General features: G+C 45.5%; 2 protein-coding genes across 7 annotated transcripts; one reads left to right on the top strand and one right to left on the bottom strand.

The window, feature by feature from the left end:
• Positions 1-401: 401 nt before the first annotated feature.
• MRPL21 (mitochondrial ribosomal protein L21) lies at positions 402-26,334 on the bottom strand. Of its 5 annotated transcripts, none has more exons than XM_039535702.1 (7): positions 26,180-26,334; positions 21,441-21,501; positions 14,090-14,175; positions 10,315-10,478; positions 8,069-8,121; positions 1,836-1,939; positions 402-546 (listed from the first exon to the last, which is right to left on the bottom strand). In XM_039535702.1, the coding sequence occupies exons 1-7, from the start codon at positions 26,247-26,249 to the stop codon at positions 482-484; spliced, it is 603 nt and encodes a 200-aa protein (XP_039391636.1). In that variant the 5' UTR covers positions 26,250-26,334; the 3' UTR covers positions 402-481. The 5 variants fall into 5 exon arrangements, with proteins under 5 accessions (XP_039391636.1, XP_039391635.1, XP_039391639.1 ...); XM_039535701.1 differs by having other exon boundaries at positions 14,090-14,184; positions 26,180-26,309; XM_039535705.1 differs by lacking the exon at positions 14,090-14,175 and having other exon boundaries at positions 26,180-26,234.
• Positions 26,312-117,289, top strand: IGHMBP2 (immunoglobulin mu DNA binding protein 2). Of its 2 annotated transcripts, XM_039535652.1 has the most exons (15): positions 26,312-26,443; positions 33,298-33,467; positions 38,550-38,742; positions 39,698-39,795; positions 52,376-52,539; positions 54,184-54,384; positions 61,534-61,681; positions 68,085-68,259; positions 88,809-88,991; positions 99,779-99,897; positions 104,166-104,260; positions 104,778-104,901; positions 107,966-108,805; positions 110,499-110,683; positions 116,734-117,289. In XM_039535652.1, the coding sequence occupies exons 1-15, from the start codon at positions 26,367-26,369 to the stop codon at positions 116,929-116,931; spliced, it is 2,970 nt and encodes a 989-aa protein (XP_039391586.1). In that variant the 5' UTR covers positions 26,312-26,366; the 3' UTR covers positions 116,932-117,289. The 2 variants fall into 2 exon arrangements, with proteins under 2 accessions (XP_039391586.1, XP_039391587.1); XM_039535653.1 differs by lacking the exon at positions 88,809-88,991.
• Positions 117,290-118,009: the final 720 nt, after the last annotated feature.

The following is a 118,009-nucleotide window of genomic DNA, read 5'->3' on the forward strand; positions in this document are numbered from 1 at the left end:
TGAATAACTATGCACAGGAGCAGTCCCATTGAAATTAATGGGGCTATTAACATGCTTAAATGCTTTGCTGGATCAGGGCCTAAGCTGCAAGGCTGTGAAGTTACATGGCTTTTCTCTTTTACACCACTAGATCGCTGTCCATTTTAAAAGCTGAGCTGAGCACTTGCTTTCATTTTTTCCGTGATGCCTGTCTTCTGCTTGTGAGAGTGCTGGAGCTCAGGCAAAGACAGACTGGAGTGGAATTAAACATCTTGTCAATGATCCTTGGATCCTGAATTTCAGAAGGAATTGGTTACAAATAAACAACACTAAAGCTGAAATAGTATTTCAACAAAAAATGTTTCCTTGTTAAAAAAGTAAAAATAGGTTTCCATTATAGACAATAATAAAAAGCCCAAGACTTTCCAATGACAAGAGTCCTTTATTTCCATACTTCCTAAAGCAGTAAAAATAAACCTAGCCCTACTAGACCAACAATTGATCATGACAAGCAGGGAGCAATTTCTATGGTGTTTATCCGGAGGACCGTCTGTGGCTGCACGATAACTGAAAAAGAATGAAAGAAGAAAAGTAAGATCATGTATTAAAGTATCTTATACACTAAGGCCCGGATTTGTAAAGGTATTTAGACGCTGCTGTTCTCAGTGCTGCAATGCCTAACTGATTTAGGAGCATAAATATCATTTTCAAAAGAGATTTGGGCATTCAGGTATCTAAATCTCCTCAACAATCAAACATGAGAATTAGGCACCTAAATCAGTTAGGCTTTGTGATGCTGAGCACAGCAATGCCTAAATACCTTTAAAAATCTGGACCTAAGGCCATGTCTACACTAGCAGGCTTTTGCTGATATAGTTATGTTGATGCGGGGTGGGATAAGGTACGATCCATGACCCACACAGCGGTGCCGGCAAAAGTCCTACATGTAGACACAGTTATATCGAAACAACTGTGCTTTTATCAGCACAGCTTGTGTCACTTGAGAGAGCTGGAGTGGACTACACCAGCAAAAGTGCAGTTACACATAGGGATAACTATACTGGCAAAGCCTTCTCATGTAGACAGGGCATGAGCGAAGGTACAAGCATGAATGGTGAGCTCTTGTGAGAGTGTGTCAGGTTTTACTTCTGCCCAATATTTCTACCTCACTGTTTTTTCCTGTTGATAATTCAGGAAGAAATTCTACAAGTGCCTCATGTACATGGTAATCAAGGCCTGGTTCAAGATGCTGTTTAGACTTGTTAATATCTGTGCATAAATATGCAAGATTAGCGCCTGTTGACCAAGAACAGCAACACTTCCTTGTGTTGAAAGCAGTATTTTAAACGGTCTTTTTGGCAATCGGTGTCAGAAAGTGGAGGAAAGAAATAAGATCACTTTGCTCAGAACGGTCAGGACTTGTGTACCTTGCCCATGTTGCTGTGTTGTGAGCCATCAGGGCACTCCTCTGGGCACTGTGTCCCTGTGCTGTGAGATACGAGGGCATTGTGTATGGAGCCCATAGCCCTGTGCTGTGTGTCAGCAGAGCATTCCTGTGGGCATTGCGTACCAGGCCCGTGTCCATGCTCTGAGGTCCAAGGACATTGTGTAGTGGGATCATGTCCCTGTGCACTGAGCCAGGAGAGCACTGGGTACTGAGCCCATATCCCTGTGCCATCAGGGCACTCCTGTGGGCAGTGCATACCAGGCCCTTGTCCGTACTCTGAGCTGCAAAGACATAGTGTGCTATGCCTATGTCACTGGGCTCTGAGCCGCGAGGGCATTCCGTACCGATCCTGTGGCCCTGGGCCATGAAGGCAGTGAGAAGTGACGGTGCTATATTCTTTTCATCTTACTTTTCTTCCTTTGATAATTGTGCCTTTTCCAAAATCTCATGTTAATTCTTGGCCAAGATTCTGTTTTCTCGATAACTGTGGCTTCCACACGGACAAGATCTTTCCTTAAAAATAATTTAAAAAAAAAGAAACACAGCGTAACTAATGACGTCCTCCTCTAATCAGTGGGCAGGCTTCCTGGAAGACTATCACAAAGTAATGCATCTTTCTGACAAAACCCTGTCCTGTGGGAACTGCAAGGTCCCCAGCTGCTGAGTAGGTAAATCCATCTCAGCAGTGCCCACTCGCAGGCTCTGCACCGAAGAAACACAGGATTGACTCTGCAAGTCTTATCAGGTAAGTGCCACACTAGTCTGTAGGGCAGTACTTCTCTGCCTCACTGGGAGGGAGTTAGAAATGTCTGATGCTGGTACAGTAACAGTGGAAGTCTGCAACGACACTCGGAGCTGGCAAGCCCAAATTCCCAGTGCTGTGAATGCCTGCAAGGAAGCCTGATGCACCCAGCGCTTTTAAAAAACCTTGTATTTTCCCCTTGCCTTAAAGTATAGTAAACCTTCAATACTGGCCTCAGACTAGTTGACAACTCTTCTACAGGGCTCTTCCTTCGTCAAGACCAAAGCTGTTCCCCCTTCTACAAAGCAGCAGAGACAGCAATCGCTGGCATATTGATTTACAGACTGAAGGATAAATTATTCTAGCATGACTTACCGGAGTATTGAGTTGGTTCTGCTTTGAGCAGGGAGTTGGACTAGATGACCTCATAAGGTCTCTTCCAACCCTAATCTTCTATGATTCTATTCCTAGAGAAGACAACGGACTGTTCACCTGATAAGAGGAGCAGGACTTGATCCTCTGTGTCCAATAATGTGGCTAATAAACCACCGCTCTCTGACTGGTTGTGAGAGCTTGCATGAGTCATTTCACCTCTCTTTCTCCTCCCACCCTTTGTCTGCCTTGTCTATTTACTCCTGGGATTTCAGTCACATTTAGAGGAGAAGTCCAGATATAAATTCAGGACTTCATGCTCTCCTAGATCCAGAATGGATCTCTCACAGACACCTGTGGGAGGCTTGCCAAGAGATTATTAAGGGAAGAATATGGCCTTAAATGTCTTGATTCTGTAACCTATTGCCACAGTTAGCATCACCCAATGATAAAATCTTTCCCATCTTCCCTTCTCCGTGACAGATATTCAGTGCAGCATGGTTCCAAAAGCTCCTGTCTCTCATGAGCTGGCATGCAAGGCATTCTCTCTCGAAATGGCAGTGAGTCAGCGAGCAAACACACATGGAATTTGGCACTCAGCAACAGCTCACACACACATCCTTGGACTCTGGAAGCTACTGAGAGGAGAACTATTGATCAAGACCACTGAGGTATGCATCCCCTTTTGGAAGAGCGCCCTGGAATCTTTAACTGCCATCTAGAGAGGCAGACAGAAAGGATGGCAATTTAAGGTCCACACCGAAGAATGAGCTACCTGCCTGAGCAACTGTCCCTCTCTCTCATAACAAATCAGCCTCATTTTAGGGCCGGAAACCCAGGCCAGTGCTTTGGGAAGTTCTGGTTGTAATGAATGGTAGTGGTGGAAGATGCACCTTTTCACAACCCTTTGCTCCAAAACAGCATTAAAAGCTCATTATTGTGCTCTTTTCACTGCCGGAGGACACTTAAAGAACATTTCCCTGACAAATGATTCCGTCTGCACGTAAGGAAAAAAACAACCCTCCAATAAGATAATGAAAGGGCCAAAGGCTTTGAAACATTTACCATCAGTATTAACATATACCCTTTGGGAATACAATATTTATCAGAGATTCAATTCTTAGAGGCACACATACACACACACACACACACAATCAGTTATCTGCGTATTCAGCAGCCAGCCACAGGGAACAAAAACAGATTAATATACATGGCTACTGGCCACACCTGAATGAGCTAGAGAACAGAGTGTGACCCAGCGAAAGGGTGTACTCCACAGCTTGCACGATGGTACCCCAATCACAGTTAGTCTCTAGGTGCACATAACAGCAATGCTAGAAAAGAAATCAGCAAAGGCAAAGAAAAGCAGGGTACAGGGGTATTTTATGAAAATGGCTTCCTATTAGGGAGCTATTCTGCCTGATCCTGCACCCATTGAAGCCAACAGGAAAGCTAGACTCCCGTTTCCCTCACTACTGCAGGATTAGCAAGTCCGAGCATGTAAGCAAGTCCAGTCACTAACACTAGCAGCTGTGCTGTGGAATCACATGGAAATAACTGACCCTCAGAAGGCAAGATCAGTGAGGACAGAGCGATTCAAACACTAAAATCTGTGGGCCGTTTTAAGCAAATAGTCGTCATGATTTTAAGTAGTGCAGTAATTGGCAACAAGCCACCAGAAGTATGGTGGGCCTTACTTGTGTTCAGCCAGAGGTGTTACACTAGGGAAATATCTATACAGACCTATGTAGAGAACTCTCTTCTCTAGGTGCTGGATACATTCTGTCCTACAGGCATGTGTACTGAGCAACTGTGACACACATACAAGCAGACCTTCCAAAATGCTATTCTTGAGCACGCCCAGGTGCCAAGAAGCAACTTCTGTCTGCAAGTCAAGTTTCAAAGCTATCTGACCCAAGCTGTGTGTCTTACTACAGTGTGAATTTTGCCCTGTGTTGAATCAGTCATTAGTGCTGAATGTCTGAGCTCTTCAAGGAAGGGACTCTCGCTCTCAATAGGCATCTATACAGTGTGGCGCAGAATGAGGCCCAAATCTTGAATCAAGGCCTCTTGGCGCTACAGCAATATAAATAATAAATAGTAATGGCTTATTAAACTTCTCAGCTGTTAGCATTATGCAATCACAGAGGTGAACTCCTGGCGCCCCTGAATTGAATGATAAACTCCCACTGACTTCAGTGGGGCCAGAATTTCCAGATTAGGTTTTTCTAATAAGGAAGAGGAATTCATACAATAACTTCCTATATCCAAGTTGGAGTGAAAGTGCTTGTTACTAAATAATGAATATAATCCATGCAGGGGACGTCCCAGAAGTATCAAGATGCTTACTGATGACAATCTTTATATCATGCCCAGGAGTCTCTCTCCTGACAGGAGGCAGGTGAACGTCAATATGGCTTTTTTGGGGGAAAGAGGCAGTGTGGCACCGTGCCATCTGGCAACCAGGGGTCTGTAGCCTTGGCCAACCTGGGCAAGCAGACAAGAGGAATCCTTGTGTAAAATAGCTGGCTATGTTAATGGAAAGAAATCTGATCAACAGCACCTACGGTCAGAGTAAGCTGAGCTCTTTGCCTAACACATGAACCACCAAGGACGCCGTGTCCCCTTTACTTAGGGTTAAATTACCGTAGGGTGTTTTGCAATGGTTCGGAGCGTAAACACCTCACCGGAAAGCAGTGAAAACACTGCTATGGTTTCTGGGTCACAATCTTTTCCCGTTGCAGCTTTGGGGGTGTACAATACTGTACAAGTTATTAAGCTAAGGAAATGACAACTGCATACCACTTAATATTGCTTTTGCATAGAAATGCTGGACAGTAAGTGGTTGCAAAGAACAAGGCAGACCACAGACTTGGCGTTTGGCATGGGCTACTGGGAGTGGGAGGAGAGAGACATTTTGTTTTGTTTGAAGATGTTAAAGGAGTGTCATGTTGGGAGGTATCTGATTTCTACAGAAAATTAAAATGACCATCTGTCTAAAATAGAACAAGTTCCTACCCGCCTCCGAGTCTGATCAGGGAACGCAGTTGAAATGGACTGCACTACGCCGACACTGGCTCAGACATTCACTTATGTGTTGATTTTTAAGCCAATGGAAAACAAAAAGTCTTTGTATTAATCCAAGCTGTTATCTATCCTCCAAAACACTTGTGGCTTAGGGAGAGTAGGGAACTATGCACAAATATTACAGCCCACACCATCTCTAAGAGGCAGTGCTCTGTTTTCCTTTGTCTCATACCACAGTAGTGGGCAGCTTGTATGTATGTCAGTTTCCCCAGAGCCCTAAAAGAGGATGGGACACCACACCACACTTCTATTTCACACGCATTTCCTCTCCTCCACTACCTTTAATGCACTGTAACCTAACACTGAAATGCAACAGTTTGGGCGGCAGTCGGTTACACTGCCAAACGCTCCCCACTTTTGAGGCACATACAGAGACCAAATGATGGCTCCTTCTCTTCCCTAAAATCTCCGGGGAAGCCCTGTGTTTCAGTGTGTGCCCAAAGGCTAGTGCACAATTATAGCTTTGCCAGGGTACTGTCATGCTGGCAATTAATTAGCAGAGTTGAGGGCACTGCACAGAAAGATCTGCATTACTAGAGGAACATTCCTTTAAGTGGTGCCAAAAACATGGCCTGCTCGAGGTGACTCACAACTTACTCAGAGTCTGCAAAATCTGAGCTTTCATCGCAAGATATTAAGTTTCTAGCCCTACTGGTTTTTTTGCAAAAAATTCCCCTCAAATGTGAATGCTGGTTCAATTCCTCTGGTGGTAGCACTGTCGGGAGCCCAGAGTACACAAGGCTCCCGTTGTCCCCAGTGTTTCAGGTTTAAAATGCTGGCAGCCACAGAAGCCCTGTCTACTCTAGGGCTCCCAATGCTGCTAGCACTTCTTCAGCTGAACGGACGATAGTGACTGTGCAAATGTTTTACAAATAATCCCTTGGGTAGATGAGGATATGGTTGCAAAGAAAACTGTCCAGCCAAGAACAGAATGTGAATCAATGCAGCGTTGCCTTCCTGATTATGCATGAACACAGCCTGCAATAAAGGCTCTGAGAAGTGTGAGCTCCCTCTCCTCTCAGTTCATATCACTGGGGTGTTAATGCTAAAGCCTAACATTGTCATGCAACACATCAACATTAACTATTTCACTGCTGTTCACTGCAGCAGATGAGACATGGAAGGGAGTGGGAACAAAGCTGATGGGGAGCCATAGAAACTGAGGGAAGCTGCAGGGAGGAAGTAGACAGAGCAGAAAAGAGGAGACACTCAAAGGTCAGGTCTATGCTACACGCTTTTGCCACCACAGTTGTGTTAGTCAGTGGTGTGATTTGCAACCCCACATAGCTGTGCCAGCAAAAGCCCCAAGTATGGACACAGTTTATACTAGAAAAACCATGCTTTTGCTGGTATATTTTATTTCACCAAGGGGACTGGAATAAGCTATCCCAGCACAAGTGCAGTTTTGCCAGTATAAGCTGCATCCACACTAGGAGTGCTTTGCTGGTATAATATGCCTAAAAAGCTATACCAGCAAATCACTCTAGCCTAGACCTTGCCAAGGACAGGAGAGGAAGGAGGATGAGGAAGGAAGGAAGTTTAACTCTAAAGGGAAGTGTATTTACCCAATATGTGATGTTGAATATGACAATAAGGCACTTAAATAATAACAAAAAGTGCGGTTACTACATACAGCACCCAATCTTTCAACCCTTGATCTTTGTGCATATCAACCTGTGACATCAGGGAGAGTTCTGCTGTGGGCTGAGGAACGTACATACTCCGGGCCATAATTAAAAATGTGATTTGGCCCGGTCCACGGAATGAATTTGCCTCCCCTGCTTAACATATTCTGCCCTGAGAAGCCCCACAGGCATATTTTACATTAAAACATTTGAAGTGAAAAAATATTGCTGTAATCATCAGTCTGTTTCCTATTTTTAGCATGAGTAACAATAATAATGCTTTACAATTCTACCATCTGAAGATCTCAAAGCACATTAGAAACATTGATGAATTTTGTCTTGAGAAGTGGCCTGGGAGATAGACAGAGCCAGGAATAGGAGGTATTCGTCACAAGACCACCCTTCCTCTCTCTGAGAGAATTGTACAGTCTTTAAGTGTATTTAAGAGTAAGATGCCTCCACGTTGCCCCCATCTGCAGGCTCTGGACAGAGTGGGATTCACTTCCTCAATCTATTAATACGTTACAGCTTTGTTCCACCCTTAACTATTTTGCCCTGTGTTACTAGAAGAGCAGATTTAGTTCTAGGATTAAATGAGAGTCTCAGATTTAGGGGCCTAACCCCTTTGATGTGTGCACCTAACTCCCTACACATTCTAAGAGAGGTTACACATGCACAACCCCCTCAGCACTGCTTGCAATACGCTGCACAGATGTCTTGTCTGTCCCCAGCCCTGGCAGGGCTGAATCTTGAAAACATTTCACTCGGCGGTCAACTGATTTGGAGATAGGTTATTATAAAGTGTGTCTTTCTTACCCCAGAAGTGGCTTTCCAATAAGCGTGAAGTCATCAGCACCAACCAGCAAAACCTGGAGAGATTAAATTATGCACTTGGGTTACTTGTCAGTGGTGGCAATGTAATTAGAATCAGTATTATCGAAACTTTACAAGTATCCTAGAGGCTGGGGTGCTGGAAAATTTGCATTTTTATGAGCTTCAAGCCTCAATCTGCTGCTGAAAGAGAGCGACCTGCCAAGAAACAGACCCATTCAATACACTCTCTCCCAGGCCAGGGGAAGATTTATTCTACCAGAGCGTGTTTTACGAACATTCTATACACTAATCACAGCCCCTTAACCCTTTGATTCCATCTGCATTTGTAAGACAGTGGAAGAAAAAGGCAGAGAAAAAATTTCCAAGATCTTCATGCCAAGGCCTATGACCACAGCTGCTACGATCACTGGAGTTTTATAGCAGCTGCTATGCACTTCTTAGGGAAATAGCAACATTTTCATTCTTCTTCTCTCTGCACACTCAGATGGGTAATAAACAAATAGATATCCAGGGTAGACTCATGCCATGTACTAGTCCTTTGGTTCAGGGGAATTTAAATTGCCTGCTTAAGTAAGAGAACAGGCAGCATCTGCAGTCAAGACTTGGACAGACTGGGAAGTATTTAAAACACATAGGGTTTTTACAGCCTATTTTTTTTCCCCACTAGCTGTACTGCAGCAGTTAAAAGCAATGCACATATAATTGGGGCTTTTGATTTTTGGTTCAGACAGACATTTTTTAGCAAAAACCTGACAGGATTATGGTCTGGATTTACTGGAAGATTAAACATAAATGCCTGACTTTCTTCACCCTGACCCAGATCTCTGCACTCTCAGCAGGCTGCTTCTTGCAATTGCCTATCTCACACAAGGATTCAACAGGCAGCTGCCAGAAAAGGTGCCTCGATATTGGGCTTTAAAGCAACAAACTTGTAGACAAGTGGCCTCTTCCATACCCTATTACATTGCAAATAAATGCTTGGCTATGATGAATAAAGATTAATCCAGTGTAGCCTCATTTCATGGTATTTCATCCAAGGTTTGGATTAATGACTCTCTGTGGGGTCATTTAAATGTTAGAAGTGGATTATGTTGGAAATATCTAACCAGGAGCTCACAATTATCCCCTCCATGCCCTCCTCATCCACAGATACAATGAACATCATGGAAGCTTGGGAGAGGAATCTACTCTTATGTCACTTTCGGACATACAGTCTCTTTTGGGCAGATTGCTGCATCAGCTGATTAGTGCTGTCAATCCCAAAACAACAAATTTTTCTTGGGCAGCATGTCTGGGAATGACAACATCCAACAGAGAGATATTTACGACTTTGAACCGAATGGGTAAAGCAAACTGCCTGTCTTCCCACACAGAGCAATTCAGTCTCTTTCTCCTTGGTGTAAATCATGCTAACATTCTCAATATGAGGGTAATTAAAATCACAGCAACATGAAGGCCTTGCAAGTGGCTACAGTTAGAACTGGAGCTTCTGCAGATCGAAGGGGAATATTCAGGACTTCTCTGAAATTGATTTCTGAGTTCTCAGGGAACTTTTTCCCATTTATGATGCCACGCTGGGAAAGCTGGCCTCTATCCATGGCGTTTCTGCTAATGAGCTCAAAGAATAACAACACATCCTTGTGGTTAGCACAGAACTGGTGGGGCTGAGCAGTATAAACATTTTCTAGGGAAACACATCCATGATATGAAACCTTACAGAGGGCTACTGTGGCAGGGGAGAGCAAAGGGACACCAGTTTCCCATAATCCGTTGTTTATTTATTTTTATAAACAGCCAGCTCCCTCTTCCAGCTCTCAGCACAATCTTAAATACCACCACTTCACCAACCCTGCTGAGTCAGTTTTATTGCCTTCCATATGGGTGAGTGAAGTTTTCTTGCCTTGTTGGTCAGGAAGGGGGACTCCTAGGGTTTTATGAAACAATGAAGCTGGCACAGTGAACAGTAAGTAGGTGGCTCGGATCATTTGGTCAGTGACTTCTTGCTTCAATAAATGAATAGAGGTCAACTGCTTTTCCCCAAGGATGAAACAGATATACTTTGCCCCCAATTGCATTAGCTGAGGCAGCCCGGAGAAAGAACCAAAGCCACAGTGGGCTGCGTGGGTGGGGAATAAAGTCTCATGTCCGTCACAAACAATAGCTGACATAAGGCGGGCTGGGAGTTCTTGAGTTAATGTACATAATCCTGAACATCAGGAGGGTTTTACCTTCTCCAGTCGGATTCGGTCTCCACATTCAGCTGGCAGCATGTTTTCCATTAAAATCAAATCTTCACTGGTTACCTTCCATTGCTTACTGGCAAAGTGAACCACAGCAAAGAGCCTTCCGTACTGCCCAGTGGCAATCATCTCATTCACCTTTTGCACGACCTCTGTTAACAAATGGTGAGTTAATGAGTAAATCAGGGATAGGCCACAGTGAGAAAAACCAGCAGAAAAGGCTAGTTGTTCAACACCAACACATTTTGTCCCTGCCACCTTCCCACAGACGCCATTATCTCAGTAGTAGTCTTACTTAGGGTTGCAGGGATTGGCTGAACAGTGATGATGTTTCATAAGCGTGCACCATAGCTCCCTTCTTGAAAGACTGAAGTCTCGTCTACATTTGGATTTTAGCTGTTGGACTGGCCGAACCCATACAAGCCCCTAACGTAGACCGGATTTACACTGGTGCAGCTTATATCAGATTGCTGAAGTCTGAAACATTTGTTTAGACACTACTGGAATGCCCTATCTCGCAGATCCAAAGTGTTCCATAAGAGAGTGCCTCACTCTGCCTTCAGTGCATCCCGCAGGGTACAGGAGCCATCCCTTAAATCCTGAAAACCTTACAAAATTCACAAGGCCTGAAGGAGGGCTCCAGTGTACTTCATAAGGTACAAAGAGCTCTGCAAATTGAGCAGGAATTGGGGCTCCACTGTACTTGCAAAGCCCAAGCTTCAGATCTTGTGTATTTCACAAAGCAAGCAGGGACCCTTCCTCAGTTCCTTACTGTACACTTCCCAGAGAAGTTATCCATGCATGCATGTGCACTGCAGCCTTCCTTAGCTATGCAAAATGTTCCACACAAGCAAAGCACACCATTTTTTAAAGTCATAACTCAGTCAAATCAAACTCTGCCTTTATGGGAACACTCAAAGGCACTTCCTAATGAGGGTTATTTCCCTGTCAAATTTCAACTTTCTACCCTCAGGCCTTTCAGCTCTCAAGCTGCTCAGAAAATGAGTATTTTTTATAATAAAGGAAAAGTATATTCTCCCCTGCCTTGTGCTCAAAAATAACTGACATAATTTTACTCAGAAGTTAAACAAAAATCCCATTTCAGAAAGAAATGAAGCATGGAATGTTTTACCCCAAAAGACACACACACAAAAGTTATGAGCAACTGAAAACAGGAAGCGAGATGGAAACTATTATGCAACCTTAATCACAGAAGTCAGTGCCACTCCCACTACCATTAAGGTAGGAGCTTATGTTATGGTCAGAATGCATTGCACATAGGAACAAACCAACTGTCCATGTGGTCTAGTATCCTTTGATTCACAGTTATTAATACTGGATGCTTCAGAGACGGAAGTGTGATCCCCATCTCCTTTTCATTATGACCTCAACTGCACTTTGTGATATTGTTGGGAAAAAAAGTGTCGTGCCTCAAGATCGTGAACAGCTTATTCCATTATGGTCAATATCCTTGTGGCCAAAATTTCCAAATCTATGTGCCTTAAGTTAGGCTCCTAAATCCCTACTTAGGCTCCTAAATAAAAGTAGGCTGATTTACAGTAACGCACAATGTGACACTACACCCCATCTTTGTCATAGTAATATTATGATTATATGATTTTGGCATAATTATGCTGCATTTTATACAAGATGGGTCGTGTAAGGTGTCATTGGAAAAGTTATGATTTGCCGGATATGATTATCCTATTTGTGTGCATTTTTGTATCTGAAGTTATAAATATTGACTATGTATCTGTATTTCAAATGTGGTTACACCTGAGTGACATCCACTAGGCAAAATGCTTCCAGCCTAGATAGCTGGTTGTGAAGGGCTTATTCAGGGTAATGAGCCGTTAGAAAAAACAATAGGCCTTAGGAGAAGCTCATCCCCCACCTGGTGAGCTTTCCTGAGAACGCTCCAGACAGCCTGTAATTAACGGCTGCAAGGGCATGTGACTAGACCCCATGACTCTGGACTCCATTTTGGGTTCCTGTATTTTTCCACAAACTGGTCTGGCAACCAAGTTTGAAACAAAGGGGTTCCTGCCCTATGGAAGGCTATATAAGGCAGGCAGTGATATCATCTATTGTTCTTTACTCCCCCACAACTCAACACCTGAGAGAATCTCCGAAAGAAAAGGACTTGGAATGGGGGTGGGGAGCCCAAGCTACAAAGCAAGTGCAGCTTGTGCCTTGAGAAGCTGCAAGCCTGCTTGTATCATCAGTCAGGGTGAGAAATTGCTGATTCATATCCAATCTCCCTAGTATCTTAGGCTTGGTTTGCAGTTTTGTTTATTTACTAGGTAGTCTGCTTTGATCTGTGTGCTATCACTTATAATCTGTCTTTTTGTAGTTAATAAACTTGTTCTCTGTTTTAATCTAAACCAGTGTGCCTTTGACTGAAGTGTCTGGGGAAAATCCCAGCGTGGTTACCACAAGTGTGCATATTCCTCTCCACACTGAGGGAGAGGTGAACTGAGTAATAAGTTCATACTGGCCAGGGTTTCGACCACGGCAGGACTGTACAGCTCTGGGGTCTTAGGCTGGGGAGGTGGGGGTTATTTTGGCTGCAGCCTCCCTACTGTTGGTTCGTGCAGTGGCTGGCCAAAGCCTGCATGCAACTGCAGCTGGGTGTGACCCTGCCTGTGAGAATGCTGGCGGGAACGTAGGACCCAGAACGGTCTAAAGCTTGTCACAGCACCAAGGTGTGAGAGGGAGCCCAGGCTGGTGAGTCAGAGGGCTCAGTGATACCCCAGTTCTAAGTGGCACCCCGTCACACACAGTACTAGCATCTCCCATTGAAGTCAGTGGGATTTGTACGCGCTACTTATATTCAGAAGCCTAACTTCAGACCTTTATATTTGAAAATTTTGGCCTATAATCTTATCTGAGCTGAAACAACTGCAGTTTCATGATCGGATCCTTAAAAAAGGAAATTCACATCAACCAATGCTGCCATTTTATCGTTAATAGTCATCTGCATGTTTGCAGTACAGGGAGTGATCTTACATAAAATATCTGTGACCATTTCCAGGCACAACAGAGGGAAAGATTGGCAGGTAGAACTCAAATGCTCTGATAGATGTGAGTTGAAGTCAGAGCTGTAACATTCTGAGCTTGCTCTGGATGAGCAAGCCAGTTGCTTTGGGAAGAGGCCTCCTGGACACGTTGTATGGAATGACACAAAACCATGAATATCTATGAGGTGATGAAGCCTGGAAATTACAGTGGCTCAAAGGCAGAGCCCTGTGCAAATCAGACCCAAAGGAAGATTTGACACATTTTACCGAACAGTTCAATACTTATTTCCCCCAGTGTTGATATTAAAAATTTATGATTCACTGTATCAACAAACAGTACTTGCGGGACAAACACTTTTCCTCATTACATTAATTTGTCACCTGAGCAATAGTGAGTGGAGCAGTGAGCAGAATGAAAACAATCCAGAAAAGGAGGACTGGAGCTGAAGGCCCTTTTTCAAGTAGCTGATTATCCATGCAGTTATTTATTGATATTTTATCCCTCCATTGCTGAGTGAACATACATTAAATGCAGCATCCCATTAAGTTAACTGGCCTCAGTAAACAGCGCAACAGCTCCCTTCTCTACAATATGCTCGGTGGAATGAGACAAAAACCTGAAGAAGTCTGAGAAGAACAAACCCCCCCTCAAAAGATCAAAGATGTGCTGCCTTACAATCTTTCAGACTGCCAATAATAGGATGGAAGTAGTGATGCTGGGCTCTGCAGCTGGAGACCTTTACCTGCATGGTACTTTGCCTCTTCTAGTGGATCTGGCAGTTTGACTTCGGGCCATGGGGGTGAGGACAATGATGTTTTGGCAATAATTCTGTCAAAAATAAGGTGAGAGTCAGCTATTACAAATACTTATTACCATGAGACCCTAAACATTCACAAAGATGAGAGTCAATAGCACAGGCACACAAAATTCCCACATGGAGGGAGAGTGACAAGCAGGGCTGCTCTGCCATCTGCGGAGTGGAGGCAAAAGCTCAGGAGTTCCGGCTCTCTTCCTGACACAGCTCACTTATCAGTGCTCAGGGCCACTGAAGTCAATCAGAAACTTTCCAGTCAATGGGCTTTGGAGCAGCCCCAGCCCCTGAGCGCGTTAAAGAAGTTTTGGTTACTGATTCTCCCCACTCCAGTGTTATGTACGATGGTCAGGGGATGTCTCACTAGATGAAGCAAGAAAAACAGCCTCTTCCCATAAGAGTCAGGATAAAACTTGCTACAGTAAGAGGGCTTTTGATGGAGCAAAATTCCCATTCCTATCTCCCCAAACTCTTCGTTCAGCTCCCATCACTGCAACTGAGCAGCTGCCTCAAGAAAGACCATATTAAAAGCAGGCCCAGTAATGAAATACATTGAGGCATTCTGACGATTAGGAACCACTAGGCACTTTTCAAAGGTGTTGAAATTGCAGCCTGTTTGAAGAGATTGTTTAACCACACGCTGAAAAAGCTTTGTCTTGCTTCAGAGCTAGTCTTGCAAATTAAAAAAAGGCACTGTACTCAAACAGAAACAGCTGCTACCCCCAATGCTCAATGCCGTTCGGCTACACAACAAAGTTCAGAGGACCCCAGAGAGCTTTGCTAGAAAGGAGATGAATAGCTCATTTGTCGTCGTCGTCCTCCCCAGCTCCTCCCGTATAAACAGTACAAGTTGAGGACAAGTTTTTTCTTCAATTTTATAATGCAACAAGCCAAAATATGCAAAAATGACCTTTAAGAATAAGCAGTTTAAAGCTGAGCTGGAGAGTCGCTTAATAGCTTAAAATCTCCTTCGGACTTTGTTACATCAGGCTTTAACTTAGCACCGTTGTTGACACCATTGCAGCTACAGCTGGGAATGCTGGTGCACATAAAACTCCAGGGGCCACCAGTGGCTTGTACCACCATGTTGTGTAGATGACATGAGGCATGATCCCGCCCCACTGCCACTGACTTCAGTGGAAGCAGGAGCAGGCCTAGACTGCTTAAATGCTGGTGGCTGCCTGAAGCACTGTCTACACCAGTGCTTCTCAAAGCCGCTTGTTCAGGGAAAGCCCCTGGCAGTCCGGGACGGTTTGTTTACCTGCCGCGTCCACAGGTTCAGCCGATCGCGGCTCCCACTGGCCGCGGTTCACTGTCCCAGGCCAATGGGGGCTGCAGGAAGCGGCGCGGGCTGAGGGATGTGCCTGCCGCCCTTACACTACATTGTCTACTCTCCCCGTTGCTGCACTGGTGTTAACAATGGTGGGGAGTATTTCAGAAAACAACCCAGCACAGATGCAGCCTTAGAAGGAAAAGAAGGTCTAAGATAATGTCCCCAAATCAGCCTCAGGGGACTGGAGATTAATCACTCATGCACGTTATTTGTCCCTCTCTAGGAGGACTATTTTTAAAAGCTCTTCTCTGCTAAATTGGTAATTCAGTGAGGGCCTTGAGAACCACAGCTGGGCTCCCTATACAAGATTATGGAAGTTGCTTTTTTTAAGCTTCCAGCTCCACATCTTGAATGAAGATACCAATAGCTGCTAACATCCCTCTTGGAAATTTCTGCTTTAATACAACATTTGAGCCGAGAGACTTTATTTAATCCAAAAGCCCCTCTGTGAACATAAGAATAGCCTTACTGGGTCAGACCAATGGTCCATCTAGCTCGGTATTCTGTCTTCCGACAATGGCCAATGTCACGTGTTTCAGAGAGAATGAACAGAGCAGGCAATCACTGAGTGATCCATCCCGTCGTCCATTCCCAGCTTCTGGCAATCAGAAGCTAAGGGACACCCAGAGTATTGGGTTGCATCTCTGACCACCTCGACTAATAGGATGGACCTATTCTCCAAGAACTGATCTAATTCTTTTTTGAACCCTGTTACAGTTATGGGCTTCACATCTCCTGACAATGAGGTCCATGGGCTGACTGTGTGTTGTTTGAAGAAATACTTCCTTTTGTTTGTTTTAAACCTGCTGCCTAATAATTTCATTGGGCGACCGCTGGTTCTTGCGTTATATGAAGGAGTAAATAACACGTCCTTATTTACTTTCTCCAGGATGTTATAGACCCCTTGAATATCCAAGCTGAAAAGTCCTAGTCTTTTAAATCTCTCCTCATGTGGAAGCTGTTCCATATCCTTAATCATTTTTGTTGACTTTCTCTGTACCTTTTCCAATTCTAATGTATCTTTTATGAGATAGGGTGACCAGAACTGCACACAGTATTCAAGGTGTGGGTGTACCATGGATTTATATAGTGGCATTATGATATTTTCTGCCTTATTATCTATCCCTTTCCTAATGGGTCCTAACATTGTTAGCTTTTTTGATTGCTGCTGCACATTAAGTGGATGTTTTCAGAGACCTATTCACAATGACTCCAAGATCTGTCTTGAGTGGTAACAGCTAATTTAGACCCCGTCATTTTGTATGTATGTTTGGGATAAAGTTTTCCAATGTGCATTACTTTGCATTTATCAACACTGAATTTCATCTGCCATGTTGTTGCCCAGTCACCCAGTTGTGTGAGATCCTTTTGTAACTCTTCGCAGTCTGCTTTGGACTTAACTATCTTGAGTAAGTACCACTGAGCTTGTTTGTTACTTTCCAATTTGCTTTGGGTTTGGGGGTAAACTGACTTGTGGGTCTGTCTACACAGCAACTAGACACCCGTGGCTCGCCTTTACTACTCGACATGGGCTCAGACTGTGGGGTAGTTTCATTGCTGTGTAGACTCTGGACCCCATGGGGTGGGAGGGTCCCAGAGTTCAGACTCCAGCCTGAGCCTGGAAGTCTACACAGCAATGAAACAGCCCGGCAGCCTGAGCCCTGCAAGCCTTTGCTGTGTAGACATAATGTGTGTTCTCTGAGTAACTGGATCTAACTGGCTAACAGATCCAGCTCACAGACCATGGTTACCATTTTGGGGGGATACAAAGGGGTTGGGAGTTCTTAGTGCCAGCTGGCACAGCAGTGCTTCATATATGCAGCCACATAGCTGTGGTTTGTTGTTAGTTCTGTGCTTTATACAGACTTGGTCTATGGAATGAGGTCCAGCAAATTTTGTTAAATGTTCCAACTTGTAACCTCAGCATTTTTTCTGTGCCCCTTATAGCTGTGATCCAAATTCCTTTACTTCTTGACGTACCTCCTGACTGCACCAAGAGAAGGGTGCATGCTAGACATGGGGTGGGCAAACTTTTTGGACCGAGGGCCACATCTGGGTGGGGAAATTGTATGCAGGGCCATGAATGTAGGGCTGGGGCAGGAGGGCTGGGGTGCGGGAGGGAGTGCGGGGTGTGGGAGGGGGTGCAGTGTGCAGGAAGGGGCTCAGGGCAACCGGTTGGGGTGCAGGAGGGGTGCGGCTGGGGACTCAGGGCAGGGGATTGGGATGCAGGAGGGGGTGTGCAGTGCGGCAGGGGGCTCAGGGCAGGGGGTTGGGGTGCAGAAGAGGTTTGGGGTGTGGACTCCGACTGGTGTCATTTACCTCGAGCAGCTCTGGGGTGGCAGCGGCGCGCAGTAGGGCTAAGGCTGGCTTCCTGCCTGCCCTGGCCCTGTGCCGCTCCCAGAAATGGCCGGCATGTCCAGCAGTGACTCCTGGGGGTGCGGTGTGTGTGTGTGGGGAGGAGCAGGAGACTCTGCCACATGCTGCCCTCGCCTGTGGGTATCACCCCCAAAGCTCCCATTGGGTGTGGTTTCTCATTCCTGGTCAATGGGAGCTGTGGGGGGCGGTGCCTGCAGGTGAGGGCAGTGCATGGTGCCCTCTGCTCCCCCCACACAGGGGCCACAGGGCCATGGTGCTGGCTGCCTCTGGGAGCGGTGCGGGGCCAGGGCAGGCAGGAAGCCTGCCTTTGCCCTGCTGCGCCACGGAGCTGGTAATCCCATGGGCTGGAATGAAAGCCCTGATGGGCCAGATCCGGCCCACAGGCCATAGTTCGCCCTCCCCTGTACTAGACATTCTTTCCTGAGGAATCTCCTTGAGAATCCAGCTAACAGGAAGAACAGAGCATGATACTTGGATGACACTGGGTACCATCGATTGACTTTCCCTAAGGGCACTCAGCACTGACATCCACAATTCAAAGGAACTGTCATCAGAGCTCAAACTGCCCAAGCACTTGGCTGACAATTTCTGTGCTGAATAGGCTTTCCCAGGAGGCTGATTTACTTTCTACTCTTAGGTGTTGCTACCTTACCTACTGGAAATGTCAAAATTGCTAACACAATGACAGCTCTAATTAAGGGAGTATCCTGGGGATGCAATGAGTGGCAGCAAATCCTCTGCAGCTGCCACAACACTGATGAATGGAAGCTAGCAGGGATATTTAAGCCAGCATCCATCAGTGTTTTCCTGTCAGCAATCTGAGTGGATTCTCTCTGCTTCACTTAGGACTGTCACTGTGGGGGATTCTTTGCCCCAACATTGAAAAGAATCCCTTGTTACCTGAAAAGCCCTGTTCAACTAATAGCATGTCAACTACATTGGCTGGTTTGCTTGGCCAAAGAAGGGATGACAGCCAAGGAACTAGGACATCACTAGTGAAAATACTTGTTTGCTATAAACTTCAGAGATGAGCAGCAATTAAAACTCTGCTGAAATATTTCAATGGTTTTAATTAAAAGATGAAAAAGTGCATAGAAAATGCCTATATGCTATAAAACGGAAGTCAGACTAAATGATCGCAATGATCCTTTCTGGCTTTATAATCTAAGAAGTGTGATTTTAGGTGGAAAAATTATCTGAGTAACCTTTGCTGGAGTTAGGAACCTCCTATGATCTCTCATACAAGTTGTGACATATTGGAAGAGTTGCGGCAACAGCTAACACTTCTGCTTCATGACTTTCTATGAAAGCTTTTCATTTGTTCCATAGAACAATGGAGGTAAAAGCATGATTATTCTAAAGGGCAATACTTTGCTCACATACAATGCTTTTCACCCAGAGATCTCAAAGCACTTTACCAAAGAAGGTAAGCACTGATGTATACCCACTTTGCAGAAGGGAAAACTGGTATAGAGAGATTATGTGAACTACACAACATCATATTGAGTCAGTGGCAGTGGGAACAGAACCTAAGTGCCACTCCTCACAGCAGCTTTGTGTTTTGCTATGCAAGCCCCATCGTGGAGCAGAAAGCTTACCTTCTCCTGCAAATACTCTAACACTAAGTAATAGTTGCCATCAAGAACGACTCTGCATATTCCAGTGTCTAAGGGTATCCTAACAGCTGCAGGATGCTTTAATTCAAAGAGACACACAGTTAAAATGCCCCTTACCTAATAAAATATTTATTCCTTATTAAATAAGAACCAATGACACTGCAAAGACATTTGCAGAAAATAGTCTTTGATTCAGTATCATCTTCTCTTCTGAACAGTTAATGTGTCTCTGATGGGATGACCAGAAAGGCATTGTATGATTACTATGAAATTGTCCCTGACATAAAAAGGGAGCAAAGAATTTCCTGAGAACTCTGGTTAGTACTTCCCTGCAGTAGTTTCCATAGTTAGCAAGTGATGTGAAAATTAAAACAAGCATTTTCAAATTCAAGGGAAATGCTAGACACTAGTAAATCAGGGTAAAATGAATAGTATGGGAGTTATGTTCAATCTACTTGGCAATGTCCATTAGTGCTCTTTAAAGTGTCTACATTTAACAGAAACACAAACCAAATGTTATTAAAAAATTCTCAAGAACCATGCCTTTTTGGGCTGGCTCCATGGCCTAATGGCAGTGCCATATTCTGTGATGCAAGGACAGAGTAAAAACCCTCTCTCTCAAGCACTCAAGACAAAGGGAAGGGAGTGCCTCATCCTGCTCTTTAGAACTGCAGAAATCAGAGACAGAAAATAATTACTAGGTCATATATTCCAGGACCCAGCACAGAGTAGTGTTCTATTTCTTTAGTGACCCCTTCTGGCTAAAGCAAGGAGTGGTACTGACTGAAGCTGTACCCTGACTTGCTCAGACAGTTACAGGTACAGTAACTCCTCGCTTGACGTTGTAGTTATGTTCCTGAAAATTCTACTTTAAGTAAAACGATGTTAAGCGAATCCAATTTTCCCATACGAATTAATATAAATATGGGGGTTAGGTTTCAGGGAATTTTTTTTCGCCAGACAAAAGACTATATTCTACACACACACACGCACACGCACAGAGTATAAGTTTTAAACAAACAATTTAATACTGTGCACAGCAATGATATTTGTATAGCTTGGTTGAGGTGGTGAAGTCAGAGGGTGGGATATTTCCCAGGGAATGCCTTACTGCTAAATGATGAACTAGCACTCGGCTGAGCCCTCAAGGGTTAACACATTGTTGTTAATGTAGCCTCACATGCTACAAGGTAGCATGAATGGAGGGAGGGGAGACAGGATTGTAGAGAGAGACAGAGATACACACTCTGTGTGAGAGAGAGAGACGGGCATTGCCCCTTTAAGTAGGCTGACCCCACTTTAAGTACATTGCCGTTTTACGTAGATTAGCAAGTTGAGACAGCAGCTGCTGCCAGCAAGCTCCCTCAGTCCTGAACCCTGTAGTGTCGTCCCCCCCACCATGGAGATAAGGTACAGGAGATGGGGGTACAGGAGCGAGGGGGGCCTGAAGGGGGACACCCTGACTTTAGCACCCCTCTTCCCCATTCCTGCATAACAAGCAGGAGGCTCCCAGGAGCAGCTCCAAGGCAGAGGGTAGGAGCAGCACATGGCAGTGTGGGAAGGGACAGCTGAACTGCTGGCAATTGGTAGCCTGCTGGGTGGCTGCCACACAGGGAACTTAGGGGAGCAGGGAGCCGATGGGGGGCTGCCGGTCCACCCTGGTTCCAACCCCCCACCAGCTACTTGCAACGGGCTGCTCTTTCTGCAAGCAGTGGTCAAAGCAGGCGGCTGCCAAACGACGTTAGAAGGGAGCATTGCACAACTTTAAACGAGCATGTTCCCTAATTGATCAGCAATGTAACAACGAAACAACGTTAACCAGGACGACTTCAACTGAGGAGTTACTGTAGCTCTTGCTATACTGGGTCACTGAAAGGGAGGGGGAGACAATAATGGGGAGGAGGGGAAGGGAGGGGTCAGTATTTCAGAGGGAAGCAGAGCAACATGTTGACATTACCCTTGCTGTAGTGAAGTGCTTTGAGATCTCTCGCTTCGAACTGTAGACCACAACAGAGAGGCTAATAAGAAAAGAGGAGAGAGAATTAAAAATAAGCAGTAACATTTATCAGTCCCTGGTAATTTAATGAGTAAGTATGAGCCATGTCAATTTCAGCAGTGCTGGGAAAAGCACCACAATGCAGGAGACAGAAACAAGACACAGTAGGTAATAAATCAAGAACTCCTCCTCACTGCACAATATCCCAAAGGAGCAGAACAGAGAGAGGATCACTCTTATGCAGCATACACGGAATACGTACGGTAAGTGAGAGTGTCAGCTATAAGATTCCAAACGTGGATTGCAACAATTTAATATTGTTGTATTTGTGCATAACATCGGTTTTGTCACCAAGACAGGGGAATGTTCCTGGGGTGTATACAAGTTTTGTTGCATCCTTCCAGTGCTGAACTATTACTTTAATGGACACAGTTAGGTGTATTCTTCCCTGCCTAGAAGACTCTCACCCTGTTAAGGCTGTGACAAGTTATATAATATTTGTAGGACAAAACAAGGTGGCTCTTTGCAACTTTCATTAAGCCTCACCCAGCTTCCCCACACCTGCATTTCCATGCATGCAAAGGAGAAGAGGAAGAGAGAGAGAGAGAGAGAGAGAGAGAGAACTGCAGATAACTCCAGTAACTCCCTGTCTATTCATTCTCCAAGCAGTCACTTCAGTGCGAAGTGAAACATACGAAACGAGCGTAAGTGTAGAGGGCTTAAAGAAACCTTTCTAGAGTGAAAACAATGAGGAGTCCTTGTGGCACCTTAGAGACTAACAAATTTATTTGGGCATAAGCTTTTGTGGGCTATAACCCACTTCATCAGATGCATGGAGTGAAAATACAGTAGGCAAGTATAAATATACAGCACATGATAAGATGGGACTTGCCTTACCAAGTGGGGGGGTCAGTGCTAACGAGGCCAATTCAATCAAAGTGGATGTGACCTATTCCCAACAGTTGACAAGAAGGGATGAATAGCTGATGAAGTGGTTTATAGCCCATGAAAGCTTATGCCCAAATAAATTTGTTAGTCTCTAAGGGTAGGTCTACACTTACCTGCCGGGTCGACGGGCGGCGTTCGACTTCTCGGAGTTCGAACTATCGCGTCTAATCTAGTGTAGACCAGGCCTAAAATGCCACAAGGGCTCCTCGTTGTTTTTGCTGATACAGACTAACACGGCTACCACTCTGAAACCTTTCTAGAGCGGGGGACCTCAGTTTTTGCATGCATATGCTTTGGCTTTCCCTGACTCCAAGTACCGTCTCTCTTCTCTCAGACAAGCGGGCTGTAGAACAGCATCAATTGAAGAGATTAAAAAACAACAGAAAATTTGAACATGAAGACTGTTTTAAATGGCTAAATCAGGGCTCTCCATTTACGTCTAACTCTCTAGACAATGAGCAACTGAAATGGCAAAGGAAGAGTGGAATGGAGGATTATCATTAATGTGACCAAATATCCAGAGAGATTAATGAAAATCCCCTAATGGAAGGGTTGCTTTCTGATGGGCAATTATCATTTTAATTGCCTTTTTGCAGTCACAGCATTGGAGAGATTTTCTTTGGAAAGGAACTAGACCTGCACAATTGCTAATTAACAGGGAGGGCCTCGCCTTGGAAAACTGGGCTAGCAAATAAGAAAGACAGCAATTGAACTTTATTAGGAGAAAAAGAAGCTGTCTCTGAAATTGTTTGCTTAACTAAAATAAAGTGTTTGCACAGCTCCTTTAAGCAGCTACTTTGCAGGAATGTTGGAAGTTGCGTTGCCTCCTTCCTTCACCCTCCAGAGTGCAATGAATACAAATGTCTGGAAAGGGCCCTTTACAACCAAATAAACATAACGATTCTAGACTGTGAGCTCTGCTTTTGATTATTATTATAACCAACTGGTAGCACAAACCAAATGTAGGTCTGGATTTAAAGTTCGTGAGGCAGCCAGCTTATTCAGATAATCGCACTTAGCTTTTAATATAGTGTTTTTCATTAGCAGATCTCAAAGTGCTTTCACAAGCACCCTGGTACTGGCCACACCTACAAGTTCAGTCATTCACATTATGAATGTCCTGGTTTGTAGCTCAACCTCTCCCATTTGATGGGATTGCTACCAGACTGCTGTCCCTAAACTTTGCTTAAGGGCTCCATATTTTATGACAAACTCTAGCTAGTAGTAGAAACAACGAGGAGTCCTTGTGGCACCTTAGAGACTAACAAATTTATTTGGGCATAAGCTTTCGTGGTCTAAAACCCACTTCATCAGATGCATGGAGTGAAAAATACACTCCATGCATCTGATGAAGTGGGTTTTAGACCACGAAAGCTTATGCCCAAATAAATTTGTTAGTCTCTAAGGTGCCACAAGGACTCCTCACATGGCTACCCCTCTGAAATCTAACTAGTAGGTCTCTCAAAAATGTGAAGTGCCACCTCCTGTTGGCTGCTGCGAGGATGGTCACTGCTACTTTACTCCTTATCAGCCTCTCTTTATGTCTTGTTCCCCTACGAAAATCTCTGGTGCTTGCCTCTGCTGCACTTCATAGTTTTTTGGAGCAGCAGCAGCATGAAACTGACATAATTCTTGACAATTTCACTGAGAACTACAGGGTTCTGAATAGCAAATAAAAAACCCAACCAGAATATTTGTTAATTTTACTCTGCTGCTGTTAGCCAAGGCTAAGCATCAAAGGGCACTCAAGCTGTCTGCCTGCAGACTCAGGAAGACAACTGGCACTGGCCTATATTTGGAAGGTAATTAGGGCCGGACACTTTTTATTTTAGATGAAATCATAAGTTTTGTAGAAATTGATGGTATAGATCTCCTCTTTCACCCACCCAAGCTTGCCACTCACTTTTTCAAGCCCTGAGTACTAGAGTGATTCTGGCAGAGATGCTGTGCCTGTCATGCACAATTGCCTATGGCAGGACCCAACTGCTATGTGGTCCACCTATGAGTGACCTGTATGGGCAATATGTGACTGCGTTAGGCAGCAGATTTAAGAATCAGGAAATGGTGCCAATATCTAGCTAGTCTGCAGATTTCACCAGGGTATGACAAATAATATATGCATCTGTTCAGCTGATTACCCATTGTGACCCTCAAGTGCTTTTCAGAGTCATGGCTTCTCAGGACAGAGTTCCCCATCGTGTAAGTATGGCTTTCATTCTTCGTTCCTAGATGGATGACTTTACATATGCCTGTATTAAAATGCACATCGTGTGAGCCCATCTTACCAAGCGATTCGGATCGCTCTGAATTAGTGACCCATATCTTCATTATTAACCACCTCCCTAATATCGTGTCATCTGCAAATTTTATCAGTGATGATCTTATGGTGGTTTTTTCCCCTGGGTTACAGGTAAAAATGTTAAATAGTGTAGGGATAAGAACTCATCCCTCCACGACCCCACAAGAAACATACCCACCTGATGATTCCCTGTTTACAATTACATGTAAATTAGCCAGTTTTTAATCCATTTAACATGTACTGTGTTGATTTTGTAACATTCTGGTTTCTTAATGTCATGTGGTACAAAGTCAAATACCTTATGGGGGTCTATTACATCAACATCATTTCCTTTATCAAGCTATCAAGTTTTTGTACTGGTGCAATTATTTCAGTTAGGGATTTTTTTTAAATTAAAGTTATGCAAGTACACTCCCTAGTTTGGACACAATTAAACTAGCATATAGGGATTTTATTGATATAGTTCATTCCCCCCTTCCTGTATGGGAATAGCTATGCTGCTATAAAGCACCATTATAGGGATACAACTGCATTCACCCTAAGAGAGTTTTAACTATACTGGAATGGTTAACATCTTACAACTTTCCAATGTAGACAAGTCCTAACATGTCTGAAGCCCTGCCAGCTGTCATACAGTTAAAGGCCAGAAGGGACCACCAATCACAGGCCACCAACACCACCCAATACACAGGAAAAGAACAGGACTGAGGTGCACCATTCCCTGAGGCCCCCACAATGGCAGGGAAATGATTAAGTGAGATACGCCCTGATAATCCTGGCAAGTTAACTGCACCCGCATACTGCAAAGGAAGGCAAAAACCAAAAAACCAATGGCAATGGTCACTGCCAATCTGACCCTTCATTGATGCCAAGGCTGGAAGGGACCACTGTGACCACCTAGTCTGATCTCTGTCCTGTGTGACACAGGCCCTAGAACGTCCCCAAAATAATTGGGGGGGGGGGTGAGATTCCACCCCAGCCCCACATAGGACAATCCACTAGCCCCTGAGCATTAGCGCCAGAGCCCGCCAGCGAGAGTGCCCGTCCCTACACCACTAACCTGCGCACTCAGACTGGGGGCAGGGACTAGGGTGACCAGACAGCAAATAGGAAAATCGGGGCAGAGGTAGGGGGTAATAGGAGCCCATATAAGAAAAAGACCCGAATATCGGGACTGTCCCTATAAAATCAGGACATCTGGTCACCCTCCCAGGGACGGGCTTTTCTTCCTGGGTTTGCAGCACGCCCAGCACCCTGGGGCCCTGGCCCAGCACCGGGGCTCCGCTGGCGGGAACATTCATGCCGGGTTTGCCCCCCAGGCGTACAGAGGGGCCCGGCGCTGGGCGCAGCTGACCCCGTATTGACCCCCCGGAACCGCAGCGGTGGTGGGGAGCAAAACCCCAGAGCGCGGCCCCCTTCCAGCGACCGCGGGTCCCCCTCGGGCGGGTCTCACCTGCCGCGGGGCCCGCCCGCTGCCGCCCGGACCCCAGGAGCCGCCCGCAGGCCGCCGCCGCCATCATCATCCCGCCGGAGCCGGAAGCCCGGGGAGCCGGAGTGAGGACGCACCGGGCCGGCCGGGAACGCAGCCCCGGCCCAAGCAGCGGCTGCAGGAGGCCCCGGGCCTGCCCCCCCCGGCGCCCATGGCGGTGCCGGAGTTCGTGTCCCGGCAGCTGGAGCTGCTGCAGGAGGAGAGAGAGGCCGAGATCGAGGAGACCAGGTAGCGGGGTGGGGGAGACCCCGCCAGAGACACGGCGTCCCCCAGCCCCACGGGGACCCCCACCATCCCCTGTGAGATCCAGGAGCCCCACCGCCCCCTATAACGACCCCTGCGGGGCGCTAGCAACCCCCACCATCCCCTGTGAGATCCAGGACTCCCCACCCCACCCTCGTGGAGACCTCCGATATCCCCTATTGTGACCCCCCACCCCCAATGAAATCTAGGCGCCCCACTATCCCCTGTGGAGACCCCTCATCCCATATAAAGAACCCCACCTTATCCTTTTGGGGACCCCCATCCCTGTGAGATCCAGGAAATTCCACCATCCTCTCTGGGCACCCCTTCCCCCTCTCTTATAACCTTATAGCCCCACAATCCGACATTACCCCCACCTTATTAGCTACTTGGGACAGTAGATTCCCTCCAGCCCCCAGTCTCATAACCATCTGGTCCTGCAACTCCCCTGCAGCGCCCACACACTCTTGTGGATCCCAGCACTGCCATATTATAATAGAAATCTGTGCTTGCCACTCACAAGTGTGTGGACATGAGTGAGTGGCTGGTATCAGCCCCTGTATTAAGGTTGCCCAACACTTTCCATGATAAAATATGATTTTTATACTTTCTTTTAATTTTCTTTTTTCTTAATAATGTTATTTATGTTGTAAACGTTTGAATGTTCGACTTTGCAACTTAAATAGTTTTCTTTTAGTAGAGTTTTGTTTGCTTGTGGGTTGTTTGTATGTAATTATTTATATGTTAAATACTAGGGGCTTGTTGCTGTGTAAACATACAATAAAGGTGTCCAAGGACAGCAATCTGGGGGCTTGTCTACATCTGGGAATTTAAGGAAAATTAGCCTGATGCTAATTTTTCCCTACATTTCTCTAATGCAAAAATTACTTCCCATGCAGTCAGAGGAAAAACAAAACATGCTGAGAGACTCAGAGGAAGGAATGAACTTCAATTTATTTATTTTAGCAACATATTTTTAGCAACATATTTTAATCAATTTCATGAAAAAACAAACAATGCAATGAGCAAGGCCTTTATATTAACATAACAGTCATTATCACCTCAAAGATAAACTGCTTGCTTTAACTTACAAGGCCCTTCATGGTCAATCCCCACCCTACTTATCATCTCTCGTTTGCTATTGCAGTGTCGACTTTCACCTCCAGTTGACCCATAATGTCAGCCTCCTTTGCCCACTTCTTAAATTTTCAAACCAGCACCTTCATGCTTTCTCCCATACTCAAAGCTGCTTCACTATCCACCTTCAAATCCCTCCTCAGGACTGTTTTTTGCCAGGTCTGCTAAAATCTTGACAATGGTTAGGCTGTTGGTCTGCAGAGACCACTACCTATCATGGTGACCAGTGCTGTGTCACTGTTTCCTGTTTACCTCCCCTCCCCCCATCTGTCTCTGTCTGTATCCATCTTTTGTCTTATTCTTCTTGTTATTGCCTTGGGGCAGTCTTTTTGTTCTGTGTTGGTACAGAATTTAGCACAATGATGTCCTGGGCCATGCGGAAGGCTCCTAGGCACTATGGTAATACAAATAATAATCAGGACAAAAAGATGCAAATCTGCATACATACAAATTGCAAAATGTACAAATTATTGTTTTAGGCCATGATCCTGTAAACATGTAGGGGTGTGAATCATCTAGTTGAAATCAATGTTTATACCTTACTTTTTGTTTTTAAAAACTTTTTACACGGAAAGGGCCAATGCATGCCCGCCCGCAGGACCTGTATGTGTGAGTTACAAATGTAAAGTAGAAATTGTTGCTTTGGGCTATGATCCTGTGAATGTCTAGCTATGTGTGACATTCCATTGAACTCAGTGCGACGACTCATGCATAAGCATTTGCAGGCGCAGGCTTTAGCCGTGATTTGGTAGTAGTTATGTTAGCGTTTTTTTCTTTTCCTAATTACACCCAGGACACAGGGAGGGAGAGGAAGGAGGAAGAGACAGGAACACACACCCTATCGATCGGATGGGTCGGGGTGGTGTTCAGAGCTGCAGAGTGAGAGAGAGACAGATACCCACAGGGGCCACTTAGGCTATACTTCAAACAAAACAAACAACAGCTACGTTTGTCTCGTTATTTGGTTGACCTATAGACCCTGTACATGTATATATTAGGGGGATAATTGGATGGTTGGGATACATATATCATTTTAGGGCCTACACCTAAGATACATTGATACATACATTTGTTTACATTTGGACACAACAAGATACAACACCATCCTTTTACTATAGATACTTTGATGCATACATTACATGTGCAGCTGCACTATTGGGGGGGGGAATATATATATGGGGGAGGAAAAAAAAAAACTGATATAAAAAATAAGCTGACATAGGTAATACAATGCCCTTCAGTCTAAGTTCTGTGTAAGCTTTCCAACACGTTGCAAGCAGCATAGCATAACTTTGGTTCACTCAGGCCTAATACAAAAAGGCTTCATTAGCACTATGATTTTCCAACAGTTATTACTATTTATTTGTATTGCGGAACTGCCTAGGAGCCCCAGTCATGGACCAAGGCACCATTGTGCTAGGTGCTGTACAAACACAGGACAAAAAAATAGCCCCCGTCCCAAAGGGGTTACAATCTAACTATAAGACAAGGGTACATCATAACTTGGTTCCTCTTCCCAAAGTGGAGTTGAGGATATAAAGACATAGCTGTTATTTAAGAGGGGGGGGGGGGGAAATCCAAAGAATTTTAATTGAACTTTAAAAAAAGCAAGAAAACATTAGAAAGGCTGGAACTGTGTCTCTCATTGATTATGCCCCCAATTCTGCAAACTCAAGTTTACTACTTTCAGAGGGGTAGCCATGTTCGTCTGTATGTTGCATCTGATGAAGTGGGTTTTAGCCCACGAAAGCTTATGCCCAAATAAATTTATTAGTCTCTAAGGTGCCACAAGGACTCCTCGTTAAGTTTACTACTGTGAGTAGTCCCATTCATTTCAATAGGGCTGCTCATGCAAGTAAAATTGAGGGTGCGTTTGCGGGATTGGGGCCGATATGTCCATGAACACCATCACAGTCTCAAAATAGTTTGGTAACATACCCTGTACTATAAAGGCTAATCTGACTTAGATATTGGCATAGAAAGTACGCTTATTAAGTTTGCAGATGATACCAAACTGGGAGGGATTGCAACTGCTTTGGAGGACAGGGTCATAATTCAAAATGATCTAGACAAATTGGAGAAATGGTCTGAGGTAAACAGGATGAAATTTAACAAAGACAAATGCAAAGTGTTCCACTTAGGAAGGAACAATCAGTTTCACACATACATAATGGGAAGAGACTGTCTAGGAAGGAGTACGGGAGAAAGGTATCGAGGAGTTATAGTGGACCACAAGCTAAATGAGTCAACAGTGTGATGCTGTTGCAAAAAAAGCAAACATGATTCTGGGATGCATTAACAGGTTTGTTGTGAGCAAGACACGAGAAGTCATTCTTCCGCTCTACTCTGCGCTGGTTAGGCCTCAACTGGAGTATTGTGTCCAGTTCTGGGCACCGCATTTCAAGAAAGATGTGGAGAAATTGGAGAGGGTCCAGAGAAGAGCAACAAGAATGATTAAAGGTCTTGAGAACATGACCTATGAAGGAAGGCTGAAAGAATTGGGTTTGTTTAGTTTGGAAAAGAGAAGACTGAGAGGGGACATGATAGCAGTTTTCAGGTATCTAAAAGGGTGTCATCAGGAGGAGGGAGAAAACTTGTTCACCTTAGCCTCTAAGGATAGAACAAGAAGCAATGGGCTTAAACTGCGGCAAGGGAGGTTTAGGTTGGACATTAGGAAAAAGTTCCTAACTGTCAGGGTGGTTAAACACTGGAATAAATTGCCTAGGGAGATTGTGGGATCTCCATCTCTGGAGATATTTAAGAGTAGGTTAGATAAATGTCTGTCAGGGATGGTCTAGACCAGGGATCGGCAACCTTTCAGAAGTGGTGTGCCGAATCTTCATTTATTCACTCTAATTTAAGGTTTCGCATGCCAGTAATACATGTTAACATTTTTTAGAAGGTCTCCTTCTATAAGTCTATAATATATAACTAAACTACTGTTGTATGTAAATTAAATAAGGCTTTTAAAATGTTTAAGAAGCTTCATTTAAAATTAAATTAAAATGCAGAGCCCCCCAGACCGGTGGCCAGGACCCAGGCAGTGTGAGTGTCACTGAAAATCAGCTTGTGTGCCGCCGTCGGCACCCGTGCCATAGGTTGCCTACCCCTGGTCTAGACAGTATTTGATCCTGCCATGAGGGCAGGGGACTGGACTCGATGGCCTCTCGAGGTCCCTTCTAGTCCTAGAATCTATGAATCTATGATATGTGTGCTTATATGGAGTTTAAGATGTCCACAACTATAAAACAACGAGATGATTTGAGTTGTATAAGTAACCAGTCAGGATGTGTTTTCCACCAAAAAAAAAAAATAGCATCTGTTGTTTTTTAGCATATCTGGAAGCTCTCATTACATTAAGAACAGGCTGGTGGTATACGGGGGTGTACTTAAGGTGGTTTAGCATTCTTAGCTTTTATTTAAATGCTTTCAAATTATTTTTCCCTTTAATATAAAATATCCTGGCTTCTTGTTTTTAAATAAAATGCTTTGAGGTTTTATAATCACTAAAGGGTAGATTGTGACGTGGATGATGGGTTCACATAGGGAAGTAAGGAAGAGTAAAGAGCCCCTCTTATGTTTGTCTGTGGGCTACCAGATGTTGAGACCAGGTGTGAAGGAATAAATGGGTGCTGCACACCTGAGTTGGCACAGGGGGTATGATCATATGCTGTGAGTATAGGCAAGTACACCTCTACCCCGATAAAACGCTGTCCCCAGGAGCCAAAAAATCTTACCGCGTTATAGGTGAAACCATGTTATATTGAACTTGCTTTGATCCACCGGAGTGCGCAGCCCTGCCCCCCTGGAGCACTGCTTTACCGCGTTATATCCAAATTCATGTTATATCGGGTCGCGTTATATCAGGGTAGAGGTGTAGTAAATTGGGGCATGTCTACATGTACAGCATTGCAGTGGCACAGCTGTACCAATGCAGCTGCATTGCGTCTGGTGAGGACGAATAAAACCACCTCAGTGAATGGCAGAAGAGCTATGTTGGTGGGAGAAGCTCTCCTGCCGACATAGCACTGTGCATACGAGCACTTGTGTCAATTAACTTATGTCACTCGGGGATAGTTTATTCACATATGAGCGATATAAGTTATGCTGACGTAGGCTGTAGTGTAGACATAGCCTTAGGCCTGATCTACACACAGTTTCTGTAGCAGTTTAATTATTTTAATTAGAAGTGTGGATTTTTTCCTCCTGAAATAGTTAAATCACAACAGTGATTATGGATGCACTTAGATCAGTATAAAGGTGACTTATAGCAGTGTAGCTTATTCTCCTTCTCTTATGGGAATAAACTGTGCTGGTACAAGGCATCTTTATACTGCTCTAAGCATCTGGACTAGGAGGACTGTACCACTTTTTAACTGCACCACTATAGTTAGTGGTACAGTCTGTGTGCATATACTAACCCACTGCACTCCTCTCGCAGGACAGGAGGGGAATGTGCCTCTGAGGGTGACTGAGGCCTGTCTACAGTTTTGCTCGCATAACTATGTCTGGGGGGAGGAGGGGGAGTACCACTTAACTGACATAGCTGTGCTGGCAAAAGCCCTAGGGCTGGTCTACATTAGGTGTGAAAAATCCACAGCTGTGCCACTGTAGCATTTTAATGGGAGACATACCCTTAAGCTGGTCTAAACTAGAAGATCAGGTAGGCTTAACTACGTTGCACAGGGGTGTGAGAAATCCAGCACTACATCAACAAAAAAAAATTTCTGTTGGCCTAGCTATAGCTTCTAGGGGTCGTGATTTCCTATGTTGACAGGAGAACCCCTCCTGTCAGCATACGGGGTGTCTACACTTAAGCCCTACAGTGGTGCAGATGCATTTCACATGCATAGCTATACTGTACTGGCAAATTCTTTCTAATGTAGACAAGGCCTGAGGCTCATTGCCCTCTAGCGTAACTCCTGAGGCAGTGCAGTTTATACAACACCCCCATGCTTAAAGACACAATTTAGCCTTTATTCTGTACAACCTTAACTTCCGTTTTGTGAGTCTTCTAAAGCTTGCTTGCCAGTCCTCCCCCTCAATCCCACACAGCTGATTCCAAAGGTTGGGCTACCCGCAGGTTTCTGTACTGATTTGTACTGACATAGTCAAATTGTTGCAACCCCCTAGTGTCGAGGCTGTAATTCTAGTATAAAGGTGCATGTGCTGGTATAGCTTACTTCTGGAAATATATTGGTTTAATGGGTATAGTTAAATTGGTACAAAAACTGTGTCTAGACTAGGGGTAGGCAACCTATGGGACGTGTGCCGAAGGCGGCAAGCGAGCTGATTTTCAGTGGCACTCACACTGCCCGGGCCCTGGCCACTGGTCCGGGGGACTCTTCATTTTAATTTAATTTTAAATGAAGCTTCTTAAATATTTTAAAAACCATATTTACTTTACATACAACAAATAGTTTAGTTGTATATTATAGCCTTATAGAAAGACCTTCTAAAAATGTTAAAATGTATTATTGGCATGCCAAACCTTAAATTAGAGTGAATAAATGAAGACTTGGCACACCACTTCTGAAAGGTTGCCGACCCCTGGTCTAGACTAACCCTTTACTGTATTTTTTTTGCTGAGGTCTCTTTCTCCGCCCATCTCCCTCCTGGTCTGCTCTTTTAGTTTTTGAAAGCGTGGATTGGTACTATCTACTTGCAAAGCATTGCAGTGCCTGTGTGTGTGTGTTTTTCAGGGCATGGCGGGAAAGCATCTTCCTGAAAGAACTCCAGCGCAGAGGGGTCTGCTTGCTCAAACTGCAAGTAGCCAGTCAAAGAACTGGACTGTACGGACGGCTACTTATAACGTTTCAGCCTAGAAAATACGATCCAGAGGCAGAGCTGCCCTGTAACAGCTTTGGGCCTGGTATGCAACATTTCTATTGCTGATAAAGGATATAAGGTGAAAGGTTAATAATGTATTTTTGTAATATCCTTTCTATTATTAATATTTTTGAAAAGGCTGAACAATTGAGGCTAAAAGAGGAGAAATGCCTAATCATTATACACTTCTACCCCGATATAACATGGTAAAGCAGTGTTCTGGTGGGGCAGGGCTGTGCAATCCAGTGGATCAAAGCAAGTTTAATATAACACGGGTTTCACCTATAACGAGGTAAGATTTTTTTGGCTCCCGAGGACAGCGTTCTATCGGAGTAGAGATGTATGTTGAATCTATAGAGAAAGGGCCTTGCTTCTTCCCAATCCATCATAGACTCCTAGACTACAAGGCCAGAAGGGACCATCATGATCATCTAGGCCAGTGGTTCTCAAAATTTTGTACTGGTGACCCCTTTCAAATAGCAAGCATCTGAGTGTGACCCCCCCCCCTTATAAATTAAAAACACTTTTTTTATATATTTAACACCATTATAAATACTGGATGCAAAGCGAGGTTTGGGGTGGAGGTTGACAGCTCACAACCCCCCATATAATAACCTCACGACCCCCTGAGGGGTCCCGACCCCCAGTTTGAGAACCCCCGATCTAGGCTGATCTCTTGCATGTTGCGGGCCACACAGAACCTCTCCCACTCACTCCTGCAATATTCCCATAACCTTTGGCAGAGTTACTGAAGCCCTCAAATCTTGACTTAAAGACTTCAAGTTACAGAGAATCCACCATTTACTCTAGTTCAAACCAACAAGTGACGTGGGAGACCAGAATTGCACACAGTATTCTAGATGAGGTCTCACCAGTGCCTTGTACAATGGTAATTACACTTCCCTATCTCTTGTGTCATTTTGCTGAATTGTTGACCTAGAGTGTTTTCTGGTGCAAAGGATCTGTCATGTCACCCCAGGATTATGACATCATCGCAGGATAAAGCAGCAGGAGAAACCATGTTTATAAAAACATACATCTTGTCCATAAGAGCATAGGGAGCATAGACAGTGCTGGGCTGGGAGATGCTCTCATTTTAAAATTTGTCCCATTGCAAAAATTCTCTTGAATTCATCCTCTTTGAGTCAAATTTGTAAAGGTATTTAGACACCTAAGGATGCACTTAGGTTCTCAGTGAGAAGTGCCTAAGTGAGTTAGACACCTAACTCATTTAGGCACTCATGTAAAATCTCACTAACAATCTATCTGTATGTTAAGTGCCTAAATGCCTTTTCAAATCTGTCCCTTTATGCCTAAGTCGAGAAAGTCATATGGTCACTGGGAGTTTTTAAGTGTCACTCATACAGGCAGTGCCATATGGATGGATATAATATGGGCCTCAGTGGTAATATGAAATTATTCTGTCTGTGAAAGGCCACCCTTGGTATTTAATTGCCAGCTGGTAGAAGTTTGCCTATGCTGCATTACTCAATGGTGTAAAGTAAATGCCCAGTGCTGTCTGTAAACTAGGGTTGGCAAGTTTGGTTGGACATATTCCTGGAGGTTTCATCACATGACACAATCTTTAATTAAAGATTAATCTTATAATTCCTGGAGACTCCAGGACAATCAGAGGATTGGCAACCCTATCTGTAACTCAGAGTTATGTCTCTAGTTACAAAAGGTGGATTTATTGTCCGAAAAGTGACACTCTGAATGACACTGTGGGGTTCCACATTTATTCTCAGCCTGCAGCCATGCCACCTTCTGCTCATCAGATCACTCATTCTAAGCAGGGATGAGCCAGCTCAGTGCTCGGATGGGAGACCTTATAGGAACACTTAAGGTGCAGCAGGAAGTGGTGCTGGTGAATCATAAGGAAGAGACCCATCTCCTGAATCAGTGCCTCCATATAGGGTTGGGAGGATTAGATAAAATATGAAAAAGCGGCCCTGATCTCTTTCATTAAAAAATCTCACAGCTTCCTTCAAAAAAACGTTTGCCACTGTTGTTCTGGCCAAACTCCCAGTTCAGGTAATTACATTCTACTTACTAAAACTGTCCCTTAGTTCTAACTGGAATGTGGATTGCTCTCTTCTTGTCCTGAATTATTGTATAAGGTTGCTTCATTTTTCCCCTGTGGAGGCTGCTTTTCAAAGGTGGGAGAAGTGTATCATTTGTTGTTAATTTAAGTTTGTGGAACACTTCGATCTCCTTTGGAATAAAAGGTGCTTTAGAAATATGGAATCATTAGCCCATTGTCTTCTAGATCAAACTTGCTCATCTTGCAATTCAAAAGATGAAATTGTTTACCCTCCCAGCTCAGCCTGGGATCAGCAAATCTGACTCTGTTCTTTCTTTCTATCCATCTCTCACTGTACATCACTGTCAGTACAAAAGAAGCTACAAGGGCAGTCAGATTGTAGCTGGTGATTTTGTTGATGCTGCATGAGGAAGGCTAGAATCCAGTTTGCTCTCCCATAATTGGCTTTGCATGCTAACATCTGTAAAAACTGGGATTTGTTTGTGAAATAATTAGATGTGACTTGAACACCCAGATGGCTGGAGGTTGAAGCTAGACAAATTCAGACTAGAAATAAGGTGTAAATTTTTAACATTGAGAGTTATCAACTATTGGAACAATTACCAGGGGTTGTGGTGGATTCTCTATCGCTGGCAAGTTTTAAATCAAGATTGGATGATGTTCTAAAAGAGATGTTCTAGGAATTATTATGGGGAAGTCCTGTGGCCTGTGTTATAAAAGAGGTCAGATTAGATGATCACAGCTGTCCCTTCTGGCCTTGCAATCTATGAATCTGAATAACCAGATTGTGCCTGGGTGCCCCGTGTGCATCTGAGAAGGATGTAGCGTGCAAGGCACCTTCTCCCCTCCTCTTGCAGAATTGCTGTCCTTGCGCACAGGGACTGTTTCCTCCCTTCTCTGGGGATGGAGAGACAGTGGGTCCTGGCCTTTCACGTCCACTGTACTGACCCACGGTGCAGAACCAGCACGTGAGAGGAGCAGGCTGCACCCCATAAAGGGGTATTAAGTATAGTATAGTCTTTACCACATAAAGGTACTATTAAGCATGCTTCCCCTGCATGCTGGAGGGTTCAGGGAGGTGTCCTCCCCTGGGAGGGTGTGACTGCACTGTCCTCATTGAAGGGCTGTACCTCCATGGCATAGTCTACTCCAGAGGCAGCAGATCTATTGACTAGACAGGTGCCATGGGAGCACAGACCTTTTTCTGATTACAACCCTGCTTTTTTAGTATTAGACAGACTTTAGGGTTTAATTTAAAATGTTTCTCTTCAGCCTGACTCCAACCCACAGAGGAACCTTTGAAATTAAAACGACTTGGCATAAATCTGTTTCTTGCCACGGGGGCAAAAAATGGCATATATCAATACTATTCAAAGAGGAATAACACTGTTGCAGTGGTAAATTATAAGTATGGAATCATTTTAAAGTGAGATTTAATAGGTCTTATTAACTAGAACTTCTTGTACCTCATGCTTCAAAAATATAATTTTAGATGGACTCAACCTAGTGGTTGCAGCTAAGTTGCTTTCTTGGCAGACATCCATCTTGTTAAACCACCATTTCATAATTAAACCAAGTAGCTTGATCAGCAGAGGCCCATCTCTAAGCTAAAATGAACTGTGATTCCATCTGAATGTCCGGTCTCGCTCATTCGTTTCTTAGCTCTAACAGCTGACATACAGCAGAGCAGTAATTTGGAAGGAGCACAATGTCATGTCCTCTCAGTCATTGTAAAGTAAAAGGCTGTCTGCAATAAATTGTCTGAAGTTCAGAGAAACAAGAGCTTTCAGAAAAGCCACCCCGCAGAGCCTGGTAAATGCACATCATTTCCCTGAGTGCTGGCTCTGGAAGAGCACTTTGTTGCTGGTCCCTACACAGAAGCCGGCATGAGATGAAGTCCAGTGCAGTTGGTTTGGGGATTACTAGTGTCTGAACACTTCTCATTGTGCAGGGCAGAATGTATCCCAGAATGAATCAATATTTTAGGAGGGGGAATGAAAGAGGAGGCGAAAGGGAAGAGGTATGTGACTGGGTTGTTGCTTTAAGGCAGGGATGGATAAACTATGGCCCATGGGCCCCATCTGGCCCGTCAGGGCTTTCAGTCTGGCCTGCGGGATTGCCAGCCCCGTGGGGCAGCGGGGCTAAGGCAGGCTTCCTGCCTGCCCTGGACTGCTCCTGGAAGCGGCCGGCACCATGTTCCTGTGGCCCCTGGTGGAGAGGGGGGTAGAGGTCTCCATGCGCTGCCCTTGCCTGCAGGCAACGCCCCTCGCAACTCCAATTGGCCGGGAACGGGGAACCGCGGCCAATGGGAGTGTCGGGGGGGGGGGACCCACAGGCGAGGGCAGTGCGTGGTGGAGCTGCCCCCCCCACCCCAAGGAGCCACTGCTGGACATGCTGTCCGCTTTCAGGAGCAGCACGGGGACAGGGCAGGCAGGGAGCCTGCCTTAGCCCTGCTGCGCGCCGCTGCCACCCCAGAGCCGCTCGAGGTAAGTGGCGCCGGGCCGGAGCCCGCACCCCAAACCCCTCTTGCACCCCACATCCCAACCCCCTACCCTGAACCCCCTTAACCGCCTGCCTTGAGCCCCCTGCTGCAATCTCCTGCACCTCTACTTCCTTCCCTGAGCCCCCTCCTGCACCCCAACCCCTTTCCCTGAGCCCCTTCCTGCACACCATACTCCCTCCCACACCCTGCACTCCCTCCCGTACCCCATCCCCCTGCCCCAGCCCAACATTCATGGCCCTGCATACAATTTCACCACCCAGATGTGGCCCTCGGGTCAAAAAGTGTGCCCACCCCTGCTTTAAGGAGTGGCTCTCTGTCATCTAAGAGAATAAGTCCTTTCCTTAGGAGTTTGATACAAGCGTTAACCTGGTGGTGAACAAAAGCGCAAGATCCTCGTGGGTTTACATTGGCAGGAGTCCACTGATTTCAACGGGCTATGCTGATTTACAGCAGCCGGAGGACTGGCTCACTGTCTCCTCAGAGAGGCTCCTCTTGAGACCTCATCTGTGTTGGCTAGTGAACAGCATTTGGCCTGTTGTGCACTGAGTTTTGTTCTCTGCTGTGGCTTGTTTTTGCAGGTGACATTGTGGGTGTTTATGAATCTGCTGGTCAGGGTGATCCACTTTCCACAGGAATTGTGACCCGCATAACCCCCAAATCAGTTACCGTCGCCTTTGAGGAGTCTCGAGATGGCCTGTTGAGCTTGGGCCAAGAGAATTCCTACCGCCTGCTGAAGCTAGCCAATGATGTCACCTACAAGAGGCTGAAAAAGTAAGCTGCTGCCTACCTTCCATATCACACTCACTCTCAGACAACATCCCTGGCTGCTCATTCAGTTCAGGATCCTGTTCAAAACTGCTTTGCTTTTTTAGGAAACCCCCCAGGGACTTGCCTTAGTTTACCTCACTGATCTGATTCCTCTCTCTCCTCCCACTACCACATTCCCTCTCTGTCCTTCTGTACACTTTTGCCTCTACTGATGGGAGAGTTTCTCTGCTGCAGCTTTTGCTGCCAGGAACTTCCCTGCCTGCCTCCTTCCACCTCATTATCTCTCCATCTTGTTTTTAGATCTCTGAAAACCTGTCCTTTCCTTCTCACTGTACCTTATAATTTTTCTCTGTCTGTCGTTGTGTAACTCTGTGATTAGATTATTTATCTGTATAAAGCATTTTCAGATGCAGTTTCTGTGAGAGACACGGTGCAAAATAACACTGGGCTATACCTCGTGAGGTACCGCTTCAGCGAGTACCATTGAGGTATTACTGTAGTTGCACAGTCCCCGTTCATGGGATGTGTAATACTCCAGCCACTGAAGCTGTACCCTGTTAATCTTAGTACAGGCCTAGGTGCTCTGACACCTGCCTGCACTATAATCCATGACAGTTGCCCTTTTTAGAATGCAAAGTTTATTCACATGCCAGGTCTGTGTGTGGCTAGGGGGAGGCGCAAAGGCCCAGAAGGATAGCTTCTAGCTTAACAACCAAACCGAGGAACCAATTGCTAGTGGAGAGAGGCCCAGACTAAGCCCTCAGGCCTGAACTCCCTTGGGAAAGTCCCACTTCAGATTTGAACTTTGTGGCTTGGATCCATGTCTAGATGGTTAGACATTAAGGGTCTCTTGTGAGGGAGGGAATGTTACTGTGGCTCACCAGGGTTTCTGGATGATAAGGAGCTTCTGAAGGAATCCCCTTTACATTTGCCACTTTTATATTCTCTTCTTTGGCAGAGCTTTAAACACACTAAATCAGTATCACTCTGGTCCAGCATGCAATCTTATCGATGTCCTCTTCTTTTCCTCTGATCCAAGTGCTCCCGGTGAAACAAGTAAGAACTCTTATTTGTCTTTCTGAAAATGGATGCAATGTTGGTGGAAGGTGTTGGGTTGATAGTTCTGGAGATTGAAGTCCTCTGCCCACAGATCACATTAAGAACTTGCCCGAAGTCTGGGGCTGAGCCAGAGATAGAATCAATTTCTCCTTAGTCCCAGTCCAGGATCCTATTCACTAGCTCATCGTTCATGACCCATTATACAATGCCCAATCAATCCCTGCCCTAGCTCATTGATTGAGAATTATGCTACCCCTATTGCCTCTCCTTCTACACATTGGTGGAGGTCCTGTTTGTTGTCCTTCATGCCACAACTTCCTTGTGCTCTGTGCCTGCAGCTATGTTTTCTTTCATCTTGATTACTTAGCTTCTTTGTACATGAGCATCACGCATGAGCTCACATTTCCCCCTTTCACACAGACTCTCATTCCCAGCTCTGAAGGCAGCGCAGAAGTTAGGGTGACAATACCACGACCCCCCGCACCCCAAAAAAAACCCTTGCAACCCCCCTGCAACTACCTTTTGGATCAGGACCCTCAATTTGAGAAACACTGGTCTTTCCTGTGCAATCTATACAACATAGGGTAAAAACTCACAAAAGACCAGATCTCACAGGGGGAAACCAGATTTCACGGTCCGTGCTTTTCATGGCCGTGAATTTGGTAGGGCCCTAGTCATTAACTTTGCATTTCCTGCATGTTGGCAGAACGACCTCATTTGATTAAAAAAAAATAAAAAATCTATGAATTGCCCAGATGTGTTGTAGAGACTGTGCAGATTTTTTTTTTACTCCCAGTCATTGAGTATATTGATTAATATGCAAATTTAGCTGCATTAATCAGCAGAATTGTAATATGACAGCTGTGGCATATCACCCTAAAACACCAAACCACAGTCACGGGCAAAGCATGTCTTCCATTTATATCTCCAGTATACACACTTTCTGCTTAAAGAGGGAGATGCTGCACTGACCTGGCTTTGAATAATAATGATCTTACTTTATATAATGCCTGGAAGGCGCAGTGCATCCTTCGCTCCCATTGACTCCATGAGTTGAGGGTGCCCAGCACCTGGCTGGGTCAGCCTCATAATCATTAGGCTCTCTAGCACAGGGGAGGGCAAACTATGGTCCGTGGGCCAGATCCAGCCCGACAGGGCTTTCAATCTGGCCCACGGGATTGCCAGCCCCATGGTGCAAGGGGGCTAAGGCAGGATCCCTGCCTGCCCTGGCCCTGCGCCGCTCCTGGAAGCATGTCCTTGTGGCCCCTGGCGGAGGAGGGTCAGAGGGCTCCATGCGCTGCCCTTGCCTGCAGGCACCGCCCCCCACAACTCCCATTGGCCGGTAACAGGGAGCCGCGGCCAATGGGAGCTTTGGGGATGGTACCCGCAGGTGAGGGCAGCATGCGGCGGAGCCGCATGCCCCCCGCCCCCCGCCCCCCCCCCAGGAGCCACTGTTGGACATGCTGGCTACTTCCAGGAGCAGTGTGGGGCCAGGGTAGGCAGGGAGCCTGCCTTAGCCCTGCTGCATGCCACTGCCACCCCACAGCTGCTCGAGGTAAGTGGTGCCAGGCCGGAGCCTGCACCCCCCCCAACCCCTCCTGCACCCCAATCCCCTGCCCTGAGCCCCCTGCTGCACCCCTCTTGCACCCCAACCCCTTGCCCTGAGCCCCTTCCTGCACACCGCACACCCTTCCACACCCAACACTCCCTCTTGCACCCAACCCCCTGCCCCAGCCCTGCATTCATGGCTGTGCATACAATTTCCCCGCCCAGATGTGGCCCTCGGGTCAAAAAGTTTGGCCACTCTAACATGACCTGAAAGAAGGGGACTTCAGCAGCCGTGTCTTCTAACACTGTTTTGACGCATTGGTTCAGGAGCAACTTGGTGAAGAGCGCCACCTACTGAATCCCGGATCCTACTTCCTTATATTGAGAGCCCGAAGCCTGTGCAGTGACTCCCCATGGGGCTGCACGGCCACTGTCTTTATTTTGTGGGTTACCCTCACTGGCTAGATCTGTGGAGCTCTGTGATCGATGCCAAATATACGTCTTAAAACATTTGTTTTGGCCTAAGCAGGAAAAACACAAAATTTTCCAATCTTGTTTGTCAGTATCTGTGGAAGGAGACTAGACATCATCCTTACAGAGGGGTAGGAGAAGCGCAGAGCAAGGCTGATTATGCAAATGACACTCATAATTGAGGCTGAGCTTGATAACATGCCATCTAGACTTAAATCAGTGTGGAGGAGGAAATGAGCATGACAGGAGGCAGTGAGGCGGAAATGAACAAATAAGTTGTCTGATCCAAAGCTCACTGCAATCACCAGAAAGACTCGCATCAATTTCAGTAGGCTTTGAATCAGGCCCAAAGAGAAAGCGAGGCTGGAAGGTAAAGTGCAGTATGCAAGACTTAGAATTCTCTCTCTTTTTCATGGGGAAAGAAGGTTCAGAACTTAAATATAAACACTGACCAAACTCCTGTCCTGTCTTCTGTGATCACTAGATCATCAAGGCCCCATGCAGTTTCCAAGTAATGCTTTTTATCTTAGACGGGGATAAGATTCTACAAACAGCAAGGAAATGTATATAGAGAGAATTCTGTGTCTCACAATTGTGCTTTCTGACACATGACTGGAAAAATGTTAAATCATTTCATGCCTCTTTTCTGACGTAGCAGAGCATCTCCTTTAAGGACCAAGAGTACATCTTTTGTGAATCAGAAGATGCAATTATCTGCCGGGATAGACGCATCAAAGATGCTTCATGTGCTAATGCTGAGGCTGAAATTTTGGTCTAACTCGGGAGTAGATGTCAAGTGCATGACAGAAGTGTGGGTGGACCATAGGGAGTGAAAGAGGTGTAGAAAAAATGTAGGCAGGGGAGAGTTCTGCAAATGGGAAGAATAACTTGTACTTAATATTGAGGATGAAGAATGGAATCCAAGGAAGGGATTCAAGAATAGAGGAGATGTGGTCAGAATGGCAGGAGAGGAACATGATTTTTGAACACCGAACTTTGAATAGACAGAATGGGGAAGAATTGAGCTGCAAGGAGGTCAGAGAACAGGAAATCCTAAGGACCAAGATGATAAATAACAAACACATGGAGCAGGGTTTCATTAGTGATAGAGCTGTAAGTGGGGATGGGAGGTATAAAGTCTAAGCTATATCATGCCCTAAAGATACACATGCTGCAGCAGCTCAGTGTGAATGTCAAATGATGATCACTAGCAATATTAAGAGACAGAGTCAGATGGGGGGACAGTAATTTCTTGTTGCTGTAGGTATGTTAGCAGCTAGGCAGAGTCCTCAAGCTATTGTGTGCTTTCCTTGTAGATTTCTTTACTGGACTGATTCCTGGCATATAGCCTCTTGGCCTGGAGAAGAAATCTTTCATTTTGCAAAAGATTAGTGAGGCTGGTTTTCTTTGGAAATTCTACCAGAGCACAAAGAAATAGAATTGTAATAGCTTAGACACTCTTTTGTGCTACTCAAACTGGTCAATGGGTTTAAGTTATCTTCTAATGAAATGTACTGTGATTTACAATGTGGTCTTAACAGCTTTTGTTATTTTGAGAACCAATGTGTAAACTGTCAAATACTGTGGCTTAAGGATCTATATAAGTGGCTGCGTATGTCACACACAGGCTAGGCCTGGTTAATTCATTTCCCAGCTGATTAGATGGACAGTGAATCCAACAAAGCGAATCGTAGCCCGGGCAATGTCCACACCTACAAGCTTACAGTGGCACAGCTGTACCAATACAGCTGGGCCGTTGTAAGAGCACTTGTGTAGCCGTGTTATGCCAACAGGAGAGAGTTCTCCAGTTGACATAATAAAACCAGCTCAACAAGCGCCTCCCGCTGATGTAGCGCTGTGCATACAAGCACTTATGCCAGCAAAACTTATGTCACTCAGGGGTGTGTGTTTTTCACATCCCTGAGTGACAAAAGTTTTGCTGATATAAGGGCTAGTAAAGTCAGGTGTAATCTTGGAGGAGACATAGTTGTTGGCTGGAGTGTTGTGCCCTTTCTTTCCTCCTTTGTCACATCTGTGTCTCATGAGCACATCTGTTCTCCTCAGAGTGAGCTGTGGCTTGGTGTATGGTGGGGTGCCACTGAGTTCTGTTCCACGCCATGCCCTCCCAGTTTGTTGGGTTGATGCCTCCCTTTTTAAGATGTACTTTCAGTACGTCTTTGAAATGTTTCCATTTCCCTCCGCGAGCCTTTCTTCCCTGACTTAACTGAGAGAAGAGTACTTGCTTCGGGAGGCGAGTGTCAGGCATACATACCCAGTGGCCAGCCCAGCAGAGTTGGTATTTCATGACCTGCATTTCTATACTGCTGATGTTGGCTGCAGAGAGAACGCTGATGTTAGTGCGTCGGTCTTCCCAGCTGATCCTGAGAATCCTCCTGAGGCAGCGCTGCTGGAAACACTCCAGCCGCTTGAGATGTCGTCTGTAGATTACCCAGGTCTCACACCCATAGAGAAGGTGGGGATGTCAATTGCCTTGTAAACCAAGATCTTGATACCTGTTTGTAGATCCCTATCATTGAAGACTCATTTGAGAAGTCTTCCAAAAGATGTGCTGGCACAGTGGATCCTGTATTCAATTTCTGTGTCAGTGCTGGCTGTTGGGAGAGGTGGCTGCCGAGGTACGGAAAATGGTCCACATTTTCTAGGGGTTCTCTGGTGATGGTGATTTGTGGAGTACGAAGAGTAGTTTGTGCAAGTGAGGGCTGGTAGAGTACCTTGGTTTTCCTGATGTTGAAAGAGAGACCTCGGCTGTGATAGGCATCTGCAAAAAGATTTAGAGTGCTTTGCAGGTCAGCATCTGTGTGTGCAAGAATGACACAGTCATCTGCATACACAGTAATGCCAATTCTCATGATCTTAGATTTTGTTTGGAGACATCGAAGATTGAGGAGTTGGCCATCCGTATGATACTCAATCCCGATTCCATCAGGAAGGTGGTCACGAATGAGAATCAGAATCACGGCAAGTTAAATGGAGAAGAGTGTTGAAGCAATGACACATCCCTGCTTGACATCAGTGTGAATGGTGAATGGTTCGGTCTCTGAGCCGTTGCACAAAATGGTGGCAGTCATCCCATCATGGAGTAGTCTGATGATGGAAATGAATTTCTGTGGACAGCCAGACCTACACAGCACCTTCCATAGGGTATCACGATTGATAGAATCAAGGGCCTTGGTTAGGTTGATGAATGCCATGAACAGTTCCTGGTTTTGCTCTCTGCACTTCTCCTGAATCTGCCCTGCCATGAAGATCATGTCGGTTGTGCCTCGGGATGGCCACACTGTTATTCAAGGAGGAGCTCCTTGGCAAGGGTGAGGAGGTGGTTTAGTAGGATCTGGGCAAGAATCTTCCCTGCGATGGAGAGGAGAGCAAAACCTCTGTAGTTCCTGCACAACGATTTGTCTCCTTCTCGAATATTACACCTTTCACATCTGTGGGAAAATCTGCATGGCAAGAATTGGGCTCCTCAGCCACTTAAAAACTCACCAATGAACCCCCTTGGCATACATCCTCCTTGTATTGAGGGATAGCCAAAGAAGAAGCAGCTAGTGTAGACATGGCCTTAAAGTAATTAACAGTCAGCATTCAGCCACAGTTTGTGATGTTGCACCACATAAAGAAACAATCACTTGGCACAAAATGGTTATAATACAGTAATAGCAATTTTAAGCAATTCCACCCAGACTCATAGTGATGTACAGAGTTGCTGACAGTAATCTGTGCGCTGCCCTTCTCTCAGTCCCTGTGTCGCTAGAAAATCCTAGCCACCAGTAGTGGAATGAACTCCAGTCCAGTAGCAACAAGGCACAGGGATGTCTCCCACCAGAATTCCAGCTACTGAGGCCTAGTTCTAACTTCCTTTCATTTTTGAGTTTCTTTGGGCCTCTCCCTTGAACTTTAGACACACTAGGCTTGCATCAGCGGTCGTATAACTTGCATTTCTACCTCTGCTGTCTTACTGCTATTGCTGTTCGATGCTGGGCAGGCATTTCTACCACTTCTGGCTGTGATCTTTTTAGAGCGCGCAAGCTGAGCAGGGCCAGACCCAGTCAATATTGGGAGGGGAGGGCTCTGAGGAGCAATTCTGTGCTGAAGGAAGTGATGTTGGTGATTCAGAAGGTGCTTCTTTGCATGCACCAGCAAGGTATTAAGAAACACTGGGCCATAGGAGGTGTTGCCTCCCTCAAAAGATGGAAAAGCTGAAATTCTGACCATTTGAGGTTGTTTTAAGATCCCATGGCACTTTTCTGAAGCATAGGCATGATTAGGGCCTTAGCGAGGCGCAGCTAGGCCCCTCTTGCTTCTGCCCCTGCTGCCCTCGCAAACCAGTCAGGGTCTGTCAGGCCGATGCAATCACCAGTGCACTGTATTTATAGCTCTTTCCCATCACCACATTACTATCTATATATAGGTTTGTTTCAGCCAGGCTTTTACAAGCAGCAGACCAGAGCCACTCTTCCCCCTCCCTTCCCAGCCCTTTTATCGCCCGGCTAATTAGGCTGGCAGCTGTTGTTAGTTGCCAGGCAGGCACAGGCCTATTCAACCAACTTCAATCTACTCCCCTTAATTGGAGTGGGCGTGGCAGGGGGTGATTAAGCAGTCCTTGCCCAGCACCCTGTCACAGGGCCCTACCAAATTCATTGCCATGAAAAACGCATCACAGAGCATGAAATCTGGTCTCTCGCTGTGAAATTTGTGTGTGTGTGTGTGTGTGCTTTTGCCCTATACTGTACAGATTCACAGGGGAAGCGAGTGTTTCTCAAACTGGGGGGCCTGACACAACCTTAGGACTCCCCTGCAATTCCTTTATTTTAGAGGGGTCACAGTATTGCCACCCTTACTTTTGTGCTCCCTTCAGAGCTGGGTGGCCAGATAATGGCAGCTGTTGGCCAGGCGCCCAGCTCTGAAGGCAGCACCTCGTCAGCAGCAACGCAGAAGTCAGGGTCGCAATACCCTATCATGCCACCCTGACTTCTGCACTGCTGCTTGCAGCAGCTCTGCCTTCAGAGCTGGGCTCCCGGCCAGCAGCCACTGCTCTCCAGCTGCCCAGTTCTGAAAGCAGTGCCCCGCCAGCAGCCGCACAGAAGTAAGGATGGTATGGTATGATATTGCCACCCTTACTTCTGCACTGCTGCTTTCAGAGCTGGGCAGCCAGAGAGTAGCAGCTGCTGACTGAGGGCCCAGCTCCCGGCCCACTCTGCCTTCAGAGCTCAGCACCTGGCCAGCAGCCGCTGCTCTCCAGCTGCCTTGCTCTGAAGACAGCGCCGCCGCCAGCAGCTGCACAGAAGTAAGGGTAGCAGTACTGTAACCCCCCCACTACAATAACCTTGCGACCCCCCCCCCACAACTTCTTTTTGGGTCAGGGCCCTTACAATTACACCATGAAATTTTAGATTTAAATAGCTAAAATCATGACATTTTAAGATTTTTTCAAATCCTATAACTGTGATAGTAACCAAAATGGACCATGAATTTAGTAGGGCCCTAGGCATGATAGACCCTATGTCTATGGCAAATCCCAGTGTGACTAGTTACATTCATCTCTAAAACAAACTGCAATTACAGCTGGATACAGCAATATCCACTTCCCATCCTAAACTACTTAGTGTTATTTATTGATTTAATTTTTAGTTATTTACACTTCTAATAGTGCCCGTCCAAGCCTACAGCACTGTAAAATGATTGAAACTGCAACCAAGAATAAATATCTTTAACACAAACACAAGATCTTTCAGAGAAGCTACAAATATAATGCTTCATGCAGTAATCTAGGGTAATATAACAAGCAGCTTTTGGACATAATATGCCCAGATGAAATAAGTCTATTGCAAAGACTAACCCTTCCTCAGAACAGTTACAGCAAATACCTAGTATCAGAGGTAGTAGTCTTATTAAAAGAAATCTGAGGCACCTTATAGGACTAACAGACGTTTTTGCAGCAGCTAGCAAGTTGGTGAATGAATACACTTCTTCGGCTTGCATCCGAAGAAGTGGGTATTCACCCACGAAAGCTCATGCTGCAAAACGTCTGTTAGTCTATAAGGTGCCACAGGATTCTTTGCTGCTTCAGCAAATACCTAATTCTGCTGCTTCCAGGGAAGCCTGTGAGAATAGATATTCCTAATGGCAGGCTCTGAACTCTAAGAAGTCCTGGTCTTGTCAAACCATACAGGCAGCAAGCTCCAGAGTCTCCTCATGGAGACTGCCCTGCCAGGATCTCTCTCCCTTTTAAAACAGCTTGATCACAACTGCTGTGTGCCATCCCTTGTGCAGCTGTGGCCCAAACTGTTTAGAGCTTTCTAAATATATCCCACACTTAATTCCAGCTGCTCAATTACACCCTAGAGGTGGCTGCATTTCAGTGTGTTTGGAGTGATTCCATCCTGTGTGTATATGCTGAAACTAACAGGGTTTTGGAGGTCTTTAATGTGCAAGGCGATAAATTATGCTATTATCCACCAGGGGTCAGCATTGTGCTATTAGTTGAATGCAGCTAGAGCAGTCACCTAGAATAGGGATTCACATCCTTGAATCACTCAAACTTCTTTTGTGATGTTACAGGCCTAACTATGCAGTTGCACAGCAGAGGGTAGCAGAATCTGTAGCTTTTCTCTTGAGGCTGTCCAGGAGAAAGTGGGAAGAGTAGGTGGGCCACCCAGGATCCTGATGCTGGCTTGATCAAAGGCAAGTCACAAAAGAATCTGTTTTGCTGACTTGGTCTGATGGTGAGCCAGTGCTGAGGACAGAGTGGCTGCTGCATTTGGTTGTGCTGTTGTTTTGCTACCCACATTCATTGCTTTGGGAAGAGCTTGTGGATATCTTGAGCAAGAAACGGTGCTGCTGAAATCCCAATTGAGTTTTATTGCTCAAAGAGTACACGGTTTAAAGAACTTATTTAAAAAGGCAGCAGTGATTAAGGGCAGAAGCTGAGCCATCAGCAGAAGTGTGACAGAACCGCTGAAGATTTACTGCAGAACTTTTTCTAATGTTCTTGTGGGGTAATTCTCCACAGGGCTGCCCAGAGGATTCAGGGGGCCTGGGGCAAAGCAATTTTGGGGGCCCCTTCCATTAAAAAAAAGTTGCAATACTATAGAATACTATATTCTCATGGGGGGCCCCTGCGGGGCCTGGGGCAAATTGCCCCACTTGCCCTCCCACCCCGGGCAGCCCTGATTCTCCATTTACACCAGATTGTTGTTGCAATCTTTCACTTGATGAACCCCAAATATGACATCTCTCTTTCTAGTGCACACTGGATTTACATATCACTGCACTGCTAATGTGTAGTGTCTGTGAAGGCGTCAGGGAGGATTGCAAAGCACACTTTGGAGTAGGAAGCAGCTGCCCCATGCAAGAAACCCTCCCATCTTTTTGTGTGTCCAGTTGTGACATGCCCCATCTAAGCACTCATTAGGAACAGAGAGGAGAGCATCTTGTTCTGGGTTAAGCCCCCCATGACTCCCTTTTTAAAGTCATTTAGGTGCTCTCAGGTTATAATGGAGAAGCTGAATGGGATCTGTTCTTCTACCAGTACGTGTGTGTGAGTCTCTTTAATGTCACTACAGCTATGAATATATGTCAATGAACCCCTCAGGTTTGAGAGGCCTCCACATGTTGAAAATTGAATTCCTTACATTGGTGAGCAGGTACAGGAGTACTTCCATTGACTACAGTGGGATGACTTCATCACTGTAAGGGGTTTGCAACCTGGCCCTTAGAGTTCGAAGGGATCTGGGTAATCACATGCTAGAGGGATACCATCCCACTTCATAGGCTCCTTGTATAACTCTCCCTACAAACTGCTTCTTCATTGCTCTGACACTGGAAAGGGTTTTGGCTTGTCCCAAACCAGGGCTGCAATGGCGATAAGATTCCAGCTTCTCATCTGTGTGACTCACAGCCACCAAGCCCTGGGATGCTGGGTGTGTGAACAGGCCCTTGCACACTCTGTCTATTTGTTAGGATTAAAATTTGCAAGCAGAGCACTGATTGGAAGAGAGGCCTGACATATATGTATTCATTTCCCCTATGCACATGAGGGCCTAAGTATGCTGCCAGGTCTGATTTCAGGTTATACCTGGAAATTCTTAATTAAAAAAATAATTCTGAGCAGCTCTTAAGAACAACAGTCTGCTCATAGATTGAAGCAGATCAGCTGAGCTCTGTGCATTTCACTGCAGATATTCTGAGCCTAAACGATTTATGGGGAAGAGAAATAAGACAAACAAAGAGGCCATAGCAGCAGCCGGAAAACAGCAACTTGGTCAGCACAGGAGAAGGCCAGCTGGCCACGGCAGGAACTAGAAAGGAAGATCTTCCTTCCAAGTGGGGCTAGGGATGAAAAATTCTTTAATCAAACTAACAATCTGAAGAATCAACAAAAAGTCCAGGCCTACACTGGGAATGAACTGGGGTCTGTTCTAGAGAGACAAAACCCACCACCTCCTCCATTCCATTTCCCAGACTGGTTAACCTCAGAGAGACCTGGAGAGGTTTCCAAACTTGACTCGCAGGGGACACCTGCTCCACAGGCCTTCTTCTTCCACTCGCCAGATGGATGAGCAGTCTGTAGCCTGAACTCCCTGCCACTCAGGGTAGGTCCACCACTGTTCTGCCCCTCTGTCTTCTGGGCAGCCTGTAGTTTTCTGGCCTTTGGGAACAAGTTCCTTCTGGAGCTACAAAAGGGCTCCTCCCTCAGCTTCCTCTGGTCTCTCTTCTTGGCCCTCCTGGATCTTCTGTCCAGCTGGAGAATGCTCCCCTCTAGGCTTGACACTTCTGGCAGGTGTTTTGAAGTGGCCCAGACCTCAAGCTGTGTCTGCAGCCGAGACCATGGAACCCCTTTCTGCCCTGGCTTAATGTGCTGTTCCTCCACTCCATGCCAGTGACTGATGGCTGCTTGGTGGCCATAGTGAAATCAACTGGTGGTCTCAATGTACACAAAATATTCTCAACATTTACTCCTTTTTAGTGGTCGTAGAGTGAGGCTGAGAACTGAATGAGCTTGGGGACTGGACCACCTTGCCCTTGTGAGCGATGGTCCCTCCAAGTAAGCACACTGGCGGGGGGGGGAAGAAGCTGGCACTGTCTCTCCTTCTGATGTGCCTGCTCCGTAGTGCATCTTTTGCCAGCATGCAATTGAAAATGCCTGTTCCTGTTTGCCAAACTAAAAAAAAAAAGCAATGACTCCTACTTACCAACTGTTCCTCTGTGGGAAATGCCTCTCATTTGAGAGCTGATTTTTCCCTATCCCACAGAGACCTGATGTTCTTCTGCTAGTTACTGTAACAGGCTCTACCCTCAAAAAAAGCAGAATAAGACCCATGGAAAATAAACCATTTTCTTTCCCCTCCCCCTTGAAGTCTTTTGAGCCCCCTGTGTTATTAACCTGTGCTCAGGAGTTTTAAAGGTGGGCACCCTAGATGGGAACTGTGAGGTGGCAAAGCGTGTACCAAAGGGAAGACCATCATCCAACCTGCCAATATGCCAGGGCCTGATCTAAAGTTCATTGAAGATGGAAAGTCACTTTCAATAGAAAGTCTCTCACTGACTTCACTGGGCTTTGGATCAGGCCTAAGTGAAATTAATGAATGACACCAGGCAAAAGATGGTGCCAGGAACCTGCCTTATGTGGGTTTTCACCCATCATTTTTTTGTGTGTAAATTTCAGTCTCATGAGTTAGCTTTTCTGTGGTAATTAATTTGCAGTAATAACAAGGGAGACTAGCAGCAGGATTATGTGGGATGAGAATAAATTTGGTTCCAACTCAGAGAAATCTGAGAGATATAAAGAGAAATAAACTGCTTGTAGAAATAAGAGAAGAATCCCATATTTTGAAATTAAGAGCACAGTCAAGACGAAAGTCGCATATTAGTTTTACTTTTCCTGTGTTGCTAGTAGCATCTTAGATAATTGGAACTGAAAGAGATTTGAAAATCTAATTTTCTTTTTCACCATTTATGCTGTTTGCTTGGAGTTGTGCAGTGAAACTAGACTGGTCTGTTTTACTTTTGTTTACAGCCAGCGTAATTTTTCTGCTTCTCCTGGTTGCGAACACAATGCTTTTGTGTGTGGATTCAATAACCAACAGAGGAATGATTAAATTACGAACAAAATAGTGAATTTTCTTTCACTGAATTTTTAGTTATCCAAACATTCCTGGTCCCTTTAACAACAACAAAAACCCTTTGGTTTTCCTGTAAGTAGACTGCTCCTTTAAATGCTATCCAGTGCAGAAGTGTTTTGATAATAAGCTATCTGGAAAAATAATACACATTCCCTCTGAAGCATGCCCAAGATAACAAAGCAAGGATGATCAGGAAAATGCATGTAACCTATCATTTTTGAAAGAAATCCAAGTTTCAAGTGTTAGTCCCCAGGGTGTTAAACAGCTTGCCTCGCTCGCTAGAAATGTTATTCTCATTGTCAGCCTGATTCACGCCAGCTACCAAGAACATCTTTTATTTGTACTTGTGTATTCACTCTTTTGCAAATGCCCAATGTGTAGCTGACATCTGAATGATCCTCTTGTTGTTTCCACAGAGCCTTTAAAATTCTATAATGAATCACTGGATGTCTCCCAGAGGGAGGCTGTTTCCTTCTCGCTGGCACAGAAAGAACTTGCCATCATCCATGGACCACCAGGCACTGGCAAAACCACTACCGTGGTCGAGCTAATACTTCAAGCTGTGCAGCAAGGCCTGAAAGTGAGTGAGAGATGCCAGAGTCGCTAGGGATATGCTTATTTTGCTAACTAATCAGACACATTGAGCTGTGGAATTCTTTATTGCTGCCCATCCCTGCTGCATTCCACTGCAGCTTCCATGTTGACTCGCATACCAGTGGCATTAGTCGGGGGAGTTGATATTAAAAAGAAAAAAGTGTGTGTGTGTGTCTCCACCCGTGCAGGGGTGCTAGAACAATTTTTATAGTGGGGGTGCTGAGAGCCATTGAACCAAACTGTAAACCTTGTATATAATGGAAACCACTTCAAGCCAGGAGGTGTGGCAGCCTCCCTAGTTCCAGCACCTATGCTCCAGTGCCTTTGAGTGACGTGTCTGATGCATTGGGCAGCACCTGACACGTTTTACCCCATGTACCAGGTCCACTTGGAAGCAGTGGCTCAAGTTACCTGGACACTACGATGATGGGCACTCTAGCAGTGACTGGATTTGTATTCTTTATCTTGCAATTGTACCCAGAGTTCCCAGCTAAGACTGGGGCCCCATTGTGCTTGGTGCTGTACGTGCACGTAGTCTAAGAAAGTCTCTGCCCCAGTGACTGCAGTCAGCGTGGTTTATTCTTGCCCAGCCATATGAAGTAGGGAAGTGTTATTTTTCTCGTTCTGCACATGGAGACGTGAGGTACAGTGCGATTAAGAGACTTCCCCAACGTCACACAGGAAATCGGTGGCAGAGGTGGGAATTGACCCCACATCTTTTGATTTCCAGTTCAGTGTCTAACCACAGGACCACCCTTCCCCTCCAGCTGGTGAAATGTCACATTTGTGGGCTGTGTGAAATGGGAGCGGCTTTCCATATTTGCTCACTAAATGTTCACTGCTGTAAGTTTTATAAAACATTCTAGTTCTGAATCCTTATGAAAAGGTGTTTTTTGGCAACAATACACATCTGTTAGGGGCCAGGAAGCCAGCTGTCATCCTACTATGGGGTTCTCTTGAGAATGTTAAGTCACTTGCATGGCACCCAGGGAGGGGGGAAAGGGGGAGCAGCATATTGAGCAGGCACTAATTGTCTTCAGAGAGCCCAGGCTTTGACACCTGAGAGAAAAGGGCCCTATCTGCTTGAGCCAACCAGTCCATGATTCTAATGCTAGTGCTGTAGCTATAGCATGTGCATTTACATGTTGTCATTTGCATTGTTTGAGCATACAGGGTGTCTGTACTTTGGTGTCGACAAAGCCCTTGATTCCAGAGATTTCCCCCAATTCTAGCCATTGGCTGAAACCAGGATAAGTTCTTCTTCTGGTGCAAGTAGCAGCTTCATCTGCCTATACTGTCGGTTGCAATTATACAGCTATGTGGATGGCTGGAACTGGGGCAAATCCCAAGTGTACACAGGGCCTAAATGAAGTCTGAAGACATGGACTGTAGGTAATTGGTTAAAATCTTGCATTGTTTTGTGTTGTGTACATGCGTATTTCCAGCAGTAGTTTGAAGCTACAGAGATTTAAACCGTTGCCTTTCCTCTTAGCGGCATTCAGAAAATCACCTCTTCCCTCCTCTGTGCACTGGTGAGACTATCGCTACTTTAAATGCTCTTAATCAGAGGCTTTGCAATCCTCAGCAGTTCAGTGTTTGCAGTTAATTAGCACTTTGTTTTGTCTCCAAGGTCCTGTGTTGTGCTCCCTCAAACATTGCGGTGGATAATCTGGTGGAAAGACTGGCTGGCTACAAGGAGAAGATACTGCGTCTTGGTCACCCTGCTCGTCTGCTGGAGACCATCCAGCATCATTCCCTGGATGCGGTCTTGGCACGGGGCGATAATGCCCAGATAGTGGCAGATATCAGGAAGGATATTGACCAGGCATTCGTATGTGTCCCATTCCACTGTCAACAGACTTACTCTCTAGATCATATTTATATTGCAGACAATGTTCTGGGTTGATGTGAATATGCACCAAAATGTCACTCTTACAGCGCTGTTATGACTTCTTTCTACTTTCAATGCATTCACTATGGGCAGCTATAACCTATAATATAGCATCAGACCCCTCATTTTGTTGACATCAAATGTAGGAAACAAATCCAAAATTTATTATAAATAAATTGTAGTGCAGGAATCTTAAAATGATACTTTGAAGAATCATAGAATCATAGGACTGGAAGGGATCTCAAGAGTTCATATAGTCCAGTCCCCTGCACTCCTGAAAGGACTAAGTATTCTAGACCATCCCTGGCAGATGTTTGTCTAACCTGCTCTTAAAAATCTTCAAAGATGGAGATTCCACAGCCTCCCTTGGCAAGTTATTCCAGTGTGTATCCACCCTGACAGATTTTCCTAATATCCAACCTAAACTGCCCTTGCTGCAGTTTAAGCCATTGCTTCTTGTGCTATCCTCAGGTGTTAAGGAGAACGATATTTCTCCCTCCCCCTTGTAACAACCTTTTATGTACTTGAAAATTATCATCATGTCCCCTCTCAGTCTTCTCTTCTCCAGACTAAACAAACCCACTTTTTTCAATCTTCCCTCATAGGTCATGTTTTCTAGACCTTTAATCATTTTTGTTGCTCTTCTCTGGACCTTCTCCAATTTGTCCACATTTTTTCTGAAATGTGGCACCCAGAACTGGAGACAATACTCCAGCTGAGGTCTAATCAGCGCAGAGTATAGCGGAAGAATTTCTTCTTGTGTCTTGCTTCCAGCATTCCTGCTAATACATCCCAGAATGCTGTTTGCTTTTTTTGAAACAGTTTTACTCTGTTGACTCATGTTTAGCTTGTGATCAACTATGATTCCCAGATCCCTTTCTGAAGTACTCCTCCCTAGGCAGTCATTTCCCATTTTGTATGTGTGCAACTGATTGTTGCTTCCGAATTGGAGTACTTGGCATTTGTCGTTATTGAATTTCGTCCTCTGTACTTCAGACCATTTCTCCAGTTTGTCCAAATCATTGTGAATTTTAATCCTATCCTCCAAAGCACTTGCAACCCTTCCCAGATTGATGTCATCTGCAAATTTGTAAGTGTAGTCTGTATGCCATTTTCTAAATCATTGATGATGATATTGAAGAGAACTGGACCCAGAACTGACCCCACTTGATATGCCCTTCCAGCTTGACTGTGGACCACTAATAACTACTCTCTGGGAACGTTTTTCCAACTAGTTATGCAGTCACTTTTTAGTAGTTCCTTCTAGATTGTATTTCCCTAGATTGTTTGTTTGAGAAGGTCATGTGAGATAGTATCAAAAACCTTATTAAAGTCAAGATATACCACATCTACTGCTTCCCCCCCATCCACAAGGCTTGTTACCCCATCAAAGAAAGCTATTAGGTTGTTTTGACACGATTTGTTCTTAACACATCCGTGCTGACTGTTACTTATCACCTTATTATCTTCTAGAAGTTTGCAAATTGATTGCTTAATTATTTGCTCCATTATCTTTCCCAGTACTGAGATTAAGTTGACTGGTCTGTAATTCCCTGGGTTGTCCTTATTTCTCTTTTTATAGATGGGCACTATATTTGTTCTTTTCCAGTCCTCTGGAATCTCTCCTATCTTCCATGACTTTTTGAAGATAGTTGCTAATGGCTCAGATATCTCCTCAGTCAGCTCCTTGAGTATTCTAGGATATATTTCATCAGGTCCTGGTGACTTGAAGACATCTAACTTGTCTAAGTAATTTTTAACATGTTCTTTCTGTATTTGAGCCTCTGATCCTACCTCATTTTCACTGACATTCACTATGTTTGATGTCCAATCGCTACTAACCTTTCTGGTGAAAACTGAACCAAAAAACGTTATTTAACACTTCTGCCATTGCCACATTTTCTGCTATTGTTCCCCCCCCCCCACCCCCCATTGAGTAATGGGCTCACCCTGTCCTTCGTTTTCCTCTTGCTTCTAATCCTGCATTTCAGCTGTAAGTATAGTACGTCCATAAAAGTGAGACCTGGGATGACTTTGGATTTATGCTGAGGGTCATTCAAGTGGAATGTATAGGATTCAGAGAGGCTGGAGGTTTCCCTTTGCTCAGCAGCTGCAGATCATTCTGAGGCAGTGAAGGGTTAAAAGTAATGCACTGTGGAAAACTCTTTGTGTAATCTGTTTACTACAGATCTAAAAGAAAAAATCTTTAGCTGCCCTTTCCATAGCGCTGTTCCTTATGACTGCTGTGCTTTGTATGCCAAAAGAACACTTAGTATTAATGAATCCATTTCCACCTTTCAAACACTGAGACCCTGACATGAGCTGTTTTCACAGTGTTCCTTAGATTTCTCGTGCGAGAATATATTCATGATTAGAGCCTGATTTCTTCCCTCCTGTGGGAATAAGGAGACAGTGGGGTTCAGGGGACAGGGCAGTGGTCTGAGAGCCCGGGGTTCTATCCTTGACTGTGCTGTGTGATGTTGGGAATGTCATTTCCCCTGTCCTGAGTGTGTTTCCACATTTGGAAAGTGGGGCTAAGGACACCCATTCCTCAAAGAGGTGTGAGATCTAAGCTCTGTGGAAGAGAGAAATATTCTTATTACTTCTTGGTGAGCAGGAAGCCTTTCAGGATTTCCCCACTTTTGCCCGATTCCCACTCAGTGGCACAGTGTCCTCCTTCTTCCTGGCCATGGAGGGCTGGTTGAGGCTCCAGTTATGGCTCATCGACACAGATCAGCATACTGACCACAGGGGACCTGTGCAGCATACTTCCCTAGTCTCAACATGCCACTTCTAAGCCCTGTGAGCCCAAGGAGTGAGTGAATGGGATTCTCATATGGCAGCATATTGTAATGGTATCCAATCATGGACTAAGCCCATGTGGGTATTGAGTGTCCTTGTGTTGATGAGATCTTTGTCCCGCTAACAAGTGAAACACACAAAAGCAAGCTCCTCATAAAATGGCTAGCAAACCCTCCCTTCTGCAAATTGTCAGCGATTGTGGTAGTCTCCTGGCACGTCACCACTGCGGTCTGTTTAGTTGCACATTATGCACTTTTAAAAGCTACCGCCTGCTCTCAGAACTGAGTTATTTCATGCCATTTTATCATTTGGGTACTTCCGAAAAGAGAGAAGACATAATTAACAGTCTGAATAGTTCAGAGGGCTGGTAATGGACTATTTAGTTGTTCACATCTAGGTCGGCGGTTCAGATACAATTCAAGACTAGAACTCATGGCCAATTGCTTCCATTCCGTTTATATTTGTGAAGTGCCAGCAGTGCGTTTAGTGCTGGTTAGCGTGTCCTCTGCGAAAGGGCTAGGTGGGTTCAGCACAGTTCCTATTGGACATGTGTCCACATCGGCACAGTCATTAGCCTTGTTGACAGAATCAGCAGAAAGGCCATGATTGAGTGGAGGTGGAGAAGACTGAATACCTGCGTTAGAACCTGATTCAGAGTCAGTGAGAGCTGCTCCATTGACTGGAGTGGGCCTTTATGGCTAGAGCTGGTCCATCCGGGTGATGATTGAGACACATTGGCAGGGCACGGCAGAGAAGAGTGTGCTGTATTGCCTGTGATCTGTGGCTAGCCACTGCAGCCTCCCAGACAGTCGGTCTGGCACCTTTCTCCAGTACGACCTTTTACACTGAAAAGGCAGAGACACAGTCACATCATTAAATAACTTCAGAATGATCGTTCTGGTTGCCCTGATACATCCTCCCATTATGATTTTAATGTAATTATTTTTAACTTAATTTAGAATGCGGCACTTTTAATCGGCATAAAATATTCAGATTAATGTTTCCCCCCAACGATGACATGGCACAGGATGACTTTACAATATCAATAACACACTGTGCTGGAAGATATTCCCTTCTCACACAGCGAAACACTTGAGGTATCCTCATATCCCAGCACAACATAAATCGTGTCATGTCTGCTTAAATCTGTTATCTAGTTCCCCCATGACTAATCAGTCCTTCCCTTCCTCTTTGTTCTCTGCATTCCCTAAGCTCATGGCTCCTTTTAACATCTCCAGTAGCAGCTAAAATGTGCAGCCGTGAAGTGAAAGCATCCAAGGCCATTTTTTATACCACTGCTTTCCTTCCTCCCCCTCCCCAATAAAATGCTGACTTTTGCCAGCAAGGCTGGAAGGTTTTGCTCCAAAGCAGAAGACTCTTCAGACTTTCTTTGCAAGGCTGGAGACAAGGCAACACATTTTTACTATATAGATGGTGCAGATTGACTGTGGCTCCTGGATCCATAATCATTCATCTGCAGCCATTGCTACGGCAGCAGCTTACTTAAGTTTTTCAATTGAGGCTATTCATCATCTTGTATTTCTGTTGCTGTCTTTGAGCATATTTGCAGTAGAAGCAGCTGAGCGCTAGAAAGGAACCTCACTTGGTAGGCAGGTCTCCTGGCAGCTTTTTCTTTCAGGATCCTGCAGGTTGACATTGGGGCAGGAAAGGACTTTGTTCCATGGATAGATGGATAAGTGTCCACAACCAGGGATCTGTCCTGTAAAATGAATGGGTTTCCAGTAGCTACAGTGCTTCCCTTAGCATCTGCTTTAACAGACACTTAGGTTGTTTTCACATCCGTAAGCTGTAGGTTTTCATTATGTTTTAAGTCATTTCATACCTTTCCAATTTGCAGGTAATTTTTCCCCTCAGCTTTGCTTCCTTGGAGGTATGTGGAGGAAATGGGAAATGTTGCCTGACAAGCCCTTTGACTCTCCTGATTCCCTATAGCAGAATGAAAACTAGGGGGGAAATGGGTACTAGGGTTTCCCTTTCTGCTTCCTCTTGTGAGAATGGATGTGGCTGATGAACTGTGTTCCAAAATGGCTGCCGTAGGGAGGCCCTTAAAGGGATGTATGCAGTGCTTTATTTGTAATGAAAGAGGTGCCGGGGCTCAAGCAGTTTTTTTTACTTTCATAACTGACGTGGCAAGCCCAGAGTGCTGGGGCTACAAACTGCTACAGGGGCTGGGGCTCAGCCCTGGCAATTAAGCACTGGGCATATGCTTAATGCTCAAAATGCAGAATTAGCAAGAATATTTTTTTAAGGCCCACTGATTGGATCCCCTGGCAATGAAACCATCCATACTTTAATTTCCCCAGAGTTTCTCTCCCTGAAGAACGATGTTCCAGATTTACGTTCTCCTTCCCCCGCCCCCTCCCCAGATTGAGTCATCGTGCCAAGAGCAGCATGATATTGGGCAGTGTTCAAATTGCTCTACTTTGGAGCTGACTTGGAAGCTGAGGTAGATGCCTTGTCCCTCCCCAGATGTCACAGCTGGTTTGTCTTGGCCTCTTGAGAGGAAATCTGAAGGGAAGATACTAAGAGTGGCCAAATAGGGATGTTTGTTGAAAATACAGGATACCATATTGAGGCTGCGTCGGTAATATTCCAGATGCTTTCTTGCCTCCTTCCCATCCCCCGTCCCCCACAGTCTTTTCACCTCAGCCTCACTCCACCTGCCCTTCTTATCCTTTTACTTCCACCCCTAACTCTTTTCTCCCTTGTCTTGTGCCCTTCAACCTTTGTCTCTCCATTTAGCTAATCCCCTTCTAATAAAACCCCCATCCCTCCAAAAAACCTCATGGAATTAATATGCCATTTGCAAATCATGACTCTGTTGGTATGTTCTGTCCCTTTGTCTGCCTTGTCTCTTTAGACTGCAAGCTCGTCGGGATGGGACTGTCTGTACCTCCATTTGTACCATGCCTGGCACAATGGGGCCCTGATCTCTTGGCAATAAATAACTTTTTGAAGGAGACACATAGCTGCACTGATTTTATGTGCAGGAGATGAAGACAGAGATAATAGCAAAGAGCAGCAAACTGAACTCTATTACTGTATGCTGTGTACTCCAAAGGGTTCCTCGGGGCCCTTCTACCACACTTACTCCATTGCCTTGGCCCCATCACACTGCAGCTGGCTCCCCTGACTGCTTTCTGTGCTCAGATCCAATCTGCTCTTCACCTCCTAATGGCAGCGGCAGATTTCAGGATACAGTTACTCCACTTATACCTTTTACTAACAGTTTTAGTCATACAGGATCCTTCTGCAGAGCAAGCTGTAAACATCGATCTACCGATGCCATATATTTTCCCATTTCCCCTCTGCTTCCTGCTGTTCTGCAAGAGACATAATTGGTATCTGTCTGTCTTAGCCATCTATGGCACCAGTCAGCAAAGTATCTATAGTCAAAGCCAAGTTTGCTTTTCACCCACTCCCTTCCACAGCAAACAACTTACTGCAGCAGTTTGAGTGAACGGAGTTTTTGTAGCCTTTCCAGCTCTCTAATAAGTTTTGACCACCAGGGAGATAAAACCATTCCAAAGTTGTTTTCCATTTGGGAGCACATCATTGCTTGGTGTCCTTCCAAGATGAATTGCAGTGGCAGGTGGCTTTGCCAGTGCACCACAACCACCAAAGATCAACCATGGATCTTACAGGCACTTCTGGTTTGTTTTTTAAATAGGTGCAACTAAAAAAACTCCCTCTCTGTTAAAAATCTATATTCTAAATCATTTATAAAAGTGTAAATGCTATTGTTAAAAAATGTAAAGCTGCTGCTTAGGCTAGACGAGTGCAAACAATTCATTTAGCCTTACTGTGTGACGGATACATTGGAACTTTCCAATCTGTCCTGAGTAAGGAGGAAAATGATAGCTACAGCGTCCCGTGAGTAGAGCAGAGAACAGAGTGTTACTCTGATGGTCTCTCAGTTCCTCCCCTGCCGCCTCCTTGTGCTGGGAAAGGAGTAATGGTTGCAGAAATGAGTAACCAAGATTGGAGCAGATGAAGATTAGGCTGTGGATCATGTCTTAAGGTTCTAGAGTCTGTCCTGCAACATGATAACCATGGGAATAAGGGTTTGAAGGTTGGAGTCATAAGCCTATAGAGCAGTCTTTTTTTTTTTTTTTAATGAAGTGCTGTTGAATGAAATTCAGTAAATTGTGCTTATACCAGAGATTCTGCTGCTTTCATTCTTAAATGGGCTACTACAAATTTCCTCTGGTAGTCCATTGGACTATAGGCTGTCTTTTTCATCCGGTTTTGATTTCCATTCTGCAGATAAAAACCAAAAAGACCCAGGACAACGGGGAGAGAAGCCATTTCCGAAATGAGATTAAGGCACTGAGAAAGGAGCTGAAGGAGCGAGAAGAAACTGCTATGACTGAAATCCTTACCCGGGCTAATGTTGTTCTTGCAACAAATACAGGTTAGACATACTGTTTCTTCTTTTGCCTTTAGAAATGTTAGGTCAAATTAGGTTGTTCAACACAGCTTCATAGCTTCATTAGAGGCTCCAAGTAGCTCAAAGTGATTCTTCCAGATAGTCTGTAATAGTAAAAGCAGTACACAAAATACTTCTGTCTAGTCACCTACTTTGCTGTTAGAATTACTGAGGGCATATCTACACTGTAGTCCGAGGTGTGATTGTGTGTAGACATGCCCAAACTAGCTTTAATACAACCAGTGCAAGTACTAATAGCAGTGAAGCCACGGCAGCATGGACTTCAGCATGGGCTAGCCACCTGAGTAAGTATCCAAGGCCCCGTGTGGGCTTGTACAAACCCATGCTGAAGCCCATGCCTCTCTGACTTCACTGCTGTTGGTATTTGTACTAGCTAGAGCAGCGATACTTAGACTGAGGCTCCAGAAGCCACAAGTGGCTCTTTAATGTGTCTCCTGCAGCTCTTTGTAGCACCTGATATTAAAACACCGTGTGATTTAATTATTAACCAGTCAGGATGCTTTTACTATGTTATTTACCAATATTTGGCCAGTCGTCGTCGTGAAAATAATATGTATATGTAAAAATAGTAAATGAAACAATGAATTCACACTACTCTGGCTCTTTTGGGTAATGCTGATTGCAGTGTTCCCTCTAATTTTTTAAGTCCATGTGCAGAATGAATTTTCCTATGTGCACCAGTATGGAGGTGATGTGTGGCAGGGGTGGGGCCGACGGCTTCAGAGTGTGGGAGGGGGCTCAGGGCTGGGGCAGAGGGTTGAGATGTGGGGGGGATGAGGGCTCCTGCTGGGGATGAGGGGTTTGGGGTGCAGGCTGCCCTGGGGCTGTGGCAGGGAGAGAGGACTCCCCCAGCCCTCTCTCGCCACAGCAGCTTGGGGCCAGGTCAGAGGTGCCTCACCGCAGCAGCTCTGGCTGGGGAGCTGCCGGGGTGGTGCCTGCGGATGGGACAGCGTACAGAGCCGCCTGGCTGCGCCTTTGTGTAGGAGCCTGGAGAAGGGACATGCTTCTGCTTCTGGGAGCCGCTTGAGGTAAGCGCTGCTCGAAGCCTGCACCCCTGAGCCTCTCCCCATATCCCAACTCCCTACCCCAGTCCTGATCCCCATCCCGCTGTCCAACCCCCTAAATCCCAGCCTGGACCACCCCCTGCACCCCAAACCCCTCACCCCCTCCCGCATCCCAATCCCAATTTTGTGAGCATTTATGGCCCACCATACAGTTTCCATACCCAGATGTGGTCCTTGGGCCAAAAAGTTTGCCCATCCCTGACTTAGATAGCCAAACTATATGTAATTTAATATCACTCAGTGTGGTGGGACCGTATGGTCTGTAATGCCCATGTGTACCCGGGATGGATAGGAGTCTTAGAACTCCTTTTCTCTGCCTTTTCAATTTTAATGTGTTTCATTGGTTCTCAGCCTTTTCCCCTATGGAGACCCTCCTCCCTTCTGTCCATTACCTGCTTACCGCTGAGCAATATAAGAACGACAGGGTGGTTGTGATTCCCTAACACCTGTTGGGATTGTGACCCGGAGGTTGAGAATCCTGATCTAATTTCTTGGTATTATCTTCCTTTGTGTTCTATTTAATGTTCATAAAACAGACTAGCACTGAACAAACACACACACACACACGACTATATTTATTATTTAGCATGTAAGCTCTTTGGGGCAAGGACTGTCCTTTACTACCTGTTTGTATAGGGCCTAGCACAATAGAGGCCTGATCTCATTTGGGGTCTCAGTGCTACAGCAGTACATAGAATAAATAATAATGTTTGCCCATTGTGATCACAGTTTTATGTAACAAAACAGTTAACGCTGCCATGTAACATTTGCAGATGTTTCATGACCTGGTTGCAAACATAAATACCTCCATCTTTTAAAAAAAAAAAAAAAAAAAAAAAAGTTTATAAACCACAACAACAAAAACCCTGTGAAGTGGCCTAACTCACCAACTGCTTGCAAAATGTATTGTTTATATAGTGTTGTAAGCGTACAAGGCACTTTACAGAGCTATAAACAACAAAGGACCCTGCTCTGAGAGGCTTACCATGGACTGGAATGAGCTTGGTAACAGTGGTAGGTCAGAGGCAGAAACAGAAAGAGACAGCATTGAAAAATCAGTATTGAAAGCAGAGCTGAGCAAGTAGTGGTGCAGGGCTGGGAAGATTCACATATAATTATTTTGTTAAATCCAAATCTGTTTTCACTTCTATTTGTGACCCTTTTGTGTTCACTTTCCACAAACATTCCAACGTCAGTACTCTTAATACACCTGAATAGTGAATTTTTTACTTGAATGATCACCAAAAATGACTTTCAGACTGCTTTTGCTTGTAAAATTTGCACTTCACATGGTGGTTAAACAGCCAACGCAGTATGAACTATGAATTCTATTTTCAGTGAGTAAAACTTGTTGTTGGAAATTTTACACTGTCCTAGTCAGGTCTGTAGGTCACATGTTTCTGATTCCTGATGGGATGTTTTAGGTAATTGACCCACACAGTGAGAAATTTGAATGGAATTGTGGTGGGTTGGGTCACAGAAACCCCCTTGGGACTGCCACCCGATGTGCTGGGACTGCCTTGGAGCCCATTTTCCCTGGGAGCTTGGGACTTCAGTGCCCTGCCTGGTTGTGCCAGACACGCTAGCCTGCTACAAACACAGACCAGGTTTGAACCACGTCCCCAAAAGCTGCAGGCCTAACTGAAAACAGCTTAAGAAGCGTTCCTGTCTCCAACACCCAGATACTCAGTTCCCAATGGGATCCAAACCCCAAATAAATCTGTTTTACTCTGTATAAAGCTTATACAGGGTAAACTCACAAATTGTTCACCCTCTATAACACTGATAGAGAGAGATGCACAGCTGTTTGCTCCCCCAGGAATTAATTGCTTGCTCTGGATTAATTAATAAGTAAAAAGTGATTTTATTTAAATATAAAAAGTAGGATTTAAGTGGTTCCAAGTAATAACAGACAGAACAAAGTGAATTACCAAGCAAAAGAAAATAAAACACTCAAGTCTAAGCCTAACTAAATGCAGGTAAATCTCCCCCTCAGAGATGTTCCAATAGTCTGTAAAAGAAGCTTAGACTTCCTCCTAGTCTGGGTCCAGCAATCCCTCACACCCCTGTAGTTACTGTTCTTTGTTCCAGTTTCTTTCAGGCATCTCTTTGGGGTGGAGACGCTATCTCTTGAGCCAGCTGAAGACAAAATGGAGGGGTTTCCAGGGGCTTATATACAGGGGCGGCTCTACATATTCTGCCGCCCCAAGCAGTCATGCGCGGGAGGCGCCCCGGAGCCCCGGGAGCAGCGGACCTCCCGCGGGTTTGACTGGTGAGGGTCCGCTAGTCGCGCGGCTCGGCTGGACCTCCCGCAGCTGCGGGCGGTTCGCTGGTCCGGCGGCTGCGGTTGAGCTGCCGCAGTCATGCCTGCGGGAGGTCCAGCCGACCCGCGCGACCAGCGAACCGTCCGCAGTGACGCCTGCGGGAGGTCCACTGGAGCCGCGGGAGGAGCGCCCCCTCTGCAGTCATGCCTGCGGCAGGTCCGGTCGTCCCGGGGCTCCGGTGGACCTCCCGCAGGCCTGACTGCGGCAGGTCCGCCGGCCCAATCTGCCGCCCCTGCCGGCAAGTGCCGCCCCACACGCGTGCTTGTCGCGCTGGAGTCTGGAGCCGGCCCTGCTTATATAGTCTCTCTCATGGGTGGAAACCCCTCTCTCCACCATGTAGAATCACAGCTACAAGGTGGAGTTTTGGAATCACATGGGCAAGTCACATGTCCATGCATGACTCAGTTCTCTACAGGCCGATGCCATTGCCCACGTTAGCCCGAATGTTCCCAGGAAAGCTCAGATGTGGATTGGCCTCTATCAAGGTCCACTGTTAGCTGAGCACTCCCAATTACTCACCCCTTCACACCATGTTGACCAAATCTGGCTTGTGTGCTTCCTACAGCAAACACTTTAAATACAAGCATAGAGCTGATGCTTATAACTTGAGATATAAAAATGATACGTGCATACGAATAGAACGAATACATGCAGTAGAACATAACCTTTGCAAAGATATGTTACATATCTAGCATAAAACATATTCCAGTTATGTCATATTTACACTCATAAGCATATTTCTATAAAACATTATGGGGTGCAACATCACAGGAATATTCATTTGTACACAATATATGCAGTGTTTGTTTAATCACCCAATTAGGGAACAGAAACGATACCATATGGCTTAAGGAAGTAACCTAGGTACTGATCATGCCAACCATTTATGCATATGCTTATCTTTAAGCACATAAGCAGTTCCATTGACTTCATACTCAAGTGCTTTGTTGGATCAGGGCCCAAGCATCAAGAAATGCAACCTGCAATTATTTGATCAATAACTATTTGAAGAAAAGTGTGAATAATCTCAAATAACAAATATATTCAAGAGTTTCACAGAATGGCCATGGACAATTCACTAATAGGAAAACGCCCTATGAAATCCTTGAAATAAATTAACTCATGCACCCCTGCTGGCTTGCTAGCTAGTTTTGATGTCTAAATAACTTGGCTTTGTCAAAAGTCCTTTACAAAACAAATCAATACATTACATAAAAAAACCAAACCAACAACCCAATGCAGCCTTGATTTTACAAAGCTGGGATAGTCACAGCATTGGTAAAACTGGAGATTCAGATAATTATGGTTTCCCCAGTTATAGAAAGCCTGCTGGCTTACTCTGAACCATCCAGTTAGCCGGATTTATTCACACGAGCCAGATCTCTCTGCATCTCTCTGCTGCTAAGCTCAGCAGGAGGAGAGCTTAATTACTGCAACCCTGTGAGACATACGTGACCTTTAGTTAAGTGGAGATCTATAAATTTAGAGTGATGCTATATGGCTAGAATGATATAGCCCAGGGGTAGGCAACCTATGGCACGCGTGCCGAAGGCGGCACGTGAGCTGATTTTCAGTGGCACTCACACTGCCTGGGTCCTGGCCACAGGTCCGGGGGGCTCTGCATTTTAAATTAATTTTAAATGAAGTTTTTTGAGCATTTTAAAAACCTTATTTACTTTACATACAATAGTTTAGTTATATATTATAGACTTATAGAAAGAGACCTTCTAAAAACCTTAAAACGTATTACTGGCACGCAAAACCTTAAATTAGAGTGAATAAATGAAGACTTGGCACACCACTTCTGAAAGGTTGCCGACCCCTGGTATAGCCCCTCTCTACCTGCACAATTGTAAAGTCTTTCATTACATATATCTTTTTTTTGGAGGGGGCTTGCTGCGTGGCACACTCATAATTATGCAAATTATATATCCCATGTAACTATATTGGGTAAGTATATTCTGAAAAAGTTTTGCCTAATAAAAAGAAATCGCACTTAGGCTGACAAACTGTAGCTTGCGTCAGGTGCATCCAATCTGATCCAAAACTGTACAGACAGACTGTGGTTTATAAAAGAACTAAATCATCCCTAACCCGAGCTGCATTCCTCAGCCCTAGAATGGTACAAGATGTTTTTTAAACCAATCTTTCCCTTTATGACATTGCTCTGAATAATAAACATACAACAGGTTCCTACATTTTATCTCTCCTCCTCACCCCCTTTTCACCCACTTTCATGAATTATTTCACCAGCGTTTTCAGTGCCTCTCAAATATAGAGCTCTGAGCAATAGACATGTCAATTTAATTTAATATTTTATCTAGAGACCCTGATTTTTAAGGGTTGGGGCCCCATTGTGCTAGTCACTTTACACACTTAATGAAAAGACAGTCCCTGCCCCAAATAATTTTATCTGCTCTGTTACACCACAAATGTTCTAAGGAGTGTTTGTGCAGCGTTGTTGGTAGAATTGGTTTTCCTAACCATGCCACAATATATTCTTGAGATGACAGGTAGGTTAGACAAAGCCTGTTCAGTTTAAGGTCAGAAATTCTTTCCCATAGTACATTATTAAAGGCAAATCTCAAATCTATTTCCCTTCTAGCTTTGGTTGTTTGATGTAGAGGGCAGAAGGGAAGTGAGTGCTTTTGCTCTGCTTTGGTGAGATAGTGGAGCATATTGTTCTGTGGTTTTAATTATCTGCTTTTATTTTTGTTTTTAAGATGCTCAAGAGGGCATGGTTGTGAATGCCAAAGCAAAAACTGTAGTTGTTGTCAGATGCTGGCAAATAACAAGTCCCTTTATTTTTCCACGTGGACTGCAGATTTGAAATTGTGAATCTATGCAGAGAACCAGCATCTTTGTTACCTGCTTTTAACAGCAATTCATTTGTAAGGGATTTTTTTAATAGGCTTGTTTGTGCTCTTATTCTCTCCTACCAAGATGTGTTAACTCTCTTTTGATTTCTCCTTTGATTAGGTGCTTCCTCTGATGGTCCACTGAAGTTACTTCCTGAAAATCACTTTGATCTGGTAGTGATAGATGAATGTGCTCAGGCCCTAGAAGCAAGCTGCTGGATCCCTCTGCTGAAAGCCAGAAAGTGTATCCTGGCTGGTGATCACAAACAGCTGCCTCCCACAATCATATCTGACAAGTAAGCAGCATTTCACAGCTTTAGAATCTTCCATTAATTATTCAGGCAGACATTGATAAAGGTCCCAAAGATTCTTTGTGGGCAACACTTCATTAGAATGATCTGTTTGGTGTGTATATTACACTGGCTGAACATAATACACATTCATAGTTACATAACAGCAACTTTAACTATGGTCCCTTGTTAAAGATTAATGTGTATTAATGTGTATACATTGAGCAGGCTCTTTCGTTACATGTAATTTTATATGCTGGTGACCAAATAATGTAATACAGAGGCATTGCACCTTTTGTATTATCTTAGATGCACGTTTATGGAGCATCTTGTGGTGATGTGTGAATACTGTAGAACCAAGTAATAAAGGACTTGTAAGATGGTGGCAGGATCTGTGACCTTGCTTAAGAATTTAGTGGTCTTCTGTTGAATTAACCTCTTGGAAAGTGTTTGAACGATGCATTAAGCTGCTGAGTAAATTCTGTTGATTCATTGTGGCAGTTTGCTAATTCCACCAAGATGTAGGCATGACTCTCTGGTCAGAACTAGGGCCAGTGACATGGAGATCCTGCAGGAAACTAGAAAGAGCCAGGCTTGTAAGGAAAAGTTTGTGGGGATTATTGTTTGAGTTACCAGTAAATGCAAATCCCAGGAATCAGATAAATTTGACTTCATGTGGTATGTATAGACTTCATTTGGAGCCGGGTGGAACATATGCTCCGAGGACCCCATTTTAATGCATGTGGTACATGCAAAGGGGAAGAGTTATGGTTGCTTTGGCAGCTTTAACTTTGAATTTCCAGACATTTATGTGACAATAATGTGTCCATTCATTACACATACCTGGGGTTTAATATAATACATACAGGCGTTTGAGATCTTGGAAGCAAAAGAAAGAATGAAGAGCAAATCAGTCTGATACAGGAACTAGAAAGAGATAGCGGAAGGAAGAGGAGGATCTGTGTAGAGCGTCGTTACAAATTAGCTAACTGAAATGTGGAGTTGGCATAGCGAGCAATAGAGGAAGAACTGGTGGCCTTTTAGGGGAAAGAGAATCACCGACAGCAGCTAGATACATTTTAGTGGAAGATGTGATTAGGAGAATGAAAGGAACAGAAGATGGATGTGGCTTTCTTGGGTTTATAATGATGGCATGCCCCTGTATTCATGTGCATTAAGGCCCCAAGTATGCAAAACACTCCTGCATAAAGTTATGCACCTGCTTAAGTCTGTGTCTATTCAGAAAAGCACTCAAGTACATGCCTCACTGTTAGCATATGAATAGTCCCATTATGCTTAAAATTAAGCATCTGCTTAAGTGATTTGAGGGAATGGGGCCTTAATCAGCAGTTGAATGGGATTGATCTAACGCCATATATTGTCAATTGGAGTCTTTCAGTTGACTTCCATGGGTTTTGGATTAGGGTCAGGTAGTAATGAGAGAAATCATGGGAATACAATGTGAGATGAGTTGATGCTGTCCATAAGAACATAAGAACGGCCGTACCGGATCAGACCAAAGGTCCATCTAGCCCAGTATCTGTCTACCGACAGTGGCCAATGCCAGGTGTCCCAGAGGGAGTGAACCTAACAGGCAATGATCAAGTGATCTCTCTCCTGCCATCCATCTCCATCCTCTGACAAACAGAGGCTAGGGACACCATTCCTTACCCATCCTAGCTAATAGCCATTTATGGACTTAGCCACCATGAATTTATCCATTCCCTTTTAAACATTGTTATAGTCCTAGCCTTCACAACCTCCTCAGGTAAGGAGTTCCACAGGTTGACTGTGTGCTGCGTGAAGAAGAACTTCCTTTTATTTGTTTTAAACCTGCTGCCTATTAATTTCATTTGGTGACCCCTAGTTCTTGTATTATGGGAATAAGTAAATAACTTTTCCTTATCCACTTTCTCAACATCACTCATGATTTTATATACCTCTATCGTATCCCCCCTTAGTCTTCTCTTTTCCAAGCTGAAGAGTCCCAGCCTCTTTAATCTTTCCTCATATGGGACCCTCTCCAAACCCGTAATCATTTTAGTTGCCCTTTTCTGAACCTTTTCTAGTGCTAGAATATCTTTTTTGAGGTGAGGAGACCACATCTGTACACAGTATTCGAGATGTGGGCGTACCATGGATTTATATAAGGGCAATAATATACTCTCAGTCTTATTCTCTATCCCCTTTTTAATGATTCCTAACATCCTGTTTGCTTTTTTGACCGCCTCTGCACACTGCGTGGACATCTTCAGAGAACTATCCATGATGACTCCAAGATCTTTTTCCTGACTCGTAGCTAAATTAACCCCCATCATATTGTATGTATAGTTGGGGTTATTTTTTCCAATGTGCATTACTTTACATTTATCCACATTAAATTTCATTTGCCATTTTGTTGCCCAATCACTTAGTTTTGTGAGATCTTTTTGAAGTTCTTCACAATCTGCTTTGGTCTTAACTATCTTGAGTAGTTTAGTATCATCTGCAAACTTTGCCACCTCACTGTTTACCCCTTTCTCCAGATCATTTATGAATAAATTGAATAGGATTGGTCCTAGGACTGACCCTTGGGGAACACCACTAGTTACCCCTCTCCATTCTGAGAATTAACCATTAATTCCTACCCTTTGTTCCCTGTCTTTTAACCAGTTCTCAATCCATGAAAGGACCTTCCCTTTTATCCCATGACAGCTTAATTTACGTAAGAGCCTTTGGTGAGGGACCTTGTCAAAGGCTTTCTGGAAATCTAAGTACACTATGTCCACCGGATCCCCCTTGTCCACATGTTTGTTGACCCCTTCAAAGAACTCTAATAGATTAGTAAGACACGATTTCCCTTTACAGAAATCATGTTGACTATTGCTCAACAGTTTGTTTTTCTATGTGTCTGACAATTTTATTCTTAACTATTGTTTCGACTAATTTGCCGGTACCGACGTTAGACTTACCGGTCTGTAATTGCCGGGATCACCTCTAGAGCCCTTTTAAAATATTGGCGTTACATTAGCTAACTTCCAGTCATTGGGTACTGAAGCCGATTTAAAGGACAGGTTACAAACCTTAGTTAATAGTTCCGCAACTTCACATTTGAGTTCTTTCAGAACTCTTGGGTGAATGCCATCTGGTCCCGGTGATTTGTTAATGTTGAGTTTATCAATTAATTCCAAAACCTCCTCTAGTGACACTTCAATCTGTGACAGTTCCTCAGATTTGTCCCCCATCCTACTCCATCAGAGAATCAAACTTTTTCTTTCCACTGTCTGTAATGGATACTTGCCTGCATCTTTCCATCAATCAAAGTTTAGGTTCCAAAGGATTTAATTTATTGCTTGGCTTTTTTAGTTGGGTTGAATATTTGTTATAAATTACTGCTGGTTTATTAAAAATTAGGTCTAATTTGTGGAACTCTTCCCTGAGAGCCATAAATCACAAGCAGCAGTTGGTTTTTTAATATCCTTTCCCAATATTGATTTCCTGCATAATGCTTCCTAGACTGTGTATTGTAATATTGTTATGTTTGCTGATCTTAACATGTGAATCTTAATTTGGTTTTATGCAAGCGATAGATATGGATCTTTTCACTATATATTACTGGCAAGATGCATGAATGGCCTACCATATACAGAAATGTGCTCAGTGGAGCTAATTTTATATCCAGAAATACGTACACTTTTAACGTTAATTATTTATATTAGAGTAGCATCTAGAGAACCCATCTAAAATCAGGACCCCGGTACTAGGTTCTGTACATATACCTAGACAATCTCTGACTCATAGAGCTTACACTCTAAAGCAGGGGTGGGCAAACTTTTTGGCCTGAGGGCCACATCGGGGCTCCAAAACTGTATGGAGGGCCGGGTAGGGAAGGCTGTGCCTCCCCAAACAGCCTGGCCCCTGCCCCCTATCGGCCCCCTCCCACTTCCTGTCCCCTGACTGCCCCCCTCAGAACTCCTGACCCATCCAACCCCGCAGCTCCTTGTCCCCTGACCACCCCCTCCCGGAACCCCCTGCCCCTAACTGCCCGCCGGGACCCCACTCCAGGGCTGCCCAGAGGGTGGGGGCAAGTGGGGCAATTTGCCCCGGGCCCCACAGGGGCCCCACGAGCGCTGGCCCAGCAGCGGTCCGGGTCTTCGGCGACGGGGGCCTTTCAGTCACTCTGGGTCTTTGGCGGCATTTCGGCGGCGGGGGGCTCTTCAGTGCTGCTGAAGATGCAGAGCGACTGAAGGGCCCCCCACCGCCGAAATACTGCCGAAGACCCGGACTGCTGCCGGGTGAGTACAAGCGCCACAGCTCCCCTGCTTTGCCCCAGGCCCCCTGAATCCTCTGGGTGGTCCTGCCCCACTCTCTTTCCAACCCCCCCTGCTCTCTGTCCCCTGACTGCCCCCCAGGACCCTCTGTCCCCTATCCAGCCCTCCCCCACTCCCTGTCCCTTTACCATGCTGCTCAGAGCACCAGGACTGGCAGCCGCACCGCCCAGCCGAAGCCAGCCACACCACCGCACAGTCTAGAGCACCGGGGCAGGCCGACGGCTCTCACAGTGTACTGCCCAGCAGGAGCCCACAGCCCCACCGCCCAGAGCACTGGTGGCACGGCGAGCTGAGGCTGCGGGACGGGGGGCAGCAGGGGAGGGGCCAGGGGCTAGCCTCCCCGGCCGGGAGCTCAAGGGCCAGGCAGGACAGTCCTGTGGGCCATAGTTTTCCCACCTCTGCTCTAAATAGACAAAAAAGATTAGAGGGTGGGAGAGAGGAATTATTACCCCTATTTTACAGATGGGGAACCGAGAGATTAACGACCAGGTTTTTCAAAAGTATTTAGGTACTTAAGAATGGAGTCAGGTGCTTAGTGGGGTTTACTAAAGCACCAAGCTGGTTAGGCGCCTAACTCCCTCAGCCATCAATTTATGCGATAGCAAATTTGTATTTCGATTTATAATGAATTAAATGATAAACAATGGTGGTTTTTTTTTCAGTGCCACTACCTGGTAGGGGATGTTTGAATTTTACGAAACTACTGTAGGTAAAGAACAAAAGATTGAAAATGAAGGCTTCCAGGGACTCATGCTTAAATTAAGTTAGGCAAACATTTATGTACATGTTTATCACTGTATTTTTATTAAAATCTTATTAGTGGCATAAATCTTTGTCCCTTCAAAACAACAATGTTAACAAAGCAAAGTTATTTAGACTTTTGATACATTTAACAAAGATATTGTGAATGTCTTGATACAAACAGGCCAACGTTTTCAAGAATAGGAACCTAACGTTTGGTTTCTCAGTTCATATTTCGGCACCGAAGGTTGGATTTTCAAAAGCAGCTAGGAGTACAAGTCCCACTGATTTCAAATCCCAAAACCTGAAGGAGGGGCATAGCTTGGTTGAAGCATTTCAGCTATTGTGACTTGTGAAACTTTTAGTGTATTGGAAAGAGGAGTTGGTTACAAATATACTTCAGGCTCTTTGCTTATCAATTGTGCGTAGGTGGTATTCTCACAGTCAGGAAGTTAATGAGGACCTGGATTTGTCTAGTACTGATGAGCATTTTCAGTGTGAAACTTCTTAGCAGAAAAAAAAAATCCCTTTGTAAAATTCGAAATTCTGCTAACAGTTGGGAAACAAAGAAGCAAGTACAAAAAAAACCCCAAACACTTCAGAAATTTAAGACTATAAAAAGGTATGAAAATAGAGAACTAACAACATATAAATAAAAAGTTTGATTTAAATGAAAAATTAATTTAATTTTTGAAAATAATCATAATGTAAATAAAAGATTGATTTTTATTTTTTTTATAAATCATGATTTTTATTGACCCTGGCAAAGAGTTTACATAGCCTACCTCTCCATACTGCTGATTAGAGCATCTGGCTTTGTGTGATGGATTTAGACACTCTCATTAATTCATGCGTTCTTTTTCCTTATTAAATTCTGTCACTGTGGTTCCACGCTTATTTATTTAAAATATTAATGCAGTAGTAGGCCTACTAAGAGGAAGCAATGCCAGTTATCATGCACACAGCCACAATTATAAAATTACAATACATACAGCACGTGCTTTAAGAACGATTACATTGCAGGGGAGATCCGCAGCTGGTGTAAATTGCCATGGCTTCCAGCGAGTTATGACAGTTTACACCTGCTGAGCAACTATCCCTGTAATTTAAAAAAAATGTCTTGAGTCATTGCACCTTTTAAAAAACATGAAAGGACTAGGCACTTGCTGCGCCACAACCTGAGTAAGGGAGCTAATTTCATAACATGGCAGCCAAAAGAAGCAAAATACATATCTATAACCTGACTTAACTTTCAGAATAGTGAAAACCTCCTATTATATACGTCCAAAGGATAGAACAACTCAAGGCAAGCTGCTAAGAGATCATTTTAAATAAGGTTAAAGCAACACATCATCTTGGAGCAATAGGTTCTGATTTGAACGTAAATCTTGAGAGGCTGTTATGCAGCACATCCAAATCTCAGACAAATGCTAGCAGATCTCCCAGCACTAGCCTGGTAATCGGCTATTGGCAAAAGGAGATAGTGAGTAACTGGGAAGCCTGGCTGGAACCTCTGAATTCTAGTCTCAGCTTTTGCTGTTGTCTTGCTTTGTGAGCTTGTTGGCCAAGTCTTTTCATGCCTCTGTGCCTCAGTTTCCCCATCTGTAAAATGAGGATAAGGATGCATAAGTACATCAGAGGAGTCTTAAGGGTTAATTATTTAGGGCCAGATAATGAGCTCCTCACTCCCAGCCACGAGCAGTTACATGACTGAGCAGTCCCACTGACTTCAGGGGTACTGCTTGTGTTTGCAAGTGCTTACCAGTGAGAACAAGGGGTTTGCAATCTGGGTCTTCCAGTTTTCTGTTACATTTTGAAGTGCTGCATAAGTGCCATGCATTAGTATTAAAACCTGTCTGAAAAAACGTCAACGCATGTAAATATCTTGGGTTTAGTTGTATGAAGCACTTTTTATGGACATCAGAATTCAGATCAGACTACAAAGCCTCCTGAATAGTGGAGGTTGTTTTACTGGACACAGCTGTACCATTAGGAAATTTTCAAACACTGTCTGTACTTGTTTAAATAATTTGGGCCAAATTATCAGCATACAAAGAAGACACTACCAAGCACGTTGTGCTCTGAATGAATGGGTCAGGTCCTCAGCTGGTGTATGTTGCCATAGCTTTACTTTTATTTTTATTTATTTAGCTCCTTTGACTTCAGTGGAACTGGTGCTCATTTACACCAGCTGAAAATCTTGAAAACTACTGACCTCTTTCAAGATGTGAAATTTTAACAAAGATACTTAGCCAGTTTGGGGTGTTTTCAAGTGCTTCAGCTTCACATTTCACCCTGCACACATAGCATGCAGGTACTCTGCTATACATAACTGCACCATTTCTCATGCACTGGTTTCAGTACCAATACTGCAGGCAGAACCAAGATTAGAACCCAAGTCTCCAGGTGTTCAGCCCAGTGCCCTCGCCACTCGGCAACACTGCCTCACCCAATGGATGAGTGATTCTCCAAAGTTTTCATATTGCAGATCACTGAAGGTGAGGATCCTCTCATAGATTCAACCCCCTACTCCCTGTCTTGCACCTTCCCTGTGGCTGGGTTACATGAAAAAGTAATAAGGCTATTTGAAGGCAACAAGATAAAGCTGAACTGCCTTTCATGTGAGGGGTGCATATGTTTGGGTGTATTCCCCAAATTTTGTATCTGTGCTGTTCACTTTGCTCCCACCTGTCCCTTGGGCCTTGTGTCTCTCAGCTGCCTTTCTCTGATCCCTGAGCTGCAGTAATACTGACCTCCTCTCTGTTCCCTTTACACAGTCTCATGACTGCCAGTGCCAAGAGCCTTCTCTTGCTCTGGTTATCTGACAGGAGACATCTTTCCACTTCATCAAGACTCCATCTATTTGCAGATGCTCTTGGAAACTTGTATTTGCTCCCTTGCCTGGATGTCTTAATGCATCTCTCCCTCTGCTTTGAGTTTTTGTTTAACTTTGCAATGAATCCCTCACAATTTTCACCATTTTCTCCTTCCTGACCCTATGTTTCCATGTTATGATGTTTAATTTTTTCTCACTCCCTCAGTTGTGCTATTTTGCTAATTTGTTGTTGCGAAGTCTATAAGTGCCAAGCTGTTGACTTTTATTTTAAGTTTTGTAGCATCTTCATGCATTTTTAAAGCTCTTACACTACGAATAATTGGACTCTGTGAAAATAAGAAAGGGGAAGGGATGGATGGAAGCCAAATATCTGGTTTTCAACCTTAATGGCATCCTTGTGAACAACTCTGCAGTAAAATCTGTTGTTATATCAGTTTCTTGTGGACAAATATCCAAGTCTTTGGAATTAGAAGCTTTAGCACTAGGATGCTGTGGTACCCAATGTCTCTCTTTGGTTTAATAGATTTGGAATAAAACAAAGCAGAGAGAATGTCTCTCTAAATCAATATTGTTAACAGATTTACATCTCTCAAGTTACCAGTAAATTGTGCTCCAAGGAGCTTACTGTATTAAACAAAGCCATTGTTCAAGGCATCAGCAGTACTCTGTAGATCAGTAACCCCCTAGCCTGTTAGACAGAATACAAATCGGGAGCTTGAGCCAGCACCCAGGAGTACAGCTACTGGTGCAAGGAGTCTCACTGACTTCAGCCACTTGGAGGATCAGATTTACAAAGAGAAAGAACTAATTTTTTCTAGTAGATTCTTTGAAAAATAAATCAGACGTTTTAAATAGCTTCCTTTCATCAGGCTTCAGAATAATATAATTGTGCTCCAAATGTATTAGCTGTTGCATTTAACTAGGAGGGTTATCAATCCAATCTCTGTCAGCTAATCCAATATAGCTACTGGACTCAACTCACATCTTTATCCTTTACAAACAAATGCTGACAACGGTGGTTTTTGTTGTTGTTTAAATCTGTAATGGTAGAACATTTGAAAAGATTTAGAAGGCATTTAAAAGAACTATTCAGCATTACACAATTATATCTCCAGTAAAAACAGACAACACTAGTTTAGTATTTTTGTTAATACAAGATTCTTTGCATCACTTCTACATCTCATTTTAGCAAATTGAAATGGTGTCTAGCAGCCTGTAGATTCAACTGCTTTGCAAACAATGCCAAGATTTGAGCGGAACGCTGATTCTCAAGATGGTGGAATGGTGGACTTTGCCTTGGCCGGAATGGCCCATTAGTTCTAGCCACAGGAAGAACATTACAGCAGTACAGCACCTTGCAAGTGGGGTTACCAGTGGGATCAGATATACAAAGTATAAGTTTTAATTTTCATATGTGAGCAGAAATGTAGGCTTAATACAATATGTAAGCATCATGACCCAGGGTGTGCCTTGCAATACTGCCCCTTTTTGCAGTATAAATAAGCCTCAGTACTGGGAGTATTGATTGTATGGTTTTCACACCTAAGAGCTCCACAGTACATACAGAAGGACATTGGATATATAAAAGACTTATCATGATGTTATGGAATCAGCCCTGCTTAAGCAGGAAGCCTTTATTAAATGAAACCCTCTAGAGCTGCAGACATGAACAAACAGGCTTCCACACAGCTTGTGTTCCGGCTATGTCTCCATTGCTTATCAGGAACCATTTCCTCTCTGGAACACTATATAGCACACAGGGGCAATAGATGATATTGCAGCTATTGCCATCTATGTACTTGCCCTGCCAGACCATACAGTACATATTCTAGTGCTTTCTCCAGTTGAAATTTAAGGGCTAGATTTTTTTACTCTGTGGGAAGTCAGACTCCTTTCTTATAAAAGCAGCAAAGAATCCTGTGGCACCTTATAGACTAACAGACGTTTTGCAGCATGAGCTTTCGTGGGTGAATACCCACTTTGTCGGATGCATCCGAAGAAGTCGGTATTCACCCACGAAAGCTCATGCTGCAAAACGTCTGTTAGTCTATAAGGTGCCACAGGATTCTTTGCTGCTTTTACAGATCCAGACTAACACGGCTACCCGTCTGATCCTTTCTTATACTATGGCATGGGCTACCGGGACCTTGGCTCTGGGTGCAGAGGAGCAAGTGGGTGGGAAATAGGTAGAATCTTTCCTTTACCCCCCACAACATGCCAGACAGTAGAGCCTAGTTGGCTTAGAGATATGTAGTAATTTGCTGCAAGGGTAGCCCAGCAAATTATTACCCTGGGGGAGCATGGAGGGGGAATATGACTCCCAAAGCCACTGTTCCCTCCCTATGCTGCTTCTGGGTTTACACAACAGTGCACTGTCCCTGAAGGGCTCTGTCCTTGAGAAACTGTCTAATCCTAAGCGTCTGAAACACTGCGATTCCTACAACTTCCTATGAGTCTGTTTCCCAATTTAGGGCCCGCTCCAAAGCCCGCTGAAGTCAATGTAAAAAGAGTCCCATAATGCACCTCATTGTCAGGACGCTTCCTGATGTTTATCCTAAACATGTGCTTTTGTCGTTTCATACCAGTCCATTACTCCTCATTACGCTCTTCAAATATTTGCAGATCATTATCGTATCCCTTCCTCCTGGTGTTGCTCAGATAAACTTAGACATATTTAGCTCTTCTAATCATTTGTCATAAATCAATCTGCATCTTTCTGCCACTGAGCTGCCTTGAAATCATCATAGTGGTACAGCAGCAGTCTTCGTGCTCAGGTATATATGATATATTTGCATGTGGCATCCAAACAAATTTACTTTCATTTAATCACTGGATACCAAATATTGGGCGTTAACTTTCTGTGGCTAGCCACTACAGATCCAAACAATAAGCTGCACCACGTGTTTTATTGCAGTTGTATAGCTTATTCCTGCAGTGATTTAAAAGGAAAATGACTGTGGGGGAGGGAATCATTACAGTACATTAAATAGCAGGCCTATCTTCGTAGCAGTTTCAGTAATCTCTTAATGATACAGCATAATATAAAACAAAATGCCAAATGCATGAAACTGGTGATCCCATGAAAGATCTAATCCTGTTGCATGGATATTGCTGTAGATGTGCAAAGTATGCCAAAGCATTTTACAGACATCAGTGAGTTAAGCCCTCTTTATGTATGCAAGTGCTGTTACAGATGGGGAAGCCAGGGCCCAGAGAGGTTAAGTGACAAGCTCAGGCTTGCACAGTGAGAGTCAAGTTCTGAACTAGGAATCAAACCCAGATCTCTTGACTCCCTGTGCTGTGCCTTAGTGACAAGACCATCTTTACAAAAATAGCCAGAGAATGAAAACGCGTTGACTAAAAGCTTTTTGGTTTTACAGATAATAGTACAAGAATGAAGAGAGGAAGCCATAGTTCCTTCCTTTCATGAGACCCAAAGTAGTGTCACTTTTTAAAATGTAAATTTAATTCAATAACCTTATTTAATTCTGGAAGTACTAATGATCCCTTTCATGACCAGCCCAGAATGTGGCTGGGCACCCGGGGGTGGAGTCACACCTTTGGGTAGGCCACAGCAGCCCTCTTTGGCTATGAAAGACACTAATAGTTCATTCAAAGAACTTCTTTCAAGAGCTGACTGACGAGGGCTTGCCTGCAAAAGAACAGCAGCAGGCAGCGGTGGCCTCTTTGGAGCTTCTGACATGGACCATTCTCATTGGCCCCTACCATTCACAAAACGTCGTTGTCCAGAAGAACAGGATACCTAAGGATTGTACAGGCTGTATCCCATCACCCGCTTCTGGGATGGGATAGAGGGTACACATTGAGCAGTGCCAAAAAAATCACCCAGCAAGTCAGGTCAGGAAATGAAGGATAATTTAAACAACTGAACTGGCAGGGGACAATTGAATAGGGCCAGACTATAAGCATCAGGGCTTCAGAACTGAAATTTGGCTCAGTAGCCTTCCTTCTCTAAATAGTATTGTTGGCTCTTCAGTTACAAGAATAGTATAAGCAGTTGGGGGCCTTACTTCTGTGTCTTAACCTCACTATGGCACCTCCAACAGCTAAGGACTAGATCAGCAGAAGCTCTTTTCCCCCCTCATCAGTGTTTCTTGCAACGGAGCAATATCACCATTTCTCTCTCATCTTGCTGAAGGTCTCCCTGCTTTTGTGCCCTCCCAATTCAATTGCTGTGATGTCCTCTCCATGGGGTACCTTTGGAGGCAAAGCAAAAGCTGCCCCGACAGTGCTTGCTTGAGTTAGTCATGTGTGCTCCAAAGACTTCCCTGGCTCCTGATTGGCTTCCAAGTGCAATTCAAGGCACAGATAGTCTTAAAATCAATTTAAAAATCAAGTGATGATAAAAAGTGACATTTAATAGAATGAGGAAAATAAAAGTAAATAAAAATGCCTGGGGGAGGGTCGGGGGGAACACAGTTTTTATGTATCTTTCAAAAACTGGAAATAACAGAGCATGTGCCTGTCATCCTCTAGGCCCCCTGGCTTGCATGTTGTATCACTTTCCTCCCCAAATAACGTTCTAACAGCAGGACGACGTTACTTTTCTAAACAATCTTCCAACCAATCTGCTATGGATGGTGACTGGACTATGTGTGTCACTATCCAGACTGCAGCTTTGCTGTTTTTTACACCAGCTTCGCCGTGGGGAAACTGGGTTGGAGGAAGTGTCCTCACTCACCGGTGCTGGAGACATGCTGGAACTCTGGAACTTTTTTTAGGAGTCAAACAGGTGCCTTGTGGTTCTGTAAGTACTTCCAGTGCTTGTGTTCTGGCACATCTCAAGGGCTGCATTCACCTCCTGATCCTCAGCTGTGTGTGCTTTGAAAACTGCAGGCAGGGGAGCATATGGTTGCAAATCCCAATCTTTTACTAAGGGACTGTCCTAGTAAGAAATCATTTCATCTTCAATCAAGAAGAGTGTCACTTTCTGGAAAAGCTCCAGTCGGTAGCCCTCTAAATCTAGTCCCAGCCATCCAGAGAAGAATCAATGACCAACTGAGCTGCAGCAAATATCTTTTGAAAGGCATCAGAAGTAAGGCTCCCAGAAAAGTGCATTGAAGGCCCAACACAGTCTGCGTTAGCCTAATGCATCAATCGAAAACCCATCTCATCCAAACATTTTGAACTGTCCCCTGTTGCGTTTAGTTCCTTGATTAAATCCCTTCACAGGGATGTGATATGTGGCTAACAGACGGATATTGATGGAGTAGTGTGGATCTGATTAAAGATGCAATTTAAAATGAGATTGCTTTCAGTAAAGTGACTGTGTTATGGACAGTGTATGAAGCTATTCCTCATAGGACATCCATGTTCTCAGGGACTTCCACATTAAATATGATCCACTGAGAAGTCAAAAGACCGAGACCAAGATAATAAAGTGGTTTTGTGTCCCTCAGTATTTCAAAGCTGAGCTTGAGACATCTTAATGGGGCCCAATTTTCATAGAACAGGTGCTCAGCACATTTTAATCCCAACCTTGATTCGGCAGGGAAATTCTGCAAGTGGAATCTTAAAGTCTTGCATCGTAATGTCTCTCTTTATATGCAAGGTATGATGAGTGTTGACAGGGCACACGATGAGTTCAGCTGGGTTGGGTGACTTTAGCTTTGCATTTCTTGACTTCCTAGTTTTTAAGTATGACCTTAACTTTGACTCCCTATGTGTGTTTTGAGAGAACTACATTTTGCACCAAAGACTTTTTGTCTTAAGTAACTGAGACCTACAGCCTTAACTCCATGTATGCCTGGATTTGCCTCTGCAGCCTCCCTGCACGGCCCATCAGGGCATGACTCATGCAGCCACAGGTCTCTGCGTGTAGGTCGCTGGCTCTTCGAGGTCCAAGGCAGCGATGCTTTCGCCCCGTGGCCAAAGCACACTTCAGTCCAGCCCCTTTCAGCATGTTAAGGTTCAAAGGAAGCCAAGAACAAAATACCACAGCTCGGAACAGGGTGGTCCGATGAACCTTTGGTAGGACCCTGCCCTTCTATTCAGGGCTTGTCTTTAAACAGTCCTTGTTTCCACCAATTCCCGAGGGACTGGTTGTCTCGTCTAGCAGGAGGCTTGCCCAGCCGGTAAGCTAGCTCAGTCTCTGAGTGGCTTCTCTCTCATCAGAAGCAGAGCTCTGCTCTCCTTCCTGGTCAGCCTTGAGCTTGGCTTTTAACTCCCCACTCCAGTCCTGGCATTTGCTGTGGGCTCTTTTTAACCCTCTCATGGCCAGTGTGGGGCTACCTGCCTCATCGCACCATGTTTCATGACTTTTCTGGAGTGGGAATCAACAACTGCAGAAACTAATTATATGGTGAAATAATAGCAAATTTTATTAACAGGTGAATGATTTTTAAGTGGCTTTATGTCCTCATTATTCACACACCCCTCCTCCCCCGACACAGACACACAACATACACACCCCGGATGCACACAGACCAGCTCTGTTGGCTACAGCTACACCCCAGGGCTACAGACTCATTTTCACGAGCTTGAATTTCTCCAACCCACCCTGCAGCCCAGTTCTCCCCCCCCCCCCCCAGTGGATATATAGGACCTTGGAAACAGTGCTGTGAATATCTATATGGGGTTGTATTTCAGAGGATAGGGCATGTTCTGTTACTTCGCCTGTGTTTTGTGAGATGCCATTAAAATAAACGCCTTAGAACATTTCTTGCCGGTATTAAAAAGAGAAGTTTTATTGCAACTACTTCATGGGTCATCTTTAAACATGATCCTTGGTTTGCTTATTAGATTTGTAAAGAACTTGTCAACTGAGTGAGGGGAAAAAATCCTCTTTGTTTGGAAAGACTCTAATCTGTTGTTACATCCAATTGAAGTTGTCAGTGATGTACCAAGAGGTATTTTTACATTGCTCGTCTGGAGCCGAGTGGCAAATCTCCTGAACCAGTGCGACTCACTCTTGATTTGCCTGACCTGGCTAATACAGCCAGCTGCTTCCCTAATATAGACCTGGAGTCCATGTCTCAATAAGTGGCTTGTTTTTCATTTGCAATGGCAGATATTCAGAGGGCTGGGAGGCCCAGGGGATTGGTAATGAGAGTCCAGATACTAAGTAAGCAAAATTTACTCCCAGCTGATGGCTCTCTGGTGGCCTGCATGAAGCAAGTTAGTCTCAATCCAGTTTCTAGTGAACAGGTATCCACTTCACAGTTAGCACTCATGACTGCCTTTGTTGATAGTGCCATGAGAATCTGCAAGGACTGAATGTGAATGGAACACAGCAGCCTCTCACTCCTGGAGGTGGCTCTGCCTGGTAAGATTGGCATAGATTGGCTCAGCAGAGTAGAAAAGCTTAGTTTCCTAATGCCAGGCTTGTTATGTGCATAAACAGCAGACTCCAGGGCCTTTTTCTGATTGACACTACGGGTATGTCTACACTACGGGATTATTCCGATTTTACATAAACCGGTTTTGTAAAACAGATTGTATAAAGTCGAGTGCACGCGGCCACACTAAGCACATTAATTCGGCGGTGTGCGTCCATGTACCGAGGCTAGCGTCGATTTCCAGAGTGTTGCACTGTGGGTAGCTATCCTGTAGCTATCCCATAGTTCCCGCAGTCTCCCCCGCCCATTGAAATTCTGGGTTGAGATCCCAATGCAAAAACAGTGTCTTGGGTGATTCTGGGTAAATGTTGTCACTCAATCCTTCCTCCGTGAAAGCAACGGCAGACAATCATTTTGCGCCCTTTTTCCCTGGATTGCCCTGGCAGACGCCATAGCATGGCAACCATGGAGCCCGTTTTGCCTTTTGTCACTGTCACTGTATGTGTACTGGATGCTGCTGACAGACACGGTACTGCAGTACTACACAGCAGCATTCATTTGCCTTTGCAAGGTAGCAGAGACGATTACCATCCCTATTGCACCGTCTGCCATGCCATTGTAAATTGGTGATGAGATGACAGTTATCAGTCGTTCTGTACTGTCTGCTGCTATCATGGGTGCTCCTGGCTGTCCTCGCTGAGGTCGGCCGGGGGCGCATGGACAAAAATGGGAATGACTCCCCGGGTCATTCCCTTCTTTATGTTTTGTCTAAAAATAGAGAAAGTCCTGCCTAGAATATGGGGCAAGTGTACTAGAGAACCAGAGAGCACAGCTGCTCCGTGTCAGAGCCCCAGAGATCCCACAGAAATGATGAGCTGTATGCCATTCTAGGGGGTGCCCCTGCAACAACCCCACCTAATGTTTCCCTCCTCCCCCAACCCTTCTGGGCCACCATGGCAGTGTCCCCCCATTTGTGTGATGAAGTAATAAAGAATGCAGAAATAAGAAACACTGATTTTTTAGTGAAATAAAATGAGGGGGAGGAAGCCTCCAGCTGCTATGATAGTCCAGGCAGGACATTAAAGGGGGGGGGAGGAGCCCAGCCTCCCGCTGCTATGATAGTCCAGGCAGTACAGAATCTTTTAGGTAGACATGAAAGGGGGGGCTGATGGAGCTCAGCCTCCAGCTGCTATGATGAGGACGGTTACCAAGCCTTTTGTACTGTCTGCCGGGAATGACTGGGAGTCATTCCCATTTTTACCCAGGCGCCCCCGGCCAACCTCACCGAGGCCAGCCAGGAGCACTCACGGGCTGATGATGACGATGGATAGCAGTCATATTGTACCGTCTGCCACCAGGAAGGGGATGCTGGTGTTCAGCGCTGCAGCACCCTGTCTACCAGCAGCATGCAGTAGACATAGAGTGACACTGAAAAAAGGCGAGAAACGTTTTTTTTCCCTTTTCTTTCGGTGGAGAGGGAAGGGTGTAAATTGACAACATATATCCTGAAACACCCGGGAAAATGTTTTTGACCCTTCAGGCATTGGGAGCTCAGCCAAGAATGCAAATGCTTTTTGGGGACTGTGGGATAGCTGGAGTCCTCAGAACCCCCTCCCTCCCTCCTTGAGCATCCATTTGATTCTTTGGCTTTCCGTGACGCTTGTCACATAGCACTGTGCTGTGGACTCTGTATCATAGCCTGGAGATTTTTTCAAATGCTTTGGCATTTCGTCTTCTGTAATGGAGCTCTGATAGAACAGATTTGTCTCTTCATACAGCGATCAGATCCAGTATCTCCTGTACGGTCCATGCTGGAGCTCTTTTTGGATTTGAGACTACAGTGCCACCCATGCTGATCAGAGCTCGACGCTGGGCAAACAGGAAATGAAATTCAAAAGTTTGCGGGGCTTTTCCTGTCAACCTGGCCAGTGCATCTGAGTTCAGATTGCTGTCCAGAGCAGTCACAATGGTGCACTGTGGGATACCGCCCGGAGGCCAATACCGTTGATTTGCGGCCACACTAACCCATATCCGACATGGCAATACCGATTTCAGCGCTACTCCTCTCGTCGGGGAGGAGTACAGAAATCGGTTTAAAGAGCGGGCCTCGTTATGTGGACGGGTGCAGGGTTAAATCGGTTTAACGCTGCTAAATTCGGTTTAAACGCGTAGTGTAGACCAGGCCTACAACTCCTTTACCCTGCCAGAGCAAGGCAAAGGGGCCTTCATATCAATCAGAATCAGGCCCTTCAGACTCCTGGGCTCTAAAGCCAGCCCCTTTCATCAGCACTAAAATCACTGTGTGTAAGGGATTGTCTGCTGTTGGAAATTTACCAAATTAGCTGTTCTGGAATAATTATTACAGAACAGGTTTCAGAGTAGCAGCCGTGTTAGTTGCATTTGTAAAAAGAACAGGAGTTCTTGTGGCACCTTAGAGACTAACAAATTTATTTGAGCATTAAGCTTTCGTGGGCTACAGTCCACTTCATCGGATGCATAGAATGGAACATATAAGAAAAGTGTGTGTGTGTGTGTGTGTATAGATATAGATATCCAGAGAAGAGCCACAAGTACTCCTGTTCTTATTACAGAACAGTTATTCTGGACATTCTCATTCCAAAATAAGAGTATCCACATGGGGGCTTATGCTGAAATAATTATCCTGCAATAGCTATTTCAGTAAATGTCCACGTATAGCCAAGCTCTAACATATATCAAAATTTAAACCCAACACTCTGTAGACAAACGACTTGATTCAAATGACCCCTGCATGTGGCCGGAGGGGATTATCTCAATTCTCCCAGGTGATAATTATGCCTTTTACTTCTCGCTAAGAGTTAATTGGCCCTACTGTTGCTAGGCCCAAAGCTATCAATAATGGAGTCTACCCAGAGCAGAGTCTATCCAACTTGATTCTACTTTCCATACGTCACTCGCCACAGGTTTTCTTTGTTGTTTATTGTTCAGTCATCGCTGCTTCTCTTCCTGCTTGCCTCAGGGCTGAGCTAACAATTTTCAGGACCGCAGCAGGGCAGAGGGGAAGATGAGGGATCAAGCTGTGAGTTACTTCCCCATTGATTTCTGCTCCCAGAAGGGAAGACCATTCTGGTCTAGTCGTTCTGTTTGTTCCTAAATAAGGGGTGGGCAAACTTTTTAGCCTGAGGGCCACATCGGGAAAATTGTATGGTGGGCCATGAATGCTCACAAATGGGGTGGGGGTGCAGGCTCTGGGGTGGGGCTGGGGCTGAGGTGTTTGGGGTGTAGGAGGGTGCTCTGGGCTGGAACCGAGGAGTTTGGAGGGCGGGAGGGGGGATTAGGGCTGGAGCAGGGGGTTGGGGCATGGGGAGAGGTTCAGGGGTGCAGGCTCCAAGCGGTGCTTACCTCAAGTGGCTACCGGAAGCAGAGGCATGTCCCTTTTCCAGCTCCTACCCAGAGGCACATCCAGGCGGCTCTGCACGCTGCCCCGTCCACAGGCACCACCCCTGAAGCTCCCATTGGAGCCGGAGTGGGGCTATGCTGCGGAGCCGCGTGGTACAGCCTCTGACCCAGGGCCCCGGCCGGAGAAGTGCTGCGCTGCGTGGTGCGGCCCCCCGCCGGAGCAAGGCCACACTGTGTGGTGTGGGCCCTGACCCAGCACCCCGCCCAGAATGGGGCAAGCCCCAGACCCCACTCCCTAGCGAGAGCACTCAGGCTGGCTTCAAACAGCTCGTGGCCGGATCAGGCCCGCAGGCCATAGTTTGCCCATCCCTGTCCTAAATCAGCACCTGACCACACAGCCCCAGTCCATTGCTTGTATTGTTCATGCCAAGGTTTTGACTTTACTTATACTAAGTACCAAAACTTTTGCTTTTTCTTTGCTGGTTATTTACACAGCTTTGGTAATAAAATTACTACCTGACCAGAAGGGTCTGTCTTGGTGTGTGTTCACTCACCATTCACCTTAGATGGGTGAAGTGAGTGACTTCCATATCCACCTTTACTCTCCATCACAGCATTCTGGTTTATGGAGTTCAGAGCAATGAAAAAGACTTCTGTAGTTGATACGTGTGTCAGAAGGAGCAGGCAAGCCCTGAAGCCATCCCATTGATGGAGACCGAGAAGGTTGTCTCTACTGTTGGAGGGAGCTGAGCTGTGATGTGGGTTTAATCCTACAAACTCTGAAAGACCCAATGGTGGAATTGCAAGGCAATGCATGTCTGAGCTCTGTCAGCTGTGGCAAGGAAGTGTCAAGTGCATGATACTGTAGTGTGAGGTGGAATAGTCTCCTAGATCCTGGCAGCAATCAGAGTATGCCATATAATGTAACATTTCTTCCTCTCTTTCCTCCGCCAAACTTTCCCTTTGCGTCTGTGGCTGCAAATGTTGATTATGGTCATAAAATTAGTGAGTCCTTTTTAAAATCCAGCCACAGTATTTTTCTCTGCCCTCCCGTGGCAGTGAGTTCCACATATTAACCATTGATGATGTAACAAAGTAGTTTCATCTTGCTCCAAATATGTGGCCCTTTTAATTTCAAGGGGCTTCTCCTGATACTGTAATATGTGTCAGGGTAAGGAGGAGAGTCTGGTCATACTTCACTGTAGACTTTTTCCTCATCAAGGAAGTCTCTCCTGAGTCTTCTCCTCTGCAGTTGTAATTAATCTGCAATCTCTCATTTTATGTAAATCTTGCTGTGTTTCTAACATGAGGTGACCAGGCAGTATTACAAAAGAGGGCATGCGTTATTTAATGAAATATTAATGAATGATCTTCGGTCCCTTTGTTAATTGCACGCTCCTTGTGTGTTTAAAAAGCTGGAGGAGTGGCTTTACTGAGTTATCCACTGTCGTTGTTGTTAATTAATTTATTTATTTCATAGTGTTATTGTAGCATCTGGAAGACCCTGTCATGGGCCAGAACCCCATTGTGCTAGGCACTGTACAAGCACAGGGTAAAAAGATAGTCCCTGCGCCCAAGAGTTTGCAGTCGAAGTACGGTGGCTCTAGATCTTTTCCGACAGAGTGCTGCAAGGTCAGAATCCATTGCAGCAGAGAGGCAGACATAGATAGTAGTTGTTATACCCTATAGAGTTACGCTTTGTGTAAGAGAATTTAAAATGAGCAGTTAGAAAAAACAATCCGCATAGTGGAAGCCGTGGCTGGTTATAAAACAAGGATATACAGAGATGGTTAGTGTTCGGGACTGGGTCTCTGGGTTCTAGAGGCTCTAATGGAGATCATGGCTGCTAATCTAATAATAATTTTTGAAAGTCGGACAGAAGTGTGATGACTAAGTCGATGGCACCCCTTTAACAGTCTTTAAACAACCTCCTTAATGGACTTGTCCTCCTTGCCTGTTCAGTTTGTCTTGTTAATTGTTCTCCTGGTGCAGGGCTGCAGCAAAGGGTCTTTCTCTCACCTTAATGGAGCGTCTGATTCAGAAATATGGCGAGAGAATAGTGAAGATGCTGACTGTGCAATACCGAATGCACCAGGCCATAATGCAGTGGGCCTCCACAGAAATGTACTGTGGCCGACTCTCCGCTCACCCTTCCGTAGCGCATCATTTACTGAAGTAAGTGACTTGGCTTTTTTTTAAACCAGGTTTCAGTGAGGAATGGACATTGTCAGTTAATACTTATCAACAGTTAACAATTTTCCATCTGTCTGTGATATCCTTTTGCTATTTCTTTCTCATTTTGTTCTTATTTCATTTAGCAAACATTGATTTTGTTTTCCCTTGTGCAGCTTACAGAATAGAAACCCACAGGGTTACACTCTGTTTTGGTTTTTAAAAAATCCTCCTATGGCTTGTTATACAGGAAGGCCTGATCTGCAGCCTCTCCAAGAAGAACTCCCCAGAACAGAGCGTTAAATATTGACTAGCTGTAACATCTTTAGCACTGTATCTGTTGAGACAAATCTATAAGTGGGTTTTCAAAACAGGATTTTTTTTTTTTTTTTAAAACATGCCTGTTACTTTCTCAGTGTCTCCATCTGGGGCCTGCTCCTGCTCCCACTGAAGTCAATGGACGTTTTTGTGATGGGCCTTGGCTACACTTGCAAATTTGCAGTGCTGCAGCAGGGTGTGAAAACACACCCTCTCCAGCGCTGCAAAGCGCCAGTGTGGTCAAAGCCCCAGCGCTGGGAGCGCGGCTCCCAGCGCTGTCCGTTATTCCCCACAGGGAGGTGGAGTACGGACAGCGCTGGGAGAGCTCTCTCCCAGCGCTGGCGCTTTGACTACACTTAGCGCTTCAAAGCGCTGCCGCGGCAGCGCTTTGAAGTGCAAGTGTAGCCAAAGCCATAGATTTCAGTGAGAGCAAGTTAAGTTTGTTATGGAATTGTTATTGGTGGTTTGCTTGATAGCATGTTTAGGCCCTGACCAAGATTGGGGCCTTATGGCACTAGGCATTGGACATGCATTCTAAACTCTTTGGGGGAGGGGCCCTCTTTTTGTTCTGATTTTACCGCGCCAAACACAGTGGGGTCCTGGCCTGTGACTGGGACTCCTACATAAAACCATAAGTAATTATAATTTAATAATAATGACGACGATAAAAGACTGTCCCGGTCTGAAGAGCCTACAACTTACATAGACAAGACAGACAACGGGTAGGAGAACAAGGAAGTATCATTGCTCCCATTTATAGATGGGGAACTAAGGCAGAAAAAGGTTAAATGAATTGCCCAAGGTCACACAGGAAGTCGGTAATGCAGAGTGGAGAATTTAACTCAGAACTCTTAAATATCAGTCCAGTCCTTAACCACAGGCCCATTGTTTCTCTTAGTGAATATGGTGGTTGCGTCTCTTTCAAGATGCACTAATATTTTCTCAATATTTAATCAGCAAAAGTAGTTCTCAATGTCTATGTTATGGTAGCGTCCAAAGTCCCCAATCCAAATCGTGATCCATTGTGTTGGGAGCTGTACAACTGTAGAAAAGAGACAATCGCTGCTTCACAGGTCTTACTATCCGAGGCTACGTCCACACTGCACACTTCTTTTGGCAGCGGATAGTGTGCGTACCCAGGTAGTGGGTTTCACAATCAAAGTTTCATGGATCAAATTCTCATCTGTGTGCAAAGTCTGAGTGACCAAGTTTTGTGGAGGGGGTTTCTGTGGGAATAGGGGCTGGCTGTGAGGCACAGCTTAGGCGAATAAAGACATGCCTGAATGGTGTGGGTATGTACCTGAGTGCGTACCCTACATGGCTCTTTACTTGCCCAAGCCGTGCACCTGTCTATGCTGCTGTTTTTTAGCCATGTAGTGTTCTGCTGTCTCCCGCTGCTGGAGTCCTTCCCCACCAAAGTGAAATATTCCAGCAGCGGGAAAAGGCTCTGCCAGCTCCCCACTGCTACAGCCCTTCACCCACTGTAGGGAAAGACTCTGGGCAGCAGGGAAAGGCTCTGGCAGCAGAGAGGTGGTGGGGAAAGGCTGAGCCTATTTCTGCTGTCTCTCCCATGCCGGATCCTTTCCTCGCTCCAGTCAGGGCCGGCTCCAGACCCCAGCGCACCAAGCGCGCACTTGGGGCGGCATTTTGCCGGGAGGGCAGCAGGTGGCTCTGGCGGACCTTCCGCAGTCATGCCTGCGGGAGGTCCACCGGAGCCGCGGGACCAGCGGACCCTCCACAGGCATGACTGCGGAGGGTCCGCTGGTCCCGCGGCTCCGGTGGACCTCCCTCAGACATGACTGCGAATCTAGGAGGATATAAGCAGTGCATTGATGGCCTGAGCCAGCACCCAGTGCAGTCAGTGGAAAGATTCCCACTCACTTCAGTGGACTCTGGATCAGGCTCTTAAACAGCAACTGTTCTTTTTCATTCACACAGTTAATGCTACTGTAAGGCGCACTCAAGTGAAAGTGTAAGTAAAAGTATAATTAGGCCGGGCAAGAAAAGAATTTGAAGAGCAACTAGCAAAAGACACAAAAACTAACAGCAAAAATTTCTTTAAGTACATCAGAAGCAGGATGCCTGCCAAATAAAGGCACTGGACGATCAAGGAGCACTCAAAGAAGACAAAGGCCTTTGCAGAGAAGCGAAATCATTTCTTTGCATTGGTCTTCATTGCAGAGGATGTGAGGGAGATGCCCAAGCCTGAGCCATTCTTTTAGGTGACACTTCTGAGGAACTGTCCCAGATTGAGGTGTCAGTAGAGGAGGTTTTGGAACAAATTGATAAACTAAACAGTATTAAGTCACCAGGCCAGGCAGTGTATTCACCTCAGAGTTCTGAAGAACTCAAGTATGAAACTCCTGAACTATTAACTGTGGTATGTAGTCTGTGGCTTAAATCCACCTATGTACCAGATGACTGTCGGGTAGCCTAACTTCAGTACCACACATATTGGTTGAAACTATAGTAAAGAACATTATTATGAGACACATAGATAAACACAATATATTGGGGAAGAGTCAACACGGCTTTTGTAAAGGGAAATCCTGCCTCACCGCTCTGTTAGAATTCTTGAAGAGTGTCAGCAAACATGTGGACAAGGGCGATCCAATTGATATAGTGTACTTGGACTTTCAGAAATCCTTTGACAAGTCCCTCACCAAGGCTTTTAAGCAAAATAGGTAGTCATGGGACAAGAAGGAAGTTCCTCTCCAGGGGCGGCTCTAGGAATTTGGCCGCCCCAAGCAGGGCGGCACGCCGCAGGGGGGCGTGCTGCCGGTCGCCGGTCCCGCGGCTCCGGGGGACCACTTGCAGACGTGCCTGCGGAGGGTGCGCTGGTCCCGCAGCTCCGGTGGAGCATCCGCAGGCACGCCTGCGGGAGGTCCACCCGAGCCGTGGGACCAGCGAACCCTCCACAGTCATGCCTGAGGGAGGTCCACCGGAGCCACGGGACCAGTGCACTCTCCGCAGTCATGCCTGCGGGAGGTCCGCTGGTCCCGCGGCTCCGGTGGACCTCCCGCAGGCATGACTGCGGAAGGTCCGCCGGAGCCGCCTGCCGCCCTGCCGGCAAAATGCCGCCCCAAGCGCGCGCTGGGGTCTGGAGCTGGCCCTGTTCCTCTCATGGTTCAGTAACTGGTTAAAAGATAGGAAACAAAGGGTAGGAATAATTGGTCAGTTTTCAAAGTGGAGAGAGGTAAATAGTGAGGTCCCACAAGGATCTATACTGGGACCAGTTCTGTTCAATGTATTCATAAATGATCTGGAAAAGGGGATGAACAGTGAGGTGGCAAAGTTCACAGATGATACAAAATTACTCAAGATAGTTAAGTCAAAAACTGACTGTGAAGAGTTACAAAGGAATCTCACAAAACTGGGTGACTGGATAACAAAATGGCAAATGCAATTCAATGCTGATAAATGCGAAGTAATTCACACTGGAAAAAATAATCCCAACTATACATATAAAATGATGGGGTTTAAGTTAGCTGTTACTACTCAAGAAAGAGATCTTGGAGTCACTGTGGATAGTTCTCTGAAAACATCTGCTCAATATGCAGCAGTACTCAAAAAAGGTAACAATGCTAGAAACCATTGGGGGATAAATAATAAGGGCTAAATAATAAGAAAATATCACAATGCCACCATATTAATCAATGCTATGCCCACACCTTGAATACTGCGTGCAGTTCTGGTTGCCCCATCTCAGGAAAGATATATTAGAATTGGAAAAGGTAGAGAGGGCAAGAAAAATGATTAGGGGTAATGAGCAGATTCCATGTGAGGAGAGACTGGGGCTGTTCATCTTAGAAAAGAGATGACTAAGTGGGGATATAATAGGGGTCTGTGAAATCATGAATGATGTGGAGAAGGTGAATAGGGAAGTGTTTACTCCTTCACGTAACACAGGATCCATAGGTGCTGATGCCGTGGGAAAAATTGGTGGGTGCTGTGCACCCACCGGCAGTCAAGCTTCTCCCCCTAGCTCCCAGTGCTTGCTGCCATGAAACAGCTGTTTCGCAGCATAACAAGCTCCGGGAGGGAGTGGGGAGAAGCAGGAACGTGGCTTGCTTAGGGAAGGAGGCGGGGCTGGGGTGGGTATTGGGGGAAGGGGTTGGAATAGGGGCAGGGAGGTGGAGTTGGGGCAGGGATTTTGGGGAAGGGGTTGGAATGGGGGTGGGGCAGGGGTGGGAGGGGGCGGGGCAGGGGTAGGGGTGGACTTGGGGCAGGGCCGGGGGCAGAGGCAGGTTGAGCACCCACTGGCACCAGCAGAAGTTGGTGCCTATGACAAGATCTTCGGTTGCTGGTGGAAATCCAGCTCTGTTTATGAAATCTGTGACTATCTGATGGCTATTGGTGGCCTATGCCAAATGATTTGTCTCAGTCTACCTCTAGTGGACAAGTAGGTATATTTTAGTCCTGATACTGAAGACTGCATCCCCAGGAAGGGACTTTTGGACGTTTCTGCTTATTGATATCTGAAAGTAACACTGTAGGACACTTTAATCATGTCTGCAGCATTCTCATGTATTCTGACTCTAGTTTGCTGCCTTTTCATTTTACTGTGCCCAGGTGCTAGTAAATGAGGATCAGATTAATTAAGTCCTGGCAGGTTTGGAGTGAGAGGGATACTGGAACCCGTTTTACAGACTGGTTGGGCATATCCTGGTGAGATGCTAGAACCTATATAGGTGAGGCTGGAGCAACCTAACCCTCAAAACTCTGATCTTGGCCTTGTTGTCCACTCACCCAGCTTTGTCAAATTCGCACCATCCTACCTGCTATTTCATAGATGTGATTCTGTGTAAGGGTAGAAATTTCTGGGATGTTTGCGAGATATGGAGGCTCAAGGTGAAGTGTGTCCCCGTCTTGAAACATCTTGAGTTGACTTGGAGGGAGGGGGTTGCTCAGCATATTGTCAAAAACACCTTTGAGCTAGAAACACTGGCCAAGATTTAAAAAATGGGTAACTAAAATTAAGCTCTGAAGTCAGTATTTAGGCACTTAAAGAAGTATCCCGATTTTAAAAGCTGTTACACCCATAGCAGCACCCACTGACTTCAAAAGAAGCTGCTAAAAGGGGTTTAAGACGTCTGCAGCCATATATGAAACACCAAAGTATACAGGATCTAAGATGTTCCTGGCTGCCAAGGTTCCTGACCCTACCACCAAGGTATCTGGTGTTTAAATGCCAACTCCTATGATAAAATGATGCTTGAGATAGATCTGTAGGGTGAGATTTGGCTTCAATGGGAGCTGAGTTAGTCCAAGGCTGAGTGCTTTTGAAAATCTGCCCTGTGCTGACATTCTGTAGGACAGTGGTTTTCAAACTTTTTTTCTGGTGACCCAGTTGAAGAAAATTGTTGATGCCCACGACCCAACGGAGCTGGGGATGAGGGGTGTGAGAGGGGGTCAGGGCTCTGGGCTGGAAGTGCAGGCTATGGGGTGGGGCCAGGGATGAGGGGTTTGGGGTGCAGGAGGGGGCTCTAAGTTTTGGGGGGGACTCAGGGCTGGAGCAGGGGGTTGGAGTGCATGAGAGGGTTAAGGCTCTGGGCTGGGGATGCAGGCTCTGGGGTGGGGCTGGGGATGAGGGTTTGGGGTGCAGGAAGGGCTCTGGGTTTGAAGGGGGGGGCTCAGGGCTGAGGCAGGGTATTGAGGCACGGTGTTGCGGCGCGGGCTTAACTCTGGCGGCTCCTGGTCAGCAGCGCAGCTGGGGTGCAGAGGCAGGCTTCCTGCCTGTCCTGGCACCGCGAACCGCGCTGCACCCTGGAAGCGGCCAGCAGCAGGTCTGGCTCCCATGCAGAGGGTCGCAAGCAGCTGGCTCTCGGCCGCAGGCACCGTTCCCCCCCAGCTATGGGAGTGCAAAGTCGGTGTTTGCGGCAGGGGCAGCGCACAGAGCCCCATTGCCTCCCCGCCTAGGAATCAGACACAAGCTCCTCTGTTTTGCTTCCTGGCACTGATCTGTCTGAGTCCAATTTTGCATTGATAAAGCGATTGTGAGCATATAAAACATGTACATTAGGCAGCAGATAACAGATAAGGCGAACAGACTCCAGCTGTGACTGTTTCTTAGCTAGCGTGTGTGAATCTGAGGAGAGCCCACTGCTTGGCCTGCTGCTGTGAGTCAGAGGCATTGCAGCAAAACAGGAAAGCAGAAGGAATCCTGCAACATTTATGCTGCGATAATTAATTATCACTTACTTCTTCAAGCACAGCATAAATGGTAGGGCCATCGGCCATGTGTGAAAGCTACAGAAAAGAACATTCCAAGCAGATTGCAGGAAGTTGTTCTTATTCAGAGGATAGTAAATAGAAGTAGCCTTCTGGGCTAGATTGAAACTTCAACCACTTGGGTCGTTGAAGAAGTGGAAAGGATGCTGTCCTGGGAGAAGCAGTGCCCAATGCAGTCCTCTCAGTGAGAAGGTCTTGGTGGAGGCACCTAAAACCTTTGGATAAGTAGGGTCTCAGATCAAAGCGGGAGCTTGGTAGGTCCAGGCTCTGATTTCTGGACCATGGGCTCCAGTAAAAACAATGCCAGATTATTTAAAGGGACCCTGCCAGGTGATGTGCAGCCTCTTTAAAGTTGGCTTGGATTCTGACACTGATTGGCATCTTATGCAGGGGTACTAACTTACGCAAACACACCTTGTTCTCCCCTTCCATGTTTGTCTAGTCACCTGTCAGAATCCTAGTTTGTGAGCGGCCTGGGACAGCTCTTTGTGTTACTTTTCTGTAGAGTGTCTATCATGGGGTGGGGGCCTGAACCCTGCTTGGGGTTGGTAGATGCTACTGTCCTAGAAATAATGAAAATGAATAATCACAGCCCAGCCCCATGAGACACCAAGCCAGATTTCAGTTAACGGGGGTTTTCAGTAAACCGGGGTTGTGCTTTATCAAAAGGATACACTTTGCCTTCAGCATCTCTTCATAGTCCTAGTATTTCCTAAGGACCAAACCCTTCTTTCCAAACTTCCCTTCAGACACTACCAGCAGGTGACAGTACACTTATGAAGCTGGAGCACTGGGCTATAAGAAACCCCATGAATCTCACTGTTAAATCTGTGAGTATCGCCAACCCTCAGCATTCAAGAATTCCTGAGTCAGTCCCTAAGAAATCATGAGATTAGCTTAAAAATCATGAGATTTAAACAAGACCTACCTCTTGGGTTCCTTTTATTAGCTGCCTGGTTTCTGAGCCTTTAGGGTGCACTTCGATCATGTCTTCAAGATTTTCTCTGCAACCATGAGGGCTTAGAAACTTTTTTTTAAAGTGAAAGGTGAGATTCTCCCCTAATCACAAGAATCCATTTTAAGTGGAACACCAAAAATAGTGAGTCCCCGTGACAAAATCACAAGAGTTGGCCACACTGGCTGTGCCTGAGGGGCGCTTGACCCCTGTGGTTACTGTGTTCAGCTAACTAGTCAGTAAACAAACAAGAAGTTGAGAAATGTTTCTTTCAAAGGAAGTGCAGGAGGCAGTTAGGCATTGTGTATATATATTGCACCAGAACTGGGATTCCATCCAGTGTTTGGCTGCAGTGACTGTCCCAACTGTGATACTGACAGCAGGATTCTCTCCCTAAAACAGTAACACATCGCAGCAGTTCAGGTTGCTTCGCAACAGCCAGTGGGCTAACCTTCCCCCTTGTGTCTAAGGGGTTAGCGTTTAAATAAGCACCAGAAATTTTTCCAGGGTAACACCCTGTTCTGCTGAATGCTTTCCTCTCCCAAAGGAGCATGTTGTTTCTCTCCCCCAAAAAGATTTATGCAGCTAATTATTCCTCTGAAATGAAGTTTCCAGATTAAGATTGTTCTTTGTAATGAGTCGTGCTGCAAGTACGTTCTTTGGCCGCTAGGAGTTGTCAAAGAATCATGTTAATAGGATTGTCTATATGGAGGAGACTAACCATGTTTGGGTGCTAGACAGATCCTTCAGTGTGTATGTAAGCAGGCTACCAGCATGAGGAATAGCAGGACAGATGTTAAAGGGATGGGAAGCTGCTTAGGGTTGCATCAAGAAAAGAGGGATAAATCTGTCCTGCAGTCCAAAGGGGAAGAAGTACTTCAGTGAGAAACTGTTTTGCTGCTGCTCAGAACTGCATCTGTAGAAAACATGGATGGTAATTGCAGGAATTAACTGTAAATATGGGGGATGAGTCACATATTTATTAAAATCCAAATGCTGGACTGCAGCATGAAGCCTTTGGGAAGGGAACCTCCAGGGCTGAGGGGAAGAAATCTTCCTCTAAGTCTGAAAGCAGCAATGGAGTGTCTTGGCAGGGTGCAGCGTGCTGTGGCTAGTAAATCCAGCTCAGCCCTGTCCCAGTGCCCCTGAGCACCTTACGTGCTGGTGAGCAGTGAGCATCTGCATAGCACAGCTCTGTGCCACACAAGGGTGCAGCCAAACTGCACCAGGCACCAGATCCTGTCCCCTGCTCCCTTTAAGTGGGCACTACACCAGTCCTGTGAGGGGCAGCACTGAGCCTTGCATGATGGTCCCTTAGGCTGCAGTTTTACTTTGTGCTGCTTCTTGAGTTTGATTCCAAGTCGAAAAGTTGACTGGAATTTTCATAGGGGTGTACAGAGGCTGTCGTGTCGGTGTTCATTCATGTATGCTCATGTGCACGTGCTAATCTGGGAATGTCTCTAGCTAGAAAATGAATGAGTTTCAGTCTAGAGAGGAGAGTTCTTTTGTTGCTGATGAAGCAAGTAATGTCCATTGAAAGCAAAGCAAACCAGTGGAATGCAAGTGCAAACTTATCGAGCTGGAAAACCACTCAAGGGTTTGGGACTGTGGTTAAGGCCCTGTCTTGCAACTTAGGAAGCTTGGGATCAGTTCCTGGTTCCTCCAAGGGTTTCCCTGGTTACCTTAGAAAGCCACTTCATTTCTCTAGGTGAAATCCTGGCCCACAGACTGCAGTGGGGCCAGGATTTCATCCTCTGTCCTAGTTCCCTATCTGTAAAATGGAGATAACCCTTCCTTTCTCCCACCTTTTGTCGCTCTTGTCTCTTTGGCTTGTAAGCTGTTTGGGGCTATCTCCTGCTATGTGCGTGTACCCCTCTTAGCACAGTGTGCTGCTGTAATAATAGCAACTTTGGTTTTGTTCCTGTGGCATCTCAGTGATGATAGGATTGTACTGTAGGATCAGAGCCTTTGGATTTGCAGTGTACTTGCCTTGGAGCTGTCCAGCATTCTGCTGGTTTCCTAATGCAGCCCTTCCATCTCTTGGTCCATTCACAGACTGTGAATTCAAGGAACAACTCTCTTCGGTGTTAAAATTTAACTTTTTGACGTAGCTTCTTCAGATATAGAAATGATATGAAACCAGAATCCCTGGCTAGTTACCTGGCTGGTGTGTTCTATCACAGCTGTCAAATTGCTACGTCTTAGAACACTTTTAAGGACTCTTCCTTCCTTACGGTGCTAAAAGCTGCTGCAGCATAAACCTATTTCTGTAGCTTTACTGTCTGACGCTAGTGGAGTGAAATACTAACTCCCACGCTTTCTACTTTGGCTAGTATTAGAAACGATTGCAGTTCATAAAAAAGTGGTGTGTGGTTTTTACATAATCACAAAGTTTTCAGGGCTGGCTGGCTAGCCCAGGCTTTGAGAAGAAGCAACTGCCCGGTGGTGCTCATCACCCCTACCACTGGGCTGCTGGGGAGAGGGGTTTATGGGAAAGTTACAACATAGTCCCTATGACCAGTGTTCAGCTCCATTTTTCAGACACACAGTTCTGCCACTGCTGAACTGCCACCATCTTGGAAATTGGTATACGGCATGGTCACGAGTCTGTCTTGCAGTGCACTGCAGTGACCGTCATCTTGGTCAATACCAGGGGCTGAGCATGGGGACCCAAGAGCTAAAGGCATGAGCCTTTTCACTAGCTGAAGAGACAGGCTCTCAAGCTGAAAGCTAGAGCAGACCCACATCCTCCATGAAACAGGCGCTGTCTGGGACATGTAACACACCCAGTGGGTTACACAGGGTGATCCCGGAGCTGCAGCATTCGCTGCACTCTTAAAGTGATGCAATACATGACAATTAGAGCCATGTCATTACCAGTGCAGCATGCCCAGAACATTGAGGAGAGGAGAAGGGGATCAAGGAGGCATTTTATAACATAGGTGGGGAAAATGAAGTAGAGAGGTGAAGGGACTTGTGCAAGGTCACACAGCCGAGCTGAGATTAGAATGCAGGCACTCCTGACTCCCAGTCCTGTCACCGTTCTTGTGCACCATGTGACATACAGACCTGTTTGAACTCCCCCCTCCAGAGTGGATGCCTCTGTTGGTCTATAACTTTGCCTGTAGTGGGTGCTATATAACGGTTTATCTGTCTTACCCTTAAAACTAGTCTCTCTACTCTCTGTGTCGGGGCGGAGAGGGGAGGCAGAATGTTTGATCTGCTGTCTGATGCTCCAGTGTTACTTGAGTGTTGCTAATTCACTCTTTTCCACATAACCCGTTAGGGACCTGCCGGGAGTTGCTTCTACAGACGAGACTAGGATTCCGTTGCTGCTTATAGACACAGCTGGCTGTGGCTTATTTGAGCTTGAAGTGGAAGATGAACAGTCTAAAGGGAATCAAGGTACTGTTGCTTCACAGGACGTAAGATTCGCTGACAGGAGTAGATTGACCCAGATTCCCAGCCCCCCCAGCTTGCAGCCATGCTGTTCATTCACCAGCTAAGTCATAGCACAGCCCGGAGGAGGGTTCAAATGACACTGGATAACTCTCTGTCAGAGGAAGTTGGAGTGTTATTGGGTGGATGATATTGAAAAATGATATACTGGCTCTTACAGGGATATAGAGGACTGGTCAGCTGGCAAGGACTGCCAGTAACTATGCGGTGGTGTCTCCTGTGGATGGGGTTAGCCCTGTTTCCTTAAAACTCTGGCAAGAACAAAGCAATAAGATGTAGTACGTTAGATGGAAGGAACGCCGGGGGCTGCTGAAGGATATTCGTAGTGGCTGGTCAACCAGCCCTGCCACATCCCAAAGAGCTACTTGAGGACCCCTACAGAGCTGGGCTCAGTTGTGCACAGGGATAATAGCCCCCTCCCCATGAGCTCCTGCATCCTCCCCACCCAAGAGTTTTGCTGTGCTGGGGTCAGGATTTGGGCCGCAGAGTGCGGTAGAACTTGACATTCTTGGGCTGCCCCGTGTGCTAGGTCTGAAAGCAGCAGCCACCTTCATGCCATTAACCACCTTACTTTAAAAGGGTTAATGCCTCCTGTCAGCTCCCTCTCCCTTTTGGGTATAAAATGCCAGCGGGGTGGCACCCTGCCATGGAGAGAGGGCAGCAGGAACAGTGCCTCCCCCGCCCCCTTTCAGGGCTGCTGCACTGTGATATCTGCAAGGGCTTTCATAGACAGTGACAAACCTCTTTCTTCCTTGGTTACCAGTTCAGGGAGTGGAGCCTAATCAAATGGGTCACACCGTTTATTACCCGCTCTTCCCATCATTGTGAGATTCATTTCCTTAAGTGCTTGGCAGTGACTGTTTCCTAGGCGAATCGGTTGTGTACAGCCCTTGTCCTTTGGAGTTAAGGCCTGCATCCATTCCTTTCCAGTGCTTTCTGATACCCCTTTTCCCTTCTGTGACCGTCTCTCCCCTTCCTCTTCATCGCTTTACCCCAGACCCAACCACGCACCCAGAGTGAGATCTGAGTCCTCTGAATCTGTTTCTTCTCTCCTCTGCTTTAGTCCAGACCCAGCCAGGAATCGGGGCCCCATCCTGCTAGGTGCTGTACATACCCACGATGAATAGCCAGTCCCTGCCCCAGAGAGCTTACAGCCAAAGTATAACTATAATTTGGAGCCACTTCTCCTCTCCTGCTGGAGCCACTTCTGTAAGTGCAGCTCCTGCCCTCCTCTCAGAAAGGATAAATCAATGTCTCTTGCAGGCGCCAGTGCCAGTTTAGCTCCATGGATCAGTCAGCCAGGAATTTGGAAACAGGAAGAATGAGCACAGCCCCCTGCATTGTATAAACAGGCTCTGCTGGCCTGGAGCATGACACCTGGCTTGTGCTGCATGCGTTGGGGTTTCTGGGTGGCAACACAATGGACTGGGACCATAGCCACACCAGCTGCTGCTCGTTAGAGCTGGAGCAGGCTGGAAGAAAACAGACTGAATTGCCTCGGATCAGATAAGGGGGGTTTAAAAACCACACAGATTGTCACACCAGCCAGGAAATGGTGGGCAGAGCTGTGAGTTTTCAGCACGGAGTGTCGCCCTCAATGCTGAACTCCCATTTGGTTTGTGTTGTACAGTAGTCTATGGGGTTGTTGCTTTAATTGCCTTGGAGTATCACTTTGTCAGATCTTTATCATAACACATTAGGTACATAAACCTGTACAGTTAAATGGGACGGTAGCGGCTTCACCATAGTCATATAACGAGACTCCAAACAGTGAGAAAGACCAGAGCACTAGGGACAGTGTTTTATGTTGGCAAATTAGTTGGGCAATAATGATGAAATTTTATCCCTTGGCATTACATAAAGCAGTGAATTTCCTGTCTTTCCTGTATCTGATGGGGCCCACTTCGCCCTGTGTGTTCAGAAGATTGGCTTATTTCGATTAGTGTACGCCATACATAAATGTTAGGAAGAAGAGTAGAAAAGCAAGCTGCTCTGACTTCCTCATACCAGCCATTTACACAGTGTATCATGGTGATGCCTGAACACTGTAATCATCTGAGACCAAAAGTAAAAGCCCTCTGCCCCAATCCCTATATGCTGTCTGCTAGTACGATAGCATGTCCTTGCCTAGATTTTAAGCTCTCTGGGGCAGGGACTGTCCTGTTTGTTAGTTGTCTGTGCAGTGCTATATAGTGCCTGGCACAACAGATCCCTGATCCTTGACTGAGGTTCCCAAATAATAATAACCAAGTGTATCCAAAACTTTCGGCATCTCCCTGGGCCAGCGATGCTGTGGACTCCCATCCCCACACGCCGTCACCTCTACAGTAGCCTGGATTTTTTTCCTTTGTCACCAAGTATCTGTCTGCCACATGGCAATGCAGCCTGCTTGACAACTAAGCTGCCCACTTCAGGGATTATTTTTTTCTGTCTGCTCACTAGCCCAAATCCCATGCTTGGAATGTGCATGACATTGAATGTTCCAAGTGTCATGCTCTAGTTTCCTGGGTCTGAGTGCTTCTCTGGCAAGTCAAACCTTAAGAGAACATCACAGTCTTTACCTAATCAGCCTTTTTAACCTTCTTTCAATTGAAACCTATCTGTCTAGATGAGGTACTTATGTGACCCCCGTTACCACAGTATCTGAGTGCCTCACAATCTGTGAGGTAGGCAGTGCTATTCTCCCTATTTTACAGATGGGGAACCAAGGCACTAAGAGGCTAAGTGACTTGCCCAAGGTCGTGCAGGAAGTCTGTGGCAGAAGAGGGAATGGAACCTAGTCCTCCTAAGTCCCAAGCTTGTTGCCCTAACCACTGAGCCACCCTTCACCTCAAAGAACCTAGTTTTATCAACTAAAGCTCTGATTCTGCAAACTTACCCGCTTGCCTACTCACTTGCAAACAATTAAGCATGGGTGTAATAAGTGTTTGAAAGATCAGGTATTAATACCATATCCCATGAACTTCTAAAGCTAGACCGGTGCTTTGGAGCATTGAAAGCCAAGATTCCAAGCTCCTAGACAGAACCCTGGGTACTCTGTGACAAACTGGACCTAAATTCTGCAAAAAGATCCCTGGACTCTGCCATGTTCTGGTGTGGCGGACTGGAAATTCAATGGAAGTTACCGTTAAGCACAAAAATTGATTTTTAAAAAGTATTAAATACAACCGTAGGTAACAGTCAGCCCAGCAGCCCCTGGGGTATTTCTTTTCATGTTAAATTCCATTTATTTTCTGCTGTCCCCATATTTATAGTTTTCAACAGGCAACTAATGTTGGTATTGACAAAGAGTAATTGAATTGTAGAAGTTGCCAGGGGTTTGGTGGGGTGTGTGTGTTGGGAGAAAGCTGGAAGTTTTGGCAGTTGAGCATGACCCTCGATTTGTTAGGTTTGTAAATTTTAGCACTGGGGAAGGGGTGGGAAATATTGTGGGATAAGCACATTAGCTGGCCATTGTTAAAATGATCAATGGGGAAATGGTGATGTAAATGTGAACATTATTAACTATCTTCAGGATTCAGAGTTAACAGCTCATTGAGCTGAATGAGGTGACTTTTTTCTTCTCAGAGCTACTGAGTCAGGTTCTCTGCAGACTTGGGAAAATAATATTGCATCTCTTACACTTGGGTGATACACAGGGCCATGCTTCTAGACAATATAAAGTACTGACAACTGAAATCATGTCTGAATTGAAATGGGAGGATGGGAAGAAGCTTGATGATAATTGGAATGCTGTGATCAAATGTTTAAATGGCAAGATATCTTATGATCTGGGAGAGCTAGAAATAAATGGATGGGAGACCGGGGAGTCCTAGCTTTCCAGCGGTATATAGCAATAAGCTCCATCCAAGGAGATTGTGGGATGGAACCCATTAAGACTTTCACTGGTCCTCTGTCTGCCAGTGCTTTTTTAAGCACTGGTGCAGGGGTTACTATAACAAACCCTGTCCTATCTCTGACATTTTCACTGAACCCTGGGGCTTTCTGTCCACGTTGGTGCCATAATATATAAATCTGACTTTATGGAAAATGTTCCAATTCCAGAGGGTGCCTTTAATGACGCAGTTGCATTAGTTTGGAAAATGTAGCTTTTCTTAATCACTGGAGCAGAAGTGAGCAGTCGAGTGGCCATCACCTTTTGGCTTTACCTGTCAGTGTCCCCTGGAATGAAATCGCCTCCTCTTGATTTACTGCTGGGTTTGGTTTTGCCCTAGGGGAAGTGCGTCTTGTCGGCCTGCACGTCCTGGCTTTGGTGAAAGCTGGTGTTAAAGCAAGAGACATCGCTGTCATTGCTCCTTACAACCTCCAGGTGAGTTCACAGCACCCCCTCCACAGCTTTTCAAGCTGAGTGTAGAAGGAATACACTAGAACAAATCCAGATTCGCTGGTATTTTAAAATAGTATTTAGTATGTTAAAGGTTCTGAGCCCGAAAACTAATCCTCCCTAATGCTCCCTGGTAGCCTTATATTGCAGGTGAGGATGCTGAAACAGAGGGCCAGCCCTCTGCTGGTGTAAATGAGTCTCACTTCAGGGGAGCCGAACCAATTGTTACCAGCTAAGGATCTGGCCCAGCAGGATTAAGTGACTATTCCAAGGCCACAGAGGGAATCAGTGTCAGAGATGGGATTGGCACTAAGGAAGTTCTTCACTAACAGTCCCATGACCAGTCCCTTGGGTAATAGTCCTCCTCCTTAGGATATGCAAATTCAGGCATGCATGAATATGGAGGAAGGCAGGCACCTTCCAGGAGGGGGGCGATATTGTTTTCATCCTTCTTATCTTGCGTTTACCTTGTCCTTAATATGTGCATGTCCTTGCTTTTCAGGTGGACATGCTAAGAGAGCATCTTTGTCACCGATATCCAGAGCTGGAAATTAAATCAGTAGATGGCTTCCAGGGACGGGAGAAGGAGGCTGTCGTGCTCTCCTTTGTGAGATCCAATCGGAAGGGTACGTGTTCCGCGCTGGACAGCATTTTGGGGGAAGAGGAAGCTTGGTCACATAAGGAAATAGGAATAATTTAACACTGCAAAATTCTGCATTGCCAGTTCTTGTGATTTTTATTGTGAGCCTCTTGAGAGCTGGTGTTTTTTTCCGAAGGCCCCAGCTTTTGGAGCCACGTGATTACCTGAGAATCACAGCTTGTAGCCCTCATGATTGCAGAGAAAAGCTTGAAACTATGACCCCCAAGGGCTCTCACAGCAGAAAGTAAATAAGAACTCAATGTGAATTATTTTTAAAAGCTCATGATCCATACGTCCTCAAAAAATATGAGAATGGATTTTTGAACCCTTTGGGTTGGCAGTCCTGCAGTCACATCACTGGCTTCTTACCTGGATGCAAAGCCCAGACATTCCCCACAGAACGCGGAATTCCTGGGGAAGCCTGTTTTTTGCATGCTTCCTCCCTTCGAGAAAGAGCAACCCGAAGCGGCTATTGTAAATAATGCATAACGCTGTTTGTTTTCAAAGCAAAATCTAGGGCAGAAAACTGGGTTCTTTCCTATCAGTGAATGCAGGGGAAGATAATAACTGGAATGAGGCTAGTCGCCTGAAGCCGGAAGTCTTATTCACTGGAGGTTTTCAAAAGGGGCCTGGACAGCCATCTGTCTTGGATGGGTTAGACACAACAAATCCTGCAGCATGGCAGGGGTTAGACTAGACGACCCTGGCAGTTCCTTCTAACCCCGTAATTCTTCTGAGACTCAATCTGATGAACCATGTAATTGGGGCCCATTGCAACACATCTTGCGCTCTCTGAACCATAAGGATTATCATTCAGAATCATTTCTATAGCACCATAAATGTGCATCCAGAGGTGGAAGTAAGCCGGTCCGGCATACTGGCAAGAGCCGGTACACAACTGACCGTGCCGGCAGAGGACAGCTTCCCCAGGCTGGCATTTAAAAGGGCCCTGGGTTCCTGACAGCGGCCAGAGCCCCTGGCCCTTTAAATTGCTGCCAGAGCCCCACTGCTGGAACCCTGGAGTAGCGGCGGCCGGGAGCCCCAGGGCTCAGGCAGCGATTTAAAGGGCCAGGGGCTTCCAGCAGTGGCTGGAGCCCCTGGCCCTTTAATCACCGCCAGAGCTCTGGGGCTCCTGGCCGCCGCTACTGCTATCATGAGGTTCCTGCGGTGATTTAAAGGGCCTGGGGATTTAAAGGCCCCGCCCCTTCTGCCTGAGGCCCTGCCCATTCCGGTTGAGCCGCCTCCCCTATCCCTCAGGACCCTGGCCCTGCGTCCCCATAAGTCCTTTAAGTTCCTTTCACCCCTGTGTGCATCACACCTTTCAGACATAGAGCGAGACCCAAAGGACTTACGGTCTAAGATAGCTACAGACGAGACACTGAGCAGTGGTTCGGGAAAGGGAGGGGTGCAGGGTTTTAAAAGTGAGAGAAAGAATTGAGAAGGATTCATGGAAGAAGTGGGATTTGAGAAGAGATTGACGGAGAAGAGGGGGCGTCGGTGGTGATGACTGAAAGCCATTAGTAATCAGGGCTCACTGCCATCTGACAGCTGTCAGTGACTTACCCAGAATGAATTCAGTATAGGTGGCTACATCCCCAAACTCCCCATCACAGTCTGCCCCTGTTCTCCTCTAGTGGCATCTAGCAGAGGCGTCACAGTAGGTGACAGCACTTCACTAAGGACAGGAGCCCAAATCTATCCTATTTCCCAAGATGAACATCACAGAAACGCCACACTTTGGCACTGCTGACAGCCTCTGCCCAGTGAAGACCAGCAACCAAAACAGCAGGGGCATGAATGGCTCTGACCAGTGCCGGTCCTGGCCTGGCCTCACATTTTCATGACTGCTAAATACACTTGCAGAATCCAACAGTGAAGCCCACTTGTATTGCTGTGGATTTTAACAAGCAGAACTTTCCCAGCAGTCAGGTACTTAGGAGGGATTGGAGAAGCGTATTCCAGCACGTTACTGCTTCTGCAAGCTGACAGTGATATCTGGCAATTAACGCCAGGTCATGGAGCACAGAGATGTGGTCACACACAATTAGCTATTAAAATCCAATGTGGCTTGATTCGTTCTGCATCGTGATCCTCAGGTGCTCAGAATGAAGCTTGTCGCCTAGATCTGCGTAATGTTTATTTTTCCAGTTGTCTACCATTTATCCATAGAAGCAAGGGACTCAGGAGCCACCCACACTGGCCTTCTTGCTAGCTGAGCCGAGCTGAGTCATTCTGGCATTTGCTATCTGTTATTACGGCTCCTTGAGAAAATAGCCAGAGAGCAGAAATAGACTTGGTATAATCTCCTACATGTTTGTTATTTTTAACCCTTCATCTGTGTGGGTATGGGTCGGGGGGGTGGGGGAGCTTGGGATTGGTATATTTCTCTGCTTGTGAAAGTGATACTGGTATCGATAGCTGGAGACAGACTATGGGTGGGCAGGTGCCGGGAAGGCTGATTTCTGCCAGTGTGTTGTAATCCTAATATGTAGCTTCCCCTTCTATTTCAGGCATTCCCTGCTGTTGCCTTCCTGAGCCCTCATTATAATCCATCCAGACAGTAGCCCTTGTATAATGCGCTTCATCTTCAAATCCTTTATGCATTTATCCATTCTGTCACCTGTGAGCTATATACGTATTGTTAGTTCCATTTAGCAGATGGTGAAACTGAGGCAGAGGTTGAATGACTTGTCCAAGGCCATAGAGGGAATCAGCTATAGAGCCAGGACTGGAACTCAGGAGTTGTTGCCTCCCAGTGTTCAGGCCACTAGATCCTGTGCTCCCTGCTATCTCACTCTGCAGCCAATACAATATTCTGCAACTTGGCCAATACAATATCCTGCAACTTGGCCAAATACCATGTATTTGGCCCAATACAATATCTGCAACTTGGGCCAAATCCGCAGCTGGAGTAAACCCCTGTAGTTCCAATGACCTGTGCTGATTTACACCAGCTGAGGATCTGGCCTTTACTATGGAAACATTGCTGTTTGCGTGGCCAACCACCAGGCTGTACTTTCTGATGGCCCGAGGGGGGTTGTGTTTTACAGGTGAGGTGGGTTTTCTCGCTGAAGACCGGAGGATAAACGTGGCCGTGACTCGGGCACGACGCCATGTGGCAGTCATCTGTGACTCGCGGACCGTCAGCAGCCAGGCCTTTCTGAAACGGCTGGTGGATTATCTGAGTGAGCATGGGGAAGTGCGGACGGCCTTCGAGTACCTCGACGACATCATGCCAGAAAACTACTCTCACGAGAACTCTCAAGGTCATAGCGAGCAAGGGGCAGGGCCTAAAACCAGCACAACCTCTGCTCCGAAACCTCCGCCTGAAGGCCGGAAATCCAAACCAAATTCAACGAAACCATCCACACGCAAGCCAGCAGCAGGTCCCTTGCAGAGTGTGAACGAGGCCAGGGTGGAAAGACCAGAGATGAATGACAATTCAGGCAAGTTCAGAGCCATGATGGTAGAGTTTCTGGAGAGCAGCGAGATGCAGTTGGATTTCCCTTCCTCCTTAAACTCTCACGACAGGATGCTGGTGCACCAAATGGCTGAAGAACATGGATTGCAGCATGTAAGCACCGGGGAGGGGCGAGAGAGGTACATCAGCATCAGCAAGAGAACCACCACCGTAAGCTCCTCTCCAGTGAATACGGGTGGCAGTGAGCAAATCCCGCCTGCCGAATCTCAAAGCCCTGCAAAAGAGGCGCTAGCGCCTGTCAAGAAGGGAGGAAGCAGCATGAGCTCAGGGAAAGTGGATCTGAAAACGCTGCACCTGGAGAGAATGCAACGGGAAAAAGCCAAACAGGAAGAGAGGGTCAGAAAGAATCAGGAGCTGAGCATCAGTTTGCAGGAAATAGCTGGAAAGAAACACAAAAATGAAGCCAAAGGTAAGGCCCCTCCTTCCAGGGATTTCCAGGGCTTTTCCTCTTTAACACTTTCCCCGCCTTTAGGAAGATTTGCTATTTCCATAGCAAAAGCCAGTCACACTGCAGGCTTCCCATTGTCACTGTTCCCTGGGCTCTTCTGAGAAGAGCCTAAGAAAATTAAGGTGCCCAGCTCCTGCTGAAATTCAGTGGGTGCCTAACTCCCTCAGGCTGCTTTGAAAATCCCAGCCTAAGGCTGTAGCTATGTCAGACCTCTGAACACTGCACTGCTTTAGTAATGTACTCCCAGCTACAGCCTGTTTCTCTGCCTCTGCCCATGGATAGAACAGGCCCTTTCTGAATAGTGCCCCCTTTGGGAAGGCCTGCATGAGGAGAAAAGCACCGTGGCATGGCTGGGGTTGGCCTGGGTCCACTGGCTCAAGGGGCTTGGGCTGTAGGGCAAAAAATTGCTGTGTAGACATTGAACATTACGCAGCAGTTTTTCAGCCCCAAAGCCTGAGCCCGGCAAGCCCAAGTCAGCTGACCCGCCAGCCAGGGGTATTTTATCCTCAGAGAGACGTAGTCTTTGACAATTTCCATGAGATGAGGGATTCAACAGAATTATTGACCATGCTTAAATCGAGGCCATGCCGGGCTCTCATTAATTCCCTACGTTTCCCCTCAGGGGATGAACTTTGTATGTGTCCACAGAGCACCTGACTTGACTTTCAGAAACGTCACTGATGCTCATCTCCAAAGAAATAGCTCCTAGATGATCACAGGAGATGGCTGGGGCCTGGATCTGTTTGTTGTGTATAATGGATTGGAAGCTGCACTCACATGCTTAGAATTAGGCTTATTGACATATGGGGCAAACATTGGCATGCCGGGGATGACGAGAGACACATGGGGCAAACATTGGCATATCGGGGATGACGAGAGACACATGGGGCAAACATTGGCATATCAGGGATGACGAGAGAGACATGGGGCAAACATTGGCGAGCTGGGGATGACGAGAGACACATGGGGCAAACATTGGCGTGTCGGGGATGACGAGAGACACATGGGGCAAACATTGGCGTGCTGGGGATGACGAGAGACACATGGGGCAAACTATGGCGTGTCGGGGTTCATGAGAGACACGTGGGGCAAACATTGGCGTGCCGGGGATGACGAGAGACACGTGGGGCAAACATTGGCGTGCCGGGGATGACGAGAAGGAGCTAGAACTGTTTGAGGCTTAAGGCCACATGAGTCTTTAACCCAATGGCCAAGCTCTTATAGCATAAGTAGCCTGCACCAATCTGTTTCAGCATTACCAGTGAGTGTCCTAACACTGCCCAGTCAGTGGAAGGCAGATAAACACCAGGGTGGTGAAGAAAAACTGATTATAGGAACAATTAGAAGAGGTTACAATCTGAGATGTGTGCTATGTACTGTTACATATCCACTGCCATGCATGTGTGTCAGTGGCATATGCCATTTGGTACATCTCACTGTAGTATCTGGCTCTCAGCAACTGTTCTTGCTGATCATGGCTGGTTGGTGGTGTTTTGAGGCCAAATCCTCTGCTGGCATAAATGGGCAAAGCTCTCTGGAATCTATAGAGCTGCACCCATAATACCAGCAAAGAATGTAGCCCGTTGTCTGTTGGGTTCATTTGATAATGGTCAGGTAACCAATTAAACAGTTGGGTTTTTCCCTGGACTTCTAGGAAAGACTATGGTTAAAACCGGAGCGGACAGCCACGCTGAAGAAGATATCGATGCCCTGATTTCTGCAGCAGTGCAAGCTGACAATATATGTGGTTTCCCCAGGTGTAAAGCCAGCGTTACGACCTTGGGACAGCTCTGTCTGCATTGCAAAAAGCGCTACTGCCTTAGCCATCACATCCCAGAGGTATGAGCTGTGTGTGTCCACCTCAGACAGCCCTGAGGAGCTGTTTGAGTGCAGGGGGCTGAGCATTGCCGGGAGTTTGCCATCTGTTTATTCTCTTGACCAAGCTTGACACAAGCTGAATTTTTATAACCTGGGATTGTGAAATTGACTTTTCCTACTGAACGTTCTGAGGCTGATTTCCTTAGCATTGCTCTTGGCTTCTCAGCGAAGTTTAAAATGAAGGCTCTGCTCCTGAATCTGAGCACCATTTTGTTCTGGAGGAAACCCTCTAAATCAGGAGCATTTGTAAAAAGTGAATGCAAAGAGCATACAGGTTTTGTTTAGCAGTACACAGGCTACAAAGTCCTCCTGGTGATAGCTGCTTCTCTCTGTTACTGATCTCTGACATTTACATTTCTAGAAAATAGAAATAGAAAAGAAGAAAGGATGATCTTGGCACAGTATTGGTGATCTGAAAAGGTGGATTTAATTCCCAAGTCAATTAGGGCTTGATCCTGCAGAGCTGCTGAGCACTCTGGCCCCAGTAAAGGAAAGCATTTAGGCATGTGCTTAAGTGCTTTGCTGGATTGGGACCAGAGTGCTCAGCACCTTGCAGGATCAGCCCTTAAATTCTCTCTGCTTCAGATCCTCATCTGAAATGGGGATAATATGGAGATAATAGCACTTCTGTCTCCCATCCTTGGCACTGTGTAAGTAGTACAGTATCTAATAAACTGGAGCCCCGATCTCCGCTGCAGAGCCTAACCACTACTGCAATATTGTACAGATAATAACTATAATGAAACCAACACGCACCCTGCTAGAATGTGAGTGAGAAATAGAATCAAGTCTAGAGGTGATGGTTAGCCCCCAGAGATGGAAAAATGGAGCATTTGCTCCTGTTGGTTTTTTACACAGGGCTTTGTTTTGTGCATTAGTTGTTCGGACTGATTTGAATTGTTTTCTATTGATGGTTAAAAAAAAAAAAAACTCCTTTCACCTTTTTCTCCAGCACAGACTTGAGAAAGGTTTTACTTGCTGTCAAGGTTCAGGTCCAGCATGCTTTTTGTTTCCAAGCATGGGAATGTGTTAGTGCTGAAATAATGCAGCTCTTTGGAGTCCTTTCCCTCCCACGGAGTCTGAGTCACTTCCTCTCTGCAGATCTCACCTCAAAACCTTTCTTTCCTCTTCAGCTCACAATGAACACTCCGGCCTTGTCTACACTGTGTGGGGAGATCAATCTGAGTTATGCAACTTCAGCTTCTTAAATAATGTGGCTGAAGTCAACCTACTTAGATCTATTTACCGATTTACTGTGGGGTCCACACTATGTGATGTTGACGAGCATCTTCACTAGACCTGGTAAATCAACCGCCGATGCATCGATTGCCGTGCGTCAATCCCCCCTCAGTGTTCTTGCTCTCCATGGCATTTTGATGTAGAAAATGCTCCTTAAAACCCCCTATCTCTAGTAATATCCACTGTGACAATCTCATACACAAAGTCCTTGGTACAGGATAAGGCCCATCGGTTTGTTCTAGTATCAGCAAGGAAAATCCCATCAGAAGGGTTAGGGGATAATACACTATTTGAAATATGCTCTGATCTAAAAAAAAAAACCGTTTGCTTTATGTGCATGTAACTAACTCTCTAGATGAGCATGTGGAGATGAATCACATGGCAGTTGCATAAGTGACTTCTAGCTTATTCGTTTTTTAGATGACAGATTTTTTTAAAAATGCTTATGTAAGTGTGATGCTAAGCTAATAGCACTGGCTAGAGCCAGGCATAGGACAGGTAGCTGCTAATGTGCCATCATGATAGGTGCAAGATGAGGCCCCCCAATTCAGCAAGGTATTTAAGTATATGCCTAATTTTAAGCATGTGAGCAGTACTGTTGATCCCATCTCCCTCCTCAGTTATTAATAAAAATAATAATAATACCTAGGTCTTCTATAGCCCATTTCATCAGTAGATTTCATGTAACGTTACAAAGGAGGTCAGTATCATTTAGAGCTGGGTGACTTTTTCTCCAGCAATTTGCTGAAAAATATATTATTCAGACACGGAATGTATTTGTGAATTTGGGTAGAATTTGGCAAATAGTTTCAGCTCTAACCCCCCCGCCCCCCCCAAAAAACAAAATTATCAGAAATGTCAGAATGATTCATTTTGAAAATGTCACTTCAAAAAAGGCAATTTTAATTGACATTTAATTTTTTTCCCCAGTTTTTAGGTTTGGTGAGAGAACCCCAAAATACTGTGTTTTGGTTTGAACGGAACTAGGTTTTGTGTTTTTCAGTGTGAGCTCAGAACTGAAAAATCAATTTTTCACTCCACTGTAGTTTTATTCTCCCCATTTTACAGATGGGAAAACTGAGGCACTGTGCAGGGACATAATTTACCCAAGGTCATCCAAGAGGACAGTGACAGAGCCAATAATAGAACTCAGGTCTCCCAGTCCAGTGCTCTATCCAGTGGACTTGCTTTCTCTCTAGGAACTTTTTCCTCCCTGGTATGTTTGTAAAAACATAAGCCTTTTTCATTCCCATTTATGCAGGTGGCTAGAATCAGCTCATCCGTCTTTTATTGATGCTTTTGCCTTTTCCTTTCCAACCCTTACAGGCTGAGTGTTCTTGGATGGCCTCTTCTCTTTCTGTATTCAGGGCAGGTTCTCTTTAACCTCAGATCTTTGAGCAGGGAGCTGCAGTGGCCACTTCTTCTTTCTTGAATTCTTTTCCAGAACAGTTGCAGATTGGAATTGTCAGAGTCTGAAGGGATTTAGGCACCCAAGTCCCATTCAAAGTCACCCAGGAGTCAGGTGGCACACCTCTGAAAATCCCAGCTATAGGCCTTTGCTCGCTAATTATCCTCCCTTCTAGAATTCTTCCGTAAGAAACCCTGTAGTAGGCAGATGTCATATAATCCCCCCCCCCATTATGTCTCCAATAACTAACAATTGGCTTAAAAGCTGAAGTATGAGGCTTAATATCCCTTCAGAATTTTTGTTGTTATTAATTATAACAATTTGGGATAGTCTTGAAATTAAAGCAGCCACACATGTACCCATTGCTGACAGGGCATAGCTGGGATTTGAACCCAGGACCTTTGACACTGGAGGCTAGGGCCATACACCTAGGCCGCACAGATAGGTTTCTGAATTGAGTAAACTCAAGTAGCTCATGGTCACTGGTTCTAAACTTCCCTGTTTTCATACACTTCATCAGTTCCTCCCTTTCAGTAAGTAGCTCTGAGGAAGCTTCTCCTTGTTTGGAGATTTTGATTTCTGATTCCAAAAGTTGTGTCCACATGTTTGGCTGAACCAGTTACCCAGCAGTCTCTCTGTAAACTTCCTCCGTGCTACTCTTCCAATGCACCCGAGTCTCTGTATTCCTAGACTGGACTTCTCCTGAGCAGACTTCCTGCTGGGCCAGATTCCATGGCAGCTTGATCCAGTTATATGAAATATGAGGTGACCACCAAATTGATTTTGCATGTGCCACACCCAGAATCTGCACCCAGCTGTGCAGAGATGAAAAGCGAGTATATCTGAACTGTCTGTGCCACCCTGTCAGATATTCAGAGATTTTAAGGCCAGAATGGATAAGGGACTGTTATGATCATCTAGTCTGACCTGCATAACACAGGCCGTTACATCATCCATCAAAGTATCCTGTATGCTTCTAAAAACCTCACTCGTTCTGTAAACTATCAGTGTAGATTATTCTACTGAAAAAACAAGATCTATTTCCATGACAAAGAATATTTGTGTTTATGTTCATTCAGAATCTGATTGAGATCCTTTCCTTGATGAATTGTAATGAAGAATTAAATGGGAATTAATTGTAAGGCTAAAACCTGCTTCACTACTTTTTTTGTTGCTTGTTTATTTGGGTTCAGCAGGTCAGACTTTGGCCTTATCTAGAAAGGGGTCAGGCTCGCCATTAACATTCAAACCAAACCTCTTAGCTCCTATTGGGATTGATGTGCCGGTGGGAACTGAACAGTCTTCATAAAAGGGTCCTGTTTTTTTCCCTAATAAAGACCCCAACTCAACAAAGCACTTAAGAGTATGCCCATCTGTAAACACGTGTAAATCCATTCCTATTCAGCAAAGCCCTTGTTAAATCCCATTTCATGTGCTGTTTAAGAATTTTGCTGAATAGGACTGAGATTATTCATAGTTTAGGTACATGCTTAAGTACCTGGCTGAACCAGGGCCAAAGTCAGTGAAAAAAACTCCCACTGATTTCAAACGGTACCAGATAGGGCCCCCAAGGTCCCAAAATTCCTATTAAAATTACTTTGTGGGATTCCATATTTAATCTCCCTCACTGATCTTTAGATCATATATACATCATCTGTGTGAAGATTTTTGTAACTGTCAGCACTGCAAGCTGTCTCTGGGATCTGAAAACCCAGCAGTGTTTTCTCTCTCTCTCTCTCTCTCTCTCTGGCTACGTAAGCAGTGGTAACAAAGACTCCAGAATAAGAATTTAGGTGGCAGTAATGTTTATGTTGCATATGGCTGATCAGAATCCAGTTCTTTATTTCTTAACATATATTATTGTAGTGCCTAGGAGTGCCTCAGTCATGGACCATGACCCCACTGTGCTAGGCACTCTTCAAACACTGAATAAAAAGATAGTCCTTCCCCCCAAAGAGTTTACCACCTGGCCCTGTAGTACTAACTAGTAAAAATGTTTGTCACGTCAATAAAAGAATCAGGTAATATGACTCTAAGGATCTGTCTACACTGGGAAAATGTCAAACCGGTTTTAAAATAGGTTGAACTAAACTGATTGGATAAACTGGTAACAGCTTTAGTTTCAGCCTAGTTTTCAATGATTTAAGGTGGCCTGACTCTAGGACTGCCCAGAGGGGGGGGCAAGAGGGGCAATTTGCCCCGGGTCCTGCCGGGGCCCCCACAAAAGTTTTCTGGGGGCCCTGGAGCGGGGTCCTTCACTCGCTCTGGAGGGGCTGGAAAACTCTTGTGGGGCCCGGGCCCCCGAAGCTTCTTCTGCTCCTGGTCTTCGCCGGCAGAGGGTCCTTCCGCTCCGGGATGGAAGGACCCCCCGCCAGCGAATTACCGCCGAAGTGGGACCCGCCGCCGAAGTTCAGCTTGGTCTTCGGCGGTAATTCGGCGGCGGGGGGCCCTTCCGTTCAGGGACCTGCAGCCGAAGTGCCCCGAAGACCCGCGGCGGGCGCCCCCCGCCACAGAATTACCGCCGAAGACCAGGCTGCACTTCGGCGGCAGGTCCCGCTTCGGCGGCAGCGGGCCCCCACTGCGGGTCTTCGGGGCACTTCGGGGCGGGTCCCAGAACGGAAGGGGCCCCCCGCCGCCGAAGACCCCAGGCCCCCGGAATCCTCTGGGCGGCCCTGCCTGACCCTGTCTTACAGAACCAGTAATGATCTTAAAACGAGTAGAGTGAATCAGGCCACCTTAAAGAGAGTCTTCACTACAATTCTGTCTAGTTTTGAAACTGGTTTAGCTGACCTGATTTTAAAACCAGTTAGAAAATTTTCCCAGTATAAATAGGCCCAAACACACAGAAGGGGCAGATATTTGAATAAAAGGTGCCTTTTTTTTTTCCAAAGTCACTTTTCTGACTTTAAGTGCAATACCTGCTTGATAAGACCTATTTTAGATATGTTCCCTCAGAGAAAGAGAAAAGAAGCAGCAGACATTAACACCACAGGTTAGAAAACAGAGTTAATATTTCACCAGATGGTATGAGAGAAGTTTAAAAAATCTGGTGACTCAGATGATGGAGCAGTGATCTCCCAAAATGTTTAGACTTTGTGAGCGAAATACTTAAGCTGTCTAAAGGGATGATTTAATTACTGTGTGTGTTCTATTGGGCAGATGATTTTTGTATTTTGTTTCTGAATTAAAAGAGCTATAAATAACTGGTGGACATTTTTATGGACTGTGAAGTATGTTCAAGCTTAGGATTCTGCATGAGGAACTTCAGGCTCTAACAATGCCACTCATTCATAAGGCATCTTATGGGTAACATCTCAGGGCAGTTTCAGGTCTGCCACCAAAATTATTGTTGTGTCTCCTACAGATTCATGGGTGTGGGGAGAAGGCCAAAGCACAAGCTCGGCAGAGAATTAGCAGAGAAGGAATTCTCTACGCTGGGAGTGGATCAAAAGACAAGTCACTGGACCCAGCAAAAAGAGCTCATCTCCAGAGGCGCCTGGATAAAAAACTTAATGAATTGACCAGCCAGAGAAAGAGCAAAAAGAAAGACAAAGAAAAATGAGGGATTTGCTCTCACTAAAGTCTGAATCCCACTATGTTTCCCTTTGGGGACTGATATTCAGGTTGAACACACAGGGATGTGAAAAGCCAATGGAGATCTTAAATCTATGGCCTTTGTAAACTGGGTTCTTATTATGCTGAAGACAGAAAAAGGACCTTTTAGTTTGGAAGTGTGTAAAGCTGCTCTGTGACTGTATGATGTGCTACAAAATAAAGATCAGTCAAGACCAATCTAAAATGCACTGCTGGTAAGGGTGGGGTAGGGGAGGAGGGGAGGCGATTTGCTTTGTTTGGCGCATGGTAATGTATACGGAGAGGATGCACAGAATTACAATAAAGAATGGTATGAAACACCTTAAGCAGTAAGCTGTCAATGTGACCTTTCATTGTGATACTATAATAATAAGTTAAATGTCCAGGGGGTATGAAATGAGAACCTCATAACCAATGGGGTGGGAACAACTTAACAGCTTCAGGTGACTATGCATTAAGGAAACAACAGAATAAAAATAGTATAACCAATTCAGTTTCTCCAGCCCAGAAATCTCACTTGTGTACTGAAGAACAAACAAGATTTTTGAGTCAGAATGAACTGAAATTTTCCAGGTTTCAGAGTAGCAGCCGTGTTAGTCTGTATCCACAAAAAGAACAGGAGTACTTGTGGCACCTTAGAGACTACCAAATTTATTTCAGCATAAGCTTTCGTGAGCTACGGCTCGCTTCTTCGGATGCATAGAATGGAACACACAGACAGGAGATATTCTGTGTATGTATAAATATCTCCTGTCTGTGTGTTCCATTCTATGCATCCGAAGAAGCGAGCCGTAGCTCACGAAAGCTTATGCTGAAATAAATTTGGTAGTCTCTAAGGTGCCACAAGTACTCCTGAAATTTTCCAGGTCACTCAACTGGGTCTTTTGTGCTAACCAGTGTGAAAAGGCAGACGGGACAAGAGTCTTCCATCTCTGAATGGTAAACATTTTAGCTGCCACATGTGCCCCTCTGCTAAACATTTTAAATGAACTGGAATATGATCAGGCATATTCCAAAACCTTGACCACAAGATGGAGTTTGAGTGA

The sequence above is a fragment of the Mauremys reevesii genome, linkage group 4 (assembly GCF_016161935.1).
Source record: "Mauremys reevesii isolate NIE-2019 linkage group 4, ASM1616193v1, whole genome shotgun sequence".
Classification (NCBI taxonomy): Eukaryota; Metazoa; Chordata; order Testudines; family Geoemydidae; genus Mauremys; species Mauremys reevesii.

Coding starts and splice junctions, on each gene's coding strand:
- MRPL21 (XM_039535701.1), bottom strand. CDS start 26,249: ATGATGATGGCGGCGGCGGCCTGCGGGCGGCTCCTGGGGTCCGGGCGG. Junction 21,502..26,179: donor GCGGGCGGGCCCCGCGGCAG/GTGAGACCCGCC, acceptor TTTTCTTATTAG/CCTCTCTGTTGTGGTCTACA. Junction 10,479..14,089: donor AGAGGCAAAGTACCATGCAG/GTAAAGGTCTCC, acceptor ATTTGTTAACAG/AGGTCGTGCAAAAGGTGAAT.
- IGHMBP2 (XM_039535652.1), top strand. CDS start 26,367: ATGGCGGTGCCGGAGTTCGTGTCCCGGCAGCTGGAGCTGCTGCAGGAG. Junction 33,468..38,549: donor CTGTAACAGCTTTGGGCCTG/GTATGCAACATT, acceptor TTGTTTTTGCAG/GTGACATTGTGGGTGTTTAT. Junction 52,540..54,183: donor CTGTGCAGCAAGGCCTGAAA/GTGAGTGAGAGA, acceptor TTTGTCTCCAAG/GTCCTGTGTTGTGCTCCCTC.